General features: G+C 47.4%; 1 pseudogene across 1 annotated transcript; it reads right to left on the reverse strand.

Annotated features, from left to right (window-relative positions):
* Positions 1-799: 799 nt before the first annotated feature.
* On the reverse strand, positions 800-82,843 carry LOC147700374 (uncharacterized; annotated as a pseudogene). Its single transcript, XR_015299410.1, has 5 exons — positions 82,661-82,843; positions 75,040-75,113; positions 63,389-63,467; positions 61,562-61,635; positions 800-5,867 (listed from the first exon to the last, which is right to left on the reverse strand). The product of XR_015299410.1 is annotated as an uncharacterized LOC147700374 (transcript).
* Positions 82,844-131,428: the final 48,585 nt, after the last annotated feature.

A 131,428-nucleotide genomic window follows, 5' to 3' on the forward strand; every position in this document is an offset into this window, starting at 1 on the left:
AAGAAATGCATGTATGTCCCGGAGAACATTCCTGTGCCCAAGTGTGCACTATAGACCGAGTGCCATGAAAGTAAAAATTGCTGTTTAATAAGGGAGACATTTATTAAAATGTAATCCTTTAAGCAATATTCCCAACAAAGCAGAATGACAACATCTATGCTAAAGTGTAATCTGTACACAAAGTAGAGAAACATGTTTGAAACTGGATTGTTATTTATAGATATGACAAGATTACCAACAGCAAGTGAAATCAAACATTTTAAAAAAGATAAAAAATGCATTCTGAATTCTTTTTTTTCTAATAAATAGTAGGACACCATATGGATGGCCAGATGAACCAATGTCATGTGGATGCTGCGTGATAGGATTTATTTGAATATACATTAGTACATTGCAGGTATTGAAATCATGGTTCTTTTTCAATAGAAACTGACAGACCTCATTATCATGACTGTTAAAAAAAATTCAAGACTTGAAAGGTTTCTGTAAAATGGTTTCATCTGACCACTCTACACATCACAATGACTATAAAAAAAGAAAAAAATACCCTAAATAAATACTTTTCCATTTACAAGCACGCAAATTTGCCAGATATGAGCAATGACAAAAGATCATACTTTAATAGAGGAAAATCACATAGTGGTTCATCCAGTAATATGAATGGGGTTCTAGAGGCATTTCATGGGTCTCTATGAAACATGGATTTCAACAGCAAGTGAATAGCCTTAAACCAGTCTGCAGCGCTTTACTGTTGCGTTTTGTTGATTCAATATTCAAATGATAAAAATTCACCTTTATACAGACTTCACTTGCAGTTTTTAATAAGCAATCACATTTGAAAAACAATTAAACGATTCAACCCAACTGCCATAAAATAATCATGTAATATAAATATAAAAGATATAATATAAAAAATACAAACTGAATAACATTTATGACATGGCCCTACATCCCAATCTAAGGGATCTGCTCATATATATGAACCAAATGGCCTTTGGCGTTGTTGTTTATAACATCATCAGTACCCCATGATGAAAATGTACACTGAAATATACCTGGACCTTAATGTTTACATAATACATTAAGGCCTCAATCATCCCCATGTACATGAATAGAATGGAAAAATGTGCCCCATGGTCAACAAAGTTTAAGGTTCCCAACATACCGAGTAATCAGATTAAAGAGCCATCTCTTCTTACAGCATGCCCAAGGCAACTTTCACAGTGGGAGGGTAGTTTCAACATATTAGTGTTTTTTTCCAAAGCTAGAAAGCACAATAATTGAATATTACCTGACATTCGCAATGTCTAGACATGGTTTTTTCATAAACCTTGCATCTCTGTAAGCTGAAAGGTGAAAGAAGCCCTCCCATGTTTACGGTAGCCCAAAAATTTTCTTGGATGTGTTGCTGAAACGACTTGTAGTTTCATAATAGCCTCCCTCCTTGGGGAGAGGATGTGGCCTAACGCTAGAGCAGTCGCCTCAAATCTGGAGAACCGGGTTTGAGTCTCAGCAATGACGCTCAACATCCTGTGATTCTGGCCAAATCACTTAACCTCTTGGGTGCCCATGACGAGCTCAGCTTGTCATGCAGCATGGTGGCGCTGTGCTGATGATGAGCTGAGCTCGTCATGACCGTTATGGAATGCCCACGTGGGGATAATTCCCCTGCTTTGCTGGGCTTTCCATTGGAACGGGCGTGGTCATGACGAGCTCAGCTCGTCATCAGCACATCGCCACCGTGCTGCATGACAAGCTTAGCTTGTCATGAGCACCGCAGCGATGCGCACGGCCCCCCTCCCCCCGCGGGGGAAGGGTTAATCCCCTCGTGCCTAACAAAAATGAATGTGTCCTCATGTAACTCAACTGGTGCTCTTGTAAAGCGCTCTGAAAACTTCAGGGCAAGTTCACGCTATTTAAAACTCTGGGGAAAAAAACATTGTCTTTGATGCTTATGAATGAGTTTACCTGTGTGTATATTTACCCAAGCACACATGGTTGCAAAAAAGCATGGAAGACCTTTTCACATCCCTCCATATGTTACTTCCTCTTTCTGTGTTCACTAATTAACCACTATGTATAATAACTCATAAAAGCCGTTCCCTTGGTTACATCTGCAGGAGGTGTCTTATGGTTTATAAACGACTGAAACAGCCTAGATATTTTAGGTTGTTTCTCCTATGTATTATTGCTGGTGGCATTTTAGGTATGATGAGCTAGCAAAGCCCATTCCACCTTCACTGCATTTGTATGATTTGTCTTCTGTATGCCTTCACAGATGGATGGTTAGGACTGATTCTTGAGCAAATCTCTTTCCACATACACTGCATGTGTGTGTATTTCTCAATTGTGTGTTAGCTGCTGACCCTTTAGTTGAATCGATTTACCAAATGTCTTTCAACATTCATTGCATTTGCATGTTTTTTTCTTCTGAATGCCATTGCAGAAGGAGGGTTAGACCTGATGCTCTGATTAAAGTTTCCCCCCTGTGTGTTAGATGGTGACTCTTTTGATGTGTGGATTTACTAAAGCTTTTTCCACATTCACTGCAATTGTATGGTTTTTCTGCTACATGCATTTGCAGATGGATGCTTAGGATTGATGCTTAAGTGAAGAAATTTCCACATTCATCCATGTGTATGATTTTTCCTGTATGCATGCGCTGGTGGATCTTTAAAGTTGATAAATGAGCAAAGCTCATTTCACATTCACTGCATGCGTATGGTTTTTCCCCTGTGTGTGTTCGCTGGTGGCTCTTTAGAAGTGTAGAGCTACTAAAGCTCTTTCCACATTCACTCTATGTGTATGGTTTTTCTCCTGTATGCTTTCGCACATGGGTGTTTAGGTGCCCAGCTTGAGTAAAGCTCTTTCCACATTCACTGCAAGTATATGGTTTTTCTCCTGTATGCTTTCGCACATGGATTTTTAGGTGCCCAGCTTGAGTAAAGCTCTTTCCACATTCACTGCAAGTATATGGTTTTTCTCCTGTATGCCGTCGCAGATGGATGGTTAGGTCTCTTGCTTCAGAAAAGCTCTTTCCACATTCACTACACGTGTATGGTTTTTCTCCTGTATGCCTGCGCAGATGGATGGTTAGTGCTGATACGCAAATAAAGCCCTTTCCACATTCACTGCATGTGTATGCTTTTTCTCCTGTATGCCACTTCAGATGGATTGCTAGGTGTGACGCTTGAGTAAAGCTCTTTCCACATTCATCGCATGTGTGTGGTTTTTCCCCTGTGTGTGTCAGATAGTGGCTCTTTAGATACGTAGATGTACTAAAGCTCTTTCCACATTCACTGCATGTGTGTGGTTTTTCTCCTGTATGCCTGCCCAGTGGTTTTTCTCCTGTATGCCTGCGCAGATGGATAGTTAATGCTGATGCACGAATAAAGCTCTTTCCACATTCACTGCACGTGTATGGTTTTTCCCCCATGTGTGTCAGATGGTGTCTCTTTAGAGTCGCAGATCTACTAAAGCTCTGTCCACATTCACTGCATGTGTATGGTTTTTCTCCTGTATGCCTGCGCAGATGGATGGTTAGTTCTGATGAACGAATAAAGATCTTTCCACATTCACTGCACATGTATGGTTTTTCCCCCGTGTGTGTCAGATGGTGTCTCTTTAGTTGCGTAGCTTCCCTAAAGCTCTTTCCACATTCACTACAAGTGTAAGGTGTTTCCCCTGTATGCATACGCTGATGTTGCTTTACAGTTGATAAACGAGTAAAGCTCTTTCCACATTCGGTGCAAGTGTAAGGTTTTTCCCCTGTGTGCATACGCTGGTGTTTCTTTAAATTTGATAATAAAGCAAAGCTCTTTCCACATTCACTGCAAGTGCATGGTTTTTCTCCTGTATGTGTTAGGTGGTGGCTCTTTAGATGTGAGGATGCACTAAAGCTCTTTCCACATTCTTGGCATGTGTATGGCTTTTCCCCTCTGTGTGTGTTTTCCCCTGTGTGTGTCAGATGGTGTCTCTTTAGATATGTAGATCTACTAAAGCTCTTTCCACATTCCCCGCATGTGTATAGTTTTTCCCCCGTGTGTGTCAGATGGTGTCTCTTTAGAGTCGCAGATCTACTAAAGCTCTTTCCACATTCGCCGCATGTGTATGTTTTTTTCCCTGTGTGTGTCAGATGGTGTCTCTTTAGTTGCTTAGCTTCCCTAAAGCTCTTTCCACATTCACTACAAGTGTAAGGTGTTTCCCCTGTTTGCATACGCTGGTGACTCTTTACAGTTGATAAATGAGTAAAGCTCTTTCCACATTCGCTGCAAGCATAAGGTTTTTCTCCTATATGTGTTAGGTGGTGGCTCCTTAAATTGGCAGATGTACTAAAACTCTTTCCACATTCTTGGCATGTGTGTGGCTTTTCTCCTGTATGCTGTCGCAGATGAATGGTTAGATCCAATGCTTTAGTAAAGCTCTTTTCACCTTCACTGCATGTGTATGGTTTTACCCCTATTTGCTTTCCCTGATGGACATTTAGTTTTAATAAATCAGTAAAGTGTTTGCTACATTCCCTGCAAGGATATGATTTTTCCCCAGTGTGTGATTGCTGATGGATCTTTAGTTTTCCTGAGAAAGTAAAGCTCTTTCCACATTCACTGCAGGTGTAAGGTTTTTCTGTGTGCATTTGTTGATGGATCTATAGGTTTTCTGAGAGAGTAAAGCTCTTTCCATTTTCACTGCCTGTGTCTGTGTGTTCTACTGTATGTGTTTGATATTTGCCCCACAGAGCCGATGACTCATTATAAGCCATTTCACATTCATTAAACATAAATAAGCTTTCTGTTTGGCTGTTAGTGGTGGCAGTGTAGGGATTAGAAGTTATTAACACTCTTCACACAAACACAGAACCTTTATGTTATTTCTTTTGGTTTTGTTTGTTAATGAACTCTTGGTTGTGCCACATTCAAAATATCCTCATGCATTTTCCCCGGTGCATGGTTGGTGATGCTACTTCAGTTATGAGGAGAAGCAAAAGCTCGTCTTACGTTGTGTGTATGTTTTTTTCTTTGGGGTTTAGAGTCTAAGCGTTGGTTATATTTTGGGATAAATCATGTTAATGTGTTTGCTGACTGATCATTGTGGTTCCTGAATCACTAACTATATTTTAATCTTCACTAGGTTTTTGCAGTAGATATGTTCTTGCAGGACTGATAACATATGTATGATATTTCTAACAGGAGCTGTGTTTTCAACCTGCGTTAAGAACTTTCTAGAATGTGTGCAAAGAATTAACCGCACAGCATATCTAAATAGTCTGTTTCTTGGACAATATTTATGAAATGCACACAAAGAACAAAACTTAATACCAAGTCGTTATGCTCTAGAATAATGTTCTGCATTGCAAGTAGCCAAACACTTCTTTCCTTTAACTTTCAGATGTCTGCTTCACGATTCACGTTTTGTATACCTATGTTTTGTATACCTCTTTCTAGGGATTGTAAGGTCCAGCCAAAACAGCGTTTATGATGGACTAACACCATAGTATTGATATTGTCATATTAGAGAGGGGAGCACTTTTTAGAACTACCTGATCATTATCGAAGATAAAGGGTGGTATCAAGTATGTTTATATTTTGGATGTGTTCTGGCAGTGTCATTTTTGTGATTTTACTTTATTTGGATGTTTTGTGACCCGCAGCATAGATGCCCTCAGCCTCTTGAAGCCGCCAGATTGCACTTGATGTTACTGTAGGATACGCCTGTTCATGTACGAGATTCTCTGTCTCCTACTGAGTTGTTCTATTTCGAATTACTGTTTGGCATCATTTCTGGTTCTTCTCAAGTATCAGATAGCTTTCCAGTATTGTCATGTTTTCTTCAATACTCTTCATCTTATTATACGTTCAGGAATCTCCTCTCTGTGGATACAAAAATACCTGTAATGTCGTAAACTATAAGCAGCAAAGTGTCTGAAGAAATGTTTAAAAAAAAAAATCTAACACTTGAATACATTTTAGCCACCGGTAATTACTTTAGGTTGCAATGCAGTACATCTTTTTAGCTTACTGTGCCACTATCCACAATAATCATTCTTATGGAAATCGGCATTCATTGATCATGCTGCAAGAAAATAAGAACAGCCCAATTTGGGGAGAGGATGTAGCCTTACGGCTAGAGAGGTCAACCTCGAAGCTGGGGAACCATGCTCGAGTCTCGGCAACAATGCTCAATATCCTGCGATTCTGGGCAAATCACCTAATCTCCCCGTGCCTAACAAAAATGAATATGTCCATCTGTAACCAAACTGGTGCTCATGTAAAGCGCTCGCATACCTGATACCTTCGGGTCTAGTTTGCGCTATATCACACTCTAAAAAACATTTAAAAAAATATGTACCAGAGTCCACATTCATTTGAATAGTAACATATGCAACACCACATAATGGTGCTGACCTCGCCCTTGGTCAGTGAGTTGTGGATTAAGTCCTATGCCACAGCAAGACAATTAATTAATACATTTCACTTTATCATGTTTGTAGCTTAGGAAATAATAATGTTACAATGAAAATAAAAACACAACAGAATCATTTTCAGGACAAAAAACTAATCCTAGAGGGAAAATGAGAATAGGGAAGCATGTCAAAGTGTATGAGGTCTGTACGTTCACTGACCAAAAGAGTGGCCAAGCAATGTCTATATGATCCCAAAGCGCGATTAGAGGGCCTGCCACATTTCAGTGTATTACTGCTTCCTGCTGCATGCATAGAGATTGGTTATGTGTTCCATAATGGTGGGTTTATTAGGTTCAACACAAACAGTTTAGAGGGGGGCAGTTCCTAGTGTTTGCAAACCTTACCATAAGTAATTTAGCCCAGTGGCAGTGGGCTGGCTCGCCAACGCTCAGAGAGCAATTTCAGGCATTACCTGCTTTGTGCCCCGCTGATCGCGAGCGGGTCGCGCTTTCACGCATTGCTAGATTTTAATATTGTTTTAACATTACCCTTTTGTTATGCAGGCAAATAACTCCTAAAACCTTACTTTTTCAAGGTGAGCTGCTGGCTGGGAGCTGTCTGGAACCGCCGGTTCCCAGCGGCCGCGGGCGCCATCTTGGATTGGGCTTGTTCCTTTGGAGTGTAGCCCTGACACTCCACCCTCGTTCCGCCCCTATTTAGGAGCGCGTCTTGATTCCTGCTCCATGTTTGCGAGTGGCCCAGTGGCAGTGGGCTGGCTCGCCAACACTCAGAGAGCAATTTCAGGCATTACCTGCTTTGTGCCCCGCTGATCGCGAGCGGGTCGTGCTTTCACGCATTGCTAGATTTTAATATTGTTTTAACATTACCCTTTTGTTATGCAGGCAAATAACTCCTAAAACCTTACTTTTTCAAGGTGAGCTGCTGGCTGGGGGCTGTCTGGAACCGCCGGTTCCCAGCGGTCGCGGGCGCCATCTTGGATTGGGCTTGTTCCTTTGGAGTGTAGCCCTGACACTCCACCCTCGTTCCGCCCCTATTTAGGAGCGCGTCTTGATTCCTGCTCCGTGTTTGCGAGTGGCCCAGTGGCAGTGGGCTGGCTCGCCAACGCTCAGAGAGCAATTTCAGGCATTACCTGCTTTGTGCCCCGCTGACCGCGAGCGGGTCGCGCTTTCACGCATTGCTAGATTTTAATATTGTTTTAACATTACCCTTTTGTTATGCAGGCAAATAACTCCTAAAACCTTACTTTTTCAAGGTGAGCTGCTGGCTGGGGGCTGTCTGGAACCGCCGGTTCCCAGCGGTAGCGGGCGCCATCTTGGATTGGGCTTGTTCCTTTGGAGTGTAGCCCTGACACTCCACCCTCGTTCCGCCCCTATTTAAACGGCCCTCATGTGTCAGCGCAGCGGACAAGCGCAGCAGGCGCGACGTAGGCGCGCCGGAGTTGCGCCTGAGTTAAGCCCGTCTGCGCCCGTCCGCAGCAGGCCGGGGCTAGGGGCTTGTCACTCTATCTCTCCCCCCACTTACACTCGTTCTTTCCTTGTATCTGCTCACGACCCCGCCCTCCCCCCTCCCCAATCCGCCCCCAAACTGGTTCTACACAACCTGTTCACGACCAGAACTTCTTTCCCCGAGATTTCTACATTTTTGCCCTCCAACTGTTCACCTGCTCCGGGCCTCAAGGGCCGGACCTCGTCACCATCATCGTCCCTTACCCCCCCATTGTCAGTGATGTACCTCAACACCCGGTCTCTGGTCTGCCACCAATCAGAAATATTCCATCTTCTGAATTCGGAACAGCCTGACATCTTGTTCCTGACCGAGACCTGGCTCACAGACGACTCGTCTCCAGATATCCTGGCAGCCATTCCCTCAGGCTACTACATTCTGCAAACCAACCGCCCCACTGGTAAAGCGGGCGGCGGTGTTGCAGCCATCATTAGGCACCCCATCAGGTTTTCCCCAGTGCTCTCTCCTAGCATCACCTCGACAGACTGTCTCGTATTAAGACTGGAGCAGCCCGGGTCCTCGCTCATTTGTGTGCTGATATACCGTCCCCCTCAACCCATGCCTAACTTTTCTGCTCAGTTTGGCGACCTGATCACCCAGCTTACCATTAGCAATTCCAACGTCTTGGTCCTGGGCGATTTTAATTATTGGCCATCAGACATCCATGAAACTTCTGACTCACGCGCCTTCTCTGATCTAATGTTGAGTCTCAACTGCACCCAACACATACATGCACCAACGCATATTAAAGGCCATATTCTGGATCAAGTGTGGACCACCTCCCTTGTTATTTCTGTCCCCCTCATTCTCCCCTGTCTCTGGTCAGATCACCATCTCATTACTTTTACCTTAGGTATGTCTTCCCCTATCATTGCTGCCCGCCAGTCCAATTTCCTGGCACGCAACTGGAACAAAGCCGATCTTAAGGAATTCACTGCCCTTCTGAGCTCATCGTCCCCACTCCCCATTGGAACTACCATCTCCACTGACCTTCAGTCCGAAACCCTTACTCACTGGCTCACCTCTGCGGCCGATTCTGTGGCACCTCTAAAATCGGTCAAGACGAGACGCAGACATGATGCCCAAAGGTGGTTTACCGCTGAGCTCAGCGCACAAAAACTCAGTCTCCGCCAGGCAGAGAGACGCTGGCGCCGGGGTTACTCCCCCAAATCAAAAGAGATTTTCTCGTCTCGGTTGAAGGAGTACAAGAAAGCAATTACAGTTACCAAATCATGTTATTTTTCAAGTAAAATTCTGAATTCCTCCAATAAGTCTAAAGACATTTTTTCCATTGTGGATGAATTATCTAACCCGGAAAGAGTCACTCTTGCCCCCCTTCCCTCCCAGTCCCTGTGCGACTCCCTTAACCAATTTTTCGTGGACAAAATCATCAAAATCAAAACCAGCATCTCCACTTCAGCTCCACCTGTCCCCACATCTTTCTGTGCTCCCAGCCATCCTCACACTCACACTCTCACTCATATCCCCCCTATCTCAAAGGATAACTTTTTGTCACTCCTTCACAGAGTTTCCTCTGGCTCTCCCAGCGATTGTTGCCCCCCCCTCGGTTCTTCGAGAAGCTTTTACCTCCTGTCCAGACCCCCCCCCTTGCTCTTTTGAACAATTCCTTGATTACAGGGGAGGTTCCTGGATCCTTCAAACAGGCCGAGGTGGTTGCCATTCTAAAAAAACCCTCGGCAGACCCCTCCATCATGAGCAACTACCGCCCAATCTCCCTTCTCCCTTTTCTTAGCAAAGTTTTAGAGTCGCACGTCACTCATACTCTCAGTTCCTTTGTGGAAGACTCTAGTGTGTTGGACCCCCAGCAGGCTGGATTCAGACCCGCGCACTCCACAGAAGCAGTCATTCTTTCTGTCATGGAGGAACTGCGCAGTGGAGCAGACGCTAACATCTGCCAGGCTCTGGTCCTCCTGGATCTGTCGGCCGCCTTTGACACGGTCGACCATGACATTTTGGTCGACCGTGTCGAAGAGGCCGGCATCCGGGGCACCGCCCTGGCCTGGGTCCGCTCCTTCCTGACCCAACGCCATCAAGCTGTCAGGCTATCCCAGTTTTCTGCCTCCCAGGTTGAGGTTCCGTGACAATTGTAAGTGGTGTTTTCGACTCGCACGAATATGGTCGAGTCTGGTATCTACGAACCGCAAATGACGAGTTTAGTAAGTGTGCGCAGTTTCGCTGTGCTAACTTAAACCGTTCGTTTGTTACGTGGGTTTTTCATCTGTACCCACGGGTTCCATCTTAGATACGGCATCCATTTTGTCTCTTGCCCTCAAGTAGCCAGCGAACGGACGTTGCCCGTTTCGCGACCCTGGGATTCCCAAGACATCCACGGAAGACACATGTTCTTTGAAGGTGTCTTTATGACGAGGGGGATGATACTGTAAGGCAGATGGCCCTGCTCGAGGCTCATCTTGCCGTGCCGGTCTATTGTCTCAGCCGCGCATCTCATTAGGCACGTCCCTTTGATGCCTGTAGCTCGTGTTTCTTGATACCTCCCTTTTACACCCTTTCCAATCTCCCCACTGTCTCCATTTTCCTCTGCATCTGTTCTTGTTCCTTCTTCGATCTGTTTTACTGCTGATTGGAATGTATTAATGGTGGGAAGATGAGTTTTTACAGTTGGGAACCGCCAAATGTTTCCGCACTTATGTTCCGGACCTTGGATGTATCAAAGTGACCAAAGCGACCCCTCTTGGGGATAATTATGGGAACCAAGTCGTAAACCTTTGTGTACCATGTAACCCTATGGGAAAATCGTGTATAAAAGGAGCGATCCACAGAACCAATTTGAAGCAGTCTCCCCGAACTACACTCGTTGTACTTCCTGTGACTTCTGTGTTTCCCTGCAGTAAATAAACCTCGAATCTTTGACGCCGAAGGAAGTGTCTCTGTCATTCGTACGCCGGAGCAGGTTACCCACGAAGGTTTCAGGTGTTGTCCCCTGGCACCGCTGGGTCTTAAATAACCCAGTCCTTCAGTTGGCGCCCAATGTGGGGCTGCATCAGTGGTACCGGTCCAAGCCCGACGATCGTGAGGAACTTCGTGTGAAATCTCCGAGGGAAGGTGCACTCCGCTTCATCGATCCTGTTGTCGAAACAAGTGGCCCGACGACTTTTCCCGCGAAGATTCCCGCCTCCTGACGGCTGCGACGGACTGCTGCCCTGACTGTAGACCTGTTTTGGCGCCTGGCGTAGACCTTGGTATAGCGAGACGATTGACGGGCCTTCCTGGTGACGCCATTGATCTTTGAGTTAAGTATTTGTGGGTCGCTCCCATAGTCCTTGGTTGTGGTTGCTTAGTTGTTGCATGGTTCCATTGCATTTGTGGTTCTTAGTACTTGGTTCTTTGTTGTGTTGTTTGACGTCTGCAGTCGCCAAAAACCGAGGGTTTTTGCTCTTTGCAGGGACTTGGTAAATCCCGTAACCCTTGAAGTTTGTGAAACTCGGCTAGTGTGCATGATGCCTGGTCGTAGTACTTTGTTCAGTTGTTTCAGACGTTGTGGTACGGATTCCCGGCTGGAGGACTCGTGTCCGATACCTCCGGTTGGAACTCCCACTTATGAGCTCTATAGTAAGCACGGGCTAGGCCCGATTACCTTTAATGAATATTGGATTCGCTATACTAAAAAAGACGGTGTCCTTAGTTGGCCACCTCATGGTAGTTTCGAGACCCCAAATTGTTTAAGAAAAAGTCAAGGCCGGCCATGTTTGATGCCTTTCGGTTGTGGCGTAAAGAAGCCCGACAGAAAGAGATCAGACAGACTAAACGTAATCAGAGAGATGGTGTTGCTACCATTGTGAAGAAAGCAGAACAGTTTCAGCGTGATAAGGAGGATAAGGAAAAGGAAGTTTTTGACAGGCTTCAGCGTATGACTATAGATAAATGTTATCCCGCTCTGCCAACGGAGTCGGATAAGAAGGAGGAATTAGTTGAGGATCCTTTAATGTCTTATCTTATGAAGTCACCACCTCCGTACGCACAGGGTACCGCAGTTCCTGTGGTTCCCCCTGTACCTGTTCCTGTACCTGCTCCTCAACCTGTTCTTCCGCCTGTTCCTGCTCCCTTGCCTATTGTTGTTCCTACTGCTCCTCTGCCTGTACTTCCACATACTCCTGCTCCCGCTACTGCTCCGATTCTACTTACTCCTACTGTTTCTTCTGTTCCTACTCCTTCTCTCGTTCCTACTCTATCGTGTACTTCTCCAACTACTCGACGTCGTACCCCTTCAATGGCTGCTAACTTTTTCAATTCTCTTGGACCTATTCTTGAGTCCGCTGATTCGGACGGTCCGCAAAGACGTAGTCAGCTTCCTGGTAATAGGGAACGTGCCGCGTTGTACAATATGGCGATGTCTTGGATGTTGCATCCTCATAGAAATCCTCCACGTTCGGTGTTGGATACGTTCAGTCAATTCAATATACCGACACAGAGGTATGTATTTGAAGAAATGTGCAAAGTTTTGCGCGATCAAATATCGGCAGATGCATCGGAAGATGTACTAACTGCTTTGACTAACTTGCAGCTTCAGTTTTCGAGCGGTATGGTGGTGGGTACCAACGTTCGACGTGCTATTGAGAAATTATTAGCTCTTCGTCCCTCTCCGATACCTCAAGCATTGTTCGTTGAGGATGTTGAGAGACAGTTAGATCCGTCTAGTCAGTTTCCTATGCGTGAAGTTCCACCCGTATGGATGCCAGGCGATGCTAATGCTGTCCCTATTGTCCTGCCGCATTTCCAGAGAGTATGGATACATCTCCCATGGAAACGATCAGAAGTTTTACAGGTGAAGCAATCTTTGCCTGACCATCGCAAAAATCCTACAGGGTATTATAAGGAATTGTCGCAGCTTGTAGACGCTACGATAATGAATCTTGCCGATATCGACATGCTGTTCGGCAATGTCGTACCGCAACCGGTATGGGCTAAGATTCGGCACGAAGATCATGCAAACGAATTAGGTGGCGATTGGGCTGCCCTTACTGCAGCCGATACGCGACAAGTTGGCGGGGCTAAGCCTGAACAGCTCATTACTGCTCTCCCTCAGAGAATAATTACGCTAATGAAAACATTTATGCCAGCTATGAGGGTGAACTGGGACAAATTGTCAGCCTGTAAACAGAAGAAAGACGAGAGTGTCTCTGATTTCTTTACGAGATTTGAGGAGGCATTCATCGATCATAGTGGTCAGGATATGGGCACTGAGGGTGGTCAGCGGTTGTTCGTGGACAAATTTGTCTCTAACTTATTGCCCGATTTGAGCAATAAATTAAAAAATTCTGAGAGTGCGTGGGCCGTTTCTACCTCGGCTCAAATATTGGCTACAGCACAGTATTATGAGAACAGAGAGAAAGAGGAGAACGACCGCGCGGATAAAAAGACGAAAGAACTTAAAACTAAAGTGTTGTTGCAGCAGGCCTATCCTCCGCGTTCCAATCAGAATGCTTCGCAGCAAAATAGACCGCAGTCGCAATCAAATAGGTCACAACCTCGAAATGACTCCTCTTCCCAAAGATCTTCGTTAGGGTACAATCAGTGTGCCTATTGTAGACAGGAGGGTCATTTAAAATTCAACTGTCCCGTTCTAAACGATCGTAACAGCGGTAACTCATCTAGAGGAGGTCGTGGTGGGTTGCAGCAGACATCCCGCGGTAGGGGCCGTGGTGCTCAAAATGACCGTTCAGACAACTCATCAAATTCCGATAATTGTTTTGACCAACGTGGATCATCGCAAGGACGATCTGCGCAGTACAATGTAGACGATTATTATGTCGATCAGGGAACTGACGACAGCAATTACTAGGACAGCCATAGACAAGGAGAGGGAGTGGTATCAGTTCCGGTTGATCAGAGAGGGCCTTACGTCGCAGTTGCTACATCGGGCGACGTTGAGCCTTTTCTGTTGGACACTGGTGCAGCGAAAAGTTCCATAATGCATTCGAAACTCCCTGGCGCACCTTTGTCTGGCTTAACAAATGTTTCCGTTGGGTTCTCTGGCGCCCCTGTTAGCAATCCTGTTTCACGCCCTTTGCCCCTTACCATTGGGCCTCGTGAGCTTCAAGCTCCGTTGATTTTAACTACTGGTTGTGGTGAAAATCTTTTGGGCCTGGATATGCTAAAACGTTTGTATGCAACTTTGTACTGTTCTCCTGCGGGTGTAAAGCTTACGTTAGGAGAGAGGGTTGTCTCTCCTATGTACTTGTCTCTCGATAAGCTTCCACCGGAATTGAGTTCTCTTCCTGCATCTTTGTGGGCAACAGGTCCCAATGATGTGGGCCTGCTTGACATCTCCCCTTATGTTGTTCAGCTGAAATCTAATGTACGGTTGCCACGTATTCCCCAGTATGCATATCTCTTGATGGTGAACGAGCACTGTTAGCGATCATTTATGATCTGATCGAGAAAGATGTTATTGAAGAAACGCGGGGAAACGTGTGCAACAGCCCGGTATTGCCCATTCTAAAACGTACGGATCCTTCAAAACCGCCTGTTTATCGTTTTGTTATTGATTTACGGGAGGTGAATAAAATTGTGATTCCTCAGTTTCCTGTTGTGCCTGACATCACGGCGCTACTGACTCTGATTCCAGCTTCTGCATCATGGTTTTCGGTGATCGATTTGAAGAATGCTTTCTTTAGCATTCCGATTGCCGAAGAAAGCAGAGACCTTTTCGGTTTCTCTCTTGGTGGTCGCAGTTTCCGGTTTAAACGCGCTCCTCAGGGCTACTGTGAGAGTCCATCGATTTACAGTCAAGCCTTGAAGGGTCAACTGGATGCGTTTTCGTTGCCGGCTGGTGCGGCCTTAATCCAATATGTCGATGACTTATTGGTGGCTGCGGATACTCAGAACATTTGCAAAATTGCTACGGTGTCGTTGCTGCAACATCTCTGTGACTTACATCACAAGGTGTCACCTTCTAAACTCCAATATTGTTGTCAAGAAGTAACCTATCTAGGTCACTTATTGTCAAAGGAGGGAAGACGGTTGACCCCAGAGAGAATTGCAGCAATTGCGCGAATGACTGTGCCAACAACCCAAAGAGATGTGCGTGCCTTTCTAGGTATCACGTCGTATTGCAGGCAATGGATTCCGAATTTTTCATTGCTAGCGAAACCGTTGGTGGCTCTTACGTGCAAGGATGTTTCAACTCCTTTACCATGGACGGAAGAATGTCAGAAAAGTTTTTCTGAATTACGTGACTCATTGTGTTCGGCTCCTGTGTTAGGTACCCCTGACTACAGTAAGCCGTTTACATTATATGTTCACGAGAGGGAAGGTTGTGCTTTGAGTGTCTTAACGCAACCTTTTGGTGGTAAGCAACGTCCATGTGCATATTTTTCCTTGACCTTGGACCCGGTAGCTAGAGCATTGCCGAGTTGCTTGAGAGCAACAGCGGCAGCTGCGGTGTCCATCCGACAATCAGCAGGACTGGTCATGGATAATATGCTTACGGTGATGGTTCCGCATGCAGTCGACACTCTTTTGAATCGTACGAAAACTCAGCACTTGACGAGTGCGAGGTTGTCTGGGTACGAGTTGACGCTGCTGGCAAGTCATATTCAGATAAAACGTTGTAATGTCCTGAACCCGGCGACTTTGTTACCCATTAGCACAGAGTCAGATAAAATAGCAGCCCATGACTGCTATCTGAGGACTGAAGAGGAAACAAAAGGTCGAGTGGACCTTAAAATCACTCCTTTGGAAAATCCAGAAGGAACTTTGTATGTGGATGGTTCATGTTTTAAATTGCCGAATGGTGATGTGACTACTGCGTATGCTGTTGTAACTTTGAATACTGTAGTGGAAACTGCGAGATTGAATCAGAACTCTGCTCAGGCTGCAGAGCTGATCGCTCTAACTAGAGCGTGTGTGTTAGCGAAAGGGAAACGTGTGAATGTGTTTACCGACAGCCAATATGCGTTTGGTGTCGCTCATAACTTTGGACGGTTGTGGAGAGAGAGAGGTTTTATGACATCGCATGGTACGAAAATTCAGCATGGACAGCTTGTAAATGACCTTTTGGATGCACTTACGCTGCCTAAGCAGGTAGCGATTGTTAAATGTAGTGCACATCGTAAGGTGACGGATGATGTTGGTCGTGGTAATGCTTTTGCGGATGAGATTGCTAAGGAGACTGCCCGGAACCTTAGCACTAGAATGTATGTGTTCGGTTAGGTGGCCTACAGAGACTAGTATGTGTGAGGACACTATTGAGAGCGTGAAAGCAATTCAGAATGAGGCCACTGAGACTGAAAAGACGAAGTGGAAAGTGAGCACGGGAAAGTTGGATGCGAATGGTTGCTGGGTTGATTTATCGGAGCATAAGAGGTGGATGTTACCAGATGCGTATGTGCTGGCTGTTGTGACAATGGCACACGGGTTAGCACATATTAGTGCAAAAGGTATTTGTAAGTTGTTGTCTCCTGTGTGGAAGAATGATGGTATTACGAAGTGTGCTGAGAGATTGGTGAAGAATTGCATGATATGTATGTTATACAATCCTGGAAAGGGGACCCCCACTCCTCCTGGCCATTTTGCTCCCCCTTCATATCCCTTTGAAGTAATCCAGCTAGACTTCATCCATATGGAGAGATGCAATAATCTGAAATACGTTTTAGTTGTGGTTTGCGCGTTCTCCCGATGGATTAAAGCCTACCCTCTTAAAGACAATACTGCCCTGTCGACTGCGAAAATCCTACTGAAGGAATACTTTCCTCGGTATGGAATGCCTCGGATTGTATGGTCGGATAACGGAAGTGAGTTTGTGGGGAGTGTGATGAAGAGTGTGTGTAAGGGCCTTGGAATTAATCAAAAATTCCACAGCGCCAATCATCCCCAGTCAGCTGGTTTGGTTGAAGGGTATAATGGCACCCTTAAACTGAAACTAGCGAAGATTCAGGCTACGACTGGTCTTTCGTGGCCTGATGCTTTACCCTTAGCTTTATTGTCAACTAGGGCAACCGTACACTCCCGAGTAGGGCTTAGTCCCTATGAAATAGTGTTCGGTCGTCCTGCGAATGTGTGGGGGGTCCCTAGACCTGCTGTGTTCTCCAGTCTTGAATACCCAATGTTGATTGACTATCTTCATGATCTGACTGCTAAACTGAGGTTAATTCACCAACAGGTTTACGAAGCATTGCCGACGCAGACGGAGGGTCCAGGCCACCAGCTCCAGCCCGGAGACTGGGTGGTAACCAGAAATTTTGCCCGCAAGAAGAACTTGGAACCCCGGTTTACTGGACCCTACCAGGTCCTCCTAGCCACGAGAACTGCCGTTCGTTTAGAAGGTCGGAAGAATTGGGTGCATGCCACCCATACGAAGAAAGTTCCTATTCCTTTACCGGCAGACTCGTGGGTGAGGAGGGGCATTGCTTCAGCTGAATCCGAAGGATTGCCGGCGTTTGTACCTTTCAGCGACGCACAACCTGTCGGAGAATCCTCAGCGCAGCAGAAAGACACTGTTGAACATTTGTCATCAAAAGACTCGAGACCAGAACATTCGGCTGATCAACAGGACTTTGTTCTCTCATCGGATCCCTTGTTTGATGAACATACACGTCCTGGGGAAAACTCGATACTTTTTGCGTTCCAGCACTAAGGACAAATAAAATATTCTGTTCTGCCCCTTGACAATTGCATTATCCCGTTTTCCACGATCAGTCTGAACACCCGTATCATTGTAATTATTTTGTGTATATATATATATATTGAGTTTCGTTCCACATGTATTTTTGCTTCCACAGCTGAGAGACATTTTACGTATACATTGTGAATAAAGGCCGTAGGGCCGCGCATGTACTTCCTTCTGGTTAGCAGGTCTTGACGCTAGGTTAAAGACCGTCGGTTCCTGGGAACTCCTAGGGATTGACTACTGCTACACAGAACGAAGTGCGTCAAGAAACGTTGCGGACGGTCATAGGGAATGGCGTTTTCAAAGCTGATGGACTTGGAAGAAGCTCAGGCGCAAAGGTTCAAGCTACAACAACTTACTCGTACCAAATGTTTTATGTTTCAAATGTTCGTATTGCTTTTGACTGTTTCTGCACTATTGGCGGGTGGGGTGTATTACATGATGTCGTACTTCTTACCTTCTGCTATACCTACTCCTACTTCTGACCCTAACCTTACCTCCACTGCATCCCCTCATTCTTTCCATATCCTACCTGAACACGAGCAGGCTAGATGTGCAGAATTTCGAAATAATTCCTTTATTCAGCTCCTTCATCAGCACCAGTTAGTGGTTAATACTACTAATTGTTGGGTGTGTGGACTAATGCCACATACCACGGATAAGGGAATTCCATATTTGGTCTTACCGTATAGTTCCCAGGGTTCAGCTCGAGCATTCCAAACAATGTTTCGAAGCGCACTAGATTCTTACCCCAGTCGAGAGCCACGTTCTCCCTACTTTGGCCTTGGCTCGTATCATAAGCCTTTGTCTATAGCGATAGAAGACTTAGATAGGGATATCTATGAGCCGTCGCTCATCCCAGAGGAAGAGGTACAAGCCTATAGGGTCATGAGTAAGGTTGAGTACAGTGCGCTCGCAAGTGAAAAACAGCTTAAAAGCTCGCCTCCGCTATGGGTCGTACCCCACATTGGTAATTTTTGTTTAATGGGTCGTGGCCGAAGATCGAAAGCCCGACTTGGAGAGAGTGCTTGCACCGAGAATTACATTCTGCCGATGGTCTCGTCCCCTGTGTTTCTGGCTGCCAAGGGTACATACTTTGTTTGCCATGATCGTGCGTATGCATGGTTGCCCTCTGACTTTATGGGCTCATGTTTTATCGCAAATCTGTTGCCTCCGACGTTCACTGTAGACGCAGACTATCACAAAACTAGAGTTGTGAGAGGCGTAATTAGCGAAGAGGATACTGCCGGTCAAGAGGCAGGAGACTTTTTCAAGGGTTTCCTCCCGTTTTGGGGGCCTATGGTTAATAGTAGGAACCTGAGACAGTTGACTCGAGTGGTAGAATCGACAGCTAATATTACTGCCAGTGCCCTTGGTAATATCACCACAGAACTTCAGGCGGATAGACTTATGACGTTACAAAACCGTATGGTTTTAGACGTGATCTTAGCAGATCGAGGTGGGGTATGTAAGGTGATCCATTCGAGCTGCTGTATTTTCATTCCAGATAACGCTCCGACTGTCTATCAAGCCATCTCAAAGTTGCATAAAATCTCTGAGACCATACACGTGGATGTAGGGGATTGGACGCTACTTGGGTGGTTTTGGGGCCTGATGTCGACTTGGGGTTGGAAGATTCTGATGATTATCGGAGTTGTTGTGGCGTTCCTGTTCATGTGTTGCCTTTGTGTGCAGTGTGGTCCTGCCTTATGTGGCCTTTGTGCTACAACGTGTATAAGACAGCCGCCTGTCACCAAAGGAACTCGGTTGGACAGAGCTATGTTACAGCAACATCTAGATGGTCTGATGAATATCGAGTATGATTCTGACTAGTGCTTGCCTACATGAGGGCAAAAGGAGCGTCTGAGGTTCCGTGACAATTGTAAGTGGTGTTTTCGACTCGCACGAATATGGTCGAGTCTGGTATCTACGAACCGCAAATGACGAGTTTAGTAAGTGTGCGCAGTTTCGCTGTGCTAACTTAAACCGTTCGTTTGTTACGTGGGTTTTTCATCTGTACCCACGGGTTCCATCTTAGATACGGCATCCATTTTGTCTCTTGCCCTCAAGTAGCCAGCGAACGGACGTTGCCCGTTTCGCGACCCTGGGATTCCCAAGACATCCACGGAAGACACATGTTCTTTGAAGGTGTCTTTATGACGAGGGGGATGATACTGTAAGGCAGATGGCCCTGCTCGAGGCTCATCTTGCCGTGCCGGTCTATTGTCTCAGCCGCGCATCTCATTAGGCACGTCCCTTTGATGCCTGTAGCTCGTGTTTCTTGATACCTCCCTTTTACACCCTTTCCAATCTCCCCACTGTCTCCATTTTCCTCTGCATCTGTTCTTGTTCCTTCTTCGATCTGTTTTACTGCTGATTGGAATGTATTAATGGTGGCAAGATGAGTTTTTACAGTTGGGAACCGCCAAATGTTTCCGCACTTATGTTCCGGACCTTGGATGTATCAAAGTGACCAAAGCGACCCCTCTTGGGGATAATTATGGGAACCAAGTCGTAAACCTTTGTGTACCATGTAACCCTATGGGAAAATCGTGTATAAAAGGAGCGATCCACAGAACCAATTTGAAGCAGTCTCCCCGAACTACACTCGTTGTACTTCCTGTGACTTCTGTGTTTCCCTGCAGTAAATAAACCTCGAATCTTTGACGCCGAAGGAAGTGTCCCGTGTCTCGGTCATTTGTACGCCGGAGCAGGTTACCCACGAAGGTTTCAGGTGTTGTCCCCTGGCACCGCTGGGTCTTAAATAACCCAGTCCTTCAAGGTCAAATTGACCTGTGGCGTCCCACAGGGTTCTTCCCTTTCCCCCCTCCTTTTTAATTTGTATCTTTCCCCACTTATCCGTGCCCTTCGACAGTTCAATGTCACTGCGTTCAATTACGCGGATGACATACAATTAATTTTCAACATCGATTCCTCTGCTGAATCCATTTCCACTTTCCAAAATACCCTCTGCTTTATTAGCAACTGGATGAGCTCAAATCATCTGAAGCTCAACCCCGACAAGACCGAGCTGGTCCTTGTCGGGGGTCCCGCCAACCCCTGGGACTCCTCCTTCTGGCCTGTTAGCCTCGGCAGTCCACCCAGCCCTGCTAACTGTGCCAAAAGTCTGGGAGTCGTCATTTGCAGTGACCTCTCTATGACGCCCCAGATTAGCGCGGTAGTCTCCTCTAGCCACTTTCAATTAAGGAAAATCCGGAAAATCTCCTGGCTACTTACTTCCGAGGCCCTCATCTTGGCTCTGTTGGCGCTAGTCATTTCGAGGCTCGACTACGCCAATGCGCTCTATGTAGGCATTCCAGCTTACCAACTCAGGCGGCTGCAGCTGATCCAGAATGAGGCTGCCCGCCTGATCCACTGTCTACCAAGAGATCAACACGTCAGCCCCCTCTTAAAAAGCCTCCACTGGCTCCCGGTAGCGGCCCGTTGTAAATTCAAGCTGGGTTGCATCATCTTCAAATCCCTTGCCGGTCAGGGTCCCCTCTTCATCTCTTCCCTCCTCTACCCCTATGTCCCCCCTCGTACTCTCCGGTCTTCCCAATTGGCCTTGTTATCAATTCCTAGATACAAGAGGAAGAAACATGGCGGCCTTAAGTTTTCTTTTTTGGCCCCCACTTTTTGGAATTCCCTCCCCCTTCCTCTTAGGTTGTCCACTCCGTACCTTAAAACTTTTCTTTTCATTGAATCCTACAAATAACTGGTCTCTCGGGTTTTCTCATCCGCTCTCTCCTTTGTGGCGCCAAGAAACCTAACGGTGTTAGTGGCGCCTTAGAAATGTATTTAACATAACATTTAACATAACATTTTAACACTGTCCACAATCTCAAACAAACTGCTGTCAACCATATGGGGTGCCATTAGATTTCGATACGATACATATGATGCACAGATCAATCAGGAAGAAACCAAATCTGCTAATCAGTTCCAAGTAAGATGTGTAAGACTAACGAAAGCTGACTTGAACAAGACTTATGTACAAGTTAAAACAAATTCTGGAAGTGCCAGAGAGTATACTCGCCTCCCAAGTAGCTACCTGAGATAGGTTTGTACCAGGTATGAAAATCGCAGAGGAGATTTTTATCAACATATTGTAGTCCAGCTCAGTGCTAGCACTCTACTGTGAGATTACAGTAAACTCATTGAAAGGTGTTTGAAGAGACAACAATTTCTGTATTTACCCTGCCATCAGGTAGGAGAAGAATAGCCATGTACTGGTTAGACTGATCAGGCTCAGCAAGTGGCTTAAAGCAGCTGGTCACTGGAGTGTTGCTGAACAAATTCACATGCAGCATACAGGAAATGACCCTAAACTTAATGAGCACCTGGGAAGATGATACAAAATACTGTCTTAGGTGCTGTATGTCTAAGAAATGTTGCCTTCCTGAAACACAACGCAGCCTAGTTTTATACCTGACAGTCTTTCTTTAGAGCACCCTTTTAAACAATTAGTGTAACTGATTTAGAACGATTACACTTTTTTAGGCTGTAATTGATGACTTGTTGGTTTGGTAGATCACCCACTTGATACTATATTTGATGCTTGTATTTAAAGATTATTAAAACACAATACAAAAAAAAAATCTGTCAATGCACCAGAAAACGGGAGCTCAGAAATCATCAAACAATACTCAAAATACTTAAAGAAATGTCTAGTACTTTAAGAGAACCGAGCACCTTCTAACTGGTGCATTCAGTACAACTAAAACTATCAACTAGAAAATGTATTGCTAACTACAGACTTCTCTCAACCAACCTACAACTACTCACAAAAATAGCGGCAGATAGTGAGAGAAGGTATGAATCTACGAAATAACTAACAACAATGACACCTCAGACACAGAGCACCATACAAGACCAAAGGGAAGCACACTACAGTGGAATGGCAACCTGCAGACCCAGCAGCACAGACACAACCAACTCCAACCACAAACAAAACATACCCTAAAATGTATGGCTCGTGTGATGTTCAAGATGCAACCCTCCAAGACGTGTGGAGAGGGTGTAGCCTTACGGCTAGAGCGGTGGACCTCGAAGCTGAGGAACCGGTTTAGAGTCTCGGCAACGACGCTCAACATCCTGCGATTCTGGGCAGATCACTTAATCTCACCGTGCCTAAGAAAGAAATGAATGTTTCCATCTGTAATGAAACTGGTGCTCATGTAAAGCGCTCTGATACCCGATGTGTTGGGTCTAGTCCGCGCTATATATAACTATTAAAAAAATAAAATAAAAAATAAAAAATGTGTGTGATAAATTGCAACAGCTCAGATGGTAAGAGACAGTGCTTTAGGGTCACAATAACTTTGACCCAGAAACATAAAAAGGAAAAGCAAAAATAGCAGTATTGTAATGAGCATCGAGTGCCAGATGCTGTTTAAAGGTCAGAATGCAAGATTGCTCAACTGGGAAATAATGCAACGGCACATTTATTATACTCTGGATTAAAAGACATTTTAACTGTTTTATGTCACACTATACAAACACTTTAAAAAACTTATTATACCCACCATGTGCTAGTCTTTGTTATGATATGCCCAGAATTTCCTGATCCTGGTCATACGGCAGTCATTATCAAGATGTGTCCAAACACGGCATCAAACTGCTGGAGTGCAGAGTTATTTAAACAAAAAACCCACCCAAAGGTCAAAATGCTAGTGAAATCTACCTGGCCAATAAAGAATTTCACTTTTCAAATCTACTTCCTAAATTAATTATATGTTTGATCAAAAAAAGCATTAATAGATTTCTATTTTGTTTTAACAAAACTAGCACAAATTAAATGCTTTGCAACAATGCTCAACTCAAATATTTTGTAATAGAAAGTGATATTATTCTTGTTTGCACAAAACATACTAACACAATATTAATGCTGTGAAATAGGCAATTTCAGGTAGCTTGGTAATCACTGTACACAAAGCAAGATGAGGCCCATTTAATGGGACAAGCTAGTCTGAAAATTATGTAATTTACAGCTCCTGTATTCAACAGAGAGGGGCACTGCTAGACCGTATCTGCACAGCAACCATTGTCCTTATACCCAAGGTTGGGAAGCCTGCAGACAGGTGGGACTCCTACAGGCTGATATATCTGCTTAATTCGGACAAACCGATTGAGAGGGGTAATCTTGGGTTTGAAACACCCAGACCAGAATGAGTGTATGCCACATAGATCGATCACATTGAACATGGCCAGAGCAGAAGGAATTAGTGCTTCGTTGGCAGTAGCCTCACTGTACACCAATAAGGGTTTGATTCAGTGAAATGGCCCTTCTTATTCAGCATTATGAGCAAGATGGGATTTGGTTCCAGCTTCTTGAAATGGGTTAGGTTGCTCTATACCACTGGTACTCATAGTACGGCCTGCGACGCCTTCACTGGCGATCTGCGGACCTTGCCTTGCAGTTTCCACTGCCGGCAGTAAACACAAAAGAAGACTGCAGGAGCATACGTAGTGAATACCTATTAATTAGTTTTTCATTATGTATGCTCATGCGGCCATCTTCTGTGTTTACTGCTGGTCTCTGTGACGTCAGGGCACCTTCAGAAAGCTTCCCAAAAGGCCCTTTAAAAGTCAGATGTAAGCGCTTTCCCAGCTGACTTTTAAGAGGGGTTTTGGGAAGCTTCCTGGTTGGACAGAGACAGATAGAAATAGAGACACAGAGACAGATAGAGATAGATATAAGCAAAGTCCGATGCACACAACAGAGTATGAGTGATATGATTGATCACAAACACGTGGTAAGGATGAAGTCGTGCAAATGTGTTCTTTTGTGTCAATTTTTTGGGAATCAATAGTTAGAACATGAGACCAGCCAGGTGCACCATTCCATTCCCGTGAATACCCTCATCGGCCACTTTCTAAGTGCGCCAAATACCGCTGCTTACAGAAACGGCAATACACGCCGTCTGCGCAGCTTGGGATTTTCTCCATACAAATTGGTCCACATACTCCACACGCACCTCCTAGTGCGTTGTCTTTGCTGTTACTAAACCTAGGACCGGGTTGGAATTATCACCGGGCCCCCGACCCCTCCCTTCACGACCCGTCTACAGCCCTGAAGAGTCAAGGGTCATCACCCTTTTTGACGAAACACGTGTCGGCTGGTCTCATGTTCTAACTATTGATTCCCAATAAAACGACACAAAAGAACACTTTTGCACGACTTCATCCTTACTACGTGTTTGTGATCAATCATATCACTCATACGCTGTTGTGTGCATCGGACTTTGCTTATATTGACCACAAGGGAGGAATTCTTCCACCTTTGTTTTCAGAGTTTAGGGTTTTCTCTGATCCAGCTGCACCAACCACAATCAAACATTTCTTTTGACCCAACCACTTCCTGTTGTGCGCCAACTCAATTCTGAATACTCACAAACCCCACGCAGGACTTCAACAGATAGAAATAGAGACTGTGAGAAGGTGGCCTGATATGCAGTGCTCACTATTCTAGTGAACACTATGTATCAGTCCAGCAACCCTTATTGATGATTGGTTGTAAGTCAACCTTATAGACCAGCTATCCTAGTAGCGTGGATACGAGCAGTCTAAGGCTAAAGACTCGAGAGGGCGCGTTAAGCCAGCTGTTTACCACACATATACCCCTTGAATACCAAGTGAAAGGACACCACACAAGTGTTATGAAAATAAACAGTTATTTATTTAAAGATCACAACAGCCCTGTACTCTTTATGAGGACAGGGTACTAAGCACAAACCAAAACTCTTACAAAAATACTTAAGTTAGCACAGTATATACAAATGCCCGAGGGGCACGGAAAACCATATACTCTGAAAGTGGAATGCGAAATTCCTAGCAGGTAAGTACAGTACTAATAGCTTTTGGAATCGCTAGGACTTGACTAGGGAATCGTTAGATTATGTCTAGGAGGCCTAGGGGACTCGGGTGCAGTGTGTGCACTCTCACGCGAGATGCGGGACAAAAGTCTATGGTAGCTAGGAATTAGAAAGTTAGTGTTCTCGGGCGAACCCGACCTGGTAGGGAGAAAACGAAAGTAGATTCTGACCCTTGGATAGTGAGGCTATGCTGGGGCACCGAAATGCCGAAGTTACCTAGCCCAGGGGCTGCAGCTGCATAGGTCTGAAAAGACGTCGGGAATCCTCGTAGACGGACCAGGAGCCGGAAGAAAAGATGCTGGCCGGTGACCAGTGAAGAAAGTTCAGTCGGATCCAAGCCTGGATCTTGAAGATAGATGACACCTGAAAGCAGAGGGGACCAAGTTCGAGACTACTAGCCAGTAGTCAGTGGGCACCAGGAGGGCACCGGATGGTAGCCACCTCGACTAGGTGAGTGGGTGACGCTTGACTCGAAGATCTCACGGACCAGGAGGCGTTGTCGGCGACCAGGATGGAGGATCGAGCTGTCCCACGAAGATAGAAGCTGTCGGCGTCGCTGGACCCAGGATTGGGCAACAAAGCCTTGGCAAATTCAAGCCCACGCGGTGGACCTAAAATGGCGTCTGGAGTGGACCAGGAGGGTCCGGGGTGCCTCTCTTGAAGAAGGAAGCAAAGGCCAGCCTGGAGCAACCAGACCAGCAGTCGTGAAGTCGTTGGGCGTCGTTCAGAGGGCCACAAGCCAGCCGGCTAGTAGCCAAACAACGCGGTGCACAGCAAACAGCAGAAGGGCCCCACGCAGATCGTGGAGATGCAGGGGGGCTGATCTTGGGTGCTGGAGCTGCGCAGGGTCGGGGCTTCTCGGACCCCAAAGCACTCACCAGTGGAGGACACGGTGGGCTTGCAGTAAAGATGTCGTGCAGTCTTGGCGATCGTCGGTCCCTTGAGGTCTCGTCGCACTCACGGTTCTCAGCTGGGCTGTAGAGGTGAGTAGAGGTCAGAGGGGCCAGGGAAGCCGGGTCTCGTCGAGCTGGGTCGTCGGATTCGTGATGAAGGACTTGCAGCAGACCGCAGTGTTCTTTAGGATGGTGCCTGCGGATGCAGGGTGACTACTCCTTAGCCACAAGGGAGAATCTTGAAGAAGAAATCGTGAAGTCCTTTCGAAGAAAGTGGTATCTTGATTCCAAAGATGATCTAATTTTAACAGGGGGCCCGCTCCCATCTTTATACTAAAAAAGGGGGCTGACCCGGTGACTAGGTCCTGCCTATGGGTGGGACTAGGTGGGGGGTGGTTACACCCCTCAGCCATGCCGGACTTCCCCAGGCCAGGGGCTGGTGTGCCCCTGGAACTGGTTCAGACCGGCCTATGCGTAGTGAGCACCGGGGTGCCACTCAGCAGTCACCTTCCTGTAAAGCCCTGCCTACCCAGGATACACAAAACCATGTCTGGGACGGTGCTAGCACCGCCCCTGACAGGAAACCCTTTGTCCAGGCTCCCCTCGCTGGAAGGACTCCCAGCTGCAGGGGGTCAGACTCGTGTCTGTGGTGGCAGCATCCATTTTGTGGAGCTGAGGCTTCAGTTAACTTTAACCGGGGTTCACAGTTACATACATGTCGTGTCCCTCTAGAAGGGTGGAATGCTAACCCCGTCGCCAGAATTGGCGAGGGGTTAGTATTCCAATTCGTATGACACCTTACTCGACATGTTTTGATAAAGCAATACCAAAGATAGCATTTAACCGCGAGGATTATAATGCACTTAAGAGTATATGGTATGCGATATCATGGAACAGCTATTAGGACTTGATTCCGCAAGCTGCAGACAGGCTCAGCTCATGCCAGAGCACCATCTCACACGATTCCAAGCACTCTGCCTTCAGGATTGTCAAGGCCTGCCATAGGAGTGACTGATAGGAATCTGTGTGTCCATTTTAGGGTTAGGTATAGGTATACTACACCTACAGCAAAGGGTGATTACACGACTTTGCCCCAGCTGTCATGCAGCCAGTTGTGTCAAATTTAGGAGGCCAGCCAGGGGTGGCACAATACGTGCTGCAGCCCCTGGCAGCCCTGGGTACACCTATGCCCTGAGTTACAGGGTCTGATAAGGTGGCCCAGTACCAATTGGTAGATGCACCTAGGGTACATGAGGTAATTTAGAAAGAGAACAGCCAGGCTGTGGGTCTGATTGGCAGGCCCACAGCCAGAGAAAGTCGTAAACCAGTGAAACAAAAGCAAAAAAATCTGGGTGATCATAGGATTGCAGACCCTACTCTCCTACATGACCCCCCCCCAAACTTTGGGACAATAAGCTAACCTTGACCAGGTGAGTCTTCTTGTTCTAAGTGGAAATATCTGGAGAGCCCATCGGCATTGCCATGATCAGTACCAGGTCTATGTTCCACTGTAAAGTCCATCCCCTGTAGGGAAATGGACCACCTAAGCAGTTTGGGGTTTTCACCCTTCATCTGATTTAGCCACAAGAGGGGCTTATGGTCGGTCTGAATCTTGAAGTGAGTGCCAAACAAGTATGGCCTCAGCTTCTTCAGGGCCCAAACCACAGCAAAGGCCTCCCTCTCAATAGCTGACCAATTCTTCTCTCTGGGGGTCAGCCTTCTGCTTATAAAAGCAATGGGCTGATCCTGACCATCAAAATTCAGTTGAGAAAGAACAGCTCCCACACCCAACTCAGAAGCATCTGTTTGGACAATGAATGGTTTGGAGTAGTCTGGACTCTTAAGGATAGGTGCTGTGCACATGGCCTGCTTTAGGTCATCGAATGCTTTTTGACAGCCTGCTGTCCACTGAACCTTTTTTGGCATTTTTTTACTTGTCAGTTCATTTAATGGTGTCACAATGGAACCATAGTTCCTGACAAATTTTCTGTAGTATCCAGTCAGGCCCAAGAAAGCTCGAACCTGAGTCTGGGTGGTTGGAGGAGCCCAGTCCCTGATTGACTGTATTTTGCTCTCCAGTGGCTGAACCTGGCCTCCACCTACAAGGTGGCCCAGGTATACAACCTGTGTCTGCCCTATCTGGCACTTGGTGGCCTTGATAGTGAGGCCTGCTGCTTGCAGAGCCTCTAACACTTTCCTCAGGTGGACCAGGTGATCCTCCCAGGTGGAGCTAAAGACAGCAATATCATCTAGATATGCTGCACAGAAGTCATCCAGCCCAGTAAGGACTTGATTCACCAACCTTTGGAAGGTGGCAGGTGCATTTTTCAGACCAAAGGGCATTACCACAAATTGATAATGCCCACCAGGGGTTGAAAATGCTGTTTTGGGCTTGGCATCCTCAGCTAACCTGATTTGCCAATACCCAGCTGTTAAGTCAAATGTACTTAAGTAGTTGGCAGAAGCCAATCTATCTATAAGTTCATCTGCCCTTGGTATTGGATGGGCATCAGTCTTAGTGACTGCATTGAGACCCCTGTAGTCTACGCAAAACCTCATCTCTCTCTTACCATCTTGGGTGTGAGGCTTTGGCACTAGAACTACTGGACTAGCCCAAGGGCTATCTGAGGGTTCAATGACTCCCAATTCCAACATTTTCTGCACTTCAGTTTTTATGCAGTCTCTAACATGATCAGGCTGCCTGTAGATTTTACTCTTGACTGGCAGGCTGTCACCAGTGTCAACCTCATGGGTGCACCAATTGGTCTGACTGGGTGTCAGAGAGAACATACGTCTGAAAGACTGAAGAACCTGTTTACAGTCTTTCTGCTGATGTTCAGAGAGGCTGCCACAAAAGACAACACCATCTACTGACCCATCATCAGGATTCTGAGTGAGCAGGTCTGGGAGAGGGTCACTCTCTTCCTCCTGTCCCTCATCTATGGCCATGAGCAAGCTCATGTCCTTCCTGTCGACATATGCTTTGAGCCTGTTGACATGGAGTACCCTATGGGGACTCCTGGGAGTTCCAAGGTCCACCAGGTAGGTGACCTCTCCCTTTTGCTCAAGGATTGTGTGGGGCCCAGACCATTTGTCTTTGAGTGCTGCTGGGGCCACTGGCTCCAGCACCCACACCTTCTGTCCAGGCTGATAAACAGTCAGGACAGCCTTTTGGTCATGCCAAGCTTTTTGAAGTTCTTGACTGGCCTTAAGGTTTTCTGATGCCTTCTCCATATACTCAGCCATCCTGGAGCGGAGACCAAGTACATAGTCCATTATGTTGGTTGCAGGCTTTTTGAGAGGTCTCTCCCATCCTTCCTTCACCAAACACAAGGGGCCTCTCACAGGATGCCCATACAAAAGTTCAAAAGGGCTGTAGCCAACCCCCTTTTGTGGGACCTCTCTGTAAGCAAACAGAAGGCAGGGCATCAGGACATCCCATCTACGCCTGAGTGTTTCAGGTAGTCCATGAATCATCCCTTTTAGGGTCCTGTTGAACCTTTCAACAAGCCCATTGCATTGTGGGTGATAGGGTGTAGTGAATTTGTAATTGACACCACACTCCTTCCACATAGCAGTTAAATAGCTTGACATGAAGTTTGCACCTCTGTCAGAGACAACCTCCTTAGGGAAGCCCACTCTGGAGAACACTCCAACTAGGGCCCTTGCCACCACAGGGGCTGTGGTGGTCCTAAGTGGAATAGCTTCAGGATACCTGGTGGCATGATCCACTACCACCAGTATAAACTTGTGCCCTGATGCTGTCTGGGGTTCCATTGGACCAACAATGTCAATCCCCACTCTTTCAAAGGGCACCCCCACCACAGGCATTGGTATAAGGGGGGCCTTTGTTGTGCCACCTGACTTACCACTGGCTTGGCAAGTGACACAGGAGCGACAAAACTCCTTGGTATCCTCATTCATGTGAGGCCAGTGAAAGTGTGAGACAAGCCTGTCCCAAGTCTTTGTCTGGCCTAAGTGTCCTGCTAAGGGAATCTCATGGGCCAAGGTAAGTAGGAAACCTCTCTGAGACAAGGGTACAACCAGCCTCCTGGTCATGCCAGGCTTGGGGTCTCTTGACTCAGTGTACAGGAGTCCATCTTCCCAGTATACCTTGTGGGTACCTGTGGCGTTCCCAGCAGCCTCAGCAGCAGCCTGCTGTCTGAGGGGTTCAAGAGAAGGGCAGCCTAACTGGTCCTTCCCCAGGTCTTCCCTTGAGGGTCCCCCTGAACCCAAGAATTCAACTTGATCAAGTTCAAACTCTCTAGGCTCAGTTTCCCTCAATTCCTGCAGGTCAGCCTCCTCTGAGACTTGATCCACAACCTGGGGCAAGGGGGAAGGCACAGCCTTAACCCTACTGCTCTTTTTCTTGGAAGGTGTCTGGTCCATTGTTCCAGGATCCAGCACCTGTTCAGTGGGGCATCTTCTGGCCTGTGACCTAGTCACAGCAAACACATGTGCTGGCAACCCTAACATTTCCAGATGAGTCCTCTGCTCCACTTCTGACCATTGTGATGACTCCAAATCATTGCCCAACAAACAATCCACTGGGAGGTCTGAACTAACTACAACCTTCTTTTGGCCAGTTACCCCTCCCCAGGAGAAAGCTACAATTGCCATACTATGATTGGTAGTGACATTGCTTGCATTGGTCACCAGGAATTCTGTACCTGGCATGATCTGTCCAGGGTCCACAAAGCTAGGTGTCACCATTGTGACACTGGCACAAGTGTCCCTATAGGCCTGAGCCATTTTTCCATTAATAAAAGGTGTCTGTCTGTATTTGCCCAAAGTATTGGGACTTATGTCAGGGGACATATCCATATCCCCTGTACTGACAAGGACAGCCTGAGTGAGGGTGCCAACTAAGTTGTCACTCCCCTCAGAACCCAGGGTTAACCCTACTAAACCCTTGGGAGGTGCACTACCACTGCTGGCTGTACTAGGGGGCACAGGTGCCTTAGGGGCTGCAGTGGCAGGAGTCTGCCCTCCTCCTTTCTTGGTGCACTCACTAAACCAGTGAGTTTTACTTTTGCAGTATTGGCACCACCTTTTAGATTGGCCTTCTTTCTTCTTTTGGGGAGCCTGACCCCCACCCTCTTTGGGTTGTTGGGGACCTGTCGAAGACTTCTGGTCATTTTGTTCCCCTTTCGAATCCTTACCCTTCTGGTCTGCTTTCTTCTGACCACCTTGATTCTGGCCCTGGTTCTGTTTAACTCTTGTTCTAACCCATCTGTCTGCCTTCTTTCCCAATTCTTGGGGAGAGGTCAGATCTGAGTCAACAAGATGCTGATGCAACAACTGGTTCTGACAATTGTTTAAAATTTGCTCTCTCATCATCAAATTGTACAATCCTTTATAATCAGTAACCTTACTGCCCAGCAACCAGCCCTCAAAAGCCTTAGTGGCACAATCTACAAAGTCAGCCCAATCTTGAGACTGAGTTTTCTGGGTATCCCTGAACAGCACCCTGTACTGCTCAGTGGTTAGGCCAAACCCATCAACCAGTGCATTTTTCAAGACTTGGTAATCATTAGCATCCTCCACCCTTGTGGTGAGGAGCTTGTCTCTTCCTTTACCCTCAAAGGAGAGCCACAAGATAGCTGCCCACTGACTTGGGGGAACACCTTGCACAGTGCAGGCCCTCTCCAAAGCAGTAATCCATTTGTGGATGTCATCCCCTTGTTTAAAGGGGGGCACTATCTTACCAAGGTGTTTTGTATCAAAACTCCTTTCCCTATTGCTAGGTACAATGCTGCCACCAGTGGGGACTGTCCCACTCAATTGTTGCTCTCTAGCAAAGGCAAGCCTCTCTTTGGCCAGGGCAAGTTCTTCCCTTTCAATCCTCAGATTGGCTGCCTTTTCCTTAGCTTCATACATTCTCCTCTGGGGAGATGTCATTCCCCTTTGAGAGGAACGTTGAGAGCCATTGGTATGAAGGGATCTGATAGAGCCTCTTGATAGAGATCTATCTCGTCCATTCCCAATGTTAAGCTGACCTGAGAGTGGCCCCAAGGGTCCCCTAGTGCCCATCTCATGTCTGCTTAAGTTGGACCTGGTTAGTCTGCTGACTTCTACCTGTTCCTTTTCTGCCTCATCCCCTGATACCAAATCATCATCCTCATCATCAGCATCATCTGCTTCCTGAAGAGGATGGTCCTGGGCATCAAAGGGACCCTGTAAGGAGGGCATGTTGCCATCTGAATTAGAAGGGTCTGGGTTACCAGCCCTCCTTGCATCATGAGTCTCTAAGAGACCAATCAGAAAGGCAGTTGTGGGGTTAGACCCCTGCTTAATCTTCCTAGAGGTACACACTTGTCGTAACTCATGGAAGCTAAGCGCAGTATATCTTGAAGGGATGACCTGTGGAGGGTCAACTGACACAAGGGGAACCTCAGTGTTTCCTCCTTTGTCCGACATACTGTTTCTAGTGTGGTGTAAGTGATGCACCTACCTACACTATGTGTTTACCTACTGATCCCTTGCTAAGAGTTGCAGCCAAGGTGTGCTAAGCCTTGAGGAGCTACAACAGCTGGTTCAGTAGAACTCAGAGTATTCTAAGCTTTAGTTATGTGTACCTAACAGTACTTATGTGATCTTTCAACAAGATATTCTTAGGATACGTGTGGTAAAACAACAGCAAGCTCAAATCCCACCCGCTGCTCACCAATGTGAGAAGGTGGCCTGATATGCAGTGCTCACTATTCTAGTGAACACTATGTATCAGTCCAGCAACCCTTATTGATGATTGGTTGTAAGTCAACCTTATAGACCAGCTATCCTAGTAGCGTGGATACGAGCAGTCTAAGGCTAAAGACTCGAGAGGGCGCGTTAAGCCAGCTGTTTACCACACATATACCCCTTGAATACCAAGTGAAAGGACACCACACAAGTGTTATGAAAATAAACAGTTATTTATTTAAAGATCACAACAGCCCTGTACTCTTTATGAGGACAGGGTACTAAGCACAAACCAAAACTCTTACAAAAATACTTAAGTTAGCACAGTATATACAAATGCCCGAGGGGCACGGAAAACCATATACTCTGAAAGTGGAATGCGAAATTCCTAGCAGGTAAGTACAGTACTAATAGCTTTTGGAATCGCTAGGACTTGACTAGGGAATCGTTAGATTATGTCTAGGAGGCCTAGGGGACTCGGGTGCAGTGTGTGCACTCTCACGCGAGATGCGGGACAAAAGTCTATGGTAGCTAGGAATTAGAAAGTTAGTGTTCTCGGGCGAACCCGACCTGGTAGGGAGAAAACGAAAGTAGATTCTGACCCTTGGATAGTGAGGCTATGCTGGGGCACCGAAATGCCGAAGTTACCTAGCCCAGGGGCTGCAGCTGCATAGGTCTGAAAAGACGTCGGGAATCCTCGTAGACGGACCAGGAGCCGGAAGAAAAGATGCTGGCCGGTGACCAGTGAAGAAAGTTCAGTCGGATCCAAGCCTGGATCTTGAAGATAGATGACACCTGAAAGCAGAGGGGACCAAGTTCGAGACTACTAGCCAGTAGTCAGTGGGCACCAGGAGGGCACCGGATGGTAGCCACCTCGACTAGGTGAGTGGGTGACGCTTGACTCGAAGATCTCACGGACCAGGAGGCGTTGTCGGCGACCAGGATGGAGGATCGAGCTGTCCCACGAAGATAGAAGCTGTCGGCGTCGCTGGACCCAGGATTGGGCAACAAAGCCTTGGCAAATTCAAGCCCACGCGGTGGACCTAAAATGGCGTCTGGAGTGGACCAGGAGGGTCCGGGGTGCCTCTCTTGAAGAAGGAAGCAAAGGCCAGCCTGGAGCAACCAGACCAGCAGTCGTGAAGTCGTTGGGCGTCGTTCAGAGGGCCACAAGCCAGCCGGCTAGTAGCCAAACAACGCGGTGCACAGCAAACAGCAGAAGGGCCCCACGCAGATCGTGGAGATGCAGGGGGGCTGATCTTGGGTGCTGGAGCTGCGCAGGGTCGGGGCTTCTCGGACCCCAAAGCACTCACCAGTGGAGGACACGGTGGGCTTGCAGTAAAGATGTCGTGCAGTCTTGGCGATCGTCGGTCCCTTGAGGTCTCGTCGCACTCACGGTTCTCAGCTGGGCTGTAGAGGTGAGTAGAGGTCAGAGGGGCCAGGGAAGCCGGGTCTCGTCGAGCTGGGTCGTCGGATTCGTGATGAAGGACTTGCAGCAGACCGCAGTGTTCTTTAGGATGGTGCCTGCGGATGCAGGGTGACTACTCCTTAGCCACAAGGGAGAATCTTGAAGAAGAAATCGTGAAGTCCTTTCGAAGAAAGTGGTATCTTGATTCCAAAGATGATCTAATTTTAACAGGGGGCCCGCTCCCATCTTTATACTAAAAAAGGGGGCTGACCCGGTGACTAGGTCCTGCCTATGGGTGGGACTAGGTGGGGGGTGGTTACACCCCTCAGCCATGCCGGACTTCCCCAGGCCAGGGGCTGGTGTGCCCCTGGAACTGGTTCAGACCGGCCTATGCGTAGTGAGCACCGGGGTGCCACTCAGCAGTCACCTTCCTGTAAAGCCCTGCCTACCCAGGATACACAAAACCATGTCTGGGACGGTGCTAGCACCGCCCCTGACAGGAAACCCTTTGTCCAGGCTCCCCTCGCTGGAAGGACTCCCAGCTGCAGGGGGTCAGACTCGTGTCTGTGGTGGCAGCATCCATTTTGTGGAGCTGAGGCTTCAGTTAACTTTAACCGGGGTTCACAGTTACATACATGTCGTGTCCCTCTAGAAGGGTGGAATGCTAACCCCGTCGCCAGAATTGGCGAGGGGTTAGTATTCCAATTCGTATGACACCTTACTCGACATGTTTTGATAAAGCAATACCAAAGATAGCATTTAACCGCGAGGATTATAATGCACTTAAGAGTATATGGTATGCGATATCATGGAACAGCTATTAGGACTTGATTCCGCAAGCTGCAGACAGGCTCAGCTCATGCCAGAGCACCATCTCACACGATTCCAAGCACTCTGCCTTCAGGATTGTCAAGGCCTGCCATAGGAGTGACTGATAGGAATCTGTGTGTCCATTTTAGGGTTAGGTATAGGTATACTACACCTACAGCAAAGGGTGATTACACGACTTTGCCCCAGCTGTCATGCAGCCAGTTGTGTCAAATTTAGGAGGCCAGCCAGGGGTGGCACAATACGTGCTGCAGCCCCTGGCAGCCCTGGGTACACCTATGCCCTGAGTTACAGGGTCTGATAAGGTGGCCCAGTACCAATTGGTAGATGCACCTAGGGTACATGAGGTAATTTAGAAAGAGAACAGCCAGGCTGTGGGTCTGATTGGCAGGCCCACAGCCAGAGAAAGTCGTAAACCAGTGAAACAAAAGCAAAAAAATCTGGGTGATCATAGGATTGCAGACCCTACTCTCCTACAGAGACACAGAGACAGATAGAGATAGAGACACAGAGACAGATAGAGGCGACAGATTGAGACACAGAGACAGATAGAGACAGATAGAGGCGACAGATTGAGACACAGAGACAGATAGAGACACAGAGAAAGATAGAGGTGACAGATAGAGACATAGAGCCAGACAGAGATAGAGACAGAAAGAAACAGACAGGGACAGACAGAGGCAGGGACAGAGAGAGGCAGGGACAGAGAGAGGCAGCAACAGAGAGAGGCAGGGACAGAGAGAGGCAGCGACAGAGAGAGGCAGCGACAGAGAGAGAGAGAGAGACAGACAGACAGAGATAGAAGGAGAGGGAGAAGGAGAGGGAGAAGGAGAGGGAGAAGGAGAGGGAGAGTGTGACACTGAGGAAGTCACAATAAAGTTTTTTGAATCCTCTGGTCTTTTTAATCCCTGTCTTGCCGCAAAGGCATCTTGTGATGACATCATATGCCGCACATCGAGCCACGGGATTAAAGGATTACCCGTGCGTGGTTGAGAGAAAGTCGTATGGCGGGAGCTGCGAAAAAACTAAGGTAATAAACTCTCCCTTTGTGTCGGGAGGTTTTATAAGGATTGTGGAGTAAATTATGGAGATATAAACTTTAAATGTCTTGTTCACCGATGTGTTTGCAGATATTGCGGTGCCCGATGGTTGGTGGCAAAATGTCATCTTAGTCCATAATCTTGCTTGAGAAGGTATGCACGAAATATTACTCTTTACCAGTCAACTTTCTTTAGACAAACTTTGTAAAAGTGAATATCTTTGCTGTTTTAGTGCTAATTCAAAAACGACTTCCATTTGGACATGTGGCGCAGAAGATTTGTATTCTTGCTGTAAGCTGCCTTTTTGAAATTACAAGTGAGTGCACGTGGCCTTCAATATTCTGTTGCGGTTTTGAGTCTGGCCCTTTTAAAGGTTACCATTAAGTATGGTGTATCTTGTGTTACTTTCGATAGAACTACAAGGTTGAAAGACACTGTCTGGTAAACATTTGTGTGTGTCGGGCGCACAAGGAAACATTTAAGGTACTTTTTACTTTGAAGATAGCTGAGGTGGCAGAGTATGATTGAAAGCGACATGTATATAATAAACGCACTTTGGTTTTATTTTCAAAGCTCTTTTCCCCGGCTCTTGAGGAGAACCCCTTTAATTATCTGTAGGGTTTGAAACGCGTCGACCTGTTTGTGTTTGGCAAAGTTAAGTATTATTAATAAAGAAGGCGTCAGGTATATTTAAAAGAATACATAATCAAGGATTTTAGTACATAAACCTGAAGCATAGCATCATTTGCTGGGATTCTATCTATCCTCCTTCTATTTTTCTTTCTTATAAAATCTTTTCATCTCGTCTTTTGATTTTTTTCTACTATAACCTGTTCCAGATTTATTGTAGGAAAGTGGGCTTTTCTGTTATATTGAATCTGTGTTATATTGAATTTTGATTGTTTTGGATAAATGTATATGGATGTAATTAGGTGTATAATGTAAATATTATTGTTCGGTCCTTTTGAAAATTGTTCTATTGTGTATCTAAAAATAAAAAGATTCCAAGAGTAGATTTAAAATATAAAATAAAAAGAAATCCATTTAAAATAATTTGAAAAATTATTTTCAAATCACTACGAGTGGCACGAGTGATTGGTAGATTTGGTTGCACTAGTGGTATCAGCATTAGCTCTTTTGTGTTTGGATTAGCCAGAACCGTGGCCTCTACATTAAGAAGAAATATATGACGGTACGATGTGTGCTGATTTGGAAGTCTACCAGGCTTGTGGAACACAAAAATCTCTGCGTGTCTTCAATCGCAAGGCAGACGACCATGCTCCCTGGCCTCCTCTACTACTCTAAAAAAGCGGGGCCCCAGCTGCAGAAAATATGGTTTAAAAAATTCACCTGGGAAGCCATTCGGTCCCGGGGCCTTTCCAGGTTGCATCTCACCCAGCGCAGCGCCCAGTTCCTTTTCCTCTTCCGTGAGCGGGAATCCAGCTCCTCACTCACTGCATCAGAAAGGGCCTTAGGTGGCAGGTCATCAAGGAAGCAACCAATTATATCTGTGGGGAGGCATTTCCTGGGGGCATAAAGGTCTGCATAGTACATGGCAAAGCTTTCAGCAATAGTGGAGAGGTCTGTGAGAGAGGATCCATTCGGGCCCAAAATGCCCGACAGGGCCTGGGAGTATAACGACCTCTGGCATAACCTAGTCAGTAAATTGCTGGACTTATCTCCCCACTGGTAAATCCTACTGTGGGTCGCCAGCGACGCCTACCGGGCTTCGTCTAGAAGAAGATGGGCATATTCCTGCTGCGTCAACAGAAGTTGGCGGTGAGAAACCTATTCCGCACTATCTCTACAGCGATATTCCAATTCAAATTGCTTCGCCTCCGCCTGGACGAGGGACTCTCTACACAATCTGTGAGCTGCTGCGCAAAAAGAAATGTCTACCCCTGGCGCGTTCGCTTCATCGCCTCCCAAAGGCAGTCAGCCCCCTCTACCGTCCCTACGTTAGATGTCAAATATTGGTCAATGGCAACTTCAGATGATCTCTACAGTCTTCTCTCTGGAGGTTCTTTGCCGAGAGACGCCACCAAAATGGCTGCTGGCGAATGGTCTAAGAGGCAACACAGAAGAATATCGGTGGCAATCACTTGGTTATCTATTGCCCGGGGGACAAAGATATAATCAAGGTGGGAGAAGGAGTCATGAACGGCCGACAGGTACGTATAACCCTGCGTCGTCCCATGTAGGCGTCGCCTGGGGTCCAACCAATCCAGACCCGCCACCAGTGAATGTAACTTAGTATGGACCCCCAGGTCACCAACGATCCCTGACCAGGTCTAGAACGTCACTCCAATCCCCACCCCTCACAACAGCGAGCCCATCAGGCATGTCTGTCCACAGGGTCATGAGTTTTTTCCCCCATGCCCAAAGAAAGGGGCGGGGCATATACACATCCCAGTACTATGGATTCAGTCCCTATCGTCCCCGGAAGAAATAAATATCTACCCAGCGTGTCCCTCCATGTCCTCATGTGTGTGCATGGAACCCGCCTATGGATCAGGGTCGCAACTGCCTGTGACCCCCTGGCAAACCCGGAGTGAAATACATGAATGCAACCAAAGCGTTGAAAGCATAGCGCCTTAGTGCCCATAAGATGTGCTTCTTGCAGCATGAGGACATCTGTATGCATTTGATTTTCCTGTTTGAGTATAGCGCCTCACTTGATTTTGTCTAGCACCCCCTGACATTCCAACTCATTATTTGAAGGGTCCCAGAGGGATCCCGCTTATCACCAGAAGACCCTGCCATATGAAGGTTCAAAGTACAAATGTGGTCTAAAAAGGAATATGTGGTCTGGATAAGGCGACTCTGAAGCAATGTAGGTCAGTGCGATCAAACAACAAAACCCTCTTCCCCCCCAAACATCCCAACAGCACCCCCCACCCTATACCTCAAAACAGTGAAGTATCTGTTGCGGCAAGCGTGAGTGGCAAACCCCAACGGAAGGTCCCCCCCACCCGCCAATGGATCCCCCAACTTCCAGCCCATTCTCAGCTGGCCCTTTCCCTGTTAACTGATGTGTTGCAGGGATATCGGCCCTCAATTGTGCTCCCCCCCCGGTCAAGACAAACATATCAAGGAACTATTGGAATAAAGCGCCCCCCAAGATTAGACTGATGAGGTAGGCAGTCGCTGGGTTGATGCAGCTCGGGATGAGGTGCCACACAACTGAGACCTTTATCTGGACTGGAGCGTCTGTTCCCTTTCCCCGTCTGCGTAGGTTGATTCCGCACCAAATCGCTCGTCGAGGAATCAGAGTCCCTCCGGTGCGGTGCTTGTGGGAGAAGATGCACTGTCTCATCTGTCCATTGGAAGACCTCTACCGGCGAGTCGAAAAAATGGGTGTGGGATCGATAGACCACCCGCAGTCTGGCTGGGTAGCGTAGGGCATAGGAAAGTTTGAGCTCCCGGAGACGGGCCGTCGCCGCCATAAAAGACTGCAGTCGTTGCTGGACCAGTTTAGTATAGTCGGGGAAAATTAGGATACATGCATTGACAAACAGCAGTGGTTCCTTGGCCCTAGCCTGTTTCAGGACAGTGACCCCGGAGGGAGCCACCTCTCAAGCCACCAGGTGAGGAACCACTCCATGCCACCCTCCTCGCACCCCTCCAGGAATCCAACGAAGTGAAGGATGTTGCGCGGGGCCCTTCCTTCAGCGTCTTCTACCTGGGATGCCAGCCCTCGTTGGATCGTCTCCAGGGAGGTTACTTGCTTCTGCAGGGTATCGACCACGTCTTCCACCCCAGAGACCCTTGTCTCTGTCTCCGTAATCTGTGCCACCACGTTGCGTAAATCTTGGCGTAGCAACATGACGTATGATCAAACCGCCCCAATCTTGGCATCCAGGGTATCTCTCGACTGGGTGATGGCGGCCATAAGGGCGGCATTGTCAGGCACAGGCACATCACTAGGCGTCCCCCCCCCCCCCCCTCACACCACTGCAGAGGCCCCAGGACCTGTCAACTTGTCTCTTGTACTTTGCTTGGACGATCCCCCACCCGGCCGGTCCCTCGTCATGGCAAGTTCGACACATTACTGTGGCAAAAAGTGTTGTGCCCGCCCCTTGCACAGCGTAGTCTGCATATTGTGGGACCCTAAAATGCCACTAGGGGATAGGTTGCTGCATTGCTCTGTTAGATGGATTCACCCCAATGCAAGAGGCTGGTGTCCATCAGGGGGGGTCCTCTCCAGTCAGTCTGGCCTGGCTGCCGATCACAGGGTTGTCAATATGATGAGGGGAAGTGAACCTCAGGAACGCCACACAACCAAGTGCCAAATATAAGGACACCACTCACCGGGTCAGCTCACAATCCAACAGTCCTCTACAAGCGCCGCTCCCAGCAGAGCGCGCGGAGGTCCCACTGTTAGATTTGGGGGTCTCTAGTTGGCACAGGTAGGTACTTGTGACAAATAGGGACCCTCTCATCTAGTCAGGGTAAGGGGATTACACTCCTAAAATAACCCCTGCTCTCCCTCTAGGTTGCGTGGCGCGAGCAGCAAGGCTTTACTTCAGAGGCGTTGTAAGTTAAGCAGTTGTGACCACAAACAGTAACCCAGTGACAACACTACAAATGGACACCACACAGGTTTATATAAAAAATAGGTAGAGTTTATATAGAGTTACCACAAGACAATGAACGACAAAAATACACACTATGGTAGATTAAAGCTTAGTTCAGTTTAGTTCTTAGATGCGACACTCTGCGTCAATGTACCCTAAGTGGCGTTGCGCTTCCACAACAAGTAATGTCTCAGCAATGGGAAAAGCGGCAAAAATCAGGTGCAAAGAAATGAAGACGTGAAGATCTTCCAGATGCGGCACACTTCTCGGGGATACGAGAAGCTCTCGGTTTGATGTGTGGACTGCAGCGGTGACACCCTTACGATGCAACGGCAACAGCTCCAGCAGCGACGCTCTTCTCCCACAATACGTGAAGCTTCCGCTCGATGCGACAACTACAGCGGCGACATCCAAGATGCGACGGCAGCAGCTCCGACGGCGGCGGGCTTCTCGGGGATGCGAGGTGCTCTTGATCAATGCGGCGCAGTGCGACAGTTCCAGCAGCGACACCCTCCTTCGGAGTTGCGACAGCCGGCACAGCGGCGGCGACACGCTCCGACCTCGTTGCGAGATCCTTCTCCTGATGCAGTGCAGTGCGACAACTACAGCAGCGACACCCTCCTTCGGAGTTGCGACGGCAGCAGCAGTGATGGCGACACGCTTCCTATACATTGCGGGACGCTTCTCTCTGATGCGGTGCAGTGTGACAGTTCCAGCGGCGACACCCTCCTTTGGAGTTGCGACAGCAGGCACAGCGACGGTGACACACTTCTCGGTGAGTCGTGCTTCCAGCTCCTTGCAACACACAGTTCCTCAGAAGGCTCAAACCAGCAGCAGTCACTTCCAAAAGAACTCTGGGGAGCTGGGGGTTGAAGTCTGTGGTCCCTGAGACTTCAACAGGAGGCAAGCTCTTTTCCAAGCCCTTGGAGATCCTTCACAAGTTGAAAGCAAAGTACACAAAGTTCCTTTCTCCTTCCTTTGGCAGTAAGGCAACCACTGCAGGCCAATCCCCCAAGCAGCACCTCAGCTTGGGAATAGTGTCTCCTCAGTTTCTTCAGGTTCCTCTCCTCAGTAAAGGTTTCTTCTTCTAGTCCAAAATGATCTAATTTCATGGGAGCAGGGTCCAAATATTTATACCCCCAAATCCTTTGTTCTCTGAGGGGAGAGGGGCCTTTGCCCAGTCCAAACCAGTTCTGAAGCACTCTGTTTACCAGATTTCTCCTTTCCTTTCACAGTGCAGGGCATGCACATCAGACGCCCCACAGGAGGTGGAGCCAGCATTTTCGAAGGCAAGTACAGTCCTCGAGCACTTTGTTTACAGGACTCCTTCTCTTCTTTCAGTGTGCAGGGCAGAGACATCGGCCGCTCCCCAGGGGGTGGAGCCAGCATTGTGGAAGGCAGGCCCAGCCCTATTCAGAGTTCAGGTGCACTCCTCCCTCCCATCTAGATGCAGATCTCTCTATTCACCACTGGGTGGCACAGCCTGTCTCCTGGAATTCACCCAGCCCTCTCACTCACAAAAACCAGACATAGGAATACACAACCTAGCAGAGGCAGGTTTGAATGGTCAGGCAAGAAAATACCTACTTTCTAAAAGTGGTATTTGCAAACACTGAATATTAAAATAAACCCCACTTAAAGATGTATTTTATTATTCTGGGTTCAGGCATACTAAACTCAAATGTCTACGATGTTCTCTGAGCCTGTTAGGATTATAAAATATAATAACTAACAGCCCATTCTGGCCTATGGAGAACAGGTAGCCTTGCAATAGTGAAAAACGAAATTGGCTGCAATTCACTATTAGGACATGCCACACACATCAGGGTTTGTCCTACCTTATACTTACAATGCACCCTGCCCTTGGGCCTACCATAGGGGTGACCGATATGAAGAAATGGGAAGGTTTAGGGACTTGGAAGTGGGTGCACTTGCCTGGTCAGCATGACAGTACCAGAGTGCACACAGGCTCTGCAATGGCAGACCTGAGACACATTTTACAAGGCTGCTCCTGTGGGTAGCACAACCAGTGCTGCAGGCCCACCAGCAGCATTTGGATTACACACCCTGGCACACTCAGTGCACTAGACTAGGGTCTGACAAGTAAACCAAAAAAGCCAAACATGGAACCACTGATTCATACATCAATTTACTATAGGAAGAACTTGCACTGCGGCACTGGATAGCAGTGGCACAGTGCCTAAAGCATCTAACACCAGCAAAAACACATAAGGCAACAGCAAAAATGGAAGAGAGACCCACGCCAATGGTGCTAGGTCTAACACCCACTATAATCCCTCAAGAGCCTCCACACAGTGTATAGATGGCGTCACTGCAGCCTTGACCATGTACTCGGGGACCTTATGGCGAGCTCGTGTGGCCCGACCAACCACCAAGGCGAGCCGGCAGGACCACAGATTCTCACCCGTATAATGGCCACCACTCCCTCAAGTAAGTGGCAGATGACACCTCCCCTGCAGCTCGACACAGCCGCTGATCGTGGGCATATAGTTCCCCAGGGGAGGGGGGCGGCCGGAGGGCACACTCCGGTCACCAGGGAAAGCCACCCAGGGGGGCCACCACTCCTGCGATCTTCCACCGGGGCCCACGCGGCCTGACAGACCGCGGGTGTGATCCCATCTCACCACAGGGGGAAGGGAGCACACAGCAGAACCTCAGACCCTGGGGAGCCACTATCACTGGCTCTTGATCAATCTCAGTGCCGTGATGTTCAGCCCCTGGCCCAGCTGCGCACACCCACGGCCCTACCCTCGTGACGAGATATGGCCGCCGACCAACTACACTCACCGCACTTCAACTGGCGAGGGGGGGGCAGCAATCCATGCCCGGCGGGCCCGAGGCAGGTCCGGGAGGATACACCACGTCCCAGATGGCTCCTGGTCAATCCACATCGCCGAGGCAGCACACCGGCTTTCGGCTCCAGCAAAGCCCAGCACAGTCTAGCGCTCTGGCCTCCGGCGCAGGCCACCTGATCCCAGCAAAGACAGGCCCGATCCAAGGCCTCTGTTGATGGCACCCGCTCGAAGCCTCAGAGCGATCCGGAATTCGGCAGGAATAAAAATCTTCGGTTCATGATGCCTTCAGAGCACAGTCAGGGCGTAGAAGTGGACCTGGGAAGCAGGATAGTGTAGGATTTTAAAGCGGGCTGGACAGAGCTCTCCTGGCACACGTCCACCATGATGGCTCACTAGGCCATGACCCTCAATCAAGTACATTTAAATCAATGGTGATGAGGAGGGTAGGCAGGAGAAGACTGATGTCTGTTTTTACCTGCAAAGACCGGTACCATGGGTGGATGAAGCCGCTCGCATGACTATGAAAGTTCTACACCCATTGCCAAGATTATCAAACCTCTTCTACTCAAGACAGAAAAACTTTCCATAAGTCACAAAATTGCAGCTGGAGGTAAACAAATGCAATCGGAAAATGTTGTCTTGAACTCTTCAGACTGTGTTAGCAACAACCACAAAAATTGCCTAAAGGCAGGGTGTGACCATTGTGATGGGTGTGAAATTAGAAACTTCAGTCAACTGAATCAGGACTGTCTTGTGGATGGGTGCTGATTATCATGAAAAGTTCAAACAAAACCTATTTTACAAGTTCCATCCCTATAGCAGTGGTGAGAGTTTTATACTGATAAGAGAGTTTTCCAGTTCAAAAAGTAAACTTTAATATTTTTCCCAATTTGTATGTGTGCTGTATAACACCACACAAATTCAAAGTTTAAAAAATATGTAGAAATTAAAACTATTCTCCTCTGTTAAGCCTGCCTCAAGTAAGTATAATGTTTTGGCGTGCATATTTCTCTAAAACTGCTAATAGAGTAGCTTGTGTGTCAAACCCCATGGGTGGTTGCATGAAACTCCCCAGTTACCACCCGTGGAACAACCACTTGAAGCAAAGTACAGCAGAGGGCTACTTTTCATCACTTCAACTAAATTTTCAATGAAAATCGCGATTTGCTTTAGAAAGTATAAACCACCAAAATGCCTTGTGCCAGGTTTGCATAATGCAACCAGGTTGCAATGTTATCCTATGGGATGGAAAGCAAATACAGCATTCAGCTAGAGTGCAGCGGCATACAAGACCAATCTACTGGACTTAAGGTGAGTATGGGGTAATGTCCAAGGCAGCACCAACAGGGCACCGCCAGCTGCACCAGAACGACCGGGTGCAGTGGTGCATATAGTGTTGTGTATCCAATGTTAGAGAATTGGTTTGCAAGAAAAGAGGCTGCAGGTTTGGACTGGATGGCCAGTCGGTCTGAACCAACAGGGGGTTCAGGCCTCACAATGCTCAGGAACATGGGGACACCTTTGGTCCTCTTCTCCACGAGTGACAAGTGCAGAGGTGTCCTTAGACGTTGGGTTTTGTCACTGTGAGGGATTGAGGTAGAGGAGGGCCTGCAAACTGAGGCTGCAGGCGGTGTACCCGGAGGGTCTCAAGGCACTAGGGGAGGGGGGGCCCACTACTGCTCGAACAGCCAGGTCTTGAGCTGCTTCCTGAAGGCGAGGTGGTCCTGGGTCAGGCGGAGGTGGGTCGGGAGTGAGTTCCAAGTCTTAGCGGCGAGGTAGGAAAAGGATCTTCCCCCTGTGGTGGCTCTTCGGATGCGGGGGACGGCGGCGAGGGCGTGGCCGGTCGATCGAAGCTGGCGTTTGGGAGCGTAGAAGTTGAGGCGGCTGTTGAGGTATCCTGGGCCTTGGTTGTGCAGGGCTTTGTGTTCGTGGGTGAGGAGACGGAAGGTGATTCTCTTGTTGTGCTGAGGCGTTCTGGATCCGCTTTGACTCTGGAGGGCACCATTGGCCCACTTCAGTTCGGGCTAGATGGCTGGGGTGCAGTGGAGCTTTCAAGAGTCAGGTTTTCGTGGTCTTGGAACCTCATAGGTCTTTCTTGGTACCTGCAAGCTGCAGTGGTGCAACTCCGCTGTTCCACTGGAGTTCCGGTTCTTGGGCGAAGTACTGGTGATTCTCCCAGGCTTTGGAGACACAGCAGCTGCTGGACAAGTCGTATTTTGGCACAGTTGTCGTAGTCAGCAGACAGGCTGGCAGGGTTGGCGCCAAGTCAGTTGCTAGATCTTCTGTTCTTGCTTCTTGTGACCCTTCATGTCTGTCTTCTTTCAAGTTGGCAGTTTCTCATTTCCTGGTGGTAGGGTCTTCCCTCATACTTATTTTACGGCAACACTGGCATATCCTTCGGGGCATGGAGCTACAGGAGGGAGTTGTTTCATCCAGACCATGGATTAAATACAGCAAGCGGATGCCCATTAAGGACTAAGTATGCCTGAGTTATATAAAAAGTAGTAATAGCATACTTAAAAATTAGAGTTGTATTTCAGCTAAAAGAAAGGGGTTTAGTGTCAGTTTAGAAGGAACGAGACACAGGATTTTTGCTATAACAATAAGAAGAGGTATATGATCAACAGTTTCATAAATTCTAACACAGCACACACGGTCCATCTTCTTGGATGCACTTGTGGAATGATTTAGGTGTACGGTAGCATACGCCCTCCCACATTGCACATCTAAGAACATGTGAGAGCCATCAGTAGTAAAAATATGGGCAACCCAGTCGCATTACATTACAGAGAAAAGCATCCTGGGGATGTCACAGTTTGTCTTTTTTGCATTAGAACAAATTATAGATAATGAGAGGGGGGGACAGAGAAGTAATGTTGAGGAAAGCTGAAGCAAAATGGAAAACAAGTCTTATAAGTGTGGAATATGGACATGATACCAACAAAGAAATGCATCCTTTTCTGTAGACTGGATGGGAGTATATGAAGTAATATCATATTGGATTTATGGGTACAGCTTTTTCCCAGCACTGATGGAGTTGGTGTATGATACTATGAAAAAGGATTATGGATAAAATGACAACATAGGGATCCTTCAATTATGTTTATCAATATACTGAGTCTCAAGATTAGGTTTTGAAGTAGAAAGAGGATCGAATATGGTGCCCATGGGGGATGCAGGAGTGAAATTATCCAGGTACCTTTGTCGCCATAGATCTAATAGGTTCAGACTCTTAATATAGTCTAACATGACTCTGGACATTTGCGGCTTATTCTGTTTATGAGTACGAGATGTAGAGTCTAGCTCCAGAGTCATAAGAAAATTATTGAAATCTCACCCTAATCAATTTCTCTGGATGGTCAACAATATCGGAGTACTGCATCTATCATATTTAGACTGAATAAGACAGATTGCTAGAATAACGTTTTGAGACAAAGATATAGAGAGCTGGGCCTTATTTTAATATTCTTTAAGATATTTTCTCAGTTAAGGGGGAGGTGTAATGGCTGCCTTACTCAGACCTCATGCATCTAATGTAGATTGAAATTATTATTTATTTTTGGTGATAGCGGCATGAGCAGTGCTCCTTCTTGCTAAGCCTCAGCCATTCTTGTAAATCTTTCATTGAGTCTCCTGGATTAAGACCACATTTTGAGGGTGTTGTTTAACAAATTGATCAACAACCCCTCTTGATTTTATTTTCAAGGCAGTAGACAAGAGAACAGTCAATCAATTAGTCGTGTTTCTCGGATTGGTCATTATGAACCCATATTAATGCCAAGACTGGCTGTGCAGAGAATGGCAGCTTTGTATCATGCATCTGGAACATTAATATTATCAAAATTTTCCCATTCGTAACAATTCTCTTCGCCACATTTACAGTGCTTACTGAGTGCACAACCACGGCCATCACAACTTGTGGAAAGGTCTGTTGCCCACTCCCATCCTTAGTACACTTATGTAAACTGCAACAATTTAAACATCACCCCAACAAAAATCTGATAAAGAGCTCCACTCTGGTGTGATTCTTTCCAGTGCTTCCTCCTCTACACTACTTACAGGTGATGGGGACAGAGGTTGTTTCAACCAATACCAAGTGACCCATCTCTTTTGCTGGCTTGCTATCATTTTGGCCAGCGTCTTAAGAGCCAGGAGGACTCTTCTTTCAAGTACATCCACTAATCAAGTCAGTTTTGTCAGCAAGTGGTGTACACCGTTCAGCTGTGTTCCATTTATGTCCATGACCAGTCATCTCGTGATGTGGTATGGTTAGCCTGTAATTATGTTAGGTGATCTTCCCTCTCGTCTCTTAACTTCTTGGAATCTGTTTTTCTCTACGCCTCTTCTGGTCTTCTGACCTGGAGTCTTCATCGACATCTAAGGCGCCATCTGTTCTAGGTAGTTCTTGGGGCCTAGGGTGCAGTGAGGGTGATCAAACCATTCGTCTCCAGGTTAGTCCACCGTCTGGGACGAGTTTGGCACTCTTTGGCCCTCATGGTCTGGGCGCCAGAGGAGACCTGCACTCTATTACAAGCAGTGTCATTCTGCAGCTGGTGTCTTTCCTCAAACCATGTCAAGGCATCTACTGGTATTTCAAAGACATTTTGACCTGGAATATCACCTTCACTTTGAAAGGGCACAGGAGCATATTTTTTGTCCCAAGGGCCTCAGTTTTTTCTTTATGGGGTTGTAGGTTTTTTTTGTTTCTGACCACTGGTGGTATAATCTGAGAATACCATTATTCTAGGGGAGTCAAATAGTATTTCCCCCTTTGCTCTAGTCTCAGAAAGAATAAGCTCTTGGTCCCGATAGTTGGGGAATCATGCTATCACCGGCCTCGGAGAGCCATCGGAGGAGGCTTACTAATCATCTACTCAACAATTTTTCTGCAAAAAAGCTGGAGGAAAGATTTTCGAGCTCTATCAAGAAGAGCCAGATTTTCAAGAAATCCACTGATTTCAATCCCTCCGTATTTTTCACGTTATATTAGAAGAAGCCTTTTCTGTTTAACTAAAGAAATTTTGATCTGGTTGTATTGAATATACCAAAGTACCAAAGGAAGATAAAACTAGGTCCATGTGTGGCCTGTCTCATGTTTTTGATATAACTGTACTGAATACACCAAAGCAACATGACAGTGTGTGTGTTCTTAACAATTTGTATATGTAAACAAACTTAGAGAGAGATACCCCTCCTCTAGTGATATTGACAAAAGTGATTATATGAAATGTATGCTTTTCCCCCCCACCAGAACCATTGTTCTTATATACTCAGACATGTGCCATGGTCACTACTCAATACAAAATTCAGGTAACATGCTACTGGAACTTTGGTTTAGAGTATGTTTGCCGGAAACTATAAACTTTCTGATCTACATAGTATTTCATACAGAGCAACCACAGGAGAGAGGTATTGAGTGACTGTGCAATAAAAGTATGACTACATTTTAACTGGAATGTTTCCTCTACAAAGACCAGATTACTAAATGTTCTATTATGGGCACATCTGCAGTAGACACTATGACTGAGTGAACATTGAAGCATGCTACACCCCAAGTGTCAACTCAGATTAATAAAATAAGAGTGGTTGGCACTGGCTAGTAATATTGCTACCAAAAGAGACTCCATTTGATTTTACTCCTATCTGTTTGTCCCTAAACAGATATTTATGTCTGAATTCTATGTCAATTTTAAAGAAGAATATCAGAGAAAATAATATTTCACAATAAAAGGCCCGAATAATGGGGTGCAAATACTTTCGCCATTTACGTTCTTCACTTTTGGCGCCATTATAGGGGTTTAGGGAATGTATGAGATACCTCTGACAGCAAGTAGTTCAAAGTAATATTATGAATTTTTGGGAAACTATTTTGGATTCCAGTACCAAGCAGCCCGCTGAACATTCCGAGCACAGTATCCACATAGAGACAAATGACCCCCATCTGACAATCCACAGCCTAAGTATCTGCCTGATGAACATTCCGAGCACAGCATCCACATAGAGACAAATGACCCCCAGCTGACAATCCACAGCCTAAGTATCTGCCTGATGAACATTCCGAGCACAGCATCCACATAGAGACAAACGACCCCCAGCTGACAATCCACCACCTAAGTATCTGCCTGATGAACATTCCAAGCACAGCATCCACCTAGAGACAAATGACCCCCAGCTGACAATCCACCACCTAAGTATGTGCCTGATGAACATTCCAAGCACATCATCCACATAAAGACAAACAACCCCCAGCTGACAATCCACAGCCTAAGTATCTGCCTGATTCCTTGCAGACTTGGCATTGCCAGAGTGAAAGCAAAGCCCAGCACCAAACACTCTGTGGCCTGGCTGATGGAGTGAACGTGTTGTTTAAGAGAACAGAACTGATGGTATGAAATGACTGCTGCATATAAAAGATGTATAGGTGCACCTCGGGTTAGGCTTTTGACATTAGGCCTATTGTTGATTTAAGTGTGGGTTCAATATGATTTTTAGGTTTCATTATGCCTTGCTAACAGCGTGGATAGTGAAGCAGAGCATCATATTTTTTGAGTACGGGGAGCTTATAGAGAAAAGTATGGCAATTTAGAAAATAAATAGGTTTCGTGTCCCCAAGAGGGCTTCTGAGCTGTGGGGAGTCATTTGTTGGAAATTAACTCTTGGCCTAGATTTGCAGAAAGGAAAGTACATGCGTGTCCAGGCAATGTAAACCATTTGTAGTTCGCTCAGGGTCTGAAATATGGAGTCATTAATCTCAGTGTTAATGAAAATGTCTATATATTGGTTTCATGTTTTTTGAGTGTCAAGAGTAAAACAAACCGAAAACTAGCATCCAGCTTGTGGGTTGAATTTGTGCTAGTGTTTCAACATGTGGTTTTAATTACGTCTTGCTAGTAGGCTTGAGAGTGAACACTTCAACCCGTCAGCTAAGATCTAGTGGACATAAGTCCCTCCAAATTCCTAGAATTAAAAAGGCCAGGATGGGTGGACGTGCTTTCTCTCATGTTGCCCCTAATTACTGGAACGCACTACCAGAAGATCTGCGGTTATGTCCTATATTTATGGTCTTTAAGAAAAAAATTAAAAACCTGGCTATTCTAGTGTATTGACTCTTTACATCGCTGTCTGCATCCCGGGCACCGAGAGATCCCTTTGGGGATGATTTGTGCGCCATATAAATAATAATAATAATAATAACTATAGTGTTGTATTTTTGGTTACAGAGAGCTAACAGACCAATGTATGATTTAGCAGTTTTGGACATTACGAAAAAATAAGCTATCGTCAACCCCAACATGGATGGGAGTACTTACCTAAGGAGGAGGAGTCTCAACAATACTGAAAGTAGACGAAGACTTGCATAGGAAGAAGAGAGGAAAACGGAGGACTAGCATAAAGACTCACAAACAGGGAAAGAATGAAAAATTAGAAGACAGAAAAAACAATACAGATGACAGATGAATGACATGGAGCGGAAAACCAACAAAGGACTAAAAGGAAAATGCTAATTACCAGTGTGCATCTGTTCTTGGCATGTAGAGCTGCAGATGTGTACACTATGCATTAGATCGCCACCTGGTGTTCGGCTCGGATGATTGCAGGTTCTCTTCTTGGAAGAAGACTTTGTAGTCACGAGATAGGTGACTCCTCCCTTGGACAATGCTGCGCATGGGCATCGGCTCCATCTTTAAAATTGTTTTTCGCCATGATGGGAAATGATGGAGTTAGTAGAAGTAAAGAAAGCAGGATGTCCAAGAACAGATGCATACTGGTAAGTAGCATTTTCCATTCGAGGGATATAAGCTGCAGATATTACACTATGCATTGATTGTGTAGCAGTGTCTCCCTTAGCGGTGGTCACTTGTACCGTTGCAGTAGTTTGAAAGAGAGTTCTAAGGACAGCTTGGCCTACAGCAGCTTGCTGCTTGGCTTGCACATCAACACAATAGTGTTTGGTGAATGTGTGTGGTGTAGACCATGTTGCTGCATTGCATATGTCCTCTAGGGGTATATTTCCTAAGAAAGCCATAGAGGCTCCTAGTTTGCGAGTAGAGTGCGCTCTAGGAGGAACTGTTAATGTACGTTTAGCTTTAATGTAGCATATTTGTATACACTTTACAATCCACCTTGCAATCCCACCCTTTGAGATGGGGTTACCTTTCTGTGGAGGAGAGAAAGATACAAACAGTTGTTTTGTTTTTTGAAAGGATTTAATTCTATCTATATAGTATAAGAGAGCCCTCTTAACATTTAATGTGTGTAAAGCCCTTTCTGCTACAGAGTCTGGGTTTTGGAAAAACACCGGTAACTCTACGGATTGATTTAGGTGAAAAGGAGTGATAACCGCTGGAAGAAATTTTGGATTAGATCTAAGAACCACTTTGTTAGGATGTATTTGAAAAAATGGTTCTTGTATAGTGAAAGCTTGTACGTCATGTCATGTCATGTCAAAGATTTTTATATAGCGCAACTTTTCACCGTAAGGTCTCAAGGCGCTTGCAGCATAGGAAACCAGATGGTGGTGGCGATGTCAAGGAAAAGAGAGAGACGGCTAGCGAAAGGGGGCCACTACTTAGGGAAGAGCCAGGTTTTCTAGGCTTTACAGAAAGGCTGGTGCTCTATGATGGAAAGAAGATAAGGGGGAAGTTTGTTCCATAGTAACGGGGCAAGGTAGGAGAATGAGCGCTGCTCATACCTAGAGGTGCGCGCGCGGGGTTGTGTCAATAGAGACTTATTACTGGACCTTAGGAACTCTTAGGGGCATACCAGTTGATTTTTTTGGTGAGATACCGAGGTCCTTTGTTATACAGAGAATTATGAGTTAAGCACAGGATCTTGAATTGGCTTCTTTGCCGAATGGGGAGCCAGTGCAATTTTTTCAGACATGACGATGAAACAGTTCTGGGAGGCAGGTCCAGCACTAGTCTAGCCGCGGCGTTCTGCAGAGTCTGCAGCTTTACCAGTAGGTCCTCATTCAGGCCATAGTACATGGCATTGCCATAATCGAGATGGCTAATGATGAGGCCCTGGACCAGAGGTTTTCTGGCTTCAATGGGAAGCCATCTGAAGATCTTTCTGAGGCTGCGCATTATGCGTAGCAAGTGCCAGTCACCTTGGCGACATGATTTTTCATTGACAGAGTGCTGTCTATTATAATTCCTAAGTTACTGACCGCCAGCTTGGGGTCCGGGCATTCTCCCACTTCAGCGGGCCACCACTCCTGTGTCCAGCACCTCTCTGCCTTCCCGAACAAGATAATTTCCATCTTGCCCGCGTTCAGTTGGAGTTTGTTCAACCTCATCCAGCTGCCTATCTCAACCATACAGTTTTTAAAGCGTGCGCAGGTGTCAGCGGGGTCTACACCGCAAGTGATCAGCAGCTGGGTGTCATCGGCATATGACACAGTTTCAAAACCATAGGAGTTAATGATTTTAGCCAAGGGTGTCAAGTACAGGTTGAATCGACCCCTGGGGTACCCCCACAGTTACAGGACGACTGCCAAAGACCAAAGTGTCGACTCGGACGGTGGTGAGGCGGCCTGTAAGGTAGTCCTCAATGCAGCCCAGGGCCCCTCCTCTGACACCTATCTCCCACAGCCGATGTTTCAAGATAACGTGGGAGATGGTGTCAAATGCAGTGGAGAGGTCGAGGAGGATGAGAATCGCTGATTCGCCCCTATCCACCGCGAGTCTGATGTTATCCACAATCTCCACAACAGCCGTCTCTGTACTGTGGGCGGCCCTAAAGCCGGACTGAGAGGGATCAAGTACTCCACATGCTTCTATATAGGCTGTCAGCCGATTGTTCACAAGAAGTTCCAGCACTTTCCCAAAAAAAGGCAACAGAGATATTAGCCGGTAATGGGATGGCAGGGTCGGGTCGTCTGAAGGTTTCTTCAAAATTGGCTTCACTTGAGCATGCTTCCACTTTGAGGGAACACGGGCCTGCTCAAGTGAAGCATTAAATATGGCAGTGAGGGAGTCGGCTAACAAGGGCATAATTTTAGTGCAATGGCGTGGTGGAAATGGGTCCATAGGGGATCCCGATTTTATTTTGCTTAAGCCCTCCAGAGTTTCCTTGACAGTAATCGGGGCGAATTCCGTCAAATAAAAGGCTTGACTATGGTCCCACCTTGTGGCAGGGTCCCCAGACTGCTGTCTAGAGAGGGCTGATCGGGGTCTGTAATGGGGAAGGCAGAGTATATTAATTTAATTTTACTCTAAAAAAACTCAGCCATTGATTCAACCCATTTTTGAGAGGGACTAAACAGAGATTGCTCGGCACGAGGGGACGAAAATCCTTTCAATATTTTATATAGTTCCTTAGTGGAACAAGCAGAAGTATTTATACGGTTAGTCAAATAGGCCTTCTTGGCCGTTTTGATATTTTTCGCATATCTCGAGTGTAATAATTTATAATCTGCTCTATCCTCCTTCGTTTTAGTTTTCCGCCAGTGTCGCTCTGCTACTCTGCTGGCTTGTTTGTCTTTCTTTAGGTCAGTCGTGAACCATGGGGAGGCCGCCGACTTTGCTTTGACGGTGGTTTCAGGGATGACTCGATCTAAGGTTTGTAAAATGGAGGACTCCAAATTGGTTACCCTTTGTTCTAAGGAAAAAGCCAGGTTATTTACAGGTTTAAAATGGGCCAGAAATGCTTCCGGTGTAAGTTTGAGCCATGGGCGAATCCGGACTTTTCTGCCACTCATGCGTTTGGTCGAGGTCTGACTAGGGAGACTTAACTTTAAAAGATAATGATCAGTCCAGATCATAGGGAGAGGGTCTTCCGTACTGAGTTTGGAGGAACTGGTGAAAATTAGATCAAGGGTGTGGCCCGCACAATGGGTGGGGCCCATAACTCTTTGAGTGAGCCCGAGGCTTTCCATAGTTCGAATTAAGAGGCATATCTCTGGGTCTGAGGAAAGCTCCGCATGATAATTGAAATCGCCAAGTAGAATGAAGTTCTCAGTTGCCAGGGCATGGGCGACTATTGTTTCTAATAGTAGATCAACAAAACCTGTTTTAATGCCCGGCGGCCTGTACACAAGTGCACCTCGCCAGCTGTCAGACCGGCAAAGTTGCATATTGACTATCATGACTTCAAGCGTTGGACTGGACAAGGATTCCAGTAGCTTGATCTCAATGGGGATTCTAGCTGCAATCGCTATACCGCCACCCCTCCGCAATTCCCTGTCCACCCTTGTTACAAGATATTCCGGTGGAAAGGTGGACACTATGTCTGATGACGCCTGACTATGCAGCCAGGTTTCTGTAAAAAAACAGATATCCGGTTTGTCTGCTTCAAGCAGGTTCCATACCTCCGTATCATGCTTAGGTATTGATCGTGCATTCAGGTACAGTGCAGTAATGATCTCATCTTTTACTGAGCTATTCCTGACCGGTATGGTTGGCATGTTTGTTAACAAGGTTGACTTCGCTCTGCCCTTTGTCTTGGCAGGGAGGAGATTTCTGGGTGCCGCAAACTGGGGTATCACAAAGGGGAGCGTTAGCTGCTGAGTCGACTGGGAAATTGATTGCAACTCTACTGTTCTACCTGGATTCAAGAGTTTCAGTTCCACACTGGAATAGGTTAACATTGTAACGCAGCTTACCTCAGAATTCGTACTGAGGACGAGGGAGGACACAAGTAGGGGTCTGAGCAGCGGGCAGCGGTCAGGCGCGGACGGGCGCAGACGGGCTTGCCTATTGCGCACCTTTGGCGAGCCGCCGGCGCGTCTGCACCATGAGGGTCTTTAAATGGGGAGGGGGACATGTCCGTGGTGTGACGCTGGCCAATCAGAACATCGATTGGCTACTCCTACATTCCTTGTCCCTCCGCTCAAACGGCACACGTCGCGGCGGAACGGGGACCGGAATTGCTATTGATGAGGTTAAACAAGTTTTGCAGGTAACACACAATAAAATACAATGCTAAGAAAAAATGCGGGGAAAGTGATTTTAAAAACAGCCTCTAAATCAGGCACACAGCAAATCTGGCTCGCGGTTACAACTGCTGACCCCAGACGCTAGCGCAACAGCGAGAAATAAGACAAACAAAAGCAGGTTCTTAGCTGCTGTATCTCACTTACTCTTCTGAGAGCAGTAATGGCAACAAGGAAAGCTGTTTTTAATGTTAGGAATTGCAGTTCATATTTATGTAGCGGCTCGAAAGGGGGCCCCATGAGTCTTGTAAGGACAAGATTGAGGTTCCACACAGGAGAAGGTGGCAATCTGGGTGGGATTATTCTTTTTAATCCTTCCATGAATGCTTTGATTGCAGGTACTCTGAGGAGAGACAGAGGTTGCCTGTTTTGTAAATAGGCTGCAATTGCTGCAAGGTGCAGGCGTATGGAAGAATATGCCAAATTAGACCTTTGTAAATGTAAAAGGTAGCAAATGATATTCTGGATGGAAGCATCCAGGGGATCAATTGTAATATTGTTGCAATAAATGGCAAATCTTTTCCATTTAGAGGCATAACACGCTCTGGTAGTAGGTCTCCTGGCCTCTTTAATGATGTTCTTACAGTCTGGTGGTAGGTTTAGATAACCAAACTCTAAGACTTCAGGAGCCAGATCGCCAAATTCAGTTGGTTTGGGTCTGGGTGTCTGATTTCTCCATGGTTCTTTGTTAACAGGGAGGGTGTGAGCCGTAGATTTTGATGTGGAACTAAAGAAACCTCTAGTAGTGTGGTGAACCACGGTTGGCGTGCCCATGTGGGAGCTACTAGGATCAGTGTGAGAGACTGTTGTCTGAGCTTGCGCACTAGTAATGGAATGAGTGGGAGAGGCGGAAAAGTGTACACAAATCTGCCTGACCAGTTCATCCATATCGTATTGCCTTCAGACAGTGGGTGTGGAAACCTGGCGGCGAAGGCTGGGCATTTTGCGTTTTCGTGTGTGGCAAAAAGATCTATGTGTGGGTGCCCCCACCTTTTGAAGAATGGCTGAAGAACTTGTGGATGTGTTTCCCATTCGTGAATCTGTTGTGACTACCGACTTAACAGATCTGCTATATGATTGTGAACTCCTGGAAGGTGTTCCGCTAGAAGATAAATGTTTTGAGGAATGGCCCATCTCCAAATGTTCTGTGCAAGTTGGGACAATTGCAGAGAGTGTGTCCCCCCTGTTTTTGTATATAGTACGTGGCTGTCATAATGTCCGTCCGGATTAGGACAGCTTTGTTTTGTACTTGAAGTTGAAAAGTTTTGAGTGCTAAGAATATTGCTAGCAGCTCTAGATGGTTGATATGGAGCAGTCTTTGTTGATTGGTCCATTGGCCCGAGTTGTGTGATGTTAGAGATGGGGTCCCCACCCTGTGAGGGATGCGTCTGTTGTGAGCACTACTTGTGGAACAGGCTCGAGGAATGGCCGCCCCTCGGTCAAGTTTTTGGTGTTCCACCACTGCAGAGAGCGATGCATGTGGCTGTCTACCAACACCAGGTCTGTTAGTTGACCTTGAGCTTGGTTCCACTGTTGTGCTAGGCATTCTTGTAATGGGCGCATTTGCAATCTTGTGTGTGGTACTATGAAGATGCAATCGTGCCTATTAGGCTCATAAACACCCTGGCTTGCAGAGATTGTTGGTGTTGAAAAGATGTGACTAAGGCGTGAATGCTCTGTATCCTTGCTGGACTGGGATACGCTAGAGCTGTAGACGTGTTTAATGTAGCCCCTAGATACTGATGTACATGCGAAGGATGCAGGTGCGACTTGGTGTAGTTTATTGTAAACTACAAGTCGTGCAATGTTTGAATTGTCTGATGTGTGTGTTGGACACACTGATTGAATGACTTGGCTTTTATGAGCCAGTCGTCTAGATAAGGGAAGACATGTATTTGTTGTCTTCTGAGATGTGCTGCTACCACTGCTAGACATTTTGTGAATACTCCTGGAGCGGTTGTCACTCCAAATGGGAGGACTTTGAACTGGTAGTGCTGTCCTTCCAGTACAAACCTTAGATACTCTCTTTGGGCAGGATGTATGGGGATATGAAAGTAGGCGTCCTTTAGATCTAGTGTTGTAAGGAAGTCGCCTTATTGCAGCAGTGGAAGCACTTGTTGTAGAGTGATCATATGAAAATGATCTGATTGTATGTAATGGTTGAGGGGCCTGAGGTCTAGAATTGGCCTTAGTGTTCCGTCCTTTTTGGGAATTAGAAAGTACAGCGAATAAACCACTGTTCCTTGTTCTTCTAAAGGAACTATCTGAATAGCATCTTTTTGTAGAAGTGATAGAACCTCCTGTTGAAGCAGAGTTAGATGGTCTGTAGACATTGGACGCTGCCTGGGAGGTATGTGTGGAAGGGTTGCTGTGAGTTCTAGGCAGTAGCCATGTTGGATAGTCTGTCTTACCCACTTGTCTGTTGTAATGGAGATCCAGACAGGTAGGAACTGTGTTAATCTGCCCCCTACAGGAGTGGAATGCTGTGTGGGGAGCAGACGGAAGTCGCTGTTTTGTGGCGGAAGAGGATCAGTTGTTATTGTTACCGCAACCTCTTCCTTTGTTAATATTGCCTCTGTATCCTCCTCTAAAGTATCCCTTATTAGAGGATGTTTGGGATTTGAAAGATGTGGTAGTGTCTGCTCCAGTTTGTTTGGAGCCTCCTCTGTATGAGGAGCGACGAAAGGAAAGCTCCCATAGACTTTGCGATGTCCGTATCTTTCTTCATTTTTTCCAGCATAGTGTCTACTTCTGGGCCGAATAACTGGTTCTGATTAAATGGTTGGTTTAAGATGGTGGTTTGCACTTCCTATTTAAACCTTGAAATGCGTAACCAAGCATGTCTCCCGAGTATGACACTGGTGTTTACAGCTCTAGATGCTGTGTCTGCGACATCTAGCGCGCATTTTATTGAGGCATTGGATATTAACTTGCCTTCCTGTATAAGGTCAGTTGCTTGATCTTTATGCTGATCTGGTAGGTGCTCAAGTAATTTTTATAATTGGTCATAATGAGCCCTATCGTAACAAGAGAGGAGGGCTTGTGTATTTGCAATACGCCAGATGTTTGTAGCTTGTGCAGCTATTCACTTACCTGACGCGTCAATTACTTTTGATTCTTTGTCAGGTGGGGGTGCTTCGCCAGAAGTTTGAGAGTTTGCCCTCTTCCTAGCATTGGCCACAACTAATGAGTCTAGTGGCAAATGTCCTTTAATGTGGACGGGATCTGTGGGTGCTGGTCTATATTTATTCTCGATTCTAGGGTTCAATACTCTAGAACATACAGGGTCTTTAAATACCTCTGGAGCGTGTTTTATAACCCCCTTGATCATGGGAAGAATTTGAGCAGACCGCTGAGACTGCTTAAAGGTATCTAGGAGAAAATCCTCTTTTATGCTATCGGAATGCATAGGGACTCCATGGTAAACAGCAGCTCTGTTTAACAGCTGCCCAAAACCAATGGTATCTTCTGGAGGGGAAGGCTTTGATGGGTATGACTAAGGTTCGGGGATGTCAGGCACATTTTGTGGGTTTGTAAAATCCCATGAAGGTACATTTTTTGGGTTTGAAAAATCCCATACACCCTCATCTACCTGGTATGAATCAGGGTCTTGCATGTCCTCCCCTCCACCCAACTTGTATTCATCATCATTCTGCTGTGGGGAATGTGATGATAATGGAGAATGTGCAGGAGGGATTTGAGGTGATATATGAGGAGGATCAGGAGAAGAAGGAAAGAAAGGTGTAGGAGAGGAAGGGTGTATAGGAGATGTTGCAAGTCCTTCTTTTTGGCAGGGACCACAGGTGTGGGTGGTGCATCTGATGGTCACTTCTTCTGAGGTGTAGCACCTACATGACCTGTTTTGAGGTCTATGTAGATCTTCTTTTGTCGAGGATCTGGTCTAAAAAGTTCTTCCTGCTCTACAACCTTCTTGGGCGTCAATTTTTTCGGTTCCAGAGAAAGTTGCAGTGTGTCTTTAGCCTTGGGAGGTTTTATAACGTCCTGTGGCAAAGTTTTTGGTGCCAAAGGTGATGTTTTCGGCTTTGTAGGCATGTTCGAGGATTTGGGCACCTCGGAATCAGGCTTTGACTTCTTTGGCATCGAAGGTGCAGAAGTAGATGGCTTCGGGCCGGTGCTTCTTTCGGTTTCGGTACGTCTTTATGTTTCGGTGCCGGTACTGGTTTAGGCTTCGATGCCAACGGGTCTTTTGGCTTCGGTGCCGAAGGGTCTTTTGGCTTTGGTGCCGAAGGGTCTTTTGGCTTCGGTGCCGAAGGGTCTTTTGGCTTCGGTGCCGAAGGGTCTTTTGGCTTCGGTGCCGAAGGGTCTTTTGGCTTCGGTGCCAAACGGTTGTTTGTTTTCGGTGCTGAAGGATCTTTTGGCTTGGGCGCCGAGGCATCTTTATTTTTTGGTGGCGATGGAAGAGGCTTGCTTGGTGTCGAGGCACTATAAGGCTTAGTTGGTCTCTTCGGATACGGACTGGAAAGCGGGGCTTTCGAAGCAGGTATTCGGTCTCGACTGGGCCCTTTGGGCGGAGTGCTGACCTTTGCCTTCGGTTTGGGCAGAATATGTGGTGCAGGGGCAGTAGTACTCACGTGCTGACCCGATGGAATGGAGTCATCTGAGTCGTCTGCCTCTGATACGATCTGGAGATCAGGAGAGTCTTCTTCGGGAACGAGGGGAACCTCTTTGTCGAAGATGTCTTCCGGTACTGGAGCTGATCCCCTCATTTCGTGTCGACGTGCTCTCCGATCCCGGATGGTTTTCTTCGATCGGAAGGATGCACAAGCTGTGCAGGTCGACTCGTCGTGTTCCGGTGATAGGCAGAGGTTGCAGACCTCGTGGTGGTCGCTATGTGGAAACTTGCTTGACATACCGGGCCTCTCTTGAACGGAGTTCTTTCCATGTGGTGTAGGCCGCACGGCGTCGATAGGCCTAACGGCCCACTTCGATAACCAGAACGGAAACAATGGCGTCGAAAAGTATTGTAGTCGATGACGAAGGTAGTTATTGGAAGGTTGAGTAAGTTCTGCGCTTCAAAGTAGCTGAAAAGTCTATTTCTAGCCAGAGCGGAGAAACTTTCATCCAAACCCAGTGGCGGAAAAAATAATCTAAGGATGGAGCCGATGCCCATGCGCAGTATTGTCCAAGGGAGGAGTCACCTATCTTGTGACTACAAAGACTTCTTCCAAGAAGGCAACAACCTGCAATCATCCGAGCCCAACAGCAGGTGGCGATCTAATGCATAGTGTACAATCTGCCGCTCATATACCTCTAACAAAAGGTTCTCTCATGCTTGCAATCTTTGACCCCCAGACCTGGGAAGCGGAGGACCACCAACGAGGAGTCGACACACGAAGGAGGATAAACGGCTGCACAGAGAATACAGAGGAGCTCCAGCACATATGTCAGCCAAGAGGAATCGAAACTGAGGAGCTCTGTTAGAGGGAGAAGGACCACAGAGCAAAGAGGTAGACCTCGAAATACAGACAAATGACAGAGATGGAAGTCTGCACTCCAACTGGAAACACTGTGGCCCCACCATGGTTCTGATGAGGACCAGGTGCGTGACAGAGGGGAATGAACTGGTAGGGAAGAGTACAGGCATAGAGGCTGGTGCGGAGTCCAAGGAGGACAACCGGGGTCAAAACCATGACAATCGTGCATATGACCCTGAAGTCTCCTGGGTTTCTTTTCTTCTAGAAGCAAGTCTTGATGGCCAAACTAAGTGCCTTATTTTTGTGATGGGTAAGAAAGTGTGAAGGGCTAAGAAACATAGAAGAAAGGATAAAACAGGAGAAACAAACAGAAAGAAATTCAGGCAGACCATAGAAAGCAGAACAGGCTGGAAAAGATATAGTTGGGAAGAACAGCAATAGCTCCATTGGCTCTCCAATAATCGAGATTTTTATTTATTTGACCTGTGTTAAAATGACACTTACCTTTGATCTGGGGACATTGGAGGTGGAGCTCTAGCCGCTCTCTGGAGCTAAGAAGGAGTCTGCAGAGTCAAATCCTAGGGAGAGTAGAAGAAAGAATCCTATGAGATCTTTACTGACTTTTTAAAGAAGTTTAAAGAAACAGTTACTCAGAAAGCCTTGTAATTGACCTGGGTTACTGTATTTAAACAAACAAAACAGAGACCGAGAAATTAATATGCAGAGTCCCTCAGCCTCACCCTTTTCAACATGTACAAGACACTACTCGCCAACATCATCCTCGTCATTTCCTACTCCAATCACACACAAGTCATCTTCTCCCTGACGGACAAAACAACCACCGCCAGAACCAACTTCTCAAACTGCATGACCATGAAAGCAGACTGGATGCGAACCAACTGCCTGCAGCTCAACTCTGACAAGACAGAAGTACTGGTCTTTGACGTCAAGACCTCCCAAATGGACTCCACCTGGTGGCCATCGAAGATAGGACCAAACCCTGCACCCACAGACCACGCAAGTAATCAAGGATCACCGTAGATCATAAACTCAGCATGGCGGCTCAAGTCAATGCAGTGCGCACCTAATGCTTCCACTTCCTACTCATGTTGTGAAAAAATCTTCAAATGGATGCCTCAGAACACAATGGGAGTATTATTAGTGCCCCAGCGGTGCAACGGGCGTTTGCGCCCGCTTTGCGCGACCCCGGGGCACTTTGGTATTATAGAAGGTGGTGCAGACGCTTGTGTGTCCCCTTCTATAATACCGATTGCGCTGGCGCACATAAAGCGTCAGCGCTACCGCCAGAGGGTGTTTCCTCATTTGCATAGGAGCTTGCCCTATGCAAATGAGGGAATTCCTTTGACTCTGCGTCCGCGCCGTATTACCAAAGCGGGAGCAGAGTCAAATGAGCCCTCAGGAGGTGCACTGACAGCGGTACAAAAGGGAGTGGTGATGGACGGAGCATCTGAATCAAACACTCACACCCAGTCACTGACAGTGCGCCATTTTAAAGGGGACGCACTGTCAGTGCGCCTCCTGACAGCAGCCCTCTGCAGTGGCTAAAGGGGGCCCATGGACCCCCAGACATCCCCCTGCAGGCATGTGCAATCAGTGACTGCACCCGCTTGCAAGGGGAGCTCTATTCCCGTGTAAAAGTGCAGGCAGGTGCCGCCTGCACTGTGAAAACACAGAGCAGCTGCTCCGTGTTTGCACATGAATGCGCTGCCCCCAGGGCAGCACGAGGTCGCGGCTGCCCCCAGAGCAGCGCATACAACATAATAGGGCGCATTGTAATTGTTTGCGATTGACGCCCATTTCAAAAGGTGCGTCAGGCGCAAACAATCACAGTGCATTATACGGCCCCAGATGGATCGTCACGCAAGCACTCATCCCCCGTAGGCTGGACTACTGGAACACTCTACACCAGAATCTCTCAACAACTTCTACAAAGACTCCAGACCCTCCAAAATACAGCTGCAAGACTCCTATTTGAGCTCCCACATCTCACCACACCTAACATTAGGACGCTTCACTGGCTCCCCATTCCCAGGCGCAGTTAATTTAGACTTCTCACACACACAAAACCCTACACAACATCGGACCGGAATACCAGAACACCAACAACACTTTCACCAACTACCCAGACACCTATGTTCTGCCTCCCTCTCACACTTCTCAGAATTCGCAAAAGCAAAACTGGAGGTCGCTCATTCTCCTACATTGCACCCAAGACATGGAATGACCTCCCTCGACACATCAGAACCTCCTCCTCCCTTCTTGAGCTGAAAACCTGGCTCTTTGCATAAGAAGAACTTTGGGGATAAATACCTGCACAGATGGCCAAGCACCTGGATTCCTTCTCAGGAGACAAGCCACATTCCACACCCTCTTATTGCCGAACAATCCTCTGTTCAATGCATTGTATGGAGAGAGAGAAAGAGAGAGAGAGAGAGAGAGAGAGAGAGAGAGAGAGAGAGAGAGAGATTGTTTAGGAGTGTGGGCTTCTGTGTGTGTGTGTGCCTGTCTACCTTTGAATCTGACTGAGTCTATCTGTTTCTGCATCTATCTCAGACCCCTGGGGCTGTTACGACAAGAGCACTCTAGGCTTTGGACTGGAGGCAAGCAATAGTGGTTCACTTTTTTGATAAATGGATGTTTGTGTCCTACATTTAGTCAAGATAATGGTTATTTAGAATATTGGTCTTTAAACAACACAAAACAATCACATTTTATACAACTCTAATATCATAAATAATTTCATCAATCGTTATAAAAACAGAAAATCCTTAAAAAGAAGAGCAAAAGTTTTTTTATAACACTTCATTGCACATTCCCCATATTATATACGAGTTATAATCACACCACTTCTTTACTTACTTAATAGCAGGATAAATAGCTTTAAAATGTGGGTAAAAGTTATCCTATCTAAAATTCTTCTGCCAGAATCAAGCTAAGATCCTACACCCCCTTCACATTATTCCTCATTTCCATCATAGCTTGCCATTGTTCGTCTCACTTCTCCGTATAGAACGTTGTTACCTGTGGCCATGTACCTTCCAATAGCTATTGCAATATTGAGATTACACACTTCAACAAGACGTTCTATGGCTTGGGTGCGGCACATGATTACATATTTTACAAAGGTTGGACATAGGAATAATTTTCCCAGTGGCAAAAATTTTAAACAATCCACTAGTATGTGCAGGATACCACATTTTATACCCAACATACATGTACATTTCCCATCATATTTCTTCAATTCCATTTTATTCTCTCATTTATTGTCCATGGATTAATACCAATTCTTAATTTTAATATTTCACATCTGAGCCAACGATTAGGTAACCTATGCAAATATGGGAACTCATCTCCATCACGTCTTATTCCGCTCCCCTGTGTAATTTTTAGATTTTGCCCAAGATTCCCTTGTGAGATCTTTTGTTTGTTTCTTTCCGTGGATCACATTGGTCAGCGCCTGTCAGTATCACTTTCTTTCTCATTTGTTTGTCCCTTCGAAGGAGCATGGACAAAAATCTGATTAATTATTTTATAGGTGTCCTTCCACTGCTCTTGTTGTTGTCGTTGCCTGCCCATTGTTGCTTGCACAGCCACCTCCTGCTGTTTTTGTTTGCCCTCCTGCCGCCTCCAGTTGTTGTTGCTGGCTTCATTTGGTTGCATCTAGCATTTTATTTAAACTATTAAATATGAGCAAACCAGGCAAGCCTATCATCTTGGTTGTACTGAAAAGCACAATGGTCAGCTCTAAGGCCATGCATATTATTTTCTGTTTCTCTGCAGAGAAGCAGAAAAGCATGTGACCTCCTATACATACAGGTGACAGACCCGAGAAAAGGCAGTACAGAAAAGTGACTTCAATCCCACAGGTCACTGTAGCCCTGGCCTGTCTGCACCCCATGCTCTACACAGCAGCAGGGTCCCTCTGTGAGGGGAGTTTCTGTGCACCGTCCGGGTCAGCATAGCTGTCAGGTTTTCATTTTCCTTACATGTGACATTCCTATTTTTTCTGGGTGTGTATGTGTGCACTTCAATTCTTTTGTGTGACGAGTCACAAACTATTCATTTCCAATGACACAATGGTCCATTACCAATACAACACTGAACTAATTAACATATTCTTATATATATATATATTAGTAATGCACCTTGTACTGTAGAACTTGCGTTTTCACATCTGATTTCACTGTGTGTTGCCTTTATCTGCTCTGTTTTAAAAAGATTGTACTGTATTTCATTGTGAGTTTGCTCTTCCAATATAAAACAGAATGGTCCAAAAGGTAAAACAAAATATGCCTACATAACACTTCAAGACCACAGAATGGTGACCAATCCTTTGGCAATGCAAGGTGTTGCAGGATTTTATTCGTAAAAGACATCTGCACATCAACCTTCAATAACTACAGTTCAACTACTAACGCTTGAAGATGTGCAATACCTGGGGCTTTGCAGCAATTAAAAGGGGGGAGCCTTGATTCTTCCTAAATCTAAGCATTTGGGTGGAATCGATATTGAGCAAAACAAAACTAATAGGAACAGAGGACTAAATTAATTTACAACCCTCATTCCTTTCTCAAAGCCAGCAAGCACCACACTCAACGTTTTCCATTTTAATGAGATCAAGCACAACAAACAGACTTTCCTGATAGTAAATAGAGACAGTCTCTGCCAAAGGTAACTCACTGCTTAAAAGGGTAGCTTTAAGGTCATGAAATATAATGTAAGGCAGCTCATTAACAAGCGGATGCTGGCCGGGGGCGTGGCTTGACAAGCCACGATGGCGGCTGTGTTTTGCTGAGGCTCCGCGATCGGGCTAGCATCCTGCCCAGTTCGCCGGGAGCCTCAACCTTCCACAAAAGCACCTGTGATACTCCCACTCACGGAGGCATCCTCCAGGTGAGCCAAGAGGACTGCTGGTACGCGGCACCCGCCGACACCTCTCCGGCCGGAGCCGTGCGCCGAGTTCCCAAAATGGCGGGCGCGGCTCCGCTCCATAGATGCCTGCATCACCTAGAGCCCGCTCCTTGAACGGAGGTCCTCAGAGGGGCGGCCAACCAACGACTGCGGAGATCCCTGGAGTGCGGTGCGATCAGCCCTTGGAGGTGTGCCCCGGAGCGAGCCTTCCCCGGTGATCGCACTCCGGCACGCAAGATGGCGGCCGCCACCCTGGAGCTTCCCTGTACCGGCGCTCCTGAGCAATTGGGAGCCTGATCTCACACCAGAGTCGGCCCAGCATACCGCCGCGGATCGAGGAGCACCTGCAGACACGCAGCCTGTGTGGCGCTGCGCCCTCCGGACGACCGCGACCTCCACCGGGGGAGGTGAGTGCCTGTCTTCTCCCCCCCCCCCCCTCCGGGGATCCCGGCGCCGGCCTCCTGCCCCCTTTGGGACCCATAGAAGGACACAAGCCGCACCGTCCACTGGCCAGAGGGGCCAGGACACTCCTGCCACCACGGGCGGTTCTGCGGACTCGAGCGCTTGTCCTTAAAATGGCGCCCATGGAGACCCGGGTGCCGTGACCAGCACGAACCCCATTCTGGGAGCAGAGGTGCTCCCCCGAGTCTACGGCGGCCACGCACCACACCAGAGACGACTTGCCACCACCCCCGGACCCCCAGGGTCCCTTTCACGTGACCCTCGACCCCAACCTCCGGCATAGAGACTGCGCCGTGCGCCGGAGGGGGGAGGGGTGAGCACCGGCCATCCTCGGGGTGCCTGGTCTTCTGGGGGACTTGGACGACGCTGCAACCCACGATGAAAGCGCAGGAGGCAGACATTAAGGAGGTCCTATGCCGCGTGGCGGCTCTCGAACGCACGATTGATTTGGAGGGACGCTCGAGACGTGTAACATCCGCGTCCTGGGTCTACCGGAGGGGATTGAGAACTCGGACCCTCTGACCTACATGGAATCATGGACCAGATCGTTCACCTCCCGAGTCAGAACGCTCAGCATTCTTCTCTATTGAGAGAGCCCACAGGGTCCCTGCTCGGAAACCCAAGCCAGGCCTCCCCCCACGTCCCATGCTAGCCTAATTCCTGCACTTCCAAGACCGGGATGCAGTGCTCCGAGCGGCCCGGACGGTGGGCCCCCTGCAAGTGGAGGACCAACAGGTCGTGGTATTCCCAGATTATGCCCGAGAAGTCCAGCAGCAACGATCTACCTTTCTGGAGGTTAAAAGACGCCTCCGTGCAAATGATCTCCAATACTCATTGTTGTTCCCGGCCCGCCTCAAAGTGCTACACAAAGGGAAGGCCATATTCTTCACCACGGCGGAGGAGGCACGGGATTGGACTGAGTTTCATTGCCAGCTGATCCCTAAACCCGGACCCCAGCGGACGCACAACAAGGACTCGCGATGATCCAGAAGGGGGGGCACGAACCGTACCCAGACAGGCCCCTCCAAAAGCCAAGCGTCCTCCCACTCGGGATCACCCGACCTCATGCAAATCATGCAGGAGAGGCGAGACGCCCTACGAGCGGTGACTGAACTGCATACATCACCCCTCGCATCGGACCTGGAATGCCAAGCGCACCTCTTCACACCTGAGAAAGACCGGGACAGTGATGGCACGATGTCAGGGTTTGGCTCAATCTCTTCCCCCCTCATTGCAACACACACACTGGACGCTACCCTGGCTGGACACCCTGACACCTCTTCGTGATAGGCGGAAAAACAGCTGCTGTATCCTCTTTTCTTGGTTACCTAATGTACTATACGATGTTTGTGAGCCAAGACTGCATAACCAGTTAACTATATGCGCTTGCGTGCGATAGTCATATCTCCTACAGAAGCCCGATCCGCGCACAAGCCTGGCCGTAACACACGCTGCCACCCCCACAGAATTCTGTTGTAGTTCTCCCCTCGTGGGACACTAGTTTGGATATGCCACCTCCGGTGACATATCCCCAGCATTGGGACTGTTGCCCATCCATGGTTCTACCTGTTGTTATCCCCGTTAGTTCCCCCCCTACATTTAAGGAAGCATGGCGAGCAGGAACACACACGAAACACAAGACCCTCGTGGCCTCGGGAACTGCAGGGGGACCTCACCCACAAGCATGACACCCTAGTAATGGCGGTCTCACGGTCGGATGTTAACGTTCTCACACTGAATGTACGGGGTCTACACACACCCAGCAAACGCTACTCTGTTTACTCCTACATTAAGCGTATGTCAGCCAGTATTGCACTTCGGCAGGAGACACATATTAACGCTACCGAACTAGGCCGGTTACAGACCAAGTGGCGGGGGACCTTTTGTGCCACACAATACTCAGCATTTGCGCGCGGCGCCTTAATTTGGGTTAGACCAGGCACCCCCTTCCGAGTGCTCAGGCGGGTGGTAGACAAAGAGGGCAGATATGCATTTCTGGAGGGAATTTTAGACGGACAAGGGGTCCTCCTGGGCAGCATTTACGCCCCTAACACAGAGCAGGACAAATTCTGGGACCACCTCACAGGAGTCTTAGCCCAATTCACCACGGTCCCATGGGTGCTGGGGGGGAGACTACAATTGCACGCTGGACTCCACAATGGACCGATCACACCCTCCCCCGCTCACTCCCCAGTCCCTCGACAAGCGGAACTCTTTAGAGCTTGGACCACACACTGGGCGCTTACTGACGCATGGCGACACTTACATCCACGGGCCGCATCTACTCATTCCACTCGATACCTCACAACCTTCGGGTCCGCCTAGACAGATTCTTATGCTCCGCACCAATCCTTCCTACGGTCACATCGTTGGACTACCTGGGCCGGATCCTCTCGGATCATGACGCCCACATCTTACGCTTGACCTGGCGCCCCCCACACCCACCAGTCCCCCCTTGGTGTCGCCCTAGAGACTGCATATCAGACCTGGTCTTTAGGGACACACACAAAATCAGCATACAAGATTACTTTTCACACAACACGAACACGGCATCGTTGGCACTAGTGGAGTGGGATGCATTTAAAGTAGTGGCACAGGGGGAATGCATTAAACAAATTGTAGGGGCTCGCCGCACATTGGAACAGACACTCCTCACCTCGGAGCGGCGTTTGGCTGCACTCACTAAACGAACCGATGACTCGGAGGAACACACCGTACTCACGGCCGAGGCAAAGGCAATCTATCAGACCGCTGTGCTGATCTTCGGAAATACAATTTCAGGGCCTATGCCTCCAGAGTTCACAAGGACAGGGACAAAACGGGAGCGATGCTCGCCTGGATGGTGAAGAAGGACACCGAAATCAAACCAATCACGGATATTATCAACCCGGAGGGTGTGCTGGTGCGATCTCAAGCCGAGATCCTCCTGGCGTTTCAATGCCATTACGCACAGGTATACGGAGCCCGACCCGATGCTCCCCATCATTCGTGGATCACTTCCTAGATCCACTGAAGTTACTCACGATATCGGATGCGGATAAGCGTACGCTCGACGCTAAGATAGTTCCCTCAGATATCACCCAAGCGATGCGAGCCCTGTCTCGGAAGAAAGCACCGGGACTCGACGGCTTCCTACTAGAATACTACTAGACGTTTTTGCCCCTGGTGGTCCCCCGATTGGCTCGGATGTTTGAGGCATCCCTTCATCTGGGAAGGCTCCCCAGTCACTACGAGAATCCGTAATTGTTACCTTTCCCAAACCCCACAGGGACCCACTCCACATGGGATCGTACCGCCCTATCACGCTCCCGTCAGCAGATTGTAAGATTCTCGGGAAGATCCTAGCTGACAGATATGCCCAGGTCATACGCCCACTGATCCACCCGGACCAATGTGGCTTCGTTCCGGGGCGGAACACCTCACAAAATCTCCGCCGAGTCTTCCATATCCAGGATCAGGTACAAGACAGATTCCCCCGCGCCGCCTGCCTCATTATGGATCTGGAAAAGGTGTTCGACACTCTCACCTGGCCATTCCTCTTCTCGGTCCTGCGTCGCCTCAACGTAGGCCCGACACTCATGGCATACACACGCCTTTTGTACACCGATCTGACAACGCGAGTACGGATCGGGAAACACATCTCACCAGCATTTGAGGTTCAACGAGGCACGAGACAGGGGTGCCCCTTATCACCTCTTTTATTTGCCCTGGCCGTCGAACCGCTGCCGGTTAGACTACGCCAGGAAGGAATATATTAGGGCATCCCGCTCGCAGACGGTACTCATTGCGTCTCTATGTACGCAGATGACCTCCTCATATACGTCCGGGACATCGAGACGGACCTAACCCCCATAGGGGTGGAGCTCACTGAATTTGCGGACGCCTCGGGACTCCAGGAGAATTGGGATAAGTCCACGATTTATCCCTTCCACCAGAACCTACCTCCCCGGGACGTCGAGCTGGGGACCCATAGACTCTCATGGTCCGCGGAGGCCCCCCGGTACCTTGGTGTCCGCCTGTATCATTCTCCAGCAGACATCTTTGAGGGTAATCACCGTAGAACACTCGCTAGCCTACGCCCGACTGTTACCTTCTGGAATAAACTCCCGCTAGCCCCAATAGGGCGGATAGCCCTGGCGAAAATGGTGATGCTTCCCCGACTCCTCTACCACTTCACTAACTTACCGGTGGTGCCGCCCAGGTCCTTTTTCTGGGACCTCAACTCTCTCCTGGGTACCCTTATTTGGGGCGCCAGCCGACATACGGGGGCCCTGAAAACCCTCCAACTCCCCACAACACAAGGCGGGCTCGGAGCTCCCTCCTTTGAATCCTATTTCCTGGCGGCGCAGCTCCAATGGCTGTCGTATTGGACGGCAGACCGTCACACCCAGGAGACGTTTACTCCAACTGGCAGAGTCACAACCCCGGAACTCACCCGACTTCTCCTCCCGGGCACCAAGCCCCGGCGAACATACCCCTTGCAAGTCACAATATCGCGCCAGTGTATGATGCGGATCCACCGGATGTCCCCAGGTAGACCCCCATACTCCCCACTACTACCGTTGATAGGCTGCCCCAGACAGGACTCTTATTTCACGGCTCCGATGCTACTGAATGGACGCAATGTGCCATCACGGACATGGAGTCCCTCTTTGAGGAGGGTCAGCTGAAACCAATCGACCGACTGGTCGCTGAGTACGAACTCCCCCCGGGTCAATTCCTTCGATACCGACAGTTGCTCGATCTCCAGGCCGGCGAGCCTGACACGCATCCAGTAATACACACTATCCTACATATGGGAGTGGGACGCCACTTGGTCACCTGGCTGTATAAATCGATCCGGGAACTCTCGCACACCCCCTGACATCCCTACGAGCCACATGGGAGGACGACATTGGTCGTGCACTACACGACTCGGAATGGACCAGAGCGCTTGAAGCCCCAAAACGCGTCTCCAGGAATGCCCACTTCAAAAACATTCAATACTATATTCTACACAGGGCATACCTCACCCCGGCACGCCTGCAAAAGTTCTACCCATCGACACAATTCCTATGCCCCAGATGTCGCTCCCCCGACGCAAATTTCCATCACATGTTTTTGAGCTGTCCCGACCTACACTCCCCATGGCAAACGGTGCACGACACACTGACAGATATCACAGGCCTCACAACACTAGCCTCCTGGGAATCCAGCGCACTAGGCATTTTTCACGTCCCTAAGCAAGAACCGGTGCACAGACGCTTTGTGTCCTTAGCGCTGCTGCTGGCGAAAAGGTGCATAGCCATGCACTGGCGGTCCCCGGAGGGTCCCCCCATAGCGGCATGGACAGGGGCGGTCTGTAAGTGGGCGGTGGCGGAGGAGGATGCCCTTAGAGAGGAGGCTAGAGGTGCGCGTAAAAATCCCATCTCTATGGAATGGGCCATGCTCCTTCATAGCTTCCGGCAGTCCTTGCACACAGAAGACCCACCTACACCCCCTCCCCCATCCGAGAGAGCCCATAGTCCTTGACTGTTGGCCACCATCCTAGCACCGAATCCCGGCGCTTCACACTTCCTCGTTAACGCCCCGCTGCCATGTCACCCGTCCTGCTACCCACATGAGTGGATAACCCCCACCTCCCGATCGCCCAACCTCACTGTGAGTGCATACTGGGGAACACCTGGCCTCCCGACACCTGAAGCCCGTTCTCTTTCACTATGATCTTGCTAACGCCTATATGCTTCCCCCCCACAGTTCCGTCTCCCCAATACCTGGTAACGCCGCCGTGCGAACTGTACAGACCCCGATCCTATGCCCTTGAGGCGGGAATTCACACACCCACTGTTATTCTCCGTATCCCCCTACGGAGCGCGTTCACTGTATACCAGCCTGAAATCATATGTGATTGATCTGTATGGTTTAATGGAGGAAGAACCTGATTACACCAGTTTTATATACAGAAATGTTGCGCGCATGGCTGACCGTGGCTGAATGTTGACGCCACGCCAGCAGATGATCCACTTTGTGCCCATGTTCTATGATGCAACAATAAAAACAATTTACAAAAAAAAAAAAACACAAGCTGATGCTGGCCCAGTATCCTTCAATCCCTGCACACTGCCTCCTTTTATATTGGAGTTACAGAGCACCAGGGGTCAGCTGCTGCCCAGTGCGGGGGAGGGGTAGGGGGCAGTATTTGTACCTGGTTCAAGGGGCCATCTGATATATGGAAATAATACCCACTGTCACCAATGACCTCCTGACCCCTCACTCTTACATGGGGTCTGGAACCTCCCGAATGGACTGCACATTTGAGATTGAAATGATTGTGGGCTGTAGACAGTGAAGTAGGGGTGGCGGTGGCAGGACCCGAGGAGTGATAAAAGAAATGGCAAAGCAGTGCTATAAGTCACCAGTGCATTGCACATGTAGAAATGAACAGGACAATGGTGTAGTTGTCCTACCGGTCAATGCTTCCTGATGACTGCTTGCAGTCATGCTTCACGTGTGGGCTGTGTTGCAATTGCAGAGACCCGGCCTAGGCAGGGCGCTCACAGGCAAAGGAGGAGGCAACGGCTCGTCATAATGACGCTGAGGTCACATAATGACATAGCACATACGATATGATGCTTGGGAAAGGGGGTGGACAAGTGAGTGGGGCAACACGGACAACAGATGGTGGGAGGCTATCATGGAGAACAGAGAACTGGGGGTAGTAACAAGGACAACATAAGGTGGGAGGCTATCATGGATAACAGAGAACTGGGGGCAGTAACAAGGAAGGACAACAGAAGGTGGGAGGGTAGGTGGGGCTGCAAGCAACACTGACACAGAAAGGAGGGAGAGGAGGTGGGGCTGCAAGAAACACTGACACAGAAAGGAGGGAGGGTAGGTGGGGGCAAGCAAAAACATTAAGTGGAATAACTGGCTACTCAGTGTTTCTGGGGCATAGGACAACCAGATATGGATCATCAAAGCACCGGTAAAATGCCACAAAACACATAGTCTTCTGCCACACTTATGGTGTTTTACAATTTGCCACTCCGTGCCGCAATATCCAGGAGAGAGAAGGAGGGAGTGTCTGCATAAAGGACAATATGGTAATTTATAAAGGTAAATGCTTGGGAGTCCACCAGAGGGCTTCTTAGCTATGTGCAGTCATTTGTTGTCAAATAACTCTTGGCATAGCCTTGCCGGAAAAAAAGTACATGCATCTAGGCAATGCAAACCATTTGTAGTCTGCTCAGGGTCTGAAATATGTAGTCACCAGTCTCAGTGTTAATGCAATATTTGTTTCATAATATTTGTGTGTCAAGAGCAAAACAAATGCAAAACTAGCCTTCAGCTTGTGGGTTGAATACGTGCTTGTTTTTCAGCATGTGGTCTTAATTAAGTCCAGCTAGTAGTGTGGCAGAGGATCTGCAAAGGAAATACTGAGGGAAACTTAGAAAGAGAAGAAAGACTGACAAACAGGGAAAGAGGGAGAAAATAGAAGATAAAAAGAGCAATAGAGAAAAAAGACTCGGAGAGAGAAAACTAGCAAAGGTCTATAAAAGTTCTCTCATTCTAACAATCTTTGATCCCAAGACCTGGGAAGCGGAGGACCAACAACGAGGAGTAGACTCTCAGAGGAGGATACCCTGCTGCATGAAAGCCAAGGAGCTCGGTTGGAGGCAGGAGAACCACACAGACAAGAGTTCGACCTCAAAATACAGACAAACGACTCAGAGGGGAGCCGGCACTCACCTGGAAATGCTGTGGTGCCACCATGGTTCTTGGGAGGACCTTGACTGACCAGGTGCGTGACAGCGGTAGTTCCGGGAAGGTAGAGGTCATGGAGAGTACGGGCATAGAGGCTGAAGCAGAGCCCATGAGTGACACATAGGGAGTGGGGGGGGAGGGGGGGGGGGGGGGGAACCACGACAATGTAAAAAAAATGCCAGCATTTGTAAAGCGCACAGCTACCTCCAACGGAAGTGTCCCGGCGCTGTCCGTATACCACTATGGAACACTTCCTGGCTTTTCCCTGTGAAATGTCCACTCCTGGGCACCCTCAAGGTGAAGCCAGGCATCCAGCGCTGTTGGGGCCGTTGTGGAGATTAAGCAAGCTATTGCTCAGAGTTGCAGAGTGGGACCCATGCTTAGAATAGGCACCGAGGCGAGAATTATCAGGTTCAAGGAAATTGAGCTCAAGACCCGCCGAGGTGGGTATTAAACCCTGGTCCCGGCCAGACCTCTGCATCAGGGTCTGCCGCTCTAACCATTGAGCCACACTTCTCCACAATGGTGCATAGAATCCTGCTTACTGGGTGAGCCCTAAAATCTTCTGGGTTTATTTCCTTTTAGAAGCAAGTCTTGACGGCCTAACTAAGGGCCTTGTAATTGTGATGGGGGTTCAGGCAAAGAGAGTGTGAAGGGATGAGAGCACAGCGGAAGAAGAATAAAACAGACGGGGTAAATAAAGAAAAAGTAATATAACTGTACATAGAAAGCAGAACATAGCTGGATACGATAGAGCTGGGAAGAACAGCCATAGATGAGAATTTGAGAGGAAATGTCTAGCCAATCATGTTGAGATTATTTTATCTACTTAAAAAGACACTCACCTTTTCCTTTAATCTGAGGACACTGGAGGTCGAGCCCTATTCAGTCTCTGAAGCTAGGAAGGAGCCTGCAGGGCCTAAACCGAAGGAAAATAAAAGAAATGATTCTGTGAGATCCTGACAGACTTTTTGAAGAATTTGAGCCTATATGATAAAGGGAGAACAAGAAAACGATTAATTACTCAGGGAGGCTTGTAGTTGGCCTGTGTTACAGTACTAAAATAAACCGACATAACAGCTTCTTTTTGCCCAAGAGCCTCTGCTCGATGTACAGTCTATGTGTTTTTAAAGTGTGTTTGTGTAAGTGTTTGCGTGAGTTTATGTGTACATCCGTCTGTCTTTGCGGTTGGCAGGGTATGTCCAGACGTGGTCCCTTGCTCACTTTGCCACTGGATTTAAGCTAGCCTGGCTGATGAGGGGTGTTACCCCGAAACTGGTCCCAGGATGCTTGTTTACGGTCCAGGGAAGGCCTGGCTTGGCAGTTCGGGCTGGACTGTTCCCATGAGAAACAGGGTCAAGACTGATCCGTATATGGCTGGGTTTGAAGTGGGGTGGGGTGGGGAAGTGAGCTAAAGAACGATGATGGATTCAACTCTGATCTAATAGTACCTGGGAGTGAGTGTCTAAAAAGTTTCAGCGCTCAGTCCATCATCTCCTTGTGTTTGCTTTGTCTTTGCATCTGGCCTAGTCTGTCTGTCTCTGTATTTATCTCAGACCCCTGGAGATGCTAAGATAAGAGCACTCTAGGCTTTGGTCTGGAGGCACGTATTGGTGTTTGATATTTGTGATGAAGGGGTGTTTGAGGCCTACATCTATCCATGTGCATCTCCATCATGTCTTAAGCTGCTTCTCTTTGTCATTTTTCGGTTTCTCCTGTGTTTCGCTTGCAGGATCTTTTGTTTATTCCTTTCCTTGCTTCTCATCGGCCAGCACCTGTCAGTTTCCCTTTCTGCAGTGTATGATTGTCCCTTCCATGGAGCATGGACAAAGTACTGATTCATTGCTTTATTGGTGTCTGCCATGGCTGAAGCTCGGATTCATGTAGCCCTGAGTAATTTCGCAGACCAGTGGTAGCTGGTGAAATTTGAAAATAAGAGAAAGAAAAAAACGAGTAGAAATGCAGTGAGTAAACAAACAAAACATACAAACCCAAAAAGAAGGTTTGGCTCGGGTGGGGAGATTTCTGCCACAAAAAGTACTATTGTGAGACCATGTATCTACACCCAGCCAGTACAGGAAATAAGCAAGCACTACATGCACAATTTAGCTCATCGATAACAACAATTTCACAAAGAGCTGCATTAATTTCATTAGAACATTAAACCAGTTGCAGCTTCCATGGGGGAGTGGGGGCACTGATTAATTATACCACTTTAGAACAACTGCCTTATATCAATATAGTCACTGCAAGTGCTACAGGCATCATTTAGTGTAAAAGATGCTCACTGATGTGTTTACCTAACACGCCTGAAGCATTTACTGGATGTTTCTGATGGCCATGAAGGCTGCATCACAACAAAAAGAGGGCAGTCTGTCATCTGTGAAACATTGAAGAGGGACTGCAGCAAGACTAATGTTTCTCACCACCCGCGTGGCATAGGGTCTGACTGCCTCATTCCAAAGCCCCTAGAGACTGAATTTAATCAGCCTTAGGGGGGTCACTGCTGCAGCACCTCTCTCTTGACAATCAAGAAAGTAAAAAAAAACAGAGAAGGACAGTGGAAAAGATACCTGCATCAGCTACAATGACTAAAAGATTGAGACACGCCAACCCAACGAGACCTGGAATCCGGGTCGGGCGCGCGGAGCATCTATTCTACATTCATAGGGATGGAGCTACCCACCTTTCTTTTTTTCTTTCATTATATGATATGTACCATGCATGGATGCCTGCCTTACCAGCAGCTGGGGGTTCCTTCCCGTTGCGTTAACTTTTTCCAGCCACCCAGCTTCCACCCGATGGGAAGTGCTGAGCCCCTAGTGATTTCCCCTCATAGATGATTCCTCTGTTGCGTCTTTCAGTTGGCCACAGGTGGCCGTATTGTGGTTGTGGGGGGAAGAGGGGTCCATCCAGGTTGGGTGGCTGTAGTGGGTGTGGGTACTCTGGGACTAGTTAGTTGGTTAATATGTTGTTTTGCTATTCCCTCCTTCCCTCACTACCCTGCTGGCCTCCTCCTATCGCTTGGCGATGAGCTTCTCAGTGAGACAGAGAGAGAGAGAGAGAGAGAGAGACAGCTGCTGGTCGAATGGGTGTACAGGAGGAGAAAAGTACCTGACTAAAAGTAATACCCTGGATTGTCTGAGGATTGAGAGACAGGCAGAAAACGAGGCTGGTAGCCGCTTACTTGCCCCACCATGAAGCAGACGTCTGCTTTTTGCAGGAACTACACTTGACAAGGAACACTTGCGTGCACCTGCAGGCAGGCTGGCATGGGGAGAAACACGTTCCATGCTATTCTAATTATGCAAGGGGGTGGCCGTTCTCATCGGAAAAGGAATGTTGTGGTGCACGCGCAAAGCCTTATGCGACCCACAGGGGCAGTACATGATGCTAGCGGGCATGCTGGGGGGACACCCAATCAGGCTGATCTCGATATATAGATCCAATGTTGATGACCCGCACTTCTTCAGAGAGGTCTGGGGGTCAACAGATACCCTAGGTTCAGAAGACATTCTGGGGAGGAAAGAGGGGGCAACACCCCCACCCAAGGGCAACAGCACAACTGCAGACAAAACAAAGCAGACCACAGACTGACAGATATATGGCCACAGTCGAATAGCAAACATGGAGGAGGGTACATGTGTATCATCAGCCGGACCCTGTTGGTTCAGAATCGACTTCTGGCTGACCTAGAGAGACGTACTTGCCTGGATTTCTACAGTCACCCATCTAGCTAGTACCTTATCTGACCACTCCCTGGTACTTGTTGAACTGACTCTGCTGGACTACCCAAGCAGAGTGTTAAGCTGGCGACTTCCGTGAGGCGCACTACTGGATCAGGTTTACGGAGATGCAATCAGATCAGCAATAGTAGAGTACTTTGCAGTAAAGAAGCCCGTGGTTGATTCCCCCACTATGCTTGAGGAGGCATTTAAGTCTGTGATTCACGGGGGAATGTATTGCAAAACAGGTGGGGGTCCTGCACTCACTGCGGGGAGACCGTAAGTGCCTAGAAGAGGAGATACAGGGTCTGGCAAACAAATTCTTTGACACCAACAAGTCAGAAACCCTAGGGGATATTAGGGGTAAGATTGGTGAGTTTGAAGAAGCGGCCATACAGAAGACACACTACCTTGGAATGGAGGCATGAGCTAGAAGATACGGAGAGCGAGCAAGACACTAGCCGGCTTATTAAAGAAACCGTGGGCTTGCAAATACACCAGCAAATTACGCACTTCAGACAACGAGACGGGGATTGGTCAGACCACTGTCCAGGCGGACATGATATCCTTATATTCCTCACTTTATGAGGCGAGGCAAAATGTTACCCACCTGGATTTGGTGGATTTTTTTACTCTATCCAGCTGCTGTGGCTCGAGAACGGCCACCGCAGCTCTCTGGATGAGCCGTTCTCCAAGGAAGAGGTGATCAGGGTCATCCACGCCTTACCAGGGGATAAAGCTCCCAGACTGGATGGCCTCCTTTTACAAAGAATTTGCACCACTGCTTGTGCAACATTTCAAACATTTATGAAGAATCTCTGGAGAGGGGAGACCTCCCCCGTCACTTAGTGAAGCGCTTATCATTACAATTCTAAAACCGGATAAAAATCTTACGCAGTGCAATTCCTATAGGCGCTTGTCGACGATCAATTTGGACAAAAAAATCCTCGCAAAACTCATTACTGCGAGACTACTTCCACTGCTGCCCCTCCTGTTGGGTCCTTACCAGTGCGTCTTTGTTCCCAGAAGGGCCTCATCTCACACATTTGTTGCAACAATTCAAGAAATTGACCCCTCACTCCAAGCAGCTGTGATATTTCAGGATGCCCCTAAGGCATTTGATTCCTTAGAATGGCCATATTTATCCGCACTCCTTTCTTGATTGGGCGATAGCTCCAAATTCATCGAATTGATCGCTCTCCTGTACTCTTCCCCTATGGTGAGGCTTCGGATTAACAGGACTATACCCTCCCTTTCCATGTATCTCAGGGCACGAAGCATGGATGCCCGTAGTCTCACCTTTTTAACATAGCCATGTAACCGCTGGCGGCCCGACTAAGGCAGCATCATGCGCACAGAGGCCTGGCATTCGCTTCGCGGGTAATACTGGTTTCTTTGCATGTGAAGGACGTGACCCTGTACATAAAACACCGGGCCAAAAACTTAGACCCCCTGATCAGGGAGATCGCAAGATTAGGCGGCCTTTTGGGAATAAACATTAACTGGGGGATAATCAGTTATCTCCCTACTGACGGCAGGCACAGATCGGTTTCAATCGAAGTATCCACTCTGTTGGGCGGAGGGCCCAGTGAAATACCTAGAATTTTGGCTAAGCCGTAATTTTGAGAAACTTTGGCAATATATCTACGTGCAACTCATGGAAAGTCAAATGGGATGAGGGTCTGGTCTGCTACGGTACCTGGCAAGATGACAGGCCATAGCAAAAATGGTTGTTGTCTCCAAGTTCCTCTATGTTTATTAGCCTCCTGCTCCCCCTAAGCACTAGTTTCAGACGTAGACTGCGATCGAACTTAATATCCCTTGCCTGCACCTAAAAACAACCCAGGATGTCTTTAGAAACCCTGACCCTACCCTCTGAACAGGGTGGTTTGGGTGCCCCAGCCATGGAGCTTTACTACAATTGTGCCCAAGCTCAGTTAGGATTTAATTGGATATTCCCACCGCAATTCATGGTGCATACAGCGCTGGAACACGACCAATCGGCTTTGATGCCGCTGAACACGGTCCTTTAAAGGCCACAGACTAGACTGTGATCTAGGGTAGATACAGTGGGCTGCGCAGTATGGGCCTGGCAGGGATTGTGACATAAGGCACAACTGGAAATGTTATGTGCCCTCTCCGTGCCACTGCCTCGGCACACAACATTGCCATTCTCGGGGGATATGGGCGCCTGTAGGAGACTTAGGAAGCTTCATCTTCACACTATTGGGGCTACGTTCCCAGAGGGAACATTTATCGAGCCAGACAGAGTGATAGCAGGGTGAGGCATGGCGTTGCTTGACAGAATGACCTAATATCAGCTCCTGCACTGCATGCTGGCTTTGCTTCTTTCCCGATGGCGCCGCCCACATTCCAGGTACTACAAGACTTCCTAACTAACCTATCACCAGGCAAAATGATTACCCGACTATACACAGGCATGTAGTGCACAGCGCCGATAAACATCCCTGGGGTGCGTCAGGAGTGGGAGACACTGTTGGGATTCCCCATAGCAGAGGACCAGTAGGCATACAGCTGCGGGCAGGCTCAGGAGCTGTGCCCTCACTATAGGCTACGGTTGATTCACATGAAGTTTTTACATAGATTATACAGGACTCCTGAATGGTAATATGAGTGGGGATGTGAGAGGTCTGAGTTGCCCTGCACAGGAGGCGTGCTTTTTGCATTTGTCCTGCTCCTGCCCAGATGTTACATGTTACTGGGAAACCATTTTTGGATGCATTAGATAAGATGCTGAAGTGTAATATAGAACGATCCCCCTTGATAGCGTTGCTCGGGTATGTGAGAAATGCGCCTGCGACAACTAGAAAACTAGTGTCCATGCTTTTGCTGCTAGCTAAACGTTGGATAGCGATGAGCGGGGGTTGCCGCCAGAAACCACGAGTCGCTGATTGGCTTAAGGATGCGGCGTACTTTCATGGGCAGCTGTCGGATTACTAGGAACTTATGCCAGCACAGGCTCGCCGCAAGGACATCTGGGAACCATTGTTGAGGGACCTTAGTACCAACCCACAAGATCACGATGATCCTCTCCCCTCAGATCGAGAGATAGACACATAATGGCCAAAATACACGAGACAGCCGTAGACAACACATATCCGTGTTAGAAGAGATGTATAACTGGAACTCAATGGAGTGTATGTCCTTTTTTATCTGTGGTTCCAGCTAGTACACAGATCACGAAAACACAGCGTCGACGCGTTTCGGTGGTAGCCAGTTCATTTGAACCATCTTTTTCAAGACCACAACATGTGACTTTCCCGGCCTTCTATGGTGCCCAAGAGTTGGTCCTAAACCTGTGTTATAAAACATATAAATATCCATATCATCACTACTAAATATATACTACTGTCTTAATAGCTTACATAGATTACTTTATGATCTTTCCTACATTCTAACACATCAAATTATATATATCAGACTGTATATGTTTCTTGAATTTAGGGCCTTATCAAAAACAAACAACCTAAGACTCCTTACCAACAACATGCCGGCATCCATCACCCCCGTTCTCAGCCTCCAGATCTCATCATCCCATTGTTCTTTTCAATGGACTCGAGCATCCTATTCTCTGATGGTTTTCGATGGATTGTGGGCCACAGACACCTCATCCGTATAATTAAATGGGTGGAAACCTCCTTTTGATTGGTGGTTGTTTTAATAAAACTAGGAGCCCCCGGCATATGCCCCGTGGTGGCCTCACAAACTTCAAGATATGGATTCACCCTTTAACACCCTCCACATATGCAAGTTGAACAGAATTTATTTGAACCATATTCCAGGTCCAGCTGTCCTTATACCCCTGTGTGGGTACAGAGCAGACTCCCCCCCATCGGTATTCTACATAGGAGGGGGGGGGGGGGTTACAAGCATCCTAATCTCTTTTCTTCGTATATTTCATCCTCATCTTGGGTAATCTTTATCCTCCAAGCCCCTGATGGTGTTTCTCAACTCTGCTTTGTCCAGTGCCCTAAAGGCGGAGTCTGCCCCTCTCGCCCGTTTAACCCTGTCCAGGACGGAATCCACAGGGAAGAACAACATTTAATGAGACTAAACTGATGAGTTCATTCCTCACCTAAGCCCCTCCACTGAGGACACTTGAGAAATAACACCGACCCTCAGACTGAAGAAGTCTGGCTTCAAAGAGAACAAACTTCTGTCCATAAAGTCGATCGTCCTTGGCTTCGATTTTAAAGTCTGTGAGGTTCGATTATTAGAGATCAAGACTTTAATCAATTAGAACTGTGAGAAATGTGGGGGGTAAAAGGGAGAGAAAACAAAAAAACGATTATAATAAATATATATATATATATATATATATATATATATATATATATATATATATATATATATATTATTATAATAAAGCGGCCATCTCCCCAGGTTAACAGAGACTCTCGTTTGTAAGAAGCCCTGACCGTAGTTTTATATTTGAAGTGTATTCGCTCTGAATGTGTTTCCACTCGAGTATGAATAGCGGAAGCATCCTGTGTCATGACTCAGCCCCCGGGGGGGGGCCGCCCCTGCTCGTTCTTTATATATAATTTAAGAAGCCCGTTCACCCGAGTGAGAGCAAATGCGCGGTTAAAGTACTTTTAAAAGTACAGGGAGCGGAAATCCCGGCTCCGGGATGCAGCTCACCCGTGATCCTCGTTCAAAACGAATGTTTCATTGTAGCGCCTCGATGCGATTGGGGTCTGCCCCTGGCCTCTCAACATACCTGCACTTCTTCCATCCGCCGTGTTCTCGCTCTGAGGCCTGATGGACGCGGGTTCCTCCCACGGGAGTTTCTTTCTAGCGCCTCAAAACGAATCAGCGGCCTCAGTGAGCCCAGGCAGGCCACGGTCCTCGCGCCTCGCGTGTCAATGCAGATTCCTCTTCCTGATATACACATTCGGACTACAATATCCATCCGCCCCAGCGTCGAGTTCTGAACGTGTGGAATCAATGCGCCTAGTGAACACAGCGCTACATGTGCTCTGACAGAGCCACAGTATCTGTTGATAGCGGTAACAGGCGTTGATATGTCGCCCAAGCACGTCATTTAGGGAATAGAAATAGCAAAGGAACAGTAAAAACGATTTTTAAACAAGCATTGGAATACCCAATAGGTCTCGCCTTTGGGACCTTATAAATGTTTAGTTATCCAGCACAATATCCTTACTGCAACAACATTAACTGTGGCATGGCTAAACACTTATAAGGTCCCAAAGGCGAGACCTATTGGCTATGCCAATGCTTGTTAATCACTGTCAGTAGTGTGAGCTAAGCTCACAGCATTTCTTTACAGGATTCCCATATTAATCAATTTAGGGACCAGATCTGGTCCCTAAATTGCCCTGTAGAGTCTTTGTCAATTTTGCCCTGCACCTGGTCTGACCATCACCTGATTTCCTTTTCTCTTCCCATTCAACCCCCGGTTAAGCCCCCACTCCCCAAAAACATCTGGGTTCGAGCATGGGGCCGAGTAGACCCAGATAGCCTATCCTCCATACTCACTACCTCCATTCCCCCCCTGCAAGACCTGTCTACCAGCTCCCAGGTCACGGCCATTGATAAATGGCTCTCTGCAGGTTGTGACTCCATTGCTCCCCTGAAACGGGTTTCAACCAAACGAGAGAAGGACGCCAATCAGTGGTTCAATCAAGATCTTAAAGCCACTAAACTGGCGGTGCGTCGTGCGGAGCGGGCCTGGAGGAAAAACTACTGCCCCTCTTTACGTCTGGAGTTTATTAACATCCTGACTCTATATAAAAAAAACATCCTAGAGGCAAAAACCATCTACTTTTCCTCCAAAATCCTCGCAGCCGAAAGCAAATCAAAGGAAATCTTTTCGATCGTTCATAATCTGGCGTTTTCGGACAGAACCTCTCTCAAACCCACTCCTTCCCTGGAACTCTGCCACTCCCTAAATAAATTTTTTATTCAAAAAATCGCAACCATTAAAACTAACATCCCCCCTCCGTCCCCTACCTTTGTGGACCCTCAGTGTCCTCCCCCCAAGGACTATCTCACCACCCTTCCACCTCTAACTAAGGAATCGCTGACCGCCATAATTCCACTTGTTAAATCTGGTTCCCCGCTAGATCCTTGCCCGGCTCATATTCTCCGTCACATCTTCTCTAGCTGCACAGACCCCCCCCTTCACCTTCTCAACAGCTCTCTATCCCAGGGCGTGGTACCCAACTCACTTAAATCTGCTGTCATCGTCCCTATTTTGAAAAAACCGGGCGCCGATCCCTCAATCCCAGCTAACTTTCGCCCTATTTCCCTCCTACCGTTCCTGGCGAAAGTACTCGAGCGCCACGTCACCTACGGCTTGAGCTCTTTCGTGGAGAAGAACGGGGCTCTCGCCCCCCGCCAGGCCGGATTTCGCCCCGCACACTCTACGGAGTCCGTAGTACTTTCGGTCCTTGATAACCTCAGGGAGGGAATGGATACCAGCCAACCTCAGGCCTTGGTTCTCCTCGATCTCTCAGCCGCCTTTGACACGGTGGATCATTCCACCTTACTTTCCCGTGTCAGGGCGGCGGGGATCGAGGGCACCGCGTTGGTTTGGTTATCCTCCTTCCTGAGGGACCGCACCCAGGCAGTTCGCCTGGGCGATTTCACTGCGGACTTCCGCGACGTTCAGTGCGGGGTCTCTCAAGGTTCCTCCCTCTCTCCCCTCTTATTCAATCTTTACATCTCTCCTCTTATCTTCTCATTGCAACAAATGGAGGTCGCCGTATTCAACTATGCGGACGACCTCCAGCTTGTCTTCAACCTTTCCTCTTCCCCCGATTCTGACCTAAATTTTCAAACCATCATGATCCACATCCGGGACTGGATGAACCACAATCATCTTAAACTCAACCCAGACAAGACCGAGCTGGTGTTGACGGGTTGTTCATCCAGCCCCTGGTCCCCCATCTTCTGGCCCCCTTCCCTTGGTTCCCCACCTGTTCCCTCTACCTCAGTTAAAACTCTAGGCATCAAGCTCAACTCCCAACTCACCCTTCACTCCCAGGTCAGCTCTGTGGTTTCTTCCTCCTTTCTGGCACTGCGTACCATTCGCAAGGTGTCCCGTTTCTTCTCATTTGATGCCCTTAAACTAATCACTCTCGCCATGGTCGTATCCCGCCTGGATTATGGCAACGCCCTATATGCGGGTCTTCCTGCATATAGTCTTCGGCGCTTGCAGCAGATTCAAAACCAGGCGGCGAGCCTGGTGTTCAAACTCCCAAAATCCACCCATACCACTCCCCTCCTAAAGTCCTTACATTGGCTTCCTGTCTGTGCCCGTGTCCAGTTTAAGCTTGCATCTATCACCTTTCAAGCACGACTGGGCACGGCGCCGGCTTTCATCTCATCGGAGATTATCCCCTATGTTCCCTCCAGGGAACTGAGGTCATCTACCCAACCTCTTCTCACTGTTCCACGGTTCCGAAGAAAGAAATGGGGGGGCTCGAAATTTGCGACCCTCGCCCCGATTTTCTGGAACTCGTTGCCTTCAGAGCTCAGAGCCTCAACATCGTACCTGTTGTTCTGGAAACAGCTCAAAGCATATCTCTTTGCCAAATCCTTTAATTAACACTTATTTTCTCATTCATTGGTTCCATCTTAGCCCCTGGTCTTCTGCCTTGATCTCTTTCAGTTTAGCGCCATGAAACCGCTGGTGTACGTGCGCTGTATAAATAATTTTAAATAGAAATAGAAATAATAACATCTTTGCATTAATGCACCATTAATACAAGTTCGAACGTCATGGACATGTGCTTGAAAGCAACACCTCAACCGCAGACATTGCTCTTTCAGATCCATATGTGATCCTGTGAACAGGCAGCCAACTGGTTTGTACTGCAGGGGGTGGGGCTTACTTGCCCAAAGGACAAAACAAAATTGATAACTTGAGGTCCTCGACTCCAAACACTATGTCCAAGACACTGGGCAATGCACTCACTCCGCTAGCCCCGAGAGAAGGGTGACAGGTCAAACTGTGAACGCAATGCAACCATTTAGTGAACTGGAGCCCCTGATGCGGCTGCATCCAGATAGAGCGGATGTATGACGTTACAACGCATACTTTTACCACGCATGCCTTTACAACGCGGTTTTTACATCGCATGCCTTTACAACGCATAGTGCTTTGGGGTGCTGGATAGTGAATAGTTTAATTTACTCTTCCAACTCCAGTCCCCGTGGATAGTAGGGAAGGTGTTGGATAGTAAATTAAACCTATTCCCTATCCTAGAGCGCCCTCCAGCGGAATGCGTTGTAATGGTTTGCGTTGTAAAAGTTGCGTCGTAAAGGCACTGCGTGGTAAAAGTTGCATTGTAAAGGTTGTTTACCAGAGAGAGCATGTGGTTGAGCTGACAGAATGAGTACTTCAAAGTCGCGAGAGAAAAGGCCAGCACATTTACCAAGGATGACCAAGAAAAAGAGGCTAGGGTGCAAATGACTCACATGCGGCCAGTCATACAACCTAAGGAGATTGAACTAGGCGCTATCCTCGCTCTGGACAGGCGACATAAACTACGTCTTACATGAGCTACAAGGATGAAAACGGCACTCGTAAAGCTGACAAACAAAGAACAACATGCCTTTCTGGGAGGTGTATGTCAACAGAGTGGGAATGCTGCCTGTCCTGGATGTGTGTCCAGCCAAAGGAGAGATCCCCTCCTAACTACACAGGGAACCACCATCCCTTCCAGAGCGGGGCAGCAAACATTCTGATCTCAGCTCCAAAATGATGAGGACAAAGATAACATATTCCTGCTCTTGCACCCCAAGAAACCGAAGCAAAAGGTGACACGGATTGATTTTATCCCCGCCCTCATCACAACAGGAAGGTCTATCAACATCATGGTCCACCAACTGGGTAAAGCCTTAGTGAATTGGTGAAAGCCATGACCCACATGTACATATTTTCATGGGCAGTAACTTTTGAAACAGCCACCCAGCATGAACTGCAAACTCTGAAAGTGAATTGTTATATAACAGACATGGGCACAAGCTCCCTGATAAGATACAGCACTGACAAGGCGCTGTGTTACTATACTTTAAGCTGAAAGCACACATGCAAACTTGACTATATTAGTCATGAATTTCAGTGCCTATTCTCAGTCCTGGGATGCTTGTGACCTGTTCCATTCATCTAGATAGTAGCCTGACTCTACGTCGAGCAGCGCAGAGATACCATTGAAAAATGACACATCACAGCCCACGTTAAACCTGAAATTATAAGTTGGAAGCAACAAGAGTCATTGAGAAGGTGGCAAACCTCGCCCTCATGGCAACTCTCATTTTTGTGACAAAGAAATCCACACAGATAGACACTATTAGAATTTGTATAGACTTGCAGCTTTGCAACAAGGCCATCAAGAGAGTTTGTTTGCTTCAGTCAATAGAGTAAAGTGGTTTTCCAAGCTTCACATCAATGCTGTATACTACCAGCAACCACTTAAGGAAGAAAATCACATAAATGGTAACCAGGTCAAATATCCGGCGCACAGCTGGATGTAAAAACAATATATCATGAAGTATGATTACCGTGAACTCCAAGAGAGAAAGGGATAGGTTACCACTCTATCCCAAAGAAACCCTGAACAAAAAAACAGAGTCTGTCAAGAAATATCACTAGTTACTCCCTGAGCTCCACAACAATTCAAATCCACAATACGTATGTTCATGTATTAGATAATTATTAAGTAAGTGCAGAAGTAATGTCTTTAAAGTTCTCCTTTGGTAGATAATCAAAAGAATATCAAAGATGGTAGATCCACTGTTGTATAGGAATCCACAAATCCAACTTGATGAGTCATCGAAAGTAGTTTAATAGTCGTTTTCCAAAACAAATTCTTTCGCAGCTGCTGAATAGAAGACCCTCCTGGAGTTCTGGACTTTTTGGTTCCGTCCAGAGGTGTCAGGGTACAACACCCAAAGACCCCGGAGTTCCACCTGCCTTGGTGCACAAATGAACAGAAACACGGGCTTCTCGATGGTGGCGTCAAAGACCAAAGGTTTATTACTGCAGGGACACAGAAGTCACAGAATCTACACACGGGCAGAGACTAGGAGCCTGTTCGATTTGTACAAAGTGGGTTGCTCCTTATATACGGTTTTTTATGCTAGGGGCAAATTCTTTGCATGTAATACATTCCAAAAACCTTTGTGTCTAAAACAATAAATATTTGGTGTTACACAGGAACCGTCGATAATATCTGAGGCCAAACATTGCGAAGAGAGGGGTTCCCACTAGTTTGTCACAATTCCCTGTCAATATTGCATTCAGGACCCGGACCGCCTCATCGTAAAGTTCGTTACCTCCCCCTAATAAAGATTCAGAAAGAAAGAAACAGAGCCAGGTGTGGAAGATAGAAAAGTGGGATAAGGGATGTTTATGGGTTGTAAATGGGCAAGGCTACCGGCTTCGGCCGCCTAATCATGATCAGGTACAATGGACACGAAGACCAGTTTGGCAGGACTGGCCTCGGGCGGAGGAGGCAGCCTTTGTTGAATCATGCAGCTACAGCGTGATCTGGTTTAAGGTGCACGTGTCATGTAAGAGGTGAATCTCCGGCTAAGGCTACGTGTCCTTAATCAAAGTGGAGTGAATGAAATGATCAGAGGCTATTGCATATGTGAGGGCAAGGAAACACAAAATGGCGGCCATGATCTAAGATGGATGCCGTGGGTATATCAGAAATATGTCAATGGAAGGAGTGCTCTTGCTCGTAGCGTAGCGAAAACACTAGGATATACTAAATGGATCATTTGCGGTTCACTGATACCAATATTAGGTATTTCCGACAAACTTGAAAACACGGGTTCAAGTCGTCACGGAACCGTCACGGAACCTCAGACCCTCCTTTTGCCCTTACATAGGCAATTACTCAGTCTATGTCAGAATCTAGTTCTATGCTCATCAGGTCAGTGACATGTTGTTGTATCATCATCCTTTCTCGTGTCTTTTCTCCAAACGCAGGTGGTTTTCTGAGACAAGTCGCAGCACAAAGACTACACAGAGCAGGACCACACTGGATAATCAGACAACATGAGAATAGGAATACTAGGATGACACCAATGACCATTAGAACCTTCCATCCCCACGCTGAGATCAGAGTCCAAAACCACTCCATGAAGGACCAGTTTCCCTTGTCTACATGTATGGAGTCCGAAATTTTGTGCAACTTAGAGATCGCCTCATAGACTGTTGGAGCATTATTAGGAATAAAGACACAGCAGCTCGATTGGATCATTCTGCATACCCCACCTCGATCTGCAAGTATAACGTCTAGAACCATACGGTTCTGCAACGTCATGAGCCTATCCGCCTGAAGCTCAGCTGTCAGATTGCTAAGGGCACCAGCAGTTTCGGTAATAGTAGATTCAACTACCCGTGTTAGCTGACGTATGTTTCTACTATTGGCCATAGGTCCCCAGAACGGAAGGAAGCCTTTGAAGAAGTCTCCAGCTTCCTGACCAGCGGTGTCTTCCTTGCTGAAGACACCTCTCGCTACTCTTGTTCTGTGGTAATCAGGTGAAGCAGTGTATGTCGGAGGCAATAATCGAGCAATATAACATGATCCTGAAAAGTCGGCAGGCAACCATGTATAAGCTCTGTCTCGACAAATGAAATAGGTACCCCTAGCAGTAAGAAAGGCAGGGGAAGAGTTAGCCGGAAACACATAAGTCTCTACGCACTCACTCCTCCCTAGCTGAGCTCTCGGATTTCTCCCATTACCTTGCAAACAGACCTGACCTCGGTGAGGTACGACCCAGATTGGAGTTGAGCTTTTACGCTTGCTTTCTCCTAAACTAAGGCGATACTCTGAAGTATTCCAACTTAAATATACTCGCAATTCGTCTCTAGGGTATGATGGAGTATTATTGACGTCCTTGACCATGTCAATAATTCCCTGGACTAAAGCTTTGTTAGCAGAGTTATATTTAGTGGAACGTGGTGGACGTGGAGGATAGGTTTCAAGGGCATAAGCAAAGATGGTTTGGAAGGCCTGAAATGATCCATTATAGCTGTAAGGCAAAACCAGATATGGAATACCTTTATCCATAGTGTGAGGTATCAAGCCACATACCCAGCAGTCTGTAGTGTTAACTACCAGTTGGTGTTGGTGCAAGAGCTGTACAAAAGTGTTGTTGGTGAATTCTGAGCGTCTGGCTTGCTCATGTTCCGGAAACGAGTGAAAAGAGTGTATAGAAGAGACAGTAGAAATAGCAGGATCAAGGGGAGGTACTGTAGAAACTGGCACAAAAATCAAATTTATGCTAAAGACGATTCCACCCACCAATGTTGCTAAAACAATCAAAAATGTAACGGCACATTGCATCAAGAAACATTTGCTGTGAAGAATTCTATTAAGTCTGTTTCTGCGAACGTAAATCACATTCTTTCGTTGCAGCGCAGGAAGCTCCATCTTCTACAATCCGCTCGCGACCACTGATGATGTGTACGTAGATGAAAATGCCTCTATCAGCCCTGGGAGTTCCCAGAACCAACAGAAAGATCGACCTTGTGTCAGACCCCTGCAAATTCAAACTAGGCACACAGCCACGACCCTACGGCTACCCAGACGGCAAGGCAATTTTAAAAACAATAAACAATAGCAAACTTCCTGGCTGAAGGCAAAAGGTTCAATATATCAAAATCACAATATGCAGTTGCCTGCTTTATTTGTCCTTTTTATGGCTTCTAAGGTTGTATTTCTGCTTCGCTGGTACTGTCTGATCGGAAAATAGTGTATTACTAGCAGCTGTTGCATAGTTTAAGTTCGCAGATAGCAAAGTTTCTTCTGATGCTGGAGACAAATGTTCAGTGTTCAAAGGAGTCTTTTCAGGAGGAGAGTCAAGTTTCAAAGTGTCAGTAATCAAATCGGCATCGCTGAAAGGGATACACTTCGGAATGACTTCAGATTCGGAGGCACCAATTCCTTTCTTCACCCAGTCGTCGTAAGGCAGCGGCAAAGGAACACGCTTTACATGAGAAGCGTGAATCCAGTGCTTACGGCCAGCGACACGTACGGCTGTCCTCGTTGCCAGCAGGACCTGGAAGGGGCCGATGTAGCGAGGCTGAAGATTCTTTGTCCTCGCAAAATTTCTAACCACCACGTGGTCGCCGGGTTTCAGCTGATGCCCTGGACTCTCTGGAGGTTTTGGCAAAGCATCGAAGACCTGTTGATGAATAAGACTTAATTTAGCAGTCAAGTCGTAAAGGTAGTCTATCAACATAGGATATTCAATGGAGCAGAATTGTTTAGGCCTTGGCACACCCCAGATATTTGCCGGACGGCCAAACACAATCTCATATGGAGAAAGCCCTATTCTAGAATGCACTGTTGCTCTCGTTGATAACAAGGCCAAAGGAAGTGCGTCTGGCCAGGCTAAACCTGTGGATGCTTGTATTTTGGCTATCTTAAGCTTTAGAGTGCCATTGTAACCCTCGACTAAACCAGCAGATTGGGGATGGTTTGCACTATGGAATTTTTGTTTCAATCCTAGACCGGCACACACACTCTGCATAACTTTCCCTATAAACTCACTTCCGTTATCTGACCATACAATCCGTGGCATTCCATACCTAGGGAAAAATTCCTTGAGAAGAATTTTGGCAGTTGATAAGGCAGTGTTGTCCTTTAGTGGGTATGCTTCTATCCACCTGGAAAAAGCACAAACTACCACCAGGACGTACTTTAAATTGTTGCAGCGTTCCATGTGAATGAAGTCTAACTGAATCACTTCAAAGGGGCAGGAAGGAGGAGCAAAATGACCAGCTGGAGTTGGAGTTCCCTTGCCAGGATTATGCATCAAGCACACCATACAATTTTTCACCACTCTCTCTGCACACTTACTGATTCCCTCATTCTTCCAGACCGGAGCCAACATCTTACATATCCCTTTAGAACTTATATGCGCCACTCCATGCGCCATCGTCACTACCGCAAGCACATATGCATCAGGCAACATCCAACGCTGCTGTTCTGTCAAATCAATCCAACATCCATTCGAGTCCAACTTGCCCGTACTTTCTCTCCATACACGTTTCTCTTCCTCAGTCGCTTCTTTCTGAATCTCTTTCACACTTTCCATAGTGTCCTCACACATTCCAGACTCAGCAATCCATCTTGCAGACGTAGCAACGTACATTCCACTCATCGTGTCTCTAGCTGTCTGTTTAGCAGTTTCATCAGCAAAGGCATTCCCACGACCAACATCATCCGTGATTGCTTTATGAGCACTGCACTTCACTATCGCAACTTCAGTCGGTAAGGTTAGAGATTCCAACAAGTCATTAACTAGCTGACCATGTTGGATCTTAGTCCCATGGGACGTAATGAAACCTCTTTCTCTCCACAACCGGCCAAAACTATGGGCCACGCCAAATGCGTACTGGCTATCTGTAAACACATTCACTCTCTTTCCCTTAGCTAAAACACACGCTCTCGTTAGAGCTATTAATTCTGCAGCTTGGGCAGAATTCTGACTCACTCTTGCAGTCTCCACAATCGTCTTCAAAGTCGTTACCGCGTAGGCAGCAGTCACATCACCATTCTCCAATTTAAAACATGACCCGTCCACATATAGCGTACCATCTGGGTCGGACAGGGGAGTATCTTTTAAATCGATACGTCCTTTTGTCTCTTCCTCCGTTTTGAAATAACAGTCATGTGGCTCAGAATCACTCGACTCTTGATCAGTCGGCAACAATGTTGCTGGATTCAATACATTGCATCTTTTGATCTGAATATGACTCGCTAATAATGTCAGCTCGTAACCGGATAATCTCGCACTAGTAAGGTGTTGAGTCTTCGTTCGGTTCATGAGTGTATCCACTGCATGAGGAACCATGACCACTAGCATATTGTTCATCACCAAACCAGCAGATTGTCGAATGGAAGCTGCAGCTGCCGCTGTAGCCCTCAAACAACTAGGTAACGCTCTGGCTACCGGATCTAATGTTGATGAAAAATACGCACAAGGGCGTTGTTTATCACCAAATTTCTGTGTCAGAACACTCAACGCGCAACCTTCTCTTTCGTGAACGTAGAGCATGAATGGCTTGCTGTAATCAGGTGTACCCAATACAGGAGCTGAACACAATGCTTTTCGTAATTCAGTAAAACTCTCTTGACATTCATCAGACCATGGCACCGGACTCGGAACATTTTTCCCAGTCAAAGCTACCAATGGTTTCGCTAAAAGAGAAAAATTTGGGATCCACTGCCTACAGTAAGAGGTAATACCTAGGAAGGCACGTACTTCTCTCTGTGTGCGTGGAACACTCATCTGCGTAATTGCTTTTATTCTTTCTGGGGTCAACTTCCTTCCCTCCTTTGACAAGAGATGACCTAGGTAGGTCACTTCTTGGCAGCAGTATTGCATCTTGGAAGGAGACACCTTATGATTTAAATTAGACAAATGATGCAATAGGGAAATTGTAGCTGCTTTGCAAGTTTCCTTGTCATTGGCAGCCACTAAAAGATCGTCTACGTACTGTACTAGGGCAGAACCTGGAGGAAGGACAAAGGAATCTAGCTGACTTTTTAAAGCTTGACTATAAATGGATGGACTTTCACAATAGCCTTGTGGAGCGCGTTTAAATCTGAAACTGCGACCTCCTAAACAGAAGCCGAAAATATCCCTACTTTCTTCGGCTATCGGAATGCTAAAGAAAGCATTCTTTAGGTCAATAACTGAGAACCATGTAGCTGTAGCAGGTATCAATGTTAACAAGGCAGTAATGTCTGGCACTACCGGAAACTGCGGAATTACAATCTTATTAACTTCTCTAAGGTCTATGACAAACCTATATACTGGAGGTTTTGTAGGGTCAGTTCGCTTCAGAATCGGTAATACAGGACTGTTACAGACATTTCCTCTAGTTTCTTCAACTACACCCTTCTTAATCAAGTCTTGCACAATCAATAAAAGTGCACGCTCACCTTCACTCGATATTTTATACTGGGGAATTCTTGGAAATTTCACATTTGCTTTCAAAGTTACTACATACGGTGGAATTTCTAGGAGACCTACATCATTAGGACCAGTCGCCCAAAGAGAATCAGGGAGTGAACGGAGCTCCGGCGGGAGTGCGTCCATTGACAAGTACATCGGAGAGGTGATATTTTTACCCAATGTAAGCTGTACTCCTTCCGGAGAACAGTACAATGTCGCATATAGTCGTTTTAACAAATCTAAACCAAGCAGATTTTCATTACAACCTGTCGTCAAAATCAGGGGTGCTTTCAATTGGCACGGTCCAACAGAAATAGACAAAGGACCAGATATCGGGTTGTACACAGGGGCGCCTGAAAAACCTACGGAAACATTTGTTGAGCCAGACAAAGGTGCGCCAGGGAGTTTCGCATGAATGATAGAACTTTTTGCGGCACCAGTATCCAACAGAAACGGTTCGACTACACCTGATGTTGCTACTGCGACATAAGGCCCACTCTGATCCACTGGAACTGATACTACTCCCTCTCTCTGTCCATGGCTGTCCTAGTACCCATTTTGTTGAAAACCCTCTTCTACTTCACAATAATCTTCAACAAGATATTGCTGAGATCTATTTTGCTGAACAGATTGTCCATTTCTTTGATCAAAGTGATTGGATGGACGATCATTAGTTTGTGGAGGCATAGCACCTCGTCCTCGTCCTCTAGAATTCTGCACAAAACCACCACGACCTCTCTGAGCTGCTGCTGCATTATTTTGCGCTAAGATCGGACATTCATTTTTATAGTGACCCTCTTTCTTGCAGTACGCGCACTGATTCCATTGATATTGAGGTCTTGATGTACTATAATCTGTCCTTTGGTATGAGTTTTGCTGCGTATTAGTCTGGTTCGCGCGAGGCGGATACGCCTGCTGCAAAAGAACTTTAGTTTTTAAATCTTTCGTTTTCTTTTCTGATTTTTCCTTTTCCTCTTTATCTCTATTCTCGTAGTACTGCGCAGTCGCAAGTATTTGCGCTGTCGTAGATACAGCCCACGCACTTTCTGAGTCTTTTAATTTATTGCACAATTCAGGTAACAAATTATGCACAAATTTATCGACAAACAGTCTTTGCCCTCCTTCTGTACTCATGTCCTGACCACTATGATCCACAAAAGTCTCTTCGAACCTCGTGAAGAAGTCCGAGACACTTTCGTCTTTCTTTTGCCTACATGCTGACAACTTGTCCCAATTAACACGCAATGCTGGCATCAGAGTCTTCATTAGATCAATTATTCTACCTGGCAGATTAGCGATCAAAGGTTCGGGTTTCGCACCACCTATTTGTTGACCATCTGCTGCAGTGATAGCTGCCCAATCACCACCTAAAGCAGCCTGATGATCCTCTCTACGAATTTTAGCCCACACTGGTTGTGGAACTACATTACCAAACAACATATCAATGTCGGCTAAGTTCATTATACAAGCCTCAACTGTCTGTGTTAATTCCTTGTAATATCCGGCTGGATTCTTACGCGGATCTGGCAAGGCCTGCTTCACTGCTAACACTTCTGCTCGTTTCCATGGAATGTGTATCCACACTCGTTGGAACTGTGCTGGAACAGCCGCAATACCTGCATTATCATCACGTTGTATTGCTTCGCGCCAAATTGGAGGAACCTCCCTCATAGGATATTGGCGACTTAGCTTCACTTTACCTTTTTCTAAATCTCTCGGAGAACGAAGAGATGGATCATTCCTAAAACTTAAAATGAGTTCCATCGCTTGCTTTATTTTCTCACCCACTATCATTCCAGCAGCAAACTCCTTTTGAACCCTAATTAAATCTTCCAAATCTGATTCGACATCGTCTTCTTCTATCTCTTCACGTAACAACGAGCACATCTCATCAAAGACGTATCGTTGCGTTGGTTCTCCCCACTGCATAAATGTGTCTAACACATCTCTCGTACTATATCTTCTACCCTTCGAAATCCATCTGAGAGCCGTGGAATCTAAAACTCCCCGTTCCTCAGTACTCGGAAGCTGACTCCGTCTTTGTACAGAGTCAGGAGTAGGAGTCTTAATCAAAGTTTTATATATAGGAGACAGCATATTAGTAACCGAATCAGTGATTCTTCGACGAACAGAAAGTGGAGTTAGTACACTCGCAGACATAGAGAATGCAGTGGAGGTAGGAATAGATGAGGAAGCAGTAGGAGTATCGAGGAAAATAGTTTCTGGAGCAGTAGGTACAGAGGTAGGTATAGGGGCTGGCAGTGTAGGAAGAGGAGGAGCTGTAGGAACATTTACATTCACCACTGGAAGTACAGGAACTTGATTCTGAGGGATAAGAGCAGGAGCACCAGGTTGTCCAGCAACCGGCAATTGAACATTCGGGACGAGTGGAGCCGTAGCACCTTGTGCATACGGTGGAGGTGATCGTAACAGATAAGATAGCAGAGGGTCGTTTTCGGAGTCCTCCAGTATCTTAGCCATTTTCGATGGCAAAGCAGGATAGCACTTGTCAATCGCTAGGTTATGCTCTCTAATGGCTACATCTATGGCCTTCTCACACTCGTTAGCCTGCAACTGTTTAGTCGCTTGCTCTAGAGTTAACTCTTCTTGTTCTTTCTGTTCTTTCTTCAACCTTCTCATTTCTCTCTGTTTGGATTCTTTCCGCCAATAACGGAAGGAGTCAAACATTGCCGGCCGGGCTTTCTTCTTGAACAATTTCGCTTCTAAGTTATCGAGTATCTCTTGCTCAAAACTACCATGCAGTGGCCAACTAAGGACACCATCCTTCTTACAATAGCGGACCCATATCTCATTATAAGTTATAGGACCCACGCCATACTTACAATATAAATCATATAGGGGAGTCCCAATCGGAGGAACCAGACAAGAGTCCTCCAATCGCGAGTCACTGTTGCAACTAAAACAAGACAACATTTTCCGACTTACCATTTTCGGTCCGGAACACAAAACAAACAAAACACGGAACAAATATGTGCACTCGAACCAAGAACTTAGGCCTACCAAAACGAACTGATGTAATGTATCGATACCCAAAACTAAACCAATAGGATTATCGTAACTAGAACAACCAATGATAATCTAACAAAACCAAACCAAACCAAGAACCGATCAAGGATTTTTAACAATCCTCACAAAGTAACCAGCTAGCTATCACTAAATACTTAACTGAGTCACTGAAGACGTCACCAAGGAGAAACCCGTCACGTTTCGCCGTACTAAGGACTGCACCACTTCGGGTCCAAGACAGGGCGACGGTCAAGGCAACGGCCCACTGCAGCCGTCCTGAACGGGAAACCCTCGTGGAAGAGAACTTCGGGCCACTTTTGCGATATGCCGGGATCGATGAAGTGGGGCGCCTCCCTCAGGAATCTTCACACGAAGCTTCTCGAACTCTTCAGGCTTTTGGACCGGTACCGAATGACGTCGCCCCACGTTGGGCGCCAATTGGAGTTCTGGACTTTTTGGTTCCGTCCAGAGGTGTCAGGGTACAACACCCAAAGACCCCGGAGTTCCACCTGCCTTGGTGCACAAATGAACAGAAACACGGGCTTCTCGATGGTGGCGTCAAAGACCAAAGGTTTATTACTGCAGGGACACAGAAGTCACAGAATCTACACACGGGCAGAGACTAGGAGCCTGTTCGATTTGTACAAAGTGGGTTGCTCCTTATATACGGTTTTTTATGCTAGGGGCAAATTCTTTGCATGTAATACATTCCAAAAACCTTTGTGTCTAAAACAATAAATATTTGGTGTTACACAGGAACCGTCGATAATATCTGAGGCCAAACATTGCGAAGAGAGGGGTTCCCACTAGTTTGTCACAATTCCCTGTCAATATTGCATTCAGGACCCGGACCGCCTCATCGTAAAGTTCGTTACCTCCCCCTAATAAAGATTCAGAAAGAAAGAAACAGAGCCAGGTGTGGAAGATAGAAAAGTGGGATAAGGGATGTTTATGGGTTGTAAATGGGCAAGGCTACCGGCTTCGGCCGCCTAATCATGATCAGGTACAATGGACACGAAGACCAGTTTGGCAGGACTGGCCTCGGGCGGAGGAGGCAGCCTTTGTTGAATCATGCAGCTACAGCGTGATCTGGTTTAAGGTGCACGTGTCATGTAAGAGGTGAATCTCCGGCTAAGGCTACGTGTCCTTAATCAAAGTGGAGTGAATGAAATGATCAGAGGCTATTGCATATGTGAGGGCAAGGAAACACAAAATGGCGGCCATGATCTAAGATGGATGCCGTGGGTATATCAGAAATATGTCAATGGAAGGAGTGCTCTTGCTCGTAGCGTAGCGAAAACACTAGGATATACTAAATGGATCATTTGCGGTTCACTGATACCAATATTAGGTATTTCCGACAAACTTGAAAACACGGGTTCAAGTCGTCACGGAACCGTCACGGAACCTCACTCCAGAGTTAAAGATAAATGAATGGAAGTTACCTGATAAAGGTCATCCACTCTTCCTTGGAGTTCAAACCTTTGTTTGCCGAGTCCAACCTGCAGAGATACCATTGTTCCCGCTTCTATCTTTTCATATCTACATCACCGCCACGTCTATTAGTTTTAATCTTTTCTTAAATGTACCATCTCAAGTCATTGCATTCATGATTGAATGTTGAGTAATGCTCTGTTCTTGGTCCGAATGGCAGACTACTGAATCTTAGTTCCCGACTAGTTTCACCCACGTAGCCTAGGTCGCATGGGCAGATTAGAAGGTACACTAAATTCTTGATACAATTATTAAGTGTATTTGCAGTAAGAGTAACATTTCCAAATTCCAATGATTTACTTACAATACAGTTTACGCAAATCGAGCAATAGCCACATTTGTAATTGCCTCTTGCTTTTTTATTGTCCAACGTAGTTTGTGTATTCTCGTCTGTGGCAATGTATGTCTTAACTAGTTCATTGTGGATATTTCTATTCCGCCTAAAAGCAAACAGGGGTTTGTCTAGTTGTTGTTCCTGTTCATCATTTAAGATTTTCCCGTGCCTATTGATAATGTTTTGGATCTGGTTGCTTACATGGGAAAATTGACTGACAAAAACTATTTTCTCAATATTGCTCTTGTTGCCTCTGTTCTTATTCATGTCAAGCATATATTCTCGATCAAATCTGGCTCTTTGATTAATTTCTTAGGGTATGCCCCATCGCTGAGTTTCTTCTTGAACACTTTTGCATGAGCATAAAAATCTTCAACGGTGGAGCAATTTCTGCATAAACTCAGAAATTTCCCAAAGGGAACATTGTCCCTTTTTTTATTTAGGATGATTACTCCGATAATGAAGTAGAGTATTTTTATCCGTTGGCTTTGTATAAAGCTCAACCGCCAATTTGCTATTGCTGTTTTAATTCGAGTATCAAGAAAGTTGATTTTAGACTCACTCAATTGTGCAGTGAATCTCAAATTTGAATCTCTAAGGTTGAGCCATTCAATAAAATCACAGAGGGCTTCACTGGCACCGTTTCAGATAACGAGGATATCATCCATTAATCGGTGCCAGTGACAGATGTTCTCAAAGAATGGAAACAAGCCAGACTGGGGGCACAGGTGGCCCCCAACTGGTCCCCTTAATTTGAAGGACAAGATCTTCTTTGAATAGGAACAAGTTGTTTTTTAAAACCATAGAGACACACCTCATAATGAAGTCCCCTTCCTAGTTCCTCGTTGTCTAGTATTGATGACACAACGCGAATCGTGTCTTCCAAGAGGATATTTGTATAAAGGGCTTCTGTGATACCAGAGTAGACTACATAGGTAAAAACTTATCTAGATTGGTAGCTGATATGTCTATTGTTGATCTAATTCGTGCCATTTCACATCACGTCGTACTGTATGCAAACGATCTACCTTTGGAATGTATCCTCAGCTGTATTCAATAAAAAGAAATAAAAAAGAAAGTAAGTAAAAAGATAAGCCCTATTAGTGAGAATCCTGTACACCCATAATTGCCTTGCTGCCCAATAATGCTACGAGGAAGGTCACGTATTAAGTGTAAGAATAGATGGAAGTAATCCAGGCCTCAAAGTCAGAAGGGTGGAATTCCAACACTCCAATGCAGAAGCTGCCGCTCCAGTAAAAATGTTTATGAGCACCTTTTGGAACTGGCCCTTCTTGCAGGGTCATCCTCAAACTTTTTTCTTCTTCCTTCCTTATTTTTCCTGACCCGTTGCTGTTGGCAATAGGACTCTGCGCACTTTACCACTGCTGATCAGTGCTAAAGTGCATATACTCTCTGTGTAAATCTTTTTGTAATTGGTTACCCATGATTGGCATATTTGTATCACCATGAAGTCCCTAGTAAAGTGCACTGGGTGTGCCAAGGCTGGTGATGACAAATGCTACTAGTGGGCCTGCAGCACTGATTGTACCACCCACATGAGTAGCCCTAAAATGGTGTCTCAGGCCTGCCACCGCAGTGCCTGTGTGCAGTCTGTGAACTGCCATGTCCTCCTGGTCAGTGTCCCCACTGACCAGGCCTAACCCTCCCTTTTCTGTGCACATTGGTCACCCCTATGGAAGGCCCAAGGTACCCCCTTGGGCAGGGTGCAGTGTAGGTGAAAGGTAGCGCATGTACTAGTGCAGGTGACATGCTCTGGTAGTGAATTACAGCCATTTTCGTTTTTCACTATTGTAAGGCTATCTTGCTCCATAGGTTAACTAGGGGGATGCTGGCTACAGTGGCTACCAGCATTTCTTCCCATAGGAACAAGATAGGACATAAGAGTCTAGTATCCCTGAACTCAGAATTTGATAACACATCTTTTAGGAAAAGTTGTTTTTAAATCCTGTGTTTGAGAACAGCACTTTTAGAAAGTTGCACTTTTAGAAAGTTGCCGTTCTCTTGTCTGACCCTTCTGTGTGCCTTGGCCTGTTTGTGTATTGACTGTCTGGTTTGAGAGTGACAGGGGCTGGGGATTCCCCAGGAGCTTGGCTAAGTCAGCCCTAGGCTGAATGACTGGATTTGCAACTTGAGTGGTGGGAGGAGATAGCACCTGGGCCTGAATGGGCTGTGCCTGCCTTCCACAATGCTGGCTCCACCTCCTGCTGGGCGGCTGACGACCCTGCCCCTCACTCTTAAAGGAAAGGAGAAGCCAGGAAAACAAAGTGCTCAAGGTACACCCAGAACTGGTTCAGACCGGGCTCAGGGCCCACTTGCACAAAGAGAACAAAGACTTTTAGGGGTATACGTACAGGACCCCTGACAACAGGAAATCAGCTCATCCTGGAATCAAGAAGGAACCTCTGCCAAGGAGAAAGCTGAAACTGAAGAAGGAAGATTGTCCAGCTATTGCTCTGCTGTATTGCCCTGCTGTTGCTTTGCTGCCAAGGAGAGGGGAAGGACTTTGCTTTGTGCTGTGTCCCCTTGCTTGAAGGAATCTCCAAGAGCCTGAGAAGAGCTGGCTCCCTGTTCTGAAGTCCCAGGAACAAAAGGACTTCACCCCCAGCTTCCCTTGAGCTCTACTGAGAGAGTTCTGTCCTTCCTGGAGTGCTTGGCCCATGTGTGGTGCCTCTGGAAGTTGTACCTGTGTTGGGAAGCTGGAAACTAACCTTGAGAGACTTTCCTAAAGAAAAGTTATTGCATCGCTCGCTGCGGAGCGCATCCCCGACAGTGCAAGAAGATTCCCGCTGCTACGAAGGTCGAGATCGTCGCAGGGCCTGTGGCCGCTGTCAGAGCCGTCGCATCCTTTGTTTGCGGGACACACCCGATAGGTGCAGGAAGTCTAAACATCGCTGCGAGTGTCGTCGCAGAGCCTGTCGTCGCTGGGTGAGATCGCCGCACCGCCTGCTTGCGGACTGCATCACGTCGCTGCGAGAGTCATCGCCAAAGCCAACACATCGAGGAGCTGCGAGAGAGAAGATCACCACTGGTCCACGCATCGTCGCCCCGGAGATTGCCGCACCTCCAAAGATAGTCGCATCGTGCCTTTGCGAGAACAAACTTCCTACGGAACCTACGCACCGGAATCCATACACGTGGCCTTCCTCCCCAAACAGACCGGATTCGTCGCAACACGCCCGCTGCTGCAGCGGGGCTGTCGCAAATGCCCCCCAGGGTCTCAGGAGCAACGCTTCGCTTGTTTTCAACCGCACCAGCTTCTGCTTTTGGAACTTTGTCGCAACTAAAGGTACTGTGAGCTAAACGTGATGCAACTGTGAACTTTTCACGTAACTGTGGATTATTTTATCGCATCCTAAAGAATTTTATCGCACCTGAAGAATTTTTATTGCAACCTTAAGAACTCTTTTGAAACCATATTCTTGAACTGTGTATGTTGGATTTTGTCATTTGGTCTTGTGTAGTTTAGATTAAATACCTTTATTTTTCTAAACAGTTGTGGAGTCAGTTTGTGGTGTTTTTCTAGACTGCTCGTGCCAAGCTACCTAGAGGGTGAGCAGGGGTTATCTCAGAGGGTTTCCTCCTTACCCTGACTAGAAGCAAGGGTCCCTATTTGGACAGTGGTACCTACCCCTGCCAACTAGAGACCCCTATTTCCAACAGCACCCATGAATGGATAATAGAAGATTGCACCCAACCAAGAAGTGGTATCATCTCATGTCTTGGCCCTTCCCGTGCTCACATCCAAGAGAGACCAAGCCAACACTGGTAGGTAACCACCTGCAGGGATGAGCGCATCTTTTCTTTCATTTTTCCCCCACACTGGTGCACAGACAAAGCTGCACACTTGCAGTGTGGTTTGAGCAGACTCTGCGTACAGGTAAAACACCAGACCAATTGCCACATAAACTATACTTCACTCACACAGTTTGTACCCTTTCAAACACTGGCACCCACGGCTAAAGTGACTAATTTCTCACCCATTTTCACATCAAATCCAAGTTGCAAAGTCAAACAGGATAAAAATATATCTGTGTCCTCAGGTCCATCAAAACACTTCCCATAAATACTTGATGCAATTAAATCCATTATAATGAAAAATTGGAACAATTGACCTGTGTTAGGCCAGATTGGTCTTACAATATGAATCGGATATTTATATGTCACATCACCTTTCCCTTGTCCACCACCTCCACTTACTCATTGTTACCTCAAACACCCCACCCTATCCTTTCCCAACACTAGAGCACCTAGAAATATTTGAATTGCCTTTATATGAAGGAGCAACTGGGTTGCCGAAACAGAAGTGAATATTTGTCTTGAAAATAAATTGCATTCACTGCAGACTACGCTACATTGGTATTGTGAGTGCTTTTCTTTGTCTTTTGTTTTGAAAAAATTTTGCTACTCTGACAAATTTTTCATTATACTGCAATTCTGACCCGGGTCTGGTAGTATTTTGGGTAACACCATTGATACATAACACGCAAATAAATCCATGGCACACCCCAGGAAAAGTGTGCTACATCTTTTGAAAACGTGCTTTGGCACCTTGTCAGTGTTATCAAGCTCTATATATGTGCTACTAAACTACCACCTAGGGACAGACCAGACCTTGCTCTGTCTGCACCCTATGCTCCACACAGCAGCAGAGTGAGGGTAGTTTCTGTGCACAGTCCAGGTCAACATAGTTGCTGGTTTTTATTTTCCTTATGATTGACATTCCTATATTTTCTGGGTACGTATGTGTGCATTAAAAAATGTTTGTGTTGTGCTATGCAGCAATGCAAAGGGGTGAGCCATTTATTCCACCCAAATGATTCGATTTAGAATGAATCGAAATTGGGAAAAACAGAATATGAACAGAGAACTGCATTAAATCACAACAGACTCTTTCCTTTCACAAAGTCAGCCAGCACCGCTCTTTCAACCTTTTCCATTTTAATGAGATCAAGCACACCAAATACACTTTCCTGATAGTAAATAGAGAAAGGTGACTTACTGCCTAAGTGGTGTAGTTCTAGAGGCACTCTTGGGGTCTGACACCCTGTGATGACCTTTGACTACTATTATTTTAATTGACTTTAGTGTGTTATTTTATCCTAGCCTGAATGTACAATGTCCTACATATGCCTGTTTCTCATTATCTTGCTGTCTTTCAGTGGGAGCTGTCACGGAGTAGGACAGCCTTGCCAAGAACAGAATGTGTGGGTTGTGCATTTGAAAGCGTGAGCGGGAGAGAGGTGTGGCATGTACTTTTTGGTCTCAAAGTGCAGTGTTGTGGGCAGTGATGCACACATGCTCGGTGTTGTACATTGAGAGATAAAGTATGTGATGCTATAGGACATTGAGAGATGAAGTATGTGAATCTATAAGCAGTTGTGCACAACTGTGCATTGTTTGTATATTGATGAGAATTATGAAGTTCTTACTATTGGATTTGACATGGCCTCATGTCATCCTTTATTCTGACTCTGGCTTGCTTGAGCTTTTTCTGCGTGCACAGCAGCGATTGCAAGTTGTTTGGGTTATTCACGTTCAGGGATTGTTTTTGTGAGTGATTGTTTCATGTACCCGGAAGGCTCCGTGAGCGTCGTCAAGATAAAGGCCGGATCATGCAAGATTTGGAGAAGGGGACGTGGGAACTCCTTCCTGCCATGGAAATGCTTGCTAAGAACTTCGCCAGTTCTGGTAAGATTCCTCTTGATAGAGCGCGCAGGTCACCCAGCTAGAAATAATTTTACTAATACTCACCTGGGCCCAAAATTCTCTTATAAATCCACACACCTTAACATCACCTTGGGTAACTCACGCTCTACTATCAGTATAACTTGGGATTTCTACACTTCTGATTCCTATATCTATAACCTAGCAATGTAGATACTAGGAACCTAAACATTTAGGATCAGGGAGTTGAGCCAATAATCAGATAGTCAAGAACATTTCAACAATTGCAAAATAGAAATAACCACAAGGTTCAAAATTTTATCTAATCAATTCAATTTTCAAGCTTTATTCGATTATTAAAAACAATCACAAAAGCATACAATATAAAAAACCCAGAGTACAAACATTACAGTGGAGACAACAACTCATCAATATTGAGATTTAAAAGATATTAAAACACCAGCCTTTTCCTATGTGAAACAGCTTTAAGTAAAAAGGTAGCAGTAAAAAAACAGATATCTAAGGAGTCAAGTGCAAATAACAATTTCAAAGCTTGGGCAGTAGTATACACGGAGTGTTTTATAAAAACGGGTCTGAGATAATAACGGCGAAGGTGCATATAAAGAGGGCAAATAAGCATAAAGTGCAAGGTGCTTTGCCTAGATAGGCCATCACAGGGGCAAGGGGATTGGCTATGTGTTTTCATCACTGGGAAGGCCACTAGATTATGTACAATACCAAGTCTTAACCTCGTGAGAACAAACTGATGCGATTGCTTGGTAATAGATTTAAGGTACATAGGCATGCCCCTGTCTTCCAACATATTAGAATAATAAAATACATGAGTTGAGATGGAGCTGCAATTCGCCCTGCGTGAGTTAGATTTGGTTCCAATAAAGACATTTTTAAGTTCCTTTATAGGTACAGTAACAGCAATATGGGGGTCATTAACAATGTCTAGGTTAAAAATATCACTATAGGAAGATGAAACATAGTTTAACCAGGGAATCTTGCAGGCATTGTCCGTTTTAAGGCAATCTAAAATAATCTGCCTGGTAAAATCAGTCTCATCTTTAACCCATATTGACCTCCAGACCATTAAAGGTCTCATTCCCATTAGGTCTGTTAAATGATGCATACCCACCTCGCTATGACACAATACATTGGAAGCCGAGGGGGGTAAACAAAGGAGGCTTTTAAGGAACCGATTCTCGGTGACTTGAAGTTCCCTGTGCTGATAATAGCCCCATATACCAGAACCATATAGAGCAATAGATACACACCGGTGCCTGTAGATATCTAACATGCCTGGTATGCGGCGACTACCTATCTTAGATGCAAATCGAAAAACTCCAGAGGAGCTTTTGGCCATCCTAGCGTTTACGTTTAGAATCTCAGGTACCCAAGTCCCTTTGTTATTAAAAGTTACTCCGAGGTAACAAAATCTGTCCACCACCTCGATTTTATGATTATTAAAATGGAACTGCTTTAAAAGTTTCATCCGTTTACCACAGGCCATAATATAAGTCTTGGAGTTGTTGATTTTCAATTTTCTCTCCTTGATGAAGTCGTAAAAATAATTCATTAATTTTTGGAGCCCATTTGGAGTGCGCAAAAGTAATACCGTGTCATCGGCATATAGCAGGACTGGCACAGAGTGGCCACCAACCTGCGGGGAATCAGCCTGTACCCTCTTTAATTCAGACTCTATAGAATTTATAAAGAGGGAAAAGAGCAGGGGGGCCAGCACACAGCCCTGTTTTATGCCTGACTTAACCTTAATTTTCCCTGTGCATTCACCTGCCTGGCCAAAACGGATCTGGGCTGATAACTTATTGTAGAGTCTGGCCAGGAAGTATATAATTGCAGAGGGGGCTTCCATACCCAATGAAGTGGACCATAGCAAATTGTGGTCCACTAGGTCAAAGGCACTCGAGAGATCAGCGAAACAGAGAAATAGAGAGCCCTGTTTCGCTTTCGTATACTTTCCAATGAGGAGGTCAAGATTAATGCACTGCTCTGTTGTCCCCAGACCTCTGCGGAAACCGTATTGGGACTCAGCCAGGATTTTGTTTTCCTCCACCCATTCCTCCAACCGCATCAGGAGAACCCTACTCATGATCTTAAGGGAGGAATCGAGAAGGGAGATAGGGCGGTAGTTCTTGGCCTCTCCTCTATCTCCCTTCTTGTAGATGGGTAGAATTATAGATACACTCCAGGTGGGTGGTGTACTCTCCAGGACTGAGGCGTTAAATACCTGTGTTAGGAGTGGGCTCCAAAGTGTCGGGTTGGATTTATACAGGTCAACCGGGACCCCGTCGGGTCCCGGTGCCTTTCCCCCTTTACTCCGACTAATAGCAGTAACAACCTCTTGTAGTGTGATGTCCAAGGGTAACTTCGTTTCAGACATTGGGGTAGGGAAACTGGCACAGTCCTCCTTAGGCGGATTAAAAATTCCTGAAAAGTGTACAACCCAGTTCGCCTTGCTAACCTGGGCTGACAATATGGGGAAATCTTCTTTTACAAGAAAGGGACTATTAACCATAGACCAAAAGAGCCTCCTATCACGCAATACTGTTGCTTGATTGAGGGCATCCCAAGCTTGTTCCCTTAGCTCTTGTTTCCTACGTAAGAGGTTGTTTTTATATGTCAATCTAAGGGATTTAATAGCCTCCCTGTCTCTGGGTTGTTTAGTTAGAGCCTGCTTAAGTTCCCGCAGAGATTTGGTGCATTTACTATCAAACCAACCCACATTTTCCTTCTTGATTTGTGCTTTGGAGATAGTAAGACATCTTTTTATAACAGTGCCTAACTCCACAAAATCGGTTATAATGCACTCACAGGGTGCCTCTGGATCTAAACATTTATATATTGCGGCAAACCCGGCTTCTATGATTTTAACCTGCAACTTCTCAGAGTTGTCCAGACACCACTTAATACGGACACCATTCTGTCTACAGGGGGTAACATCTTCAATTATCGAACGGTGACTATTTGCTGGTAACCCCCAGAAAGAAATCGACATGGTAATAGCATTGTGGTCGCTACTTCCAAGGTCGACAACAATGGGAACCGTACAAAAGGGAACAAGATGTATAGAAACCAATAAGTGGTCAATAACAGAAGCCGAATTCAATCCTACAAAGGTTGGAACAGGGTTGCCATCAACATCTGCGGCCGGGGGGTGAATCATAAGATCCGTACTTAACATAAGAGAATTAAGGGAATCACCATATGGTGAGTGAACAAAGTGTGCCCGGTTTTCCCCATTATCCCCATCATATCCACAAATTCTGGTGAAGGAATGAGGGCAGGTACGAATATTGAAATCCCCTCCCCAGATGATATCCATTGGTTTATGAATGCCCTTTCGGATGTTACTCACGGCAGAACCCAACTCCTCCACCACTGTGGTATTAAATGCATCAAACAGGTTGTTATAATGGTTGATCAGCATAATTACATGGCCCTTTACATGTTCTAAGATTAAAATTCGGGAATGGTGACCCACCCGAATGGTGTGATTTCATACAAGCTGGAAAGTTCACAGAAAGTAAAATTACTAACCCCCCTTTGGCCCTACCCATACCTGACCTTTGTGCCAAGTTATTATATGACACAAATCCATCAAGGTTAATATCAGTGGTTACCCAGGTCTCTTGTAAACATAAAGCGTCGAAGTCAGAGAGGATCTCCCTCCATTCTAGGGTTGACATTTGACGATTCCACCCTGCAACATTCCAACTAGCGAACTTAAAACCAGGGAAACAGGGGGAAGGTTTAATGGGCGTGGGTACATAGGTAATTGAGGGTTTGTTGGCAACTAGGGGAACCGTCGGAGCAGGAATAACAGCAGGGACATTTGATTTAGCTCCCTGCGAGGGTATATGCACCAGCGTGGAAGTGGAAGATGATAAAGCTACTGGGCTTAGGCCCATATCAGCAACTTTATTATTATTTATGGTTCCTATTTCCTGAGGGGGTAAGCACACCGGGACAATAATAGGGGGCGTTACAGGGATGAAAATGAGAGAAGAACTGATGCCAGATGTTACAGCGAAACCATTGCCAGGAATGAGAGGGGTGGAATCTAAGGCTGGGGGCAGTCAGTCAACACCATCCAGTCCGTTAAGACAGTTAACTCGGTTTTAATCGTAGAGGGGTGTCGCCGGGGGTCGAAAAACCGGTTGTGCTGCATACCCATGATGTCTACCCCTCCGTTCAACCCTCGTCTAGTTACCATGGACTTGATCTAGGTACATATGGGTAGGGGGGAAGAAAAAAGACACTGCCAGAGTCTGAATGGTGGAGTCGAGAGATCTATTAGACCCGGCACATATGTGAAGAACAGTCCTTGGATCTCGAAAGCTCACCACAACACAATCCCCAGTTATAGATTTTCTGGTTTTACCCAGCCAGGGTACCCTTCTCACCATAATAATTTCATTGTTAAGATAGGCCGGGAGGGGCCTGTTCCATTTCAACCATTTGATAACTTGACTTTTAAGTGAGCGAAAGTTCTCGCCTTCACCCACTTCAAGAGGGGGAACACCAGCCATAACTACCATAAAACTGTTAGCCTCATGGGGCAGGTCGGGACTCCGGGGTCTGGGGGCAGGCTTCTCTGGGGGTTATCCAAGGTAGACCTTTTGAGTCTAATCCCCCTTCTAATCCCCCCTAACCCCCAAACCCTTTCAGCTAACTTGGGACCCCTTGGTGACGACTGCTGCTCCCCTTCCACAACCTCTTATGGCCAATTTAGCCCTGACACAACATAGCAAACCTAATATTCCATCTTCACAACCAGTAGGTTTGGTTCCCCCTGTGACAACCTCCGATGGGGCTATATCCACTGACAGTATGGGGGAGCAATACTGTCAGTGGATATAGCCCCATCGGAGGTTGTCACAGGGGGAACCAAACCTACTGGTTGTGAAGATGGAATATTAGGTTTGCTATGTTGTGTCAGGGCTAAATTGGCCATAAGAGGTTGTGGAACGGGAGCAGCAGTCGTCACCAAGGGGTCCCAAGTTAGCTGAAAGGGTTTGGGGGTTAGGGGGGGATTAGAAGGGGGATTAGACTCAAAAGGTCTACCTTGGATAATAGCCGAGGTTTTCAAACTGCTTAATGTTGCCTCCAAGATAGTGAGTCTAATCTCTACCTTCTTTAAGCTCTCACTGATGGGCAGGAGCAGTGACCTAAGTAAGAATTCCAGGTTCCCTATAGAGGTAAAGGGGGGTGATGCATTGGATGGATTATCCCCGGGGGCATCAACAGGATCGGTGATATTAGTACCCTTAACAGGAGGAGATTTGTGCGCATCCACTATTATCCTATCAGAGATTGGAGGGGGCTTGGAGGCTTTCCCAAAATCGGAGTGGGGGATTTTGGTTTTACCCTGCCCTCCCCTCAACTTCCTTCTTCGCTTGTTTGGAGGAGGGCGATGCATCTCTACCACAACTACTTGCTTCGGCTTTACTTTCCTAGGTTTGGCTGCAGGGGGGGGCTGGGTAGTCAAATCAACAGCCATACAGCTGGGACTGGAGGGGGGAGTGACACTAGGAACCTGCTCGGTAGATACACAGGGGTTAGGAATAGAATCCCGCAGTAAAAGAGGGACGCCGTCCTGGGATAGTAGCTCCTCACTAATGCTAAAAGTGCCTCCCTCTTGTGAGATGGAAATATCGGCACGGGGCCTGTTTTTCAAGTTCTCAATAGAGCGGCGACGCTCCGCCCTGCGCTCCGCCAGGGAGGTTTCCTTATCCCCATCACCCGGTGCCCGGAAAAAATAATTGTCCAACGTCCCATTTCTGACTCCCCCCGCCTTCACAGATGTTCCCTCCATAGCCGGTGATGGCAAGTCCGATACCTGTGTCAAGGACTAAAGCAAAATATCAATACAAGGCAGGCGAAAGAAAGTTGGCCCAGCCCAGCCTACTCTGGCCTCAGAGGGCCCGCCCTTTGCCCGGGCTTCGGCCCGCGCGCGTCCCGCGTGCGCGTAGGTGGGTGGGGTTATGTAGGTAGGAGGAGAGAGGGCGGGAAGAGTCGCAGGTGCGCTGATGTCCAAAGCGCTACTCCTGCTGGGACTCACAGTCCCGCCCTCGCATAGACCGTGTAGACTTCTGACTCTCTCCTTGTGATCCAGTCAGTCCAGGCAAGGTACGGAGGATTTCACCTTTTCCCCACAATAGCAGCAAAAAACAGAGTTTCCTCAACGAGAGCAAGGCTGCGAGCGGCACCCCATCATCTTCCTCATCATATGTCATGAGCATCAGATTGAAGCATATTAAGCTATCAATAATCAAGATTATGAAAAACGTATAACTATGCAAGAGATAGATTATGCTAAGCATTTAAGAACTTAAGCTGAAAGGGTAGGTAAGAACAAGGAACATGCTATATTTAGATAACTATCTTTCTCAACATGATTAAAGGGGGTAAAGAAAGGGAACATGCTAAATCCAAAAGACTTTCGCAATTCAGAAGATAGTTTTAAAGGACATGTAATTTATGCAATTCGATTTGTTCAGATTTAGCTTAATCACTATAGGGAAGGTAAGATTTGGAACATACTATTAATTCAGCTTATCTCCTATAAAGGGAGGGGAAAAAAGGAACATATACTATATAGAAACGATTTTGCATTTGAATAAAGGTGGGTAAGAGAAATGGGAACACGCTAATAATCAGTGCAACATGAAAGTCTTATTTACCAAAAGGATGGGGAAGAAAAGGAACATATGTAATTAAGCTTTGCAAATTCAGGTAGGGAAAGAGAAAGGAATGCAAAATAATGTAGCAACACCCACACAGGCTTATATTTACCTAGGACAGAGTGAAGACCAACCCTGGCCACGGGTCAGTTGGAAAAGATGGGAAGAAACCCTCAAGGACTTAGGTGCCAGTAGGCGAGCAGGTGCAGCTCATGCACAGTCAGGACAGGATAACCCCAAATTTGGATCAGGACCGGGTTCACCAAAGGGTACGACCAATACCTGCAGCTTCAGATGCAACGCCTGCACTACTCCCTCTCTGCAAGAAATCTGCCAATAACCCCGATTGGGTTCTCGAACCTCCCAGCAAAGTGCTTCGCCAGTAACTTTCAATTCTGAAAAAAACAACCAAATGGGTTTCTCGAACCTTCCAACAGAGTGCTTCGCAGCCCTCTGATTTTAGTCACCTATAGAGTGCGTTGGGTCAGTGACAGGTCAGCTATTCGGACAAGTCGGACAATTTCTCTATCTAAACCTAAGCTAGTTATACTGTTTTTTGGGTCAGTGTACCACCCCCCAATGTTGCAAGTGTAAGGATCCCTAATTTTGATTGGACAAAGGAGGAGGACAGGTCATCACACCACCTAAATTTTAGACTTTCTCAAGCTTAATATTCAATTTTTGTACCCGCCCCTCAAACTTCAATTTCTCATGACATATGCTTTTCGTATAACAATGGTGGATATTTCAATAAATACAAATGTATCAAATCCTAGTACAGTTCAGCTCCTTCGACTAGGTTGCAGGTCAGGTTCCCAGGAGCATCTTCCCATTCCATCAGCTCTTTGGCAGCTTTTCAAAGGTCATCTGCTCTGGAGACTCGCAGATCTCGCGCAGACGCAGTTTCACTCAAAATGGGGCACAGCATTACAGAAAAGGCCAAGTTTTCGAAGTCTACATAAAATGGAAAAGAAACAATTTTAGAACATAGAAAAAATGATCTCACTGTATACCATGAATCACTATACTATACCCGTTACTATAATATAAACTATAGCATTAGAAGTTAGCAGAACAAACAGCTTTGCGAAAGCAGCGATGCAAGCTTCGGGCATGTGAGAACACAAAGCAGCCATCTTAGCTTTATTGCGCAGATGCGAAAAGGTTTCCTCCAGAACTGCGAGTACGTCATATCACGTGGGTATGACAGACGCATGCGCAGTAGAAATTCCCGCGTAGCAGCGACCATTTTAAGTGGCAAGCGGATTACGCTTAATAGACACATAGGCAAGCGTCTCTCGGACACCCAAATGTGGGGAAAGGGGCAGATTAGTAAGACAAACAGATTGATTACATTAGTTAGGGTTATTCGAGGCTCATGAATACAAGCATGTCGCATAACGTTCGAATCCTTGCTCCATCACTCTGGCACGGGGGAGGGGCGAGGTTCCTCCCGAACCTTCTAGTGTGTTTTGAGATTATAAAGCAGAGGACTGTTGACTTAGAAACCGGTAGTTTGGAATCAGAACAGGGAAGGACATGTCCACTTTGGAGCGTGGAACCCTGGTTGCTAGGGCTCTCAATCACGGCTGTTTAACTTCCCCAGTTAGGAGTGGGCTGAGATGCAGTGTTTGCACCAGGTGAAGTATTGATTTTTGGTTATTGCCATTGTGATGTTTGGCCAGTGGCTCTAATCATTTGAGGTGTTTTCTTTTTTGATGTGTGAGTGAGTTAAGCTGCACATCCAAAGTGATCATTTGATGTATGTATTTCTTTCTGATCTCTTGCAGGATGTCCAATCAATCAATCTACTTATAAAGCGCACTACTTACCCGTGAGGGTCTCAAGGGTCTGAGGGGAGGGGGAGCCGCTGCTGCTCGAAGAGCCAGGTCTTGAGGAGTCTTCTGAAGGCGAGCAGGTCTTGGGTCTGCCGCAAGTGGGTAGGGAGGGTGTTCCAGGTCTTGGCGGTGAGAAAGGAGAAGGCTCTGCAACCGGAGGTTGCTCGTTGGATGCGGGGGACAGCGGCGAGGGTGAGGCTGGCGGAGCAGAGCTGGCGGGTAGGGGTGTAGAAGCTGAGTCTGCTGTTAAGGTAGGCTGGTCCGGTGTTGTGCAGTGCTTTGTGAGCGTGGGTGAGGAGCTTGAAGGTGATCCTCTTGTCGACGGTGAGCCAGAGTAGGTCTCTCAGGTGGGGGGTGATGTGGCTGCGGATATTGAGGATCAGTTGAGCAGAGGCGTTTTGGATGCGTTGTAGTCGTCGCAGGTGTTTGGTCGGGATTCCTGCATAGAGTGCGTTGCCGTAGTCCAGCCTGCTGCTGACGAGTGTCTGGGTCACCGTTCTTCTTGTTTCGGTGGGGATCCACTTGTAAATCCTGCGGAGCATGCGGAGGGTGTTGTAGCAGGAGGAGGAGATGGCGTTGACCTGTTTTGAAATTGAGAGGGAGGAGTTGAGGAGGAATCCTAGGTTGCGTGCTTGGTGGGTGGGTGTCGGTGCAGGTCCCAGCATGGTCGGCCACCAGGAGTCGTCCCAGGCAGAGGGGGTGGGTCCGAGGATGAGGACCTCTGTCTTTTCCGAGTTCATCTTTAGGCAGCTGCTCCTCATCTAATCTGCGATGGCGACATTCCCTCGTGGAGGTTGGTTTTGGCAGTGGGTAGGTCCTTGGTGAGGGAGAGGATGAGCTGGGTGTCGTCAGCGTAGGAGATGATGTTGAGGTCGTGTTGGCGGGCCACTTGTGCGAGGGGGGCCATGTAGATGTTGAACAGTGTCGGGTGAGGGATGAGCCCTGGGGTACTCCGCAGATTATGTCGGTGGCTTCGGAACGGAAGGGTGGGAGGCGGACGCTCTGGGTTATGCCGGAGAGGAAGGACGTGGTCCAGTCGAGGGCCTTCTCTTGGATTCCGGCTTCATGGAGGTGAGTCTTTAGTGTGCGATAGCAGACCGTGTCGAAGGCGGCTGACAGGTCCAGGAGGATAAGGGTTGATGTTTCGCCCTTGTCTAGTTGTTGCTTGATGTCGTCTGTGGCGGCGATGAGGGCTGTCTCGGTGCTGTGGTTTAGTCTGAATCCGGACTGGGATGGGTCTAAGATGTTGTTGTCCTCGAGGTGGCGGGCCAGTTGCGTGTTGACGATTTTCTCGATGACCTACGCTGGGAACGGGAGCAGGTAGATGGGCCAGAAGTTCTTGAGATCCTTGGGGTCCTCTTTGGGCTTCTTGAGGAGGGCGCTGATGTTGGCGTGCTATCAGCTTTCCGGGAATGTAGCTGTCTTGAAGCAGATGTTGATAACCTTCCTCAGTTGGGATGCGAAGGCTGCGTCCGCTTTGTTGAATACGTGGTGTGGGCGGGGGTCTGATGGTGAACCTGAGTGGATTGAGTTCATGACCTTGTCTTGTCATCGTTGACCTTGGTCCAGGAGGTTAGGCTGTTGGTGCGGGTGGTGTTCGCAGGGGGGGGGGTGGAGTCTGGCGTGGTCAGGGTAGACTTGGTGTTGAAGCTGTCGTGGATGTCAGCGATCTTGCGGTGGAAGAAGGTGGCCAGTGAGTTGCACAGTTCTTGTGATGGTGGGATGTCGTTGGCGTTGGGGTTTGAGAGTTCCTTCACGATGCTGAAGAGCTCTTTTCTGTTGTGTACGTTGTTATCTAGGCGTGTTTTGAAGGAAGATCTCTTGGCTAGTCTGATGAGGTGGTGATGTCTGCAGGTGGCATTCTTGTGCGCTGTGTGGCTGTCCGGTGTACGGTCGTGGAGCCATTTCTTCTCCTGATTCCGGCATGCACGTTTGGAGGTCTGGAGCTCTTCGGTGAACCAGGTGGCTTTCTTGCTGGTGCGGCTGTTGGAGAGTTTCTTGAGCGGGGCGAGGGTGTTGGCGCAGTCGTTGATCCACTGTCTGAGGTTGTGGGCATCGTCGTCTGGGTCAGTGGGGTCGGTAGGTGGGTTCTGGGCGAGAGTGGTCATCAGCTGGTCAGCAGTGACTTTGTTCCAGCAGTGGCGTGGCAGCTGTCGGGTGAGGTGGTGCATGGTGGGTTTCTTGAAGGTGAAATGGATGCAGCAGTGATCCATCCAGTGGAGTTCGGTGGTGTGGTTGAAGGGGACGTGGGTGCTCGTGGAGAAGACGGGGACAAGCGTGTGGACTGCGGCGTGAGTGGGTGCGGTGACGAGTTGTCTGAGGCTGAGGTTGGCGAGGTTGTCGATAAGGGTGGTGGAGTTTGCGTTGTTGTTGCTCTCAAGGTGGAAGTTCAGGTCCCCGAGGAGGATGGAGTCCGTGGAGGCGAGTGCATATGTGCTGGCGAGGTCGGTGATGTGGTCGCTGAACTGTGCCCGGGGACCGGAGGGTCTGTAGATAAGTGTTCCTCTGAGGGTGGTGTTGGGGTCCGTGTAGATCCGGAAGTGCAGGTGTTTGGCAGTGTTGAGAGTGTCATCTGCATGGGTGGAGACCTGGAGGATGGATTTGTGAACTATGACTATTCCTCCTCCTATTCCGTTGGTGCGATCCCTGCGGGTGATCTTGTAGCCGTCCGGGATGGCTATGGTGATGTCGGGTGCCGAGGAGTCGTTCCACCAGGTCTCAGTCCAGTATTATTTGCTAGAGTCTTATTTCATATTATTTGCTGCTTGTTTTTTCATTATATTTACCAAGTGTGTTATCATTGCTTGCATATAAACATATATATATATCTGTGTGTGTGTGTGTGGGTGTGTGTGTGTGTGTGTGTGTGTGTGTGGGTGTGTGTGTGTGTGTGTATATATATACAAGATTAATCATGAATGAACACCAGAACTTACTCAAAGTAAAATTAACTTACCAGTACACAGGACTGCATGTCCCAAAATTCATCTGGGGAAGTGGAAAAAAACACACGCCCACAGAGGGAGGGCATGCTGAATAAATACCAGAAACAAAGCCTGTACTGGCTCTAGGTGTCCAATCAATCAATCAGTGACATTTATAGAGCGCGCTACATACCCGTAGGGTCTCAAGGCGCTGGGGGGGGGGGGAATGCCGCTACTGCTCGAACAGCCAGGTCTTCAGCTTCTTCCTGAAGGAGAGGTGGTCTTGGGTCAGGCGCAGGTCGGTCGGGAGGGAGTTCCAGGTCTTGGCGGCCAGGTAGGAGAAGGACCTTCCTCCTGTAGTCGCTCTTCGGATGCGGGGGACGGCGGCGAGGGCGTGGTTGGCTGATCGGAGGTGGCGTTTGGGAGCGTAGAAGTTGACTCGGCTGTTGAGGTAGCTCGGGCCTTGGTCGTGTAGGGCTTTGTGTGCGTGGGTGAGGAGGCGGAAGGTGACTCTCTTGCTGACGGGGAGCCAGTGGAGGTCTCTCAGATGTCCGGAGATGTGGCTGGTTCGTGGGATGTCGAGGATGAGTCTGGCTGAGGCGTTTTGGATCCGCTGGAGTCTCTTCTGGAGCTTGGCGGTGGTGCCGGCGTAGAGGGCGTTGCCGTAGTCCAGTCGGCTGGTGACGAGGGCCTGGGTGACGGTCTTCCTGGTCTCTGTGGGGATCCACCAGAAGATCTTCCGTAGCATGCGTAGGATGTTGAAGCACGACGAGGAGACGGCGTTGACTTGCCTGGTCATGGAGAGGGAGGAGTCCAGGATGAAGCCCAGGTTGCGTGCATGGTCTGTCGGTTTGGGTGCGGTGCCCAGGGCGGGAGGCCACCAGGAGTCGTCCCAGGCGGAGGGTGAGGAGCCCAGGATGAGGACCTCCGTCTTGTCCGAGTTCAGCTTCAGGCGGCTGGTCGTCATCCACTCGGCTACCTCTTTCATCCCTTCGTGTAGGTTGGCTCTGGCGGCGGCGGGGTCGTTGGTCAGGGAGAGGATCAGCTGGGTGTCGTCGGCGTAGGAGATTATGCTGAGGTTGTGTTTGCGTACGATGGCCGCGAGGGGGCTCATGTAGACGTTGAAGAGGGTGGGGCTCAGAGAAGATCCTTGGGGGACGCCGCAGATGACTTCGGAGGCCTCTGACTTGTATGGTGGTAGGCGGACTCTCTGTGTTCTTCCGTCGAGGAAGGAGATGATCCATTCCAGCGCCTTGTCCTGGATTCCGACGTTGCTGAGGCGCCGTACTAGGGTGCGGTGGCAGACCGTGTCGAATGCCGCGGAGAGGTCTAGGAGGATGAGGGCCGCTGTTTCTCCATTGTCCATCAGGGCCCGGATGTCATCGGTGGCGGCGATAAGGGCGGTCTCGGTGCTGTGATTGGCTCGGAAGCCGGACTGTGAGGGGTCGAGGGATCCGTTCGTCTCGAGGAAGGCGGCCATCTGCTTGTTGACGGTCTTCTCGATGACTTTGGCTGGAAACGGGAGAAGCGAGATGGGGCGGTAATTCTTGAGGTCGGTGGGGTCCGCTGTTGGTTTCTTGAGTAGAGTGCTGAGTTCGGCGTGCTTCCAGCTCTCCGGGAAGGTGGCGGTGTTGAAGGATGTGTTGATGATGTCTCGCAGGTGGGGTGCGATGACAGCGTCGGCCTTGTTGAAGACGTGGTGAGGGCAGGGGTCGGTCGGTGATCCGGAGTGGATGGAGTTCATCGTGCGGATGGTGTCTTCGGTGCTGATCGGGGTCCAGGCGTGGAGGGTGGTGGTGAGGGGTGGTTGTTCGGTCATGGTGTGCGTTGGTTGGTTGTCGAAGCTGCTGTGTATGTCTGTGATCTTGTTGTGGAAGTATGAAGCGAGGGAGTTGCAGAGGTCTTGCGATGGGGTGATGTCGTTGTTTCCTGCGCTGGGGTTGGAAAGCTCTTTCACAATGTTGAAGAGTTCCTTGCAGTTGTGTGCGTTGTTGTCCAACCGGTCCTTGAATGCTGTTTTCTTGGCGGCGCGGATCAGCTGGTGGTGCTTCCGGGTGGCAAGCTTGAGGGAGGTCCTGTTGTCCGGTGTCGGTTCCCTTTTCCAGACTTTCTCGAGGGCTCGGCAGTTCTTCTTGGAGCTCTCGAGTTCGTCGTTGAACCATGGGGCCTTCTTGCTGCCGGGTCTGCTGGGCGGGGTCCTCAGTGGGGCGAGTTCGTCCGCGCAGTTGCTGATCCACTTCGTGAGGTTGTCGGCGGCCTGGCTGGGGTTCGCTGAGCTGGCAGCAGGGTGCTGGCTCAGGGAGGTGGCGAGCTGGTCTGCTGTGATGCTGTAGGTGTGTCGTTTTCTTGCCCAAGATGAAGGGGCGTGAGGCCCCGAAACGCGTAGGCAGTGGAAAATTACGTGTACCTGAAAAGACTGGCTGCATCATAAATAGGCTGGATAGCCCAACATCGTGTGAGCTCCTCTAATGCACAAGGCAACTTGGGAGTAAGATATATATATATATATTTTCTTTTTTTGGGCGGGGTATTTGAATGTTCTGCATTTGGCATCTAGGAAAGCCTTTCTGTTAGACAGCATTGTGTAAAATCAAATCCCATGCCTTATTCTAAAAGAGAGTCCTTGCCTTTTGTAAAGTATAACCCTTTTCTAAAGGTATTGTTTGTTTTGTGTACTGGTTGGAGACCCCTGCAACTGCTGCTTCGCCAAGTGTTGAGCCATCATGTGGGAGCTGTATTATCTGAGAGGTGAAAGCAAGACAAGTGGGTGGTTTAACTTTAAGATCATCAAATATCATTTAAGGCATCTGCTTAACGGGCTGATGCTGGGCCACAGTCCTTCAATCCCTGTACACTGCCTCCTTTTATAGAGGAGCTGCAGAGCATCTGGGATCTGCTGCTAACCAATGCGGGACAGCATTTGTACCTGGTTCCAGGTGCTGTCAAGAAATGATGTTGTATGTCACAATGACCTCCTGACCACTCATTCTTGCATGTTATGTTATGTTATGTTATGTTATTAATGGTTTTATATAGCGCTCAGCTACTCCGAGGAGTGTCCCGGCGCTTTTGAAAAAAAACAGATGCAGCTGTAAGAAGCAGAGGAGGGACAGGAAACTATTGAACAAAGAGCCAGGACTTTAACTCTTTCCTAAAAGTCAGCAAATTCGAGGCTTTCCTCAGATGAGCTGGCAAGGAGTTCCATAGCCTGGGTGCCAGACAACGGAAATGAGCGCCCCCCCGATCCGGGCCAGACGTATGGATGGAACAGATGCTAAGGCCAGAGAGGCTGACCTCAGCGTTCTGGCCGGATTGTAGAAGGCCAATCGATTTCTAATATATTTTGCTCCAGAGTTGTGCAGTGCCTTGAAAGCGAGTGTAAGTGCCTTGAAAGCCACTCGTTTCTTAATAGGGAGCCAATGCAATTTTTCCAATAACTCTTTTGCATTGGTTCTACGGTGGAGGCCGTAGATGGCTCTAGCAGCCGAATTCTGCACTACCTGTATGCGTGATAGCAGGTAATCAGGCATGCCCAGGTAGAGGATGTTGGAATAGTCCGGGTGGGAGCCTATCAAGGCCTGTACAGTGACTTTTCGATGCGCCAGTGAAAGCATAGGAAGAAATTTCCTAAGCATTTTCAAAATTCTGAAACACTTTCCCACAAGACCTAGGATCTGAGGAGCCTGGGGATGGACTGCACATTTGGTATTGGAAAGATTGTGGGCTGTAGACAATTAATTAGGGGTAGGAGACAAGAGGTGAGGAGTGATAAATGAAATTACAAAGCAAGCCATGTCACTAGTGCATTGCACATTTAGAAATAAACAAGACAATGGTGTGGTTGTTTTACGGGTCAATGCTTCCTGATGACTGCTTGCAGTCATGCTTCACGGGTGGGCTGTGGTGCAATTGCAGAGACCCGGTCTAGACAGGGCGCTCACAGACAAAGAAGAGGGGAATGATTCATCTTAATGACGCTACAACGCTGACGTCACATAATGACATAACACATACGAAATGATGCTTGGAGTGTCGGAAAAGACGTTTAAAAAAATAAATTATATAAAACACTCAAAATTATGGTCAGGATTGCTGCTTGTGTGGAAGAAGCTCTGGTCCCCAAGAATAAGTGGCAGTGGTGCCCACCAGCACAAATTCAGCACCGCGGTTGACCTTAGCTGCGCTGCACGAATGTAATGCACCCCCTGGATCCAGGTTCAAGGGGCACAGGAGTGAGTGGGGGCCAGGGGTCTGTATGTCTAATGGCAGCTCGGTGTTTAGGCGCCTACATCACTAGTTTCAGGGAGCTGGAAAACAGCAAAAGGTGTCGGGATCCAAGAGAGGTTGGACCCAGAGCATGATGGTTGTGTATTTAAAGGCTCCTCCAAGCAGCCTGCAGCGGAACTGATCCAGTGCCACGTGTTACAATGTGTCTCCCATAGAGGCTGGGCTCGGCCAGACTTGTTTTTGCCATGTGAAGTTGCAGCAGAAACAATGAACCAAAGTAGTAAGTCTCAGACTTGGCCACTCCGGGTTCCCATAGCATAGCTGCCAAGTTTTCAGATTGCTTATGCGTGACATTTCCATGGTTGCAGTGCACTTGTGAGTGACACAACTACCCAATATATAACACTTAAGAGTGACACTTTCTCATGAGTAAAACCAAGTAAAAAAGTTCACAGAAACAGATAAATATCAGTAATGAAACCCTTTGGAGGAATGAAAAAGCTCTAAACCTACATTTAAACTGAAGCAAAAACCTAGAAATAGGTGGTTAATGCTTGCATTACAGCACTACATCTCTGCACACTTTGCTGTAGCCTATCTTTTACTGTGTATAATACAATTTTAAAACAAAGTGCATCTTCACAGTGCTTTCAGTTGCAAGCTGCCACCTTGTATCTCCATAATACAAAAGCCACTATACCCCACTGTGCCAACCAAGGCTCAATTCTGTTTCTCTCTGTTACACACAACATCACCGCAGTCATTGCATTAACCAAGTGACGTTTTATAATGGTAACATAAAATAATGCATTTCTCATTTCTCATCAATTTCTGTGTGGTTTATCATCTTTCATTTAGTTTTGTTCTTATTTTGTATGCAGTTTCTTAATGATGAAAGTCCAACAAAGTAGTTATAGAATATTTTTTCCTTGTTTGTTTTGTAGCGACACCTAGACTGCATTGGATGCTCAAGCAGTCAGCGCTAAAGCCCATTCATGCCTAATGACTGCTGCAGTTTAAGTCTCACTAGATAATCAAGGCTAGCTTTAGTGCAGGGTATCTGAGCAGCATATGGGGGACTGCAGCTTGGCTTTTACCTGCAAGGAGCTGGAAGTTACCAAACATCATTTAAGGCAATTAAGACAAATACCATTCATTCTTTATGTGAAATAAGTTGAACCCAGGGATTTTTTTGCCTCTAATTCTGAAATATAAATTAGGGAAAACATTCCTGCCACAGACTTCCTTTATGCTTGGACTGTAACAGGGCAAAATAGACTGATTCGTACTTTAAAGCATTAATCTGCATTTGAACTGATGAATTGCTAAGTGTGCGAAAAACATAAAGCTAGATCAATTTTAGCTTAAAAAAGGGAAGCTTCCCATCTAAATCGAAAGTGTTTGATTCTCTCTGGGGATGGCGTCTCAGCAGCTTTTTCTGCAAAAGGCAGAATGAGGCGTGTGATGCCTAGACATCTACGCACATGCACTGAACTTCTCGGTAGCTTCATAATTGGGGCTCAGTGAGTGACTTTTTTTTTAAAACATATTTTATTAAGCAAAAGCATTGCAGTTCACAATTAAACAATGCATCACCCCCGACAAAATTCAAGTCAAGTCAAGTCAAGTCAAAAATTTGTATAGCGCGCTACATACCCAGAGGGCCTCAAGGCGCTTGAAGAAGGGTGGGGAGTTATTTGTCGAAAATCCATGTTTTGAGTTGCTTTCTGAATGCTAGGTGGTTCTGAGTAAGGCGAAGGTGAGTGGGAAGTGAGTTCCAAGTTTTAGCTGCTAGGTAGGAGAAGGATCTACCTCCCATGGTGGTTTTGTTGATGCGAGGTACAGCGGCAAGGGCTTGGTTGGAGGATCGTAGTTGGCGTGAAGGGGTGTAGAAGGATAGTCGTGTGTTGAGGCATTCGGGTCCGATTTCGTAGAGTGCTTTGTGTGCGTGGGTTAGGAGCCGGAAAGTGATCCTCTTATTGACGGGGAGCCAGTGGAGGTTTTTCAGGTGATCAGAGATGTGTTCTTGACGCGGGATGTCTAATATGAGCCTGGCTGAGGCGTTCTGGATACGTTGTAGTTTCTTCTGGAGTTTTGGGGTGGTGCCGGCGTAGAGGGTGTTTCCGTAGTCCAGTCGGCTCGTGACCAGAGCGTGGGTGACTGTTTTTCTGGTTTCGGTGGGGATCCAGCGGAAAGTTTTTTTGAGCATGCGAAGAATGTTGAAGCAAGATGAAGAAACGGCGTTGACTTGTCTGTTCATCGAGAGTGAGGAATCCAGGATGACGCCCAGGTTCCGTGCGTGGTCCGTCGGGATGGGTGCTTTTCCAAGGGCCTCTGGCCACCAAGAGTCGTCCCAGGCGGAGGGGGAGGTACCTAGGATGAGGACTTCTGTTTTGTCTGAGTTCAGTTTCAGTCGGCTGTGTTTCATCCATTCGGCTACTTCTTTCATCCCTTCGTGAAGGTTGGTTTTGGCCGTGTTAGGGTCTCTGGTGAGTGATAGGATCAGTTGAGTGTCGTCGGCGTAGGAGATGATGTTGAGGTTATGTTGGCGTGCGATGGCCGCAAGGGGGCTAATGTAAACGTTGAAGAGGGTGGGACTGAGTGAGGATCCTTGAGGTACTCCGCAGATGACTTCAGTAGCCTCTGACTTGAATGGTGGAAGGCGGACTCTCTGGGTTCTTCCGGAGAGGAACGAGGTGATCCATTCCAGAGCTTTTCCTTGGATTCCGATGTCTTTGAGGCGCTGTAGAAGGGTGCTATGGCAGACTGTGTCGAATGCTGCGGAGAGGTCGAGGAGGATGAGGGCGACTGTGTCTCCATTGTCCAGTAGAGTTCGAATATCGTCTGTTGCTGCGATGAGGGCGGTCTCAGTGCTGTGTTTTGCTCGGAAGCCGGACTGTGAAGAGTCGAGGGATTTGTTGGTTTCGAGGAATGCGGCGAGCTGGTTGTTGACAGCTTTCTCGATGACTTTGGCCGGAAATGGAAGGAGCGAGATGGGGCGATAGTTTTTGAGTTCGGTGGGGTCAGCTGTGGGTTTCTTCAGGAGGGCGCTGAGTTCGGCATGTTTCCAGCTTTCCGGGAAGGATGCGGAGTTGAAGGAACAGTTGATGACGTCTCGGAGGTGCGGTGCAATAATGGAGTCTGCTTTGTTGAAGATGTGGTGAGGGCAGGGGTCTGTGGGGGATCCTGAATGGATAGAATTCATCAGACGGATGGTGTCCTCAGTTGAGATTGGCTTCCAGTCCTTGAGGGTGTTCAGGGGGGGTGGGTGTCCTGCAGGGGATTGGGTGGGTTGGTCTCCGGGTTGGTTGTCGAAGCTGTTGTGGATGTCTGCAATTTTCTCGTGGAAGAATGAGGCTAGGGAGTCGCAGAGGGCTTGAGAGGGGGTGATGTCGTTGGAGTTGGCTGAGGGGTTGGTAAATTCCTTGACGATGTTAAATAATTCCTTGCTGTTGTGGGCGTTGTTATCTAGACGGTCCTTGAAGGCTGCTTTCTTGGCATTTCGGATTAGTTGGTGGTGTATGCGGGTGGTGTTTTTGAAGGCGTCCTTGGTGCTGGTGGTTGGGTCTTTTTTCCAGGCCTTCTCGAGGGAGCGACAGAGTTTCTTGGATTTCTTAAGGTCGTCATTGAACCAGGAGGCCTTCTTGCTGCCTAGTTTGATTTGTTGTTTTTTCAGTGGTGCTAGGATGTCGGCGCTGTTGGATAACCATTGGGTGAGGTTGGTGGCTGCTTGGTCAGGGTTTGAGGAGTGGGCGGGGGGCTTTTGAAGAAGCGATGAGGAGATCTGGTCGATGGTGATTTTGTTCCAGTTTCTTTGCAGAGCGGATTGGGGGTGGTTGTTGGATGTGGGCTTGTTGTAGGTGAAGTGAACGCAGCTGTGGTCAGTCCAAAGGAGAGCTGTGGTGTTGCTGAAGGAGACATGCTTGCTGGAGGTGAAGATAGGGTCGAGTGTGTGACCTGCGATGTGGGTGGGGGTAGTGACAAGTTGTTTAAGTCCGAGGTTTGCGAGGTTGTCCAAAAGGGTGGTGGTGTTGCGGTCGTTGATCTTTTCAAGGTGAAAGTTGAGGTCTCCCAAAAGGATGTATTCCTCGGAGGGGAGCGCGTGTGGAGTGATGAAGTCCGTGATGTCTTCACTAAATTGTGCGCGGGGTCCTGGTGGTCTGTAAAGGAGGGTGCCTCTGAGTGTGGTCTTGGGGTCGGTGTGGATCTGGAAGTGAAGGTGTTCAGAGTTGGCGAGATTGACGTCTGAGCTGGTTGAGATGCGGATGGATTTCTTATGGACGATAGCGATGCCTCCTCCTGTTTGGCCGGTACGGTCCTTGCGAATTATCTTATAGCCTTCCGGGATGGCAATGGTGATGTCCGGGGCTGAAGAGGCATTCATCCATGTTTCTGTTAGGAAGGCGACGTCCGGAGAGATGGTGTCTAGTAGATTCCATAGGTCAATGGCGTGCCTGTGGACCGATCGGGTGTTAAGCAAGATGCATTGTATGTGGTTGGGGTCGGATATCTGTGGTGTGATCGTAGATGAGGAGTTGGTCTTGTTGCCGTCGAACTTGCAGGAGTAACAAGAAAAGGGTCCATGGGTGTGTCCAGGAGCAGCTTGGGCACAGTTGAGGGAGCGGCCGGGGTTGAGGGCTAGGAGGGTGGTGGCATCGTAAGTAATGCGGGCGGGGTGGACAGTACGAGGACCAGGGGGTATGGCGCTGGGCGCGGTCCAGGCGCGGACGGGCGTAGAGGGGCTTACCTTTGGCGCACCTTCGGCGCGACTGGGGCGCGGTCGCTGCGCGTGGACGCTGCGCGTTAATGCAGCGGGCATATATGGATGGTGGAGGGGGAGGGGCGAGGGCGGCTCAGCTGGGAGGCGGGGCGGGCTCCAGAGGACGACAACAACAAACAAAATGGCAGCGGAGGGGTGAGCACAGCAGAGCGCTTGGGGAGAAACGCGCAATAACAGTCAAAGTTACAATAGCGAATTAAAAGTTCAAATAAAGTAAAGCGGCAAGCAAGGCAGACTGCAGGCAACAATTAAGAGGCAGTTATGAATGTAAACGCGGCACAACGATACCACAAGTCGCCAGGGACACAGGGGAGCGACCACTCAGCCCAAAAGCGAAGCGAGTCACAGCGCATTCAGGTAACGGAGCGCTGTTTGTAGTCAGTGGGAGGGCGGCTCAGCTGGGAGGCGGGGCGGGCTCCAGAGGACGACAACAACAAACAAAATGGCAGCGGAGGGGTGAGCACAGCAGAGCGCTTGGGGAGAAACGCGCAATAACAGTCAAAGTTACAATAGCGAATTAAAAGTGCAAATAAAGTAAAGCGGCAAGCAAGGCAGACTGCAGGCAACAATTAAGAGGCAGTTATGAATGTAAACGCGGCACAACGATACCACAAGTCGCCAGGGACACAGGGGAGCGACCACTCAGCCCAAAAGCGAAGCTTTTCAACACTTCATAACTAGGCCTTTTTACAGAACCTAGTTCTGTAAAAAGGCCTAGTTATGAAGCGTGTCTGCACATCTCCCTATCGGGGGCATCACCTCAAGGATAGAACAGACACCCAGTCTAAGAGAACTGCAAATACATATCATTTCTTCACTTGAATTTAAGAAACCTAAAAGGGAACAAAACCAACACCTTTCCCCCCCCAGGCTCATCCAACATATCCTGGCCCAGCATAACATGTGATAGGTTCAACCTTATTGCTCTGCATACATATGCTGTAAAAACCAAAATAAATGGAATACATTCCTAGCCAATAGAGTGTCCTGTCCACAGTGCCCAACTAGAGGCGCAGGGCTCTGTACTCCAGAGACCGCTGCAACAGCAACCTACGAAGCACCAGCAGGCATTGGGTGGGACAGAGAAGCAGAGTCCGCTGCCAGAAACCTCAGTCAGACGAGCCAATTAACCTACCCCCCCCGCCACCCCGCCCCAGATTGCGCTATCGACCATTGAGTCCAAAACATGGGTTGCCAATGAATCGCCCGTTGAAAGCCACACACACATAAAGGACGTCCTCCTCCCACACTCCTCGCAATTTGTCAGTCGTCTGGGCAGTATGAGTGACCAGGGATTGGTAAATCCTCGAAACTTTCTTGGTCTCCAGGTCTCCTATAAAGACCTTGGCCTCTAGGGGACTAAACTCCGGGAGCGCCTCAACGCCCACCAAGCTAGGGGAAAGGGCATGGCGGAGCTTCAAGTCACGGAAAAAACTGAGAACGAGGCATAAGGAATTCCTTCTGCAGATCCGTGAAGGACTTAAGTGTCCCATTCCGCACCACATCCCCCAGGGTCGAGAATTCTAAGGCATCCCAATCCCGGAAGCCCCGTAGGGTCATGAGCTCCGGCAATCGCCCGTTATGCCACAATGGGGTCTCCTCCGTCAACTTATTCCACCACCCCATGCGTTTCAAGAAGTGACGCCAGACACTAAAGAACGTCTTCGTAGCCGGCGGTAAATCCCGTCGCAGCGGCGCTGAATACAGTATTGTATGTAGGGTGTGGGGTTCCATCAGGAGCCACTCCAGCGCATACGCTGGGTCTCCCCTGGCACCGTACCACCACTCATTCAAGATCAGGAGATGGGAGGCCTGATAATAGGAAAGGATGTCGGAGGTTGCCAGACACCCACAGTACGTGGATAGAAAGCACGTACGAATCGCTACTCGGCCTGCCCCTCCCCCCCACAGAAACTGCCCCAGAGCAGAGTTTACCTGGGAAAACCATCTGGGCGCTATCGGATACGGGTGGTTCTGTAGCTGGTAGAGCAGCCGCGGGAGTGCAACCATCTTGAAAATCGCCGACCGGCCATATATTGTGAGAGGCATACGGGACCAGAGTTTCATGTCCGATCTTGCGCGCTCCCAAACCGGTGCCAAGATATATATATATATATATATATATATATATATATATATATATATATATATATATATATATATATATATATATATATATATATATATATATATATATATATAATATATATATATTTTTTTTTTTTTTGGGCGGGGGCGGTATTTGAATGTTCTGCATTTGGCATCTGGGAAAACCTTTCTGTTAGACAGCATTGTGTAAAATACAACCCCAAGCCTTATTCTAAAGAGAGTCCTTGCCTTTTGTAAACTAAAACCCTTTTCTGAAGGTATTGTTTGTTTTGTGTACTGGTTGGAGACCCCTGCAACTGTTGCTTCGCCAAGTGTTGAGCCATCATGTAGGAGCTGTATTATCTGAGAGGCGAAAGCAAGATAAGTGGATGGTTTAACTTTAAGGTCATCAAATATCATTTAAGGCATCTGCTTGACAGGCTGATGCTGGGCCACAGTCCTTCAATCCCTGCACACTGCCTCCTTTTATAGAGGATCTGCTGCTAACCAATGCGGGACAGCATTTGTACCTGGTTCCAGGTGCTGTCAAGAAATGATGTTGTATGTCACAATGACCTCCTGACCACTCATTCTTGCATGTTATGTTATGTTATGTTATGTTACTAATGGTTTTATATAGCGCTCAGCTACTCCGAGGAGTGTCCCGGCGCTTTTGAAAAAAAACAGATGCGGCTGTAAGAAGCAGAGGAGGGACAGGAAACTATTGAACAAAGAGCCAGGACTTTAACTCTTTCCTAAAAGTCAGCAAATTCGAGGCTTTCCTCAGATGAGCTGGCCAGGAGTTCCATAGCCTGGGTGCCAGACAACGGAAATGAGCGCCCCCCCGATCCGGGCCAGACGTATGGATGGAACAGATGCTAAGGCCAGAGAGGCTGACCTCAGCGTTCTGGCCGGATTGTAGAAGGCCAATCGATTTCTAATATATTTTGCTCCAGAGTCGTGCAGTGCCCTGAAAGCGAGTGTAAGTGCCTTGAAAGCCACCCGTTTCTTAATAGGGAGCCAATGCAATTTTTCCAATAACTCTTTTGCATTGGTTCTACGGCGGAGGCCGTAGATGGCTCTAGCAGCCGAATTCTGCACTACCTGTATGCGTGATAGCAGGTAATCAGGCATGCCCAGGTAAAGGATGTTGGAATAGTCCGGGTGGGAGCCTATCAAGGCCTGTACAGTGACTTTTCGATGCGCCAGTGAAAGCATAGGAAGAAATTTCCTAAGCATTTTCAAAATTCTGAAACACTTTCCCACAAGACCTAGGATCTGAGGAGCCTGGGGATGGACTGCACATTTGGGATTGGAAAGATTGTGGGCTGTAGACAATTAATTAGGGGTAGGAGACAAGAGGTGAGGAGTGATAAATGAAATTACAAAGCAAGCCATGTCACTAGTGCATTGCACATTTAGAAATAAACAAGACAATGGTGTGGTTGTTTTACGGGTCAATGCTTCCTGATGACTGCTTGCAGTCATGCTTCACGGGTGGGCTGTGGTGCAATTGCAGAGACCCGGTCTAGACAGGGCGCTCACAGACAAAGAAGAGGGGAATGATTCATCTTAATGACGCTACAACTGAGGAAATATAAATTTTTGGTCAAGTTGTGTTCCCTAGCGTGTACCCCACCGTCTCCATGTACCAGTTTAAAGTGCATGTAACTTCCCTCCTGTGCCAGCTATGAAGACGCAAATACATTTGCGTCCAACGTTAACATGTCCTCTTTCAGACCCACCCTGAATGGGTTAAATAGTCCGTTCCTAAGTATGCTATGCCAACGTCTTTTTGTAGTGTACTTTACACGTTTTTCAGCTCTGGCAAAGTAGGCCCTGAATTTCTGCCATCGAGCCTTTTTCTGGCTTCTGACTCCGAAAGCCTCAGCCCAGGCTGCCTCTGTACCCGTGAACTCTGACTTACTTCCAGCGCGGCCCACCGCGCTTAGCTCAGCCTGCTGCCTGCCAAGACTGACTACAACCTTCGAATTATCTGTTCCGCTCCTCGAAAATACATTCCTGCCTACTAGTTTAAGTAAACATCCCCCCAGCTGCAGAGCAGAAGGGCCCGGCCACACTGTCTCTATGCAAGTAATTCATAGCTTCTGTTACCATGCTACCATGGAAGGCCCATGCCCCCACGCTTCTCATGCAGACACTTAGGCGCTTATACACGCACTCTCAGCCAGTATAGAATAGCTTCTGCCACAGAGACCTTTCCGCCCAGATAGCTCAGTCCCTAAACACCAGATATCAGATATGATAGAAGCACAAGTTGATCTGACATGCCAGACTTCTGTCTCTTTCCGTTAGTTTAAATGTCAAGTCCCCAGCACCCTCCAGCTTCACGTCAATCATACGTCATGCAGCTGCGCGCGCATCCAGGCCTCAGATTTCTGCTGACATTGCAAGATTCTGCTCATTGTTGCCACCCACTTATGACACCTACCTGTGACGTTTCTAGCACACACCCCTAGTCCACGCCTAGTTCACGCCTTCTGATTACGTACTACTAACACGTGGATGCTGTTATCTTGTTTCTCTCAGCTGTTACGCCTACTGTATTGGTTTCTATAATGTAACTTAAGTATATAAGCTATGTATTGTCAATAAAATGTTGCTCTATCCCTTCTTACACCCCTGTGGTGGTAAGAATCCGATATCCAGTCATGACCATTCCTTTTTAAGGAATAAAACCCCTAAAAACTCTAACACCACGGACTCTGGTTTTTTTCTTCCGATTGAGTTATTATTGATTAAGTACTTACCTGCATAGAAATTAAGACGGTAAATTAAATATTTACGACACTTTGGCGCCCGAACAGGGACCCCTCCCCCACCCCACGCGCCGGTTGGTGCGTTGCAAACTCTGTCCCCTGCCATCAGTTAGACGGAACCTACGCGTACTGGCAGGATTTCCTGTATCTCCCTCTGGCCCACGGAGGTGACGAAGACTGCAATCAGCACCCAGACGAGGCGGTGAGGAGTGCGGAGGATCCCGACCAGAGCCTAGCCGAAAGAAGCAAAGTCCGAGGTGTCAAGAGGCCCACCAGTTTTCCGAAGTATCCACGTGTCGAGTCGAGTCGAAGTCCGGTCCAGTCCAGTCGAGTTTTCCGAGGCCTTCTGTTTTCCGTGCTTCCCGGTGAGTACCATTGCTGGGACGTATCTAGACGGGTTTGGGTACACAAGTCTGGTCTGCACTGTTTTAGACAGTGTATCTGTACTGTTTAGCAGTATATCCGATAATTCCAGTTCTTGCACTGTTCTCAGCAGTGTATCTGTGCTGTTTAGCAGTACATCCAGTATAGGGGGTAGTCATATGTGTTTTTAAATGTTTTTTCATGTGATTAATGTCGTTGTATGAGTGACTGTTTTAATGTGCATTATTGTGTTCTTGTGTAACTAGCTGTGTCTAGAATTAAGTAGCAAGGATTGAGCATTCAGTACTAAGTAAGCAAAATGCCGTTTTTTAACAAGTTAAAGCAGATAGGAACTAGGAAAGGGATACTAGAGGAAGAAATTCCTATCCCCCCTAGGGACACTCCTGGAAATTTCATGTACCATAAACATGGCATAGATGCCATATTGTATCTAGATTTATGGGCCGATTATACTAAACATCTAGACGAAAGACACAGATGGCCCGCTACCGGAACATGGGATGCCGAGTGCATCATGAAAGTAGAAGAAGCATTATGGAAAAAGAAAGCCAGGCAATCTCAGAAAGACGCCATAGAATTTTGGCGTAAGGAATCACATAAGCGTACAGAAAAAGCACTCCGTAGAGAAGACAGACTTAAAGAATCAGATAAAGCCCAAGAAAACGAATTAGTTACTGAAGGGATTCGAGTAAAATCAGAACAAATAGACCGCGCACGAAACAATCTCGTAAATGGCATGTATCTTGTGGCCGAAGGTTCGCCTGAAGCCACTTCAGAAATACCGAAAAATCTGCCGCCACCATTAGTTCCAACTAAAGTAACTCACAGGACCACTAAAGACATATTCCTGAATTCCTATCTAGAGGATGTAGCTCCCGCTTACACCAATCTGCCTGTCCGCGCCCTGCCTAACGACGGGGACGGGGGTGGTAACCCGCCCCAAGATCATATTCCGCCAGTACCACAACAAGGTTCCCCCGCCCGACAGATCCCCCCTGTTCCACCACCTCCACCACTTCCCGCACCTAAAATTAATCTACCGAAACCACTTCTACCTGATCCCACTAAAAGACAAGTTCAAGTACAGATACAGACTCCACAGAGAAATAATGTCCATGCTTCCGTCTCAGGAGGTGCGACCGGGGGTCACCAGACCCCGCCCCCAACACGCAGATTACACCTTAAGGATATGAAGAATCCTTTTATATTCCAATCACCCCGTCTCGACATACTCAAAGAACCGCTCCAAGTTTGCAGATATGA

This window comes from Lissotriton vulgaris, chromosome 8 (genome assembly GCF_964263255.1).
Source record: "Lissotriton vulgaris chromosome 8, aLisVul1.2, whole genome shotgun sequence".
NCBI lineage: Eukaryota > Metazoa > Chordata > Amphibia > Caudata > Salamandridae > Lissotriton > Lissotriton vulgaris.